This window comes from Homo sapiens, chromosome X (assembly GCF_000001405.40).
Source record: "Homo sapiens chromosome X, GRCh38.p14 Primary Assembly".
Classification (NCBI taxonomy): Eukaryota; Metazoa; Chordata; class Mammalia; order Primates; family Hominidae; genus Homo; species Homo sapiens.
In genome coordinates, this window is record NC_000023.11 from 119,375,549 (window position 1) to 119,517,338 (window position 141,790).

Genomic DNA, 141,790 nt, shown 5'->3' on the forward strand with positions numbered 1-141,790 from the left:
TCAGAATGACCAAGCTTCAAAGGTGACTGTATACTCATCCAAGCCAGGTCCACGATACTCAAGTCAGCACTCCAGTTAGGCAAACCCAGGATCGTGGCAAACAGCATGGGAATGTCTAAGTGGGTGCTCCCAAAGATTTTGACTCCTCAGACTGCTCTGAACCTTTAGAGCCTGCAGCAGTAACTCATCTCTCCCTATTAAGGGCTGGCATCCACCCCATCCTTTGTGGGAAGACAGCACAAAGGCCTTTCCCTTATAAGGCACCAAGATCTGCCTCCACCTTTTCTCCTGGCTATAAGACCAGTAAGTAGGGTTAAGTCAGGGTGTAAGCCTGCCAGGGATGCGCTGGGCCTGGTAAGAAAGGAAAAGATCTATACCCCAAAGGAGTTGTAAGATCTAGCCAACATATACTAGGAGTCAGAGAGGTCCCACGGACTGGATTTAGAGTGTTTGAGCAATGGGGCCAGAACATAAGACTAGGTAAGGGAGAGTTTATTGATTTGGGGGCACTGTCCAGGAATACAGGACTTAGCACTGTGGCAAGGACCCTAGGAGTTGGTGTAAACTGGCAGTCAGGGTGGCCCCTAGAACCCTGGGGAAAGTGATAACTCACATTGAGTGAGGGTGAAATGCCTAAATTGCCAGGACAGATGGTAATGAAAGGAACTAAGTAGCGCAGGAAGGTGAATATGCTGGAGTGGTTATATAACCTGAGGCCCGAAGACCAGCCAGAGAATTATGTTGCACAGGAGGGCTCAGGAGATGCACGATTTACCAACGCCATGTGGAATGCCCTGGTGAAAGGGGTGCCAGCATCACCAAGATGTTCCATGGTGTTGCTCCTCTGCAGGCCAAGGTGGACTACAGGAGAGGCAATCACAGAGCTGGGCTTGTTAATGGAAGCCAAAGTTATAAGGGCCGAGTGACTGTGTTTAACTGCCCGAAGTCAGAAGGCTGCACTTAGACCACAGTGATTAGCAATCAGAGGAGCAGCCAAAGACACTCCAGGAGTTAAGAGGATTAATAGTGCATGTTGTCCCTAGAGGCAAAATAGGTGGATTGCCAACAAGAATATCGTTTAATTACATAATTTTTAAGTGGCAATAGATGAGGAGGAGGTTGAAGGTCAACACTCCTATAAAAAGCCATGATCTCCTGCCTAGTTCCTGGATCTGAGTTATCAGACTTAGGACTCATTGACTGAAGAGGTGGCTAGGTCCCCTGGAAGAAGAACCCTACACATCACCATGGCAATTATAAACCATAGTTTGAGTCCTTCTCCCAAAAGGACCTAAGACTTAGATGACTCTACACGAAGGACAGACATTTAGAGACTACTGGAAATTGATGTCTAGAGACCCAAAAAGTTTCTCTAACAAGGAATTCCAGGTAATAAGCAAGGAGACAGAACACAAATTTGGATAGAAGATAGTTTACCAATATAGGAGTACTCTCCTGGTATACACCCGGGGAAGGGCCCTGGAAGACAGCACAAACACAATGCTAGGATAGATCCTAGAAGCATGAAAAACATGTTGTCTGACACTAAGTGCAGTAGAAATGCCTACATTGCCCTGGCAGATAGTGAAGAAAGGAATGAGAAGGCTCAGGGAGGTGGACACGCTGGAGTGCGTATGTCATGTGAGGCCAGAAGACCCACTGGAGGATTCTCTTGTACAGAAGGACTCAGGGAACATCCAGTTCACCCAGTCCATAAGGAATGTGCTGGAGAGAGGGATGCCAGCATATCACCAGTAAATTCAATGTGGCTCTCCTCTGCAGGCCAGAGTGGATGATAGGAGGGGCAATCACAGAGCTGGGCTCATAACTAGCAATGGGGATGACGGGGCCTCTTCCATCCTGGAAGGGCCAGCAATTCATTCTCACAGGATGGACATTCTTTCTGAATATGGTTTTGCCTTTCCTGCCCACAGAACCTCATCCAGCACCACCATCCAGGGGCTTAAGGAGTGCCTGATCCACACCATGGAATCCAACACAGCACAGCATCCAAACAGGGAATTTATTTCATAGCAAAGGAAGTTTGGGAGCGTGCCTATGACCATAGGATCCCCTAGGCATGCAACATTCCACACCATTCATAAGTAGCTGGCCTGACAGAGTGATGGAATGGCAAGGAGCAGCTGAAGCACCAGCTCAGAAGCAACACTCTGCAAAGATGTGGTAGCATCCTCCAGGATGCAGTGTAAGCACTAAATTAGAGACCTCTATATGGCACCATCTCGCCAAGAGGAAAAATACATGGGTGCAGGAACCAAGGAGTGAAAGCAGGAGAACCATCATTCTCAATAACCTACTAGTAGCAAGACATTGTGCTTTCAGTCTCCACAACCTGGGGCTCTACAGTGTAAGAGGTGAGCACACTCTTGCCAGGGGCGTAGCAGGAGTCCCATTGAACTATACGCTACAGCTGCCACCAGAGCATTTTGGAGGTCAGAGACATGGGGAGTAAAAATTAGAAATACTCTGTTATAAGATGCCTGCACTACTCATGAAGCAGTATAGTGTTAGTTGAAGGTTGACTTACATTAGTTAAAAATGTACGTTATAGGCTGGGCGTGGTGGCTCATGTCTGTAATCCTGACACTTTGGGAAGCTGAGGCAGGAGGATAGCTTGAGCTCAGGGGTTTGAGACCAGCCTGGGCAACATGGTGAAAACTTGTCTCTACAAAAAAATACAAAAATTAGCCAGGCAGCATGGCACGCATCTGTAGTCCCGGCTACTTGCAGGGCTGAGGTAGGAGGATCACTTGAGTCCAGAAGGTCGAGGCTGCAGTGAGCCGAGATTGAGCCACTGCACTCCAGCCTGGGTGGCAAAGTGAGACCCGGTCTCAAAAATAAATTAATTAATTAAAATGTATATTATAAAGTATAGGGCAACCATTGCAACTGATACATTAGGAGAGGAGATAAAATGGAATCATATGAAAAGCTCAATTTAAACCAGGGAAGGCAGAAAAAGACAATAGGGAAAAAACAAAGAACAAGAGCAATAAATAGAAAACAGTTATAAAAATGGACACAAATACACACTTAGAAGAAATAAGACCTGGTTTTCAATCATCAGTAGAGTGATTAAAGTTAACGTGAATCAATTGTACATTCCAAAATACCTAGAAGAGGCCGGGCGCGGTGGCTCACGCCTGTAATCCCAGCACTTTGGGAGGCCGAGGCAGGTGGATCATCTGAGGTCAGGAGTTCAAGACCAGCCTGACCAATATGGTGAAACCCCATCTCTACTAAAAATACAAAAATTAGCTGGGCGTGGTGGCATGCGCCTGTAGTCCCAGCTACTCGGGAGGCTGAGACAGGAGAATTGCTTGAACCCAGGAGGCAGAGGTTGCAGTGAGCTGAGATCGTGCCACTGCACTCCAGCTTGGATGACAGAGCAAGACTCTGTCTCAAAAAAGCAAAACAAAACAAAACAAAATAGCTAGAGGAGAATAATTCAAATGTTCCTAGTTAAAAGAAAAGATTTATGTTTAAGATGATGGATATTCTAATTACCCTGATCCGATTATGTAAATGCATCAAATTATCACATGTATCCCAAAAGTATGTACATCTAATATGTATCAATTTAAATAAATAAATATACGAAAGAAAATAGTTATAAAGATGGTAGATATTAGTCTGACTATATCAAAGTCACTTTAAATGTGAATGGTCTAAATGCACCAATTAAAAGACAGAGATTGTCATAGTGGATAAGAAAATAAGCTCCAATTACACACTGTTTATAAGAAATCCACTTTTAATATAAAGACATAGACATATTAAAAGTCAAAGGTATGGTGGCTCACACCTGTAATCCCAGCACTTTGAGAGCCTGAGGCGGGAGGATTGCTTGAGCCCAGGAGTTTGAGACCAGCCTGGGCAACATAGTGAGACCCCATCTCTACAAAAAACTTAAAAATAAAGTAAAAAGATAGCCACAGATATACTAAAAAAACAAAAAACAAACAAACAAAAAAACAAAAAAACACTGAACACAAGAAAGTTGGGGTAGTTATATTTCTATCAGATAAAGCAGGTTTCATAACAAGGAATGTCATCAAGAATAAAATGGGGATCATTCTGCGACCGGCACTCCACAGGTCAGATGGCTGCAAAGCAGTGGCGGAGGTGACCATAGCCACATAATGTCCATAGTTCGTTTATCCGTCCATGCCAAATGGATTATGGGGAAGGTGACTGGGACAAAAATGCAAAAGACTGCTAAAGTGAGAGTGATCAGGCTTGTTCTGGATCCCCATTTATTAAAGTATTATAATAAGCAAAAAACGTACTTTGCTCACAATGCCCTTCAGCAGTGCACAATTGGGGATATCGTGCTTCTCAAAGCTTTACCTGTTCCACGAACAAAGCATGTGAAACATGAACTGGCTGAGATTGTTTTCAAAGTTGGAAAACTCGTAGATCCTGTGACAGGAAAACCTTGTGCAGGAACTACCTATCTGGAGAGTCCATTGAGTTCGGAAACCACCCAGGTAAGCAAAAATCTGAAAGAACTCAATATCTCTTCAGCACAGTGAAGGAAGAATGGAAGAAGAAGCCAAAGGGAAAGATTTACATGTTTGTTTATTTTATGGAAAAAGAAATTTTTCTAAGTTTCATCACAAACTGTGTCCAATTTCTCTTGTGGTATTTATGAAATAGCTAAAAGCAAATGAAGTAAAGGGCATATTATGGTTTTTCACAAAGGTTTATGGTCATGCTTCAAATTTTCTTTTCAGTGAACATACTTTCACGTTACACTAAGTGTGTCTAGCGGTCTGTTGCGTTTTGTAAGCTCACTGTTTTAGAAGGTTTTGTTTTCGTTTTTTGAGACAGGGTCTCGCTTTGTCGCCCAGGCTGGAGTGCAGTGGTACAATCTTGGCTCACTGCAGCCTCGACTTCCCTGGCTCCAGCAATCTTTCCACCCCAGCCTTCTGAGTAGCTGGGAGCACAGGAGCGTGCCACTACACCTGGCTAATTTTTTGTAAATTTTGTAGAGACAGGGTCTCCCTATGTTGCCCAGGCTGTTCTTGAACTCTTGGGAGTGAAATGCTCACATTGGCCTCCCAAAGTGCTGGGATTACAGGCCTGACCCATTGTGCCCAGCCAGTTTTCTTTTTTTCATTCAAAAGAATCTTGAATTTACCTTAGAACCTTTATTTTGAGGGAAGAAAGCCTTTGAATATAAACAAATAAGGCCACATTAAGTGAATCTTTTGGATGCTATATATTCAAAATAAATATTTTATTTTTCTGACTTCACCAGTTCCAAAGGGAAATAATCAACATGCTTATGGTCAGAATTTTTTTTGATCAAGCTGTATTATTAAGAATGTTGACATATAGAAAATAAAATTTTACAATTCTGAAAAAGAAATAAAATAAAATGGGGCATTATGGGGGTCAAGTCTCAAGAAAACAATACAATCTTAAAACGTGTATGCCCTAACAACAAAGCATCAAAATAAATGAGACAAAAATTGATAGAACTGTAAGAATAACTAGACACATCTACTATTATCATTGGAGATTTCAACACCCCTCTGTCAGCAATGGATAGATTAAGCAGGCAGAAAATCAGTACAAATATAGAATGGATTGTGGAGAAGGAAGAAAATGAAACCTAGTGGCAGCCCTGAGACCAACTGCAGCAAGATGAGCTATTGCTCTTCCCACTAACCTCCTCTTCTAAGTCTTCCCTCAGGAAGAGAGGTTCACAGGAACTCTGAACAAGAACTCTGAAGTTAATCCAAGCAACACAAAGGATGGACTGTGGCAAGCATGGAGCTGCATAGCTCAGAGCTCCCATCAAGAAAGACTTTGCCATGGAACTATGAGGAGTGAAGTTAGCTTACAGCCTCAGGTTGCAGGACCTTCCAAGACTGGCTGCAGTATTCTTGACAAAACCATGCTTTCCCTGGGCAGCCTCCAGTCAATAACTAAGCAAGGTGGCAGTTCTAGGGCCTGGCCACTTCTGCCCAATGTGAGACTCTTTTAAGAGGCAGTCTTTCCTCCAGAACTCCCCACTGGGTTGAGACCAAGACTTTGTCATATTTGCCTCAAAGTCTAAGGCAACTCTGCCAAATTCTGTTTCCACCCCTTATCCTTTCACATGTGTCAGATATGCATTGTAGTTTGAATGCCTTTCCTGCCCAATCTTGCTCTCTGCCCTTTTATCTTTCACAGGTATTAGCCACAATCAACATCCTGCATTCCTAACTCCGTATTAGCATCTGCTTCCTAGAGGACCCAAATAGACACAATTAGCCACACACCACTGCCATCCACTTTGGGGAAATTCTTCAGAATACACTTAATCAAGCATTTCAAGAGTCTCTTCATTATGATCAAAATGTTTTCAGCAAGTTCTTCAGTTTAATTCATAACTAGGAAAATCAGATAATGAAAACCATTTAATACCACAGCCTCACAATCTCCATCAAGGCATGTGTGCTGCCAGTTGCAGTGGCTCACACCTGTAATCCCAGCACTTTGGGAGGCCGAGGCAGGCAGATCACGAGGTCAGGAGATCGAGACCATCCTGGCTAACATGGTGAAATCCCGTCTCTACTAAAAACACAAAAAATTAGCCGGGTGTGGTGGCACGCGCCTGTAGTCCCAGCTACTCGGAAGGCTGAGGCAGGAGAATGGCATGAACCCGGGAGGCAGAGGTTGCAGTGAGCCGAGATCGTGCCACTGCACTCCAGCCTGGGGGACAGAGTGTGACACTCAGTCTCAAAAAAAAAAAAAAAAAGGCATGTGTGCTGTAGCTACAGTTTTTACAATCACTGCATTCGGTTTATCTGGAAGGATAGAACACTGATGAAGCTTGTCATACAAGCATACATTTGGGCTGCGTAAAGTTAATCTTAATCATGCTTATGATCATTCAGATTAAGGGTTTTTGTTCCAGAAAGATACAAGATTTTTCTTGAAACTCAGTCAAGTGATGAATTTTCCTTAGGGAAGTCAGTGACTTCCTTGAGCAAAAGTAGTTATTTATGGTCATTACCCTAACCTCATAACAAAGCTGGAAAAAAAAAACTTTAACATAACTGGCAAGCATTAAGTGCTTCTCATAACCTTCATGTGTAGCTCAGGTAGAGAGGGCTTTCTTGTGGTCAACAGTGTGTAGCTGTGTTAGTTAGTGCTATTGTTTGGATGTTTGTTCCCCCAAAACTCATGTGGAAATTTGATCCCCAGTGTTGGAGATGGGGCCTATTAGGAGATGTTTGGGTAATGGGGCAAATCTCTCATGAATAGATTAATGCCCTAGGGAGGGAAGTGGTGAGTGAGTTCTCACTCTATTACTTCTCATGAGAGCTGGTTGTTAAAAAGAGCCTAGTACCTCCCCCTTCTCTCCCTTGCTTCCTCTCTTGCCATGTGATCTCTGCATACACTGGCTCCCCTTTGCCTTCTACCATGAGTGGAAGCACCCTGAGGCTTTTACCAAGATGCCCAACATTCCAGCCCGTGGAACCATGAGCCAAACAAACCTCTTTTCTTTATTAGCTCAGATATTTCTTTTTCTTTCTTTCTTTTTTTTTTTTTTTAGACAGCGTCTCACTCTGTGACCCAGGCTGGAGTGCAGTGGCACAATCTCAACTCACTGCAACCACTGCCTCCCAGACTCAAGCAATTCTTGTGCCTCAGTCTCCCGAGTAGCTGAAACTACAGGTGTGCACTACCACATCCAGCCAATTTTTTGTATTTTTAGTAGAGATGGGGTTTTGCCACATTGGCCAGGCTGGTCTTTTTGTTTGTTTGTTTTTGTTTTTGTTTTTGTTTTTGAGACAGAGTCTGGCTCTGTCACCCAGGCTGGAGTGCAGTGGCACGATCTTGGCTCACTGCAACCTCTGCCTCCTGGGCTCAGGCGATTCTCGTGCCTCAGACTCCCAAGTAGCTGGGACTACAGGCACACACCACCATACCTTGCTAATTTTTTGTATTTTTAGTAGAGATGAAGTTTCACTATGCTGGCCAGGCTGGTCTCGAACTCCTGGCCTCAAGTGATCTGCCTGCCTTGGCCTCCCAAAGTTCTGGGATTACAGACATGAGCCACTGCGCCCAGCCAGATATTTCTGCATACCGACACAAACAGACTGAGACAGTCAGGTAGACTAGAATCTGCTGTGGTAACGAAGAAACCCTGAAATTTCAGTGGCTTAACCAAAGGTTGATTTTTCACTCACACAAAGTCCTATGAGATGGTTCCTGTATGAGCAACTCTCCAGGGTGGTTTTCCTCTGAGGGGTAAACCCAAGGATACAGGTTCCTTGCATCGTGTTCCACCATTTCAGAGTCCTTTGCTTCCTGCTGTACAAGAGCAAAGAGATTTATTAATAGCATGAAAAATCATGAAGGGTATTACATGGTTTAGGCCTAGAAGTGGCAGTTATCAATCCTACACATGTTCCCTTGCCAAAACAAAACCACATGGTCCCATTTAGGCAAAAAGAAAGCTTGGAAATGTAAGGGAGCATGTGGATATTGGTGGATAGTCTCTGGCATAATAGACTTTGCTTTTGATATAACAGCTTGAAAACATGAAACAAGCTCTAACGTTGGATTTACCTAAGCTTTCACACTCTTTATAGTTTATCCTGACACATCACCTTCAGTCTAAGTTATTCACATAAAGTCATCAATAAGCTTAAATTTCTTCTCTATCTCAATTAATTACATCACCATCCACCCATTTGCTCAAGTGCAAAACTTAAAATTTATCTGTGTTTCTGCTACATAGAAACTGGATAAAAGAGCCGGGCATGGTGGCTCACGCCTGTAATCCCACTACTTTGGGAGGCCGAGGCGGACAGATCACCTGAGGTCAGGAGTTCGAGACTAGTCTGGCCAACATGGTAAAACCCTGTCTCTATGAAAAATACAAAAATTAGCTGGGCATGGTGGCGGGTCCCTGTAATCCCAGCTACTCGGGAGGCTGAGACAGGAGAATCGCTTGAACCCAGGAGGCAGAGGTTGCAGTGAGCCAAGATCCCACCAGTACACTCCAGCCTGGGCAACAAGAGCAAAACTCCATCTCAAGAAAAAAAGAAACTGGATAAAAGAAAGCCAAAGAGCCCTGTGCAGGAGTGATCCCAGAGCAGCTTCTATGAATATTACAATTCCACTTGGAAGGAATTCCTAAAGTGAAGATGGATTGGCAGAATTACCTGTGAAGTTATGCTCACAATGTCAGGTTCATTTAAAAAAAGAAAATAAAATAGAACGACCTATGAAGAGTATTTTAATATTTCCCTTTGCTCTAAGGCTGTGTTTTATACTAACTTCTTATTGCAGTGTGATAGCCCATTAAGACTTCCCTAAAGGGAAGAGGGTTCCCTGAATATCCTATGTGAGTATTCAGGTCTGCTTAACAGTTATAGTTCTCACTGTCAATTAATAAACTGACATTTTGGTTCATATATATCTGTAACTTATGAGTAGAATCATTCATTCATTCATATATTTAACAAATATTTATTGAGTGCCTAGTAGGCTACAGTTTTAAATGCCAAAAATATAGAAGTATACCAAACAGATAAAACCTCTGCCCTCACAGAGCTTACATCTTAGTAGGCTAAAGAGAGACAGATTTTGGCCCAGAGTGGTGGCTCACACCTGTAATCCCAGCACTTTGGGAGGCTGAGGTGGGCGGATCACTTGAGGTTAGGAGTTTGAGACCAGTCTGGCCAACATGGTGAAACCCCATCTCTACTAAAAATACAAAAAATTAGCCACATGTGGTGGTGCATGCCTGTAATCCCAGCTACTCAGGAAGCTGAGGCAGGAGAATTGCTTGAACCCAGGAGGCAGAGGTTGCAGTGAGCCAAGATCGAGCCACTGCACTCCAGCCTGGGCAACAGAGCAGGACTCTGTCAAAAAAAAAAAAAAAAAGAGAGAGAGAGAGAGGTTTTTTTAAGAAAAATATATAGTGTGTCAGATGGATAGTGGTAAATTCTATAGAAAACAAGAAAGCAGGGAAGGGGGACAGAATGTACCAAGGTGGGGGTTACAATTTTAAACAGAGTATTCAGGCCTCACTGGGAAGAAGACATTTGAGCAAATCTCTGAAGGAGGTGAAGAAGCAACCATTCAGATGGCTATGGAAAAGCATTCCAGGCAGAAGAGACACCAAGCGCAGAGGCCTGAGGTGGGGAGTGCCTGGTTTGTTTATGGATCAGCAGAAAGGCCAGTGTGACTGAAGTAGAGTGAACACAGGAGAGAGTAGTGGCGAGGAGTCAGAGAGATAATGTGGGGGCAGTGGGGGGATGAGGGAAAGATTGTGTAGGGCCTTGCAGAGCAGTATTAGGATTTTGGATTTTTGAGATGTAGAGTCATTGGAGGGTTCCAAACAGTGAAGTGACACCATCTGACTTTCATGCTAAAAGGATCAATTGGCCGTATGTGGTGGCTCACGCCTGTAATCCCAGCACTTTGGGCCGAAGTGGAAGGATCACGAGATCAGGAGTTCGAGACCAGCCTGGCCAACATGGTGAAACCCTGTCTCTACTAATACAAAAATTAGTCAGGTGTGGTGCTGTGCACCTGCAGTCCCAGCTACTAGGGAGGCTGAGGCACAAGAATTGCTTGAGCCCGGGAGCAGAGTTTGCAGTGAGCCAGGATCACAACACTGCACTCCAGCCTGGGTGACAGAGTAAGACTATGTCTCAAAAAAAAAAAAAAAAGTTTCCATTTGCCACGATGGGGAAGGCAAGGGAGGGACAGATTTGGTGGGGTAGATCAGGGGTCTCACTTGAGACACTTTATGATTGAGATGCATATGAAATATCTAAGTGGAGCTACTAAAGGGGCCTCTGAACATGGTGTGTCCGGAATTGGTGGGTTCTTGGGTCTCACTGACTTCAAGATTGAAGCCGCGGACCCTCGCGGTGAGTGCTACAGCTCTTAAGGTGGCGCGTCTGGAGTTTGTTCCTTCTGATGTTCGGATGTGTTCAGAGTTTCTTCATTCTGGTGGGTTCGTGGTCTTGCTGGCTCAGAAGTGAAGCTGCAGACCTTCGCGGTGAGTGTTACAGCTCTTAAAGAAGCACGTCTGGAGTTGTTCGTTCCTCCGGTGGGCTTGTGGTCTCGCTGGCTTCAGGAGTGAAGCTGTAGATCTTCCCAGTGAGTCTTACAGCTCATAAAAGCAGTGTGGACCAAAAGAGTGAGCAGTAGCAATAGCAAGATTTACTGCAAAGAGGAAAAGAACAAAGCTTCCACACTATGGAAAGGGACCCACGTGGCTTGCCACTGCTGGCTCCAGCAGCCTGCTTTTATTCTTTTATCTGGCCCCACCCACATCCTGCTGATTGGTAGAGCCGAGTGGCCTGTTTTGACAGGGCACTGATTGGTGCATTCACAATCCCTGAGCTAGATACAAAGGTTCTCCACGTCCCCATCAGATTAGTTAGACACAGAGTTTCGACACACAGGTTCTCCAAGGCCCCACCAGAGCAGCTAGATACAGAGTGTCAATTGGTGCATTCACAAACCTTGAGCTAAACACAGGGTGCTGATTGGTGTGTTTACAAACCTTGAGCTAGATACAGAGTGCTGATTGGTGTATTTACAATCCCTGAGCTAGACATAAAGGTTCTCCAAGGCCCCACCAGAGCAGCTAGATACAGAGTGTCCATTGGTGCACTCATAAACCTTGAGCTAAACACAGGGTGCTGATTGGTGTGTTTACAAACCTTGAGCTAGATATAGAGTGCCGATTGGTGTATTTACAATCCCTGAGCTAGACATAAAGGTTTTCCAAGGCCCCACCAGAGTAGCTAGATACAGAGTGTCCATTGGTGCATTCACAAACCCTGAGCTAGACACAGGGTGCTGATTGGAGTGTTTACAAACCTTGAGCTAGATACAGAGTGCCGATTGGTGTATTTACAATCCCTGAGCTAGACATAAAGACTCTCCACGTCCCCACCAGACTCAGGAGCCCAGCTGGGTTCACCTAGTGGATCCCGCACTGGGCCTGCAGGTGGAGCTGCCTGCCAGTCCCGCGCCGTGCGCTCGCATTCCTCGGTCCTTGGGTGATCGATGGGACTGGGCGCCATGGAGCAGGGGGTGGTGCTCGTCGGGGAGGCTCAGGCGGCACAGGAGCCCATGGAGTGGGTGGGAGGCTCAGGCATGGCGGGTTGCAGGTCCCGAGCCCTGCCCCGCAGGAAGGCAGCTAAGGCTCGGTGAGAAATCGAGCACAGTGCCAGTGGGCTGGCACTGCTGGGGGACCCAGTACACCCTCCGCAGCCACTGGCCCGGGTGCTAAGTCTCTCATTGCCCGGGACCAGCAGGGCTGGCCGGCTGCTCCCAGTGCGGGGCCAGCCAAGCCCACGCCCACCTGGAACTCCAGCTGGCCCGCAAGTGCCGCAGGCAGCCCCGGTTCCCGCTCGCGCCTCTCCCTCCACACCTCTCTGCAAGCTGAGGGAGTGGGCTCCAGCCTTGGCCAGCCCAGAAAGGGGCTCCCACAGTGCAGTGGTGGGCTGAAGGGCTCCTCAAGTGCCGCCAAAGTGGGAGCCCAGGCAGAGGAGGTGCCGAGAGCAAGCGAGGGCTCTGAGGACTGCCAGCAGGCTGTCACCTCTCAATGGGAGTCCAGAGTTCAGGGGAGAAGTCCAAACTAGAGATACAGTAGTCCTCTCTTATCTGTAGGAGATCTGTCCCAAGATCCCTGGTGGACGCCTTAAAACATGGATAGTATTGAACCCAATATATATACTGTTTTTTTTTCACCTGATAACCGAGAGAGCTACTAAGAGACCAACAGGCAGGTATCATGGACAACTTGGGTACAATGGACAGAGGGATGATTCACATCCCAGGTAGGACAAAGCAAGATTTCATCACACTACTCAGAATGGTGCATAATTTAAAACTTATGAATTGTTTATGTCTGGAATATTCCATTTAATATTTGCAAACTGTAGTTGACCACAGGTAACTGAAACTGAGGAACATGAAACTTCAGATGAGGGAATACTACAGTATATATTTGGGAGTCATCGGGACATAGATGACATTTAAACCCATGAGACTAAATGAGATCAGCATGGAAATCGGTTTAAATGGAGAAAAAGCTCAAGGAGTTAGCCTAGAGCACTCGAATATTTTAGAGGTCATGGAGATGAGGAAGAACCAACAAAGGAGACCAAGAAGGAGTGGCGGTAGTTATCAAGAGTCAGCCTTCTGAGCCTGCTGGCTGCAGGGTATCCTGATAAAGCTGAATTTCTGGATCTGCAGAGCTAAGAAATCAACAGCAGGGACCCTCACCAAGGTACTGCTGTCTGGAGAAGTCTAGCTAAGTAGTCAGTCAGTGTTTTCCTTTGATATCTTTTAAATGCAACAAAATCTGATGCAAATTATAGGCAAAAACATCAGGACGGCAATATTGTGGTAGATATGGCTAGTCTCTTGTTTGGGGACAGACATTAAACACTACAGCCATGCATGCCACACTGGCAGGAGGAGCTCCACCTTGTGACCCTCCAACCAGGCCCTCAGGCCAACCTTGGAGAACACCCAGCAGAGACACTGAAAACCACTCCCAGTGAGGCAGGAGAATAGGGACTGGAGTTAAGGACCCTAAGGCCATTTCATGCTGACTTCCTAGAACTAAATTGAAAGGAAAACCCTAACTTTCCACGCCTAAGTAACCAAAGGACCAGAGACTACTCCCTTTCCAAACCCCCACCTTTTCTGGATGGCAGATGGGTAATTGAAAGTACCTCTCATTGGTTGCAAAAAGCAAAAGAGTGTAACTTTGCAAAGGAGTGTAACTTTGTAACTTCACTTTAGCCTCTGATTGCTTGCACCAGTCAGATGTTTGCATAGGAGTGTGACCTTTGTAACTTCACTTCGCCTCTGATTGTGGGCCACCACTTCATTTACATGGGGTGAACATCAAGTGGCCAATGGGAACTCTCTAGGGGTTATTTGGACCCAAGAAGATTCTGTATCCGGGGATCTTGAGCCGCTGCTCTGCCGCTCCCACACAGTGGAGTGCACTTTCATTTTCAATAAATCCCTGCTTTCATTCTTTCATTGCTTCATTCTTTCCTTGCTTTGCTGTGCATTTTGTCCAATTATTTGTTCAAAACTTCAAGAATCTGGACAGCTTGCAGTCAAGACCTTCTACTGATAACACCAATGCCCCAATAGCAAAAGGCTACTGGCTCACTGCACCCCCTTTCATTGATGCTGCCAAATACCAACTGACCTAGAAGTAAAAGAACACTTTACACTCCAACTGCTGGACCTTATCAGCAGGTTAGGTTGAGAGAGATTTAAGTTAAGCTTAGCACTCCAAGTCTATGATGGGTTAAATCCCAAAGCCTCAAATCTCTCAAGATATTCTTCCCCCATCCCTGCTGTAATTGAAACCTTGGCTGTCTGCTGACCCCTTTCAAGTGCGAGCTGTTTATTTTCTCATCCCCCCCACAGCTAAATGCCTCAGGGAGTGCCAGGAGGTGGAGCTCGAGCTCTCGTCGCTCCCCAAGACCACTTTCTGATCTTTGTTCCTCCTCCCTCCTGAGAAATCTTTGGTTCTTCCTTGGCTCATGCTATCCGCTTGTATCATCCTCTCCCATTCCTGGTAGCAGTCTTCTATACCTTCCCAGTCACTACCCTCATTTGTGAAGAATTTAGTTCTGTACTCACAGTCTCTCTGTCCTCTTTGTCCCAGCTTCCCCTGTCATTCTCAGTGATTTCAACATTCACGTGGCCAATAACCCAGCGTGCACACCTCATGTTTCCTTGATCTGCCCATTGCAAATAACTACTGCCATTTTGGGACATACTTCACAACCCAGAGCAGCAAGATGGGGCCTTGTATCTTGAAGGTTCATAAACTTCAATTAATTTTTTTCATTGGTACACCAGCACATGGTTTATAAAAGTTGACAACTCTTTAGAACAGGAAATAGGTAAAAGTGTGTATTGTTTTTATTAGAAGTTGGGCCTGTGCTTCATTCTTTCTGTTTTGTTTTCTGTTAAACTCACCGTGGGTCAGTGATTACAAATGGGATTTTATTTTATTTTTATTTTTCAGAGATGAGGTCTTGCTGTGTCACTCAGGTTGGAGAGCATAGCTCACTAGGGCCTTGAACTCCTGGGATCAAGGGAGTCTCCCACCTCAGCCTCCACAATAGCTAGGACTACAGGTGCACACCACCACACTCAGCTAATTTTTAAAATTTTTTGTAAAGACGACATCTCACTATGTGGCCCAGGCTGGTCTCAAATTCCTGGCCTCAAGTGATCCTCCTGCTTTGGCCTCCCAAAGTGCTGGGATCATAGGCTGAGTCACCATGCCCAGCCTATAAATAGGATTTTTAAATGTCACAGTAGATGAAGATAAACCCCTAATGATCCAAAGATACATATGCACAAGGTCATTCATCACAACATTGCTTAAAATTGCAAAATATTGGAAATAATATAAATGTCCATACATAGGTTTATAGTTGAATAAGCTATGGTACATCCATACAATAGAATACTATGTGGCTGTAAAAAAAAAAGTGAGAAAACTCTCTACAAACTGAAGTGGAGTGACTTCTAAAATAAAGTTACAGTGAAAAAGCAAAGTGCCAAAGATATGTCTATAGAATGCTACCTTTTAGGTAGTAAATAAAAGGAAGCATTTTCATACAAACATCTGTACATGAATGTTCACAGCAGCATTATTCATAATAGCCAAAAACCAGAATCAGACCATCAACGGATGAAGGGATGCTATCATTTGAATGTGTCCCCTCCAAAATAAAGGTGTTGCCAATGTGATGGCATCAAGAGGTGGTGCCTTTAACAGGTGATTAAGCCATTAGGGCTTCTCCTTCATTAAAGGGAATAAGGCCCTTATAAAAGAGGCTTCATGTAGCATTTGATTAGTTTGCTATTCCACCTTTTGCCATGGGGTGGTGCAGCAAGAAAGACTCACCATACCAGATGCCAGCACCTTGGTTATGGACTTTCCAGCCTCCGGATCTGTAAGCGATCAATTTTTGTTCTTTATAAATTACCCAGTCTTGGCCAGGCACGGTGGCTCACGCCTATAATCCCAGCACTTTGGGAGGCTGAGGCGGGTGGATCACGAGGTCAGGGGTTCGAGACCAGCCTGACCAACATGGTGAAACCCTGTCTCTACTAAAAATACAAAAAAATTAGCTGGGCGTGGTGGTGGGTGCCTGTAATCTCAGCTACTCAGGAGGCTGAGGCAGGAGAACTGCTTGAACCCGGGAGGTGGAGGTTGCAGTGAGCCGAGATTGCACCACTGCACTCCAGCCTGGGCGACAGAGCAAGACTCTGTCTCAAAAAAATAAATAAATAAATAAATAAATTACCCAGTCTCAGGTATTTTGTTGTAGCAGCACAAACTAAAACAATGGATAAACAAATTGTGGTACATCCATACTATGGAATACTACCCAGCAATCAAAAGGAAGAAACTATTGATGAACACAACATGGATAAATCTCAAAGGTATTGTGCTGAGTGGGAGAAGCCAGTCTCAAAAGGTAACATGCTATATGCTTCCATTTATATGACATTCTCAGAAGGCAACATGATAGAGATAGAGAACAAATCTGTGGTTGCCCAGGTGGGGGTTGGGGAGGCCTTGACTACAAAAGGGCAGCACATGAGAAGTTGGGAACAGCTCTGGATCCTTATTGTGGTAGTGGTCACACCAGCCTATACATGTGCTCAAATTCCTAGGACTCTACACCAAAATATGATGTGATTATGCTGCATATCAATTACAAAAAGTATAGTGGTGGAATTTGTGGTAAAAATGTTATGACTTTAATCGTAGGTCTTCAGATAGTTATTAGAGATGTATCACTCCAACACTTGGACCGTCTATTGGTATAAAAAAAAATACTGGCCAGGCACGGTGGCTCACACCTGTAATCCCAGCACTTTGGGAGGCTGAGGCGGGCAGATCACCTGAGGTCAGAAGTTTGAGACCAGCCTGACCAACATGGAGAAACCCCGTCTCACTAAAAAAACAAAATTATCCAGGTGTGGTGGTGCATGCCTGTAATCCCAGCTACTCAGGAGGCTGAGGCAGGAGAATCACTTGAACCCAGGAGGCAGAGGTTGCAGTGAGTCAAGATCACACCACTGCACTCCAGCCTGGGCAACAAGAGCAAAACTCCGTCTCAAAAAAAAAAAAAAAAAAATACCAGCAGTGCCAGGCACAGTGGCTCATGCCTGTAATCCCAACATTTTGGGAGGCCAAGGCAGGAGGAGGATTGCTTGAGCCCAGGAGTTCAAGACCAGCCTGGGCAACATAGTGAGACCTCATCTCTACAAAAAAATTTTGAAAATTAGCTGGGCGTGGTGGTATATGCCTGTAGCCCTAGCTACTGCAGAGGCTGAGGTGGGGGTATCACTTAAACCCAGGAGTTGGAGGTTGCAGTGAGTTATGATCATGCCACTGCACTCCCGCCTGGGTGACACAGCGAGACCCTGTCTCTGAAAACAAACAAACAAACAAAAAAAAAAACAGCAGCAAAGAAACTAAAAGTATCATGCAACTCCCATGAAAAATAACTGAAATTTGGATTACCATGACCTGGTGTATTGGTCCATTTTCACACTGCTGATAAAGACATACCTGAGACTGGGCAACTTAGAAAAGAAAGAGGTTTAGTGGACTTACAATTCCATGTGGCTGGGGAGGCCTCATGATCATGTCGGAGGGCAAGGAGGAGCAAGTCACTTCTTACACAGATGGCAGCAGGCAAAGAGAGAGCTTGTACAGGGAAACTCCCATTTTTAAAACCATCAGATCTCGTGAGACTTATCCACCTAGAATGGAAGGACATTTCATCATCACCTAAAGCTAAACACAACAGGCCAAAGGCAAAAGCTATGGAAACCACATTTTATAAGGTTGTACTGAATTGCAAAGGTTAGACCTACTGAATTCATTGTTCACACACTTACCAAAACTGCTGCCAAAGACATAGTGAAAATGATGACTGGGAACAAAGCAAGTGTATTTGTCAAATATCACAGTTCTTTTTAAAATTACAGATGTGGCTGGAAACTTAAAATAGCAAATATCCAACTTCTGAGGAAGTTGATATTATTTGCTGCAAATTGATGAGTCTACTGATCTTGTGAATTTAGCTAATATTTTGGTATTTATCATATTTAACTTAAGCCACTTCATGAAGACATCATGTTCTGCCAATCTTTTGCAACTTGTACAACTGAAGAAGAGATTTCCTTCTCTTCCTTCCTTCCTTCCTTCCTTCCCTCCTTCCTTCCTTTCATCTAACTAATGATTGCTGGGCACTAATGTGCCAGCCACCATTGCAGGTAACAAGGACACTGCTGTGAACAAGAGACAAGATCCCTTCCCTCATGGATCTTACATTCTGGTAGGTGGAAACAGACAATAAAATGACAGGAAAGAAAAACAGCAGACAGGGATAAATGCTATACAGAGAATTGAAATGGGGCAATGTGGTAGAGTGAATGAGGGCCCTGTAGATGGGGCAGTCAGGCAAAGCCCTCTGACAGGAGGTAACATTTTTTTTTTTTTGAGACGGAATCTTGCTCTGTCACCCAGGCTGGAGTGCAGTGGCACGATCTCGGCTCACTGCAAGCTCCGCCTCCCAGGTTCACGCCATTCTCCTGCCTCAGCCTCCCGTGTTGCTGGGACTACAGGCGCCCGCCACCATGCCCGGCTAATTTTTTGTGTTTTTAGTAGAGGCGGGGTTTCACCGTGTTAGCCAGGATGGTCTCGATCTGACCTCGTGATCCGCCCGCCGCGGCCTCCCAAAGTGCTGGGATTACAGGCATGAGCCACCGCAACCGGCCGAGGAGGTAACATTTAAGTTGAGCTCTGAACGACAAAAAGAAATCAACTCTGCAAACTGGGGAAAGAACATTCCAATCAGAGGAAGCAGCTAGAGCAGTGGTTCTCAACAAGAATAGCACCACCTCCTAGGAAGCATTTTGGAAATTTGCGGGGAAGAGTACCACAGTGATTGGGGTATTCTGCTGGCATTTACTGGAGAAAGGCCAGGGAAGCTGCACATCTGCAATGCGTAAGACAGTCCTGCATCCTTCATGGCTCTCAAAGATCCCATCAGACATTCATGTAGGTGGAAAACCTGTTTACAATTATCTGTGTCAAGAACTTAACTTTGCTTTACTGCTAAAGACAAAACATTTTTTGCACAGTGTTTTTGTACATGGCATTTTCCAGGATCGCAAGTACCATGTAAATAGAAGGAAGGTTGTATCTTGTTTGTTTCTTTCAGAACTTCATCAAGAGTTGTTTAACATTAAAAAAAAAAAAAAGTTGCCGGCCAGCTGCAGCGGCTCATGCCAGCACTTTGGAAGGCCCAGGCGGGTGGATCACCTGAGGTCAGGAGTTCAAGACCAGCCTGGCCAACATGGTGAAAACCCATCTCTACTAAAAATACAAAAATTAGCCATTTGCCGGGTGTGGTGGTGGGCGCCTATAACCCCAGCTACTCAGGAGGCTGAGGCAGGAGAATCGCTGGAACTCAGGAGGCAGAGGTTGCAGTAAACCGAGATCGCGCCACTGCACTCCAGCCTGCACAACAGAGTGAGACTCCATCTAAAAAAAAAAAAAAAAAAAAAAAAAAAAAGTTGCCAAGGAAATAAAGATGTGTCATTAAAAGGAAAAAAATCTCACCAATGGCAAGGCAATGTCACAGAAAACACTGCACCTTCAGAGAAAATTGATGGAGAAGAGAATTTTTTAAATTGATGATACATGGCCACGGCAAAACAAAACAAAACAACAACAAAAAAAAAAAACAGGAGAAAAAGGTAAACAGTATAAAAAGGCACACAGGGTTGGGTGCGGTGGCTCACGCCTGTAATCCTGGCACCTTGGGAGGCCAAAGGGGGCAGATCACTTGAGGTCAGTAGTTTGAGACCAGCCTGGCCAACATGGTGAAATTCCGTCTGTACTAAAAATACAAAAATTAGGGCCGGGCACGGTGGCTCATGCCTGTAATCCCAGCACTTTGGGAGGCCAAGGCAGGTGGATCACGAGGTCGGGAGATAGAGACCCTCCTGGCTAACACGGTGAAACCCCGTCTTTACTAAAAATGCAAAAAAATTAGCCAGGTGCGGTGGCGGGCGTCTGTAGTCCCAGCTACTCTGAAGGCTGAGGCAGGACAATGGCATGAACCTGTGAGGCGGAGCTTGCAGTGAGCCAAGATTGCGCCACTGCACTCCAGCCTGGGTGACAGAGCAAGACTCCGTCTCAAAAAAAAAAAAAAAAAAAAATTAGATTGGTGAGGTGGTGGCTGCTTGTAGTCCCAGCTACTGGGGAGGCATGAGAATTGCTTGAACCTGGGAGGCAGAGGTTGCAGTGAGCTGAGATCGTGCCACTGTACTCCAGCCTGGGCAACAGAGCGAGACTCTGTCTCAAAACTAACTAAATAAATCAATAAATAATAAAAGAAAATAAAAGGGCACACAGTCAAAACTCAATCTCCCTTCCACCTCTGTTCCCAAGTCTCCAGGTTTCCTTCCCCAAAGATAACCTGATTATCAGTTTTTTGGGTATCCTTCCAGAGGAATTATTTCTTTTCTGTTTCAAAGGAAGGAAAGAAGGAAGGTAAGAAGGAGGGAAGAGCGGAAAGGAGGAGAAAGCAACCCCATATAAATATTTATTGGTCTGAGCATGAAAAAAAAATATGAGGAAAAACATTCACACACGCACCAAGCTCTTAACCGTGGTTACCTCAGGGCATGGGCAGGGGAACTTAACTTTCTTTAATACACTTCTGGACTATTTGTCTTGTTACAACAGGTATAAACTACTTTATAATTTACAAATTTCCCAAAAAGTAAAAAATAAAAGAAAATTAGGAGAGCAGGAATCAATCAACATTAGTATAAATATAACAAGATAAATTATATTCTAAGAAATACTAGCAAGTTAAACTAAAGTAATGTACTGAGAGATTTCAGTTGGTGAGAAGATAAACTGAAAAATGAAAGCTGGAGAATTTAAAAAACTGTTAGCATCTCCCAAGCCCTGACTGGGGCAACGAGAGGCTGCCTAGGGCTTAACTCTCAGCTGGCCACCTTTCTCCTTATATTGCAACATAACTTCTAAGATTTTTTTTTTTACTCACTGCCTCTTCCTTTTTAGTTATCATACATTTATTTTTAGCATAGCACCCCAATTTCACATCATGTACATTTTCCAAAGTTGGAGCTTGTTAACCTACTATGCTCTCCACAGACTTTTCAACAAGTGTGAAAAAGAGGCAATAAGGTTGGCTTGAGTATACAAGTCACAATCCAAATACAGGATATCCTCGGAGATTTATTTATGTTTAGGATGAATATACATAAGGTGCCCAATGCTAAGCAGATGAATGAGACTCTGGCTGAGTAAAATATGAACACCTGGTTAGCACATGATCATGAAAAGACAGAAGGCATCCAATATATAGTTTGGTGTTATTCATTTTATGCTTCAGTGTACCTGCAGTGAAAAATATACATTTTACTTTCTTTTTTTTTGAGACGGAGTCTCGCTGTCACCCAGGCTGGAGTGCAGTGGCGTGATCTCGGCTCACTGCAGGCTCCGCCCTCCAGGGTTCACGCCATTCTCCTGCCTCAGCCTCCCAAGTAGGTGGGACTACAGGCGCCCGCCACCTCGCCCGGCTAATTTTTTGTATTTTCAGTAGAGACGGGGTTTCACCGTGTTAGCCAGGATGGTCTCGATCTCCTGACCTCGTGATCCGCCCGCCTCAGCCTCCCAAAGTGCTGGGATTATAGGCGTGAGCCACCGCGCCCGGCCATACATTTTACTTTCAAGGTTAAAATAGGCCAGGCGCGGTGGCTCATGCCTGTAATTTCGGCACTTTGGGAGGCCGAGGCAGGTGGATCATCTGAGGTCAGGAATTCGAGACCAGCCTGGCCAACATGGCGAACCCCATCTCTACTGAAAATACAAAAAAATTAGTTGGGTATGGTGGCACATGCCTGTAGTCCCAGCTACTTAGGAGGCTGAGGCAGGAGAATCGCTTGAACCTAGGAGGCAGAGGTTACAGTGAGCCAAGACCATGCCACTGCACTTCACCCTGGGCGACAGAGCGAGACTCTGTCTCAAAAAAAAAAAAAACATAACTTGGCTGACCCAATCTCCATACAATGGGGTTATCACATGAAATGTTCCAGACCCACGAACTTCCTGAAAGAGCTTTAGAATCTTGTCCCGTTATCCAACAAAGGGCTTTAGGAAGTACCAGTACCCGAAGGTTTCCTTATTGTAATCCCCAAATTCCAATTCAAGCCCTTTTAAAGTCGGGGTCCTCCGGTCTTCAGAGTCATACATCTTTCTCAAGCTTCCCCCAGCCATCAAATTAGCTTACAACAAGACAGAAGAATTCACAAAACATGAAAATAAGCATTCCCCAATTGTTGAGAGCAGAGTATGGCTTCTGCAACTAGAACAAGTTCTCACAGTCAAAACCTTGTAATGTCATACTCAAGTGAGATTGACAGTGAAAAATAAAAAAGGAGAAACCCTGCAATGCCTTTTAGAAAACGTTCCTATAGCATTGTGTGTTAGTAAATGTAAATAACTATACAAGCCTAAAAACAACTATGTACCCGGAACATCTTGCTCACACCAACAGACTGCTGACAGTTCCTTTCCTTGTAATTATTAGTGACATGGCTTTTTTAGAAAAAAAAGAGACAGAAAGAAATTCTGAAATTCTGAAATTTTTGAACTGATTAAAGAATCCTCGGATTCTGGCCAAGCCTCTCTTAGCCATTCTTTGCCTCTATTGTTCTCTTAGCTTACAGAACCACTGAAAATGTCCCTACTGGAGTTAACTCTGCAGTCCTAGTAGACATATAGTGTAGCCGTTAGTGGAAACTGACATAAACCGCCCTAGATTTCAAACCGGTCTCTGCTTTGTAGGTAGCTGTGTGAGCCTGAGCAAGTCCTCTCTGTGTCTTGGTTTCCTCTCCTGTAAATGAATACCTAATCAGAACTAACACATATAAACTGCTTACCCATACCAGTCATTGTTCATTAATCCTTACAACAACCCCTAGGAGGAAAAAATTATAATCTCTGTTTTATAAAGCAACTGACACACAGAGAGGTTGAGTGACTTCCCCAAGGTCCCACAGCTGGTAAGCTGCAGAGCCAAGAATCTTACACAGGTTCAAGAGTCCAGATTCAAGTCCCCACACCCACACAGCCTCTGTCAATGAGGACATACGTACTTAGGGCCGTTTTGAGGATTACATGAGAACGTCTGTAAAGCCCAGTACTTGACAAGTGCCTGAGAGATAGCAACTGTGGTTGTTAGAATTTTTTACCTTCTGCACTGGGAAACCATCAAGGCTTTTTGGTTAGGCAGGAAAAAAAAATGGGTTGGAGGCAAGAGGAGGAGGAGGGAAGCGCCAGGGGAGGAAGACAGAGAAGTGGCACGTGAAAGGGAGAAAAGGGGCAAACCAGAGGAGAGGCAGGGAGGGGCGGCGGGGGCGCACTGAACATTTAGGAAGCAAGATGTCTAGCAGGCTGGGCCTTGAGAGAACAGTAACTGTTTCGCAACTGAAAGTCGCTACTCGAGCCTTGCCAACTGGGGAGACTATGCCCATGATATCCGCGGCCTCGGACCCCGGACCCTCCAGGCCCTCGCGCCCCACCCCCGACCAGCCTCGGGCCAGGCTAGGGCGTAGACGGGGCTTCCCGTCCCTCACGCGGGCCCGCCCCATGCCGGGCGGGGCCTGGGGCCCGCCACCTCCGCCCGTGGCCGGAGAGCCCCAGGCCCGAGCCACGCGGTCTTCCGGGCCCGGGTCGGGGCTCGATGGCTACGTGGAGGCGGGACGGCCGACTGACAGGCGGCCAAAGGCTGCTGTGCGCTGGGCTGGCGGGGACGCTCAGCCTCAGCCTCACCGCGCCCCTGGAGCTCGCCACCGTGCTGGCCCAGGTTGGCGTCGTGCGAGGCCACGCCCGGGGACCGTGGGCCACAGGGCACCGGGTGTGGCGGGCAGAGGGGCTCCGGGCCCTGTGGAAGGGGAACGCGGTGGCGTGCCTGCGCCTCTTCCCCTGCAGCGCCGTGCAGCTCGCCGCCTACCGCAAGTAAGAGCCGGGCGGGGCCGGGGAACCGGGAGACCGGACGGGGGTGGGGTGGGGGAGCCGCGGCCCGACGCCGCCCTGCTGCCTGGACTCGGGGCCCTGGAGTAGGGACGGCCCCCTTGTCGATCACCTGGGGACCCCTCGGGGCGGTGGGCCACCTCTATGGCCCCCAGAGTGCAGCCCCAATGCTTTTCACGTTCTCTTGGGGTTACCGCCCTGCAAGATGCAGTTTTGTGGTCCGCAGCCCTGGTCCGAGAGGCTTTCCGGATTGGACCGGGCGAGGAGGTGGAATGCAGCAAAGGATTTGGAGGAAAGGAATGAAAAGCTCTCCAGAGAGATGAGTCCTAACCATTTCCACCGTCCTCCAATTTGGAAACTTTTGCTTAGGCTGGCTTAGGAAGAGAGAGACCCTTTTAAAGGTGTTTTTGTCTGTGTGACCCAAGCCCCGAGAAGAAAGTGCTTGGTGTGGGGAAAGGACCCGATCCATCGATACGAAAAGGCCGCAGATTTTTGCCCACACATCTCCCCAACTTAAATGAAGCTTGACTTCAGGCTCCGACAGAGGCTGCAGCTTCCCCTCCCCAAGCTGAGAACGGCCCCCTCAGCCTACCGCTTCACCCCACTGGCCTCATTTATTTGGGCCTTTTCCACCTTCTCCCACATCAACAGCTGCTCCTTAGGAAAAGATCTAAAGGTGTAAATGCAGCCTTAAAGCTTCCACCGAGCTCAGAGGTACCTGCATTTGAACTGGAAACCAAGCCTGAAAGAATGAATTGGTAGTGATGGCATTTCAGGAAGCAGAGATGTTTCTGTATTGGGGGGACGGTCCCTGTGTTCCTCATTCAGTGGGCACAGTGGCATCTTTGATATCGCCTTGGCTCTGAATTAGACAAACAGCCCACATTTGGGAGAGTCGGTCTTGACCGCATAGTTTAGTCTTGGCGGCTAATAGTCAAAGGATTTTGCCTTGACACTGTCACTCACCTGGGAGGCCAGAGGTGGAAGGCTCACCTGGCAGCCGACAAGCCGAACGGAATCATCCTTATTACCTAGGCCTCTAGGCCAGTACTCATTTTGCCTCTGCCTGGAAATAGAGTTCCCTTCTCTTCCTCTGCAGAGGGACTCATGGGTGGGACCATGACATTTAGTTAAGGCCCTTTTTCCTCCCCACCTCTGCTTGCCCTCATCAACATCTGGCCTGCAGTCTGTAAACAGTTCTCCTCTGAGTCTTAATGACTCAGTTTCTCCCCCACTTCACCCTCTTCTCTACAAAGTAGTGTGGAAATCTTCCTTTGGATGGGATAAAATATGTCCAGAGGGGTGGGGGGCAGAACTTCAAAGGCTGGTTTAAGTATTGTGGCTCTTCTGCTAAGCACCTAGTATATGCACATTAGATTTTTTAAGCTCCTGCCTCCTGCCCTGTAAGGTCCATAGGACAGGAAGCATTGTGCCTGTTTTACAGATGCAGAATTGGGCTCAGAGTGATGACACCTCTTGTCAGTGACCGAGCTGAGCTCCACTACCTGGCCTTCTGACTCCAAATCTCATAGTCTTTCTGTTACATCATGCTGCCTCCCTGCATCCATTTGACACTAATTTAGTCAGGCTACATTAAGTCCCCACTGTGTGCACGATGCTGAGGACAATGCCAGGATGGAAGGGGCATGGTCCCTGTGCCCCAGGAGCTTACAGAGTAATAGAAGAGTAAGACTAATATGTCCATGACCATAACACACAAGGTAGCATGTGATTGTCATGGATAATGTGCTCTAGAAATGTACCCTTCTGATGAGCGATGAGGAGGAGAAAATGTGAAGACTTCATAGAGGAGAAAAAAATTTGAGTTTGGCATTGGGAGAATGAGGAGTCTGCTGGGCAGAGATGGAGAGAAAGATACTGCAGTTGATGTCAGCAAATGCACAGAGGTGGGAAGGCAAGCAGCACAACAGGAAGTCCAACCAGAAAAGCAGGTTGGAATGAGATATTAGAGGGTTGGATTAAGGGATTTGGACTTGACTTGGTATCCAAGGGTAGCTGTGGGAGGTTTTTGTGGGGGGTGGGGGGAGGTGTGTTGTGATTAAAGCAATTCAATGGAAATGATCGTCACATCGTGGCAGAGTAAGATGACTAGAGAGGAGGAAGAGTGGAGACAGCAGGGCCAGTTAGGAACCTGTTGCACTAGTCCACATAGCAGCTGAGGGCACCGGCAATAGGTGACCATGGGAGCAGAGAGGAGGAGATGTCTGGGAGAACGAGAACAGAGACTTACCTGGGCTAGGTTTGCTAGGAATTTTTTTTCCCCTACAGGATTATTTTCTTTCTGAAAACTAAAAGGAAGTATTTTGGTGAATGGCAAGGCATAGTTGGAAAGCAAAGTGTTTGATTAATCGCGATGCCATCCTTCCTACATCAACATGATACTCTTGATTCATCATTATACTGATTCATTTCTACTCTTTTCTGACCATGAATTTGCAAAACAGTTGGCTGGGGGCCTGTGATCATGGGTTTGAACAAAACATAAACATCCAGAATGTTCAGGGAATGGGGTAGTTAAGTGACTTGTCCACAAATGCAATTAATGGAAGAGCTGGAACTTGAAGCCAAGTCTTCTGGCTCCTTAGTTCAGGTCTCTGTCTACCATTGCACAGCAGAAATATCTGCTTAGTTGGATTGACGATCAAGAGTCCACTCAGTAGTCTGTTGGGAGCTAGGTTATTGTAATGGGTGGCTTTCAGATGTATCAAATAGAAGACCCCCCCGCCCTGGAACTTCACAACCGCTTGTCTATCTTATCTAATAAACGTTAGTTTGGGTCCCTGCAGCTCTGAAATTGTTCATAACCAACACTATTTCTTTATTGAATAAGCACTTCATGAGCTTATGTTTGGCTGCACTGGCTGCCAACCTGTTAGGTTGAAGTATTGGCAGTTATAATTACACATATCCAGGGTGTGTGTTGTATCTGTGCTGGCTGAAAGGAAGGGGTTGCTGCAATTCACCAGTGTATCCAGTCTCACTGGAAAAAGCTTCTGTGCATGTATGTGTGGGGGTGGGAGGAAGAACAGAAAAGGGAACAGTGCCGCCCTAGCAAATCAAAAGTTTAAGATGCATGGACTGAGATGACATCATTGGCGGATTATCAGGGTTGCCTGCCCTGACTCTGAGATTCTAAGGGGAACAATTGATAGGACTTATCTCTGTATCAGATGGGAGAAGTCTGCGAAAAAAGGACTTCCTATGGTTCTTCTTTTTAATTGTGTATATTTGATATTGAGACTCTATAAAAGAAACTGATATAAAATACGGCTCCTCTTCCTAGTTCATCAAGTCATTCAGTGAATTAAGGGCCTGTTTCCTCTCCGCTTGCCCCTACCAGTCATTTCCTTGTCAGAAGTGTTGAACTCCCTTAGGCTCTATGCTGAGGACTAACACAGGGTCTGATACATTGTAGACCTTCAATAAATGAGTAGTGAATTAACTATGCCCTAGAAGTGACCAAGTGGGATGGGGAATAAGAGTGGGACAAGGAGAATGAATGGTATTTCTTTGGGCATTTCAAACTCCACCTTCTAGGTGGTTCCAGCTTGCTGCAGACCGCCCCTCCAGTCAAAAATTTCTTTTTTTTTTTTTGGAAGAAGTATTGCTCTGTCGCCCAAGTTGGAGTGCAGTGACGCAATCTCGGCTCACTGCAACCTCCACCTCCCGGGTTCAAGCGATTCTCCTGCCTCAGCCTTCCGAGTAGCTGGGATTACAGGTGCACGCCACCATGCCTGGCTAATTTTTGTATTTTCAGTAGAGACGGGGTTTCACTATGTTGACCAGGCTGGTCTCGAATTCCTGACCTCGTGATCCACCTGCCTTGGCCTTCCAAAGTGCTGGGATTACAGGCGTGAGCCACCACGCCCAGCCCCAGTCAAAAATTTCTACTTCCTCTGTTTCCCCTGTCCTTTCTGAGGTCCCCCTCCAACTTGACTGGCCAGGGTATAGAAGAGGGAGGAACGAGGAAGTGGGCAGGCAGGCAGTACAACTGAGGCAGATAGTCTGTTGGTGAATGCCACCTGTTTGAGAAAAACCTCTGTCAAACTTGGTTTTTCCTCTGCTCTCACACCACAACAACAACCCTCAACACAGAAGACTTCTGTGACCAAATGAGTGTGGGGAACCCCACACTCTGATAAATGGACACCAACTAGGTGTCCTCTGATTCAGTTCTGACACTGTCTACCTGGACATAATGTCAGACCAAGCCACAGGTTAAGGGCTTGGTCCCCAAGAATGGCCCCCAACCAGACACTAGTCACAAGTCCAGGCCTCCAGAACTTTTTTTTTTTTTTTTTTAAGACTGAGTCTCGCTCTGTGACCCGGGCTGGAGTGCAGTGCGTGATCTCGGCTCACTGCAACCTCTGCTTCCCGGATTCAAACTATTCTGCTGCCTCAGCCTCCTGAGTAACTGGGATTACAGGCGCCCGCCACCATGCCCAGCTAATTTTTGTAATTTTTTTACTAAAGAGAAGGTTTTGCCATGTTGGCCAGGCTGGTCTCGAACTCCTGACCTCAAGTGATCTGCCTGCCTCGGCCTCCCAAAGTGCTGGGATTACAGGCATGAGACGCCATGCCTAGCCAGGCCTCCAGAACTTCTGACCAACCAGCTTCAAGTTGGGGTTCCCACGACCCCCTCTTTGGGTTCGATTAATTTGCTAGTGCGGCTCACAGAACTCAGGGAAATAGTTAATGTTTACCAGTTAACTACAGAGGATACCACAAAGGATACAGAGAAGAGATGGGCAGGGTGAGGTAAGGGGCAGGGGGTGTGGAGCTTCCATGCCCTCCCTGGGCACGCCACCCTTCAGGAACCTCCACATGTTCAGCCATCCAGAAGGTTCCCAAACCCTGTCCTCTCGGGTTTTTATGGAAGATTTGTTACAGAGGCATGATTGACAACCATGTAGAAATGTGACTGGATGAAAAGCACATGATCTAAACCCAGCAAGGCCTGTCTGTTCAGACTTTTCTTGGCCTCTATGCAGCGTTCCTTTCTCTAGGGCAGAGGTGTCCAATCTTTTGGTTTCCCTGGGTCACACTGGAAGAAGAATTGTCGGGCCACACATAAAATACAATAACACTAACGATAGCTGATGAGCTAAAAAAAAAAAAATTGCAAAAAAATCTCATAATGTTTTAAGAAAGTTTGCAAATTGGTGTTGGGCCACATTCAAAGCCATCCCGGGCCACATGCGGCCTGTGGGCTGTGGGTTGGACAAGTTTGCTCTAGGGTATGGGGCAGGACCCTCTCTGGGATGAGGATCTTTTAACCCACAATCAGATTAGAGTCCTACCTTGGGCAGGTAAAAGGAGGGCAGGAGAAGGTCAAAGAGAGAAAGATTCTGTTTCCTGAGACCTAAAGTGCCCCAACATTATAACAAGGACTAGGGAAGTTAGGAGCCAGGAACCATGGGTGAAAACCAATGTATGTATCATAGCACCACATCACCTTTACTTCCCTGTATGTTTAAAAGCAGCTGATTAACTCAAATGACTGTTTCAGTTAATGCGGCTAAGGTAGGTTGACAAAATGAAGTCAAGACTCCTACAGCTTGAAGATGTTTTTAATCAGTGAGTGTTTACTTGAAAGCAAAAGAGCTAGCCTAGAACCCCTTAAATGCTTTCACCTGAATGCCCACTCTTATTTCTCATGCAGCAGCCCCTGGCCTATGGGCAACTGAAAGAACAGGAAATGCACCTCCTCACTGGAGGTTTGAAGGCTAAGGAACTGGGGATGCTCTCATTTTAAAAAGATAGGCCGGGCACAGTGGCTCACACCTGTAATCCCGGCACTTTGAGAGGCTGAGGCGGGCAGATCACTTGAGCCCAGGAGTTTGAGACCAGGCTAGCCAACATGGCGAAACCCTATCTCTACAAAAAAAAAAAAAAAAAAAAAAAAAATAGCCAGGCATGGTGGCGCACATCTGTAGTTTCAGCTACTCAGGAGGCTGAGGTGGGAGGATCTCTTGAGCCTGGGAGGTGGATGTTGCAGTGAGCCCAGATCATGCCACTGTACTTCTGCGTGGGCGATAGAGTGGCCACCGCACCCGGCCCAGAACTGGGCACTTTGGGAGGCCGAGCGGGGTGGATCACCTGAGGTCAGGAGTTCGAGACCAGTCTGGCCAACATGGTGAAACTCCGTCTCTACTAAAACTACAAAAATTAGCTGGGCATGGTGGCGTGCGCCTGTTGTCCCGGCTACTTGTGAGGCTGAGGCATGAGAATTGCTTGAACCTGGGGAACGGAAGTTGAAGTGAGCCGAGATCGTGCCACTGCACTCCAGCCTGGCCAACAAAGTGAGACTCTGCCTCAAAAAAAAAAAAACGTAATTACTGAGATGCTCGAAGTTATCATTTGAAGAAATTTTGTTCCTTTTTAAGTTTCAACAGAACTGAAAGACTGCACTCCAGTTGGTATTTACCAGGTACTTCTGTGCATTTACACCCCACAGGCAAGCCAGTGTTGACAATTATGTAGATAAAAGTAGAAAATGCTTTAAGTGGGAAGGACTTGGGATAGATGTAAATTAAGAAAGTTAGGCATCTCTTATAGCCAACTAGCATCATATAAATATAGAAAAATGTAAATGTATTATTCATGAATGCTTATATAGTACTATAGTAACTTTTCACTTTGTAAAGTACTTTGAAATGCTGGAAAATATTTCAAGAACTAGTGGAGAGAACTCTAGCACAATCCATAGTTGATTTCTCTGGCCTTTCCCCCTATTTTCTCCCAGATTTGTTGTGCTGTTCACAGATGACCTGGGCCACATTTCCCAGTGGAGCTCCATCATGGCTGGGAGTCTCGCAGGCATGGTTTCCACCATTGTAACATATCCTACAGACCTCATCAAAACCCGGTTGATCATGCAGAACATACTGGAACCATCGTACAGGGGGCTCCTCCATGCTTTTTCTACTATTTACCAACAGGAAGGGTTCCTTGCCCTTTATCGAGGGGTTTCCCTCACTGTTGTAGGTAAGATGGACCTTTTCACCTTGTCCAAGAAAAGGCTATGTTCTCTGAAATTACAAATGTATTGTATACCTTTGTGAGCCACTAAATCAGTTTTACTGAGATCAAGGTTATATGGATTCAACCTACATAGAGGCAATTAGCTTCATTCTATTCCATAGCCATACACTCCACTCCTAAACTTTGGCCAGTTACATCCCCGGGAGGGGAGTAGACCAGAAAGTGGAGGTGACTCAGCAAACTGGTAAGAATGCAATTCTAACCACTCTCCATCTGACTGCAGAAGGAGTATTCAGTGTACATACACATTGATATGCCATGAGGGCAACTAGGGTAGCAACTGTGTCTTCTGGGGTCTTTGTAACCTTTGCCAGAGCTACACATTTATGGCCCAATTGCAAAATCCAGTAGACTTTTTCCCTTTATCTGAACTTGGTTGCAGCATTTGATAAGGTTGACCACCCCTTCTTCTGGAAACTTGGCTTCCAGGACCCCTCCAAGTCCTGGGTGTCTTCCCATCTCTCTGGCAGCTCTTTCTTATCTGACTTATCCGGCCCATCTGGGTCGTCTGATACTGCCAGCCCCTACATGTTGCTCTTCCCCTGGGCTCCTTCCTTAGCTTTCTTTTTACCCTCCCCTTTAGCTTGCTTCTCATCCTCCAAACCCTCCCTAGGTGGCCTCATCTATGCTAGTGGCTTAAGCAAGCGTCAGTGTATTCTGTGACCCTTATTCTCTACCTCTTTAGTAACAATGGCCAACTTTTGGGGGGAAGTACTTACCATGTTCTGGGTACTGGGCCAAATGCATTGCATGCGCTTTCTCATGAGGCCTTATTTTACAGATGAGGAGATAGATGCTTCAGGAAGCTAAGTGACTTGCCCAAGTCCACATAGATAGAAAGCAGGAGAAACTAGCAATAGAACTCCAGAGCCCTCTGTTAGCCCCTGACTGACACCAATTCCCAATGGTAGTATGAGTCCCTGCTGTTGGACACCTTCACCTCCATGCTCCCTAGGCACATCAAATTCAAGATTAACCCTGATGTCCTCGTTGGTCTCAAACTAGCTCTTCCTCCTGTGTTCCCTAATGAATGAGACTACCTTCCTTTCACCCCGTGGCCCAAGCCAGAAAAAAAAGCCTAGGGATCACTTCAACTTCTCCTCTCACTCCACCCCCACTTGAATCACCAAGTCCCGTCGATTTGACTCATCCTCTTTCCCACAGGTCCTTACAACTCAGACTCTCAGGGTCTCCCACAGACTCTGGCTCCTACCTGCTTCCACTCTTGGTATCTCCTGCCCCAGTCTTCCCCGTGCACTGCTGCCCGGCTGAGGTGATCTCTCCACGTGCAATTTCATCGTTTCACGGCCCTCATTTCACTGCTCTCCTTAAAAAGTATTCAGCGACTCCTGAGCTACAGGAGAAAGCCCAAATTCCTTAGGACATTCTAGATCCTTCAGACCTGGCCCCTGCCAGTTTGTCCTACCTCATCTCCTGCCATACCTCCACCTGCATTCATGCTCCAGCCCTTCAGAAAAACTTGGATTTCCTGGAAATACCACTCCCTTTATACATGCTATTCCCTTTGCCTTTCCACTCTGTCAAAGTCTGATGAACTCCTATTTATTCCTCAAGACCCAGTTCAAAAGTTCTCTCTTTCATCAAGTCCCTCCTGACTCCCCCAGGCAAAATTAATCCCTTTGATCCTTGTGTACCTAATGCATTTCATATAGCCCCCCTGTTGTGGCACACATCAGGGGTGTTATACTGACTTTGCCCTGGCTGTCTGTTCTCCTCGATGATGAGCATCTCCAGAAATTAGCCCGCTCCTCTTTCGATTCCCAGCACCTGACATAGGGCCTGGCACATAACCTAAGCTTTCCAGACATTTTCTGAATGAAGGTAAATGGAAGGTTGGTGAGCCAATTAAATAAACATTACATTTTTCTAAAGATAAGCAATTTCACTTGTATTATCCCCTATTTTAAATTTCATTTTGAGGGAGAAATTTAGTCCCTCTGTAAACTAAAGATGGCTCCTAAAGGTTCTGGAAGTTTGTGAAAGTGCCACCTACTATATTACTTACTCACCATCTCAGTTCTTAGAAAGGTGAGGAAGCCACACAGTGTAGGGTGCCCACTGGGCCATGATATGACCATGTCATTCCCAAAGGTGAAGTCAGGTGACCTCCCTCACCATCGAGAGTCTCTCACTTTCCAGTTTTCATAAAATGTTTCCTTCTCAGCTAGAGATCAGTCCCTCCTGTCCTCCAAAACATAATGAGGTGCTGCCCACTGGCTTTTTTTACTTGAGTGATTTTTTCCCCGAACATTAAAAAAAAGCTTCAAACATCTAGAAAAATTAAAAGAAATCTAGAGTATACATCCATGGACCATCTAGATGCTACAATTAACATTTTGCTATTCATCCCTCCAGCCATTCATCAGTCCATTTTTATTTTATTTATTTATTTATTTATTTATTTATTTATTTATTTTTTGAGACAGAATCTTGCTCTGTCACCCAGGCTGGAGTGCAGTGGTGCAATCTCGGCTCACTGCAACGTCTGCCTCCCAGGTTCAAGCGATTCTCGTGCCTCAGCCTCCCAAGTAGCTGAGATTACAGGCACGCACCTCCACGCCCAGTTACTTTTTGTATTTTTAGTAGAGATGGAGTTTCCGTTTTAGTAGAGATGGAGTTTAGTAGAGACGAGGTCAGGCTGGTCTCGAACCCCTGACTTCAAGTGATCCGCCCACCTCGGCCTCCCAAAGTGCTGGGATTACAGGCGTGAGTTACTGTACTCAGCCAGCCCACCTTTTTTTTTTTTTTAATGATTTCAGTGTAACTTGCAAATATCAATACACTTCACCCCTAAACCCTTCAACATGTGTGTCATTAACTAGAGTTCAATATTTGTGTATGGTTCTTTTTTTTGAGATGGAGTTTCTCTCTTGTCACCCATGCTGGGGTGCCGTGGTGCGATCTCAGCTCACTGCAACCTCTGCCTCCTGGGTTCAAGTGATTCTTCTGTCTCAGTCTCCCAAGTAGCTGGGATTACAGGTGCCCAACGCCACACCCAGTTACTTTTTGTATTTTTAGTAGAGATGGGGTTTCACCATGTTGGCCAGGCTGGTCTCAAACTCCTGACCTCAGGTGATCCTCCCGCCTTGGCCTCCCAAAGTGCTGGGATTACAGGCATGAGCCACCACGCCCAGCCGTATGGTTGTTTTTTAAAGTACAATTTACATCCAGTAAAGTGGACAAACCTTTAGTGAACCATTTGATGCATTTTGACAAATGACACAACCCCTACCAAAATATAGCACATTATCGCACTCAAGAAAGTTCCCTCATGCTCCTTGGGTTGGAGGGATTTTAGCAACCCCAGAGCCCCTCCTGTTTTCTTTCCCCGGAATCCCCCCAGGAATTTATGTTCTCAAGCCAGTGTTTTCCCAAGACAGCAGCAGCTTCTCCCTGGCCTTGTTTTGCAGGTGCTCTCCCGTTCTCTGCTGGCTCCCTTCTTGTTTACATGAACCTGGAGAAAATCTGGAACGGACCCCGAGATCAGTTCTCTCTCCCACAGAACTTTGCTAATGTCTGTCTGGCTGCTGCAGTGACCCAGACCCTCTCCTTTCCCTTTGAGACCGTGAAGAGAAAGATGCAGGTGAGGAGTTATCAGAGTGGGGTAGGGGGTGGAATGCTTTGTAGTGTTTGTGGTCGGGTAATAACAGCAAAGAACACTGACCCCAAGTGATGCCAGGTTTCCAAGGAGCTTCTGACTGCTCATAAATACTGTGCAAACCCCCACTCTGTGGCATTTCTGCTGCTAACCTCAGAGCTGTTGGCTTGAGCCCCGGCTGCCTCCTCATTCCCATCCTCTGTTTTTTGGTCTTTTAAGAAGCCTCCAGGCTAGGGGCGGTGATTCACGCCTGTAATCCCAGCACTTTGGGAGGGCGGAGGCGGGTGGATCACTTGAGGTCAGGAGTCCAAGACCAGCCTGGCCAACATGGTGAAACCCCGCCTCTACTAAACAAACAAAAATTAGCTGGGCGTGGTGGCAGGCGCCTGTAATCCCAGCCACTCAGAAGGCTGAGGCAGGAGGATCACTTGAACTTGAGAGGCAGAGGTTGCAGTGAGCTGAGATCGCGCCATTGCACTCCAGCCTGGGTGACACAGAAAGACTATGTCTCAAAAAAAAGAAAGAAAAATAAGAAAGAAAGAAAAAAAAGAAGCCTCCAGATGAGGCTTCTCTTTTCTTTCCTGACTTCCTGATTATATCACTTGTGGCTCTCCTTCCTCCAAGACCAGCAGAGAGTAGAATATGAAATGCAGCCTGCTAATGCTCCCTGTCCTTGCTGCCTCCACAGCAAGGATGCCACTCTTGGTTTCCTCACTGTGCCTTACCTCAGTGAAGCAGACTGGATAGGACCAACATAAGCTAGGAACTGTAGCTAACAAGGGTCCAGCATCCCTGACTCCCTCGCTGAGGAAGGAACTGCATTTAAAATGTGGCAGCATCAGGCCGGGCACGGTGGCTCATGCCTGTAATCCCAGCACTTTGGGAGGCCGAGGTGGGCGGATCCCCTGAGGTCGGGAGTTCGAGACCAGCCTGACCAACATGGAGAAACCCTGTCTCTACTAAAAATACAAAATTAGCTGGTTGTGGTGGCACATGCCTGTAATCCCAGCTACTCGAGAGGCTAAGGCAGGAGAATCACTTGAACCCGGGAGGCAGAGGTTGCAGTGAGCCAAGATTGCACCATTGCACTCCAGCCTGGGCAACAAGAGCAAAACTCTGTCTCAAAAAAAAAAAAAAAAAATGAGGCGGCATCTTAGTGAGACCACTGAGGCAAAATCCTAGAATCAGAAGTTCCAAAGTGAGTAATTGTCTTAGCCTAGAATAAGCCAATTTTGATCAAAGAAAAATCAGACTAGTTCAAATAAGGTTGGGTGGGTAACAGTTATATCTGTACAGTGGGGGCAGGCCCAGAATCCTAGCAGGGCTGAGGTGCTGTATCTTCTCTTAGCCCTGCTCAGGCCCTTAAAATTCAAAAATAGCTAATGCATGCTGGACTTAATACCCAGGTGATGGGTTGATAGGTGCAGCAAACCACCATGGCACATGTTCACCTACGTAACAAACCTGCACATCCTGCACGTGTACCACAGAACTAAAAATAAAAATTTTTAAAAAAATTCCACTTCCATAGGCTAGGCTGTCTCCATGGCCTCTTCTGGGCAAACCCTGATTTATACAAGCAATATATTCCTGAAGAACTCTATAGAAATTAATTTGGGGTCAGCTGAATCCAAGTTTAAATGAGCAGTCCCAGCCAAGTTTGGTTTTCCCCTGTGACTCTAACTTGTCCTCGCTTGCTCAATGTCCCTCCCCGCTCCCGCTTTCCCTCTGTAGTAGTCCCGGCTGCCCTGGGCCATCGCTTACCTCAGCACTAAACAGCCTGAAGGTGCTTATCAAAGCTGCCACTCCACTCCCTGAAACTTCATCTGTCTGGGTTGCATTCCTTTCCTGTCCTTGTCCAAACAGATAATTGTCGCATCATTGTAATGGTAGTATAGGTGCAAAATTTTTCTATTCGTTGGTAAGAAGTCTTTATATATTAAAGATATTAACCCTTTGTCATACATTTCACACAATTTTTCCAGTTTGACATTTGGTGTTTTTTTTTTTTTTGAGAGACAGAGTCTCACTCTGACACCCAGGCTGGAGTGCAGTGGCACAATCTCAGCTCACTGCAACCTCCTCCTCCTGGGTTTAAGCGATTCTTCTGCCTCAGCTTCCCAAGAGCTGGGACTACAGGCATGTGCCACTACACCCAGCTAATTTTTGTATTTTTGGTAGAGATGGGGTTTCACTATATGTTGACCAGGCTGGTCTCGAACTCCTGAGCTCAAGAGATCCACCCGCCTCAGCCTCCCAAAGTGCTGGGATTATAGGCATGAGCCACTGGGCCCAGCCAACATTTGGCTTCTAGTGCTATTTATGTGTTGTTGGTGGTGGTGCTTTGTTGTACATATTTGTAGAATTTTATCTAATTATATCTATTACTTTTTTGTTTGTTTGTTTCTGACTTTGCTTTTCTGCTTAAATGTAAAGTCTGCTTAGTGCATGCTTATCTTTTTTTTTTAAGTATTTCTAATTTTAAAAATAATGCACATTTGGAAGGCCAAGATGGGAGGATCACTTGAGCCCAGTAGTTTGAGACCAGCCTTAGCAACATAGCGAGACCTTGTCTCTACTAAAAATAAAAAATTACCTGGGCATGGTGGTGTGTACCTGTGGTCCCAGCTACTTGGGAGACTGAAGCAGGAGGATTACTTGGGCCCAAGAGGTCGAGGTCACAGTGAGCTATAATCCTGCCACCGCATTCCAGCCTGGGTGACAGAGAGAGACCCTGTCTCAAAGAAAAAAAAAAGTAATGCACATATACTTTAAAATGGTTAAAATGGTTCATTTTATGTATATTTGACCACAATGAAAAAAAAGTAATACACATAAGTTGTAGAAAATTTGGGACATACAGAAAAGTGCAAAAAGGAAAATAAATTACCCATAGCCCAACACCCATGGATTATAATGATTAATAGTTTTCCTTCTATGGACCTTCATATATATACATAAACACACTCACACACATATAAAGATATATAAGGTTATTTCTTTTACAAAATTGTGTTCACACTGTATATAAAAATTAGTATCCTTAGGCCGGGCGCGGTGGCTCACGGCTGTAATCCCAGCACTTTGGGGGGCCGAGGCGGGTGGATCACCTGAGGTCAGGAGTTTGAGACCAGCCCGGCCAACATGGCGAAACCCCGTCTCTACTAAAAAATACAAAAATTAGCTGGTCATGGTGGCACATGCCTGTAATCCCAGCTACTTGGGAGGCTGAGGTAAGAGAATCCCCTGAACCTGGGAGATGGAGGTTGCGGTGAGCCGAGATTGCACCACTGCACTCCAGCCTGGGCGACAGAGCGAGACTCCATCTCAAAAAAAAAAAAAAAAAATTAGTATCCTTTTTTCACTTATTATATAATGGGTATTTCCCTGGGCCATTAAGTATTTAATTATCAAATAATATTCCACCATATGGATGTGCCAAAAATATGTAACAATTTCTCCTTTTTTTAATATTTAGGCTTTTTCTAATTCTTGAGTTATACTAACATTGTAATGAAAACCTTTGCATTTTTTCATATCTGTGATGATATCCTTAGGCTATATTCCTAGAAATTGACTTATAGGTCACAAAATATGAACAATTCTAAGACTCTTCATGAAATGTGCACTCCAGAAAGGTTGTAAGTTTGTAATTCCACCAGCACTAAAGCAGTGGCTCAGCTTCTAAACTCTCAATATTCATTGATATTAATTATCAATATTAATTGTCACTTTTTAAATCATTATGAACCTAATAGCTGAAAAATAGTATCCCATCATTTTAATTTTAATTTGATTGATTATAAGCAAGGTTGCACTGGCCCTTTGTATTTCTTTGTAAGTTTTGTATTTATGTCCTTGCCCTATTTTTCTAGAATATTCAACTTTTTCTATTCATTGGTAAGAAGTCTTTATATATTAAAGATATTAACCCTTTGTCATACATTTCATATATTTTTCCCAGTTTGACATTTGGCTTCTAATGCTGTTTATGTGTTGGTGGTGGTGGTGGGTTTTTGTTTTGTTTTGTTTTTTTAGACAGGGTCTCGCTATGTCGCCCAGGCTGGAGTGCAGTAGCAGTTCAAGCATTTCTCCTGCCTCAGCCTCCCAAGTAGCTGGGATTACAGGCACCTGCCACCATGCCTGGCTAATTTTTGTATTTTTGATAGAGACACGGTTTCAGCATGTTGGCCGGGCTGGAGTGGTGATGTTTTGTTGTACATATTTTTAGAATTTTATCTAATTATATCTATTAGTATTATCTTCTGTTTCTGACTTTGCTTTTGTGCTTAAAAGGCCTATTCTATCCCATGATCCTATGACTATTCACTTATATGTTATTTAAATACTTTTTTAGTTGTGATTTTTACACTTGGCTTCTTTTTTTTTTGAGACAGGGTCTCACTACTGCCCAGGCTGGAGTGCAGTGGTGCGATCTCAGCTCACTGTAGCCTCGACTTCCCAGGCTCAGGTGATTCTCTCACCTCAGCCTCCTGAGTAGCTGGGACTACAGGCATGCACCACCACACCCAGCTAATTTTTTTTTTTTTTTTTTTTTTTTGAGACGGAGTCAGGCTCTGTTGCCAGGCTGAAGTGCAGTTGCACCATCTCGGCTCACTGCAACCTCCATCTCCCTGGTTCAAGCAATTCTCTTGCCTCAGCCTCCTGAGTAGCTGGGACTACAGGCACGTGCCACCACACCCAGCTAAATTTTTTTTTGTATTTTTAGCAGAGACGGGGTTTCACCAAGTTGGCCAGGATGGTCTCAATCTCTTGACCTCGTGATCCGCCTGCCTTGGCCTCCCAAAGTGCTGGGATTACAGGGGTGAGCCGCCGTGCCTGGCCATCATACCCAGCTAATTTTTGTATTTTTTGTAGAGACAGAGACTTGCCATGTTGCCCAGGCTGGTATCAAACTCCTGGACTCAAGCAATCCTACCCATCTCAAACTCCCAAAGTGCTGGGATTACAGGCATGAGCCACTGTGCCCAGCCTTACACTTAACATTTTAATACATTTAGAATTTACCTGGTGTGGCAGGGTGCAGTGGCTTGTACCTGTAATCCCAGCACTTTGGGAGGCCAAGGTGGGCGGATCACCTGAGGTCAGGAGTTCGAGACCAGCCGGGCCAACGTGGTGAAACCCTGTCTCTACTAAAAATGCAAAAATTAGCCGGGTGTGGTGGTGCGTGCCTGTAGTCCCAGCTACTCAGGAGGCTGAGGCAAGAGAATCACTTGAACTCAGGAGATGGAGGTTGCAGTGAGCTGAGATCATCCCATTGCACTCCAGCCTGGGCAACAGAGCAAGACTCAGTCTCAAAAAAAAAAAAAAATTTACCTGGTGCACAGGTGCCGTGACTCCTGCCTGTAATCCCAGCACTTTGGGAGTTTGAGATAGGTAGGATCACTTGAGGCTAGGAGTTCGAGACCAGCTGGCCAACATGGTGAGACCCGTCTCCATAAAAAATACAAAAATTAACTGGGCACACCTGTAACTGGTGCACACCTGTAGTCCCAGCTACTTGGGAGACTGAGGAGGGAGGATCACTTGAGCCCTGGAGGTAGAGGCTGCGGTGAGCCGTATTTGTGCCACCACACTCCAGCCTGGGTGACAGAGCAAGACCCTATCTCAAAAAAAAAAAAAAAAAAAAGAATTTTCCTGGTGCATGATATGAAACAGTCATCTAAGTTTTTTTTTTAATAGTTTACCAATTGTTTAAGCACCATTTTTTGAATAATTCTTTTCTCCACTACTTTGTGCTGCAGCTTTCACCACATACTAAATGTTTATATCTATTCTAGGGTCTCTATCTTAATGACCATAACTTTAGAAAAATGCCTTTTTTTTTTTTAATTTTTTTGAAATGGAGTCTCGCTCTGTCGCCCATGCTGGAGTGCAGTGGCGTGATCTCAGCTCACTGTAACCTCCGCCTCCCAGGTTAAAGCGATTCTCCTGCCTCAGCCTCCCGAGTAGCTAGGACTGCAGGCATGTGCCACCACGCCCGGCTAAGTTTTTGTATTTTTAGTAGAGACAAGGTTTCACCATGTTAGCCAGGCTGGTCTCGAACTCCTGGCCTCATGATCTGCCCGCTTTGGCCTCCCAAAGTGCTGGGATTACAGGCGTGAGCCACCGTCCCCGGCCAAAAAACACCTTTTAATGTCTAGTGGAATATAGCCCTCCTCATTGTTTTTCTTTTCAACATTTCCTTGATTATTTTCGGGCATTTGTTCTTCCTGATAACTTTAGAATTACCTTGTGATTATGATTGGAATTATGTAAAACCCATACACTTGGAGTAATTTATGTAAAATATTTCATCTTTTATTCAGAGACACAGTATGTCTCTCCTTTACTTTCAATCTTCTTTCTTTAGCTTGAACCAGATGAAATTACCAATATTCAACTTTGTTGACATCATTCAAACAGCAATTTCATCTGGTTCAAACCTTAGAAAAGTTGTTTTCTTCAAAGGGAAATTATGCTCTCTCTAAACAAACAAAAAAATAGTTTCTCTTAAAAAATCTGGGGAGAAGTAGGGTAGGAAAGAAGTATGATATACTGTAAGTGTTTTATTCATTTTTTAAAAATCCTGGTCCTAAGAATTTCTCACTGCCAGGGGCATCTCTCCAGCACTTTCAGCCACTTCATGCCTAGTTCAAGGCTTCGCCAGCTTAGCTTCCTCCCCATAGTGGGCCAGTCCAAAACAACCAGGGCCTTGAGCCTCAAGGGGTAGGGCTAGTCCGTGAAAAAGGGTTTCAGGCCAGGTGCGGTGGCTCACATCTGTAATCCCAGCACTTTGGGAAGCCGAGGCGGGTGGATCACCTGAGGTCAGGAGTTCAAGACCAACCTGACCAACATGATGAAACCCCATCTCTACTGAAAATACAAAAAAAAAAAAATTACCCAGGTGTGTTGGCACGTGCCTGTAGTCCCAGCTACTCAGGAGGCTGAGAGAGGAGAATCACTTAAACCTGGGAGGCGGAGGTTGCAGTGAGCTGAGATTGTGCCACCACACTCCAGCCTGGGTGACAGAGCGAGACTCTGTCTCAAAAAAAAGAGAAAAGAAAAGAAAAAGGTTTCAGATGAAGTTCAATGACATCTAAATGGGACGGGTAAGGGTCCCAGTCTTCCCCATAAACCTTAGTTTTGCTTTCTCTTCCTGAGAGCTAGAACAGTGACCTCATCTGGGAGAATCCAGCCAACACCGCATTCTACACCATCTGCATTCTATACCCCTACCACAACAACCCACTATAAACTGGGGTAAGATACACTAGAAGTGGGTATTTGGGGGTAATCCTGATCATCTTTTTCCTCGTATGGGAGCCTTCCAAATAATGCATATATAGAGCATAAGAAGAAGTTTCAAATAGATGCAAAGTCATGATGGTTGTAAAAAAAAAAAAAAAATCCAAAGAGGTAATTGCACTGTTTTCACAAAATAGGATCAACATGTAATTATGAATAACAATATAAATGTCATCCAAAGATATAGGAAGTGAACTTTTAGGGTTTCAGTGAAAGTGTTATTTTGCAGGGGTTAATAAACATACTAATACTTTGTCCACCCTATGTTAAAAAAAAAATTCACCCCCAAGACAGAACTGCAGGCTGCTTTTAAATGCAAACATGGCATTGGGCTTCTCTGGCCATTAGATGTCACTGCAGTAAATGGAGAGTAGCTGAGCATCACCTGATTGGAGCCTGAAGTTCGGTGATCTCTGTCCAGTTAACAACTTCATAATCCCTGCTTGAAATCCATCTTTGGTTTGGAGAATAAGAGGCCTAGAAACCACAGGCTAATGCTAAACTTGTTGGTTTTGTTGTTACTGTTACTTGTCCTACAAAGCACACACTCCAAATTCACCAAGAAGAGAGGGCTTTAATAACAGTCTGTCCTCGCTGGAGCAGGCAGGGTTTGCCAGCAGAATAAGTAACGAGGGACCTTTGCAGGGCCACTGGGCTGCTCTGACCTGAGCACACTTAATGGCAACATTTGCATTCCATTGGCTTTCCCCATTGCACTGCCTGTCATGAAGCAAATCAATGGCAGGTGTCTGTTGGATAACGAGCTACACAGGGAATTTTTCTCGATCCCTGCACTGACTGGCCCCTTTGTCTGGATGTTTCTTTCTCTTAATATGCTTTTCTCTAGACACACACAGCCCATTTAATGGCACATCAGGTTGGAACTCTTTTGAACATAATGACAGTAATCAGAAGTCTTGTTTAACCAGCTGAGCCCTTCCTTCACCATGCTTACACTCATTTTATCCCTTTTTCCTTTTCTTGCCTTGGCTCCTGGCTGGCATGCTAGAGAATGGAGAGGTAAATAAATTATGCATGTGCATGTCTTGATAGAATGGCTTCTGGTGGGAAGGGGGGTGGGTCAGGCCTGTGCACACATGGAATGAGGTGCCCCCAACTTGGTGTGCTTTCACGGACCCCAACCACCCTGCCTGAAATCCCCTTCTCCACGCTTCAGTGCATCTTAGCTCAAGCCCTTCCAGGTATAGCCTGGCCTTTTTGTCTATCTCCCACACCTAGCCCAGGGCCTGGGCCAGAAGAGATGGCAGAACTTAGTGTATTGAGAGAACAAGTAGGAAGGGTAAAATATTGACAGAGATGAATTCATCTGATTAATCTGTGCACCCCGAATAAGAACCAGGGAGTCCTGAGAAAATGGCTCTCTGCACAGGTGCATGTGAAGAAGAGAGGGAGATAGGCTGGGGAATACTGCCCTGAAAATCCAGGGAGCAGCTGAGAATGTAGGAGCCTTGGAATCTGGCAGGCCTTCTGAAAGGATCAGGAGGGAGGTACCAGACACATGCTCGGTCCCCCCACAACTCTGCCTGACACCCTCCCCTATTGCCCATATTAGGTGTCTCCATTTCATCAAATATAAAACCAAGTGTGAGCCTGTTGCTTTATACCCCAGTGGACTTTGACCCCATCACAGCTCACAAGGTAAGCAGGATTGGGCCAGGTCAGCATTTGAACTGAAAGCACATAAGATGAAGGACAAAGGTGGTATCCGAGTGGTACAGCTGACTGAGCAGAATATACATGGTCAGTGAATAAACAGAGGCCCCAGCCTACTCAAATAGAGATGCTCGACACCTCGGGTTACCTTTGTTGAATTGGACACAGTCACTTCATTCATTCCCTCTCAGGGTGCTCATCCCCTCTTGTAGTTTTTCATGTTCATATCTACATCTTCAATCCTGACCTCCCTTCTGAGCCATGGTCCCACATTTCCCACAGCCTGCTCGACATCACTATTTGGCTATCATATCCCCACTGTCACCTCTAACTTAATGTGCATCAAGCTGACCTCTTCTTTTCCTAACACTGTTATTCCAGAGTTTTCCATTTCAATTCCATCATTGCCCCAGTGACTCAGGCTGGAAATCCACAACTTGTGTTTGACTCTTCCCCTTCCCCTCACCCGGTTAACCTTGAGCCCTGTTGCTTCTTCATTCCTAACATTCCCATGCTGGTCTTTCTTTTTGTCACTGCCTCTTGCCCTAATCTTGGACCTTATCAGCTCATACCTAGGCTATTACAGTAATCTCCTCATTGGTCTCCAGGATTAATTCTAAAAATGATCTTAAGCATTGAATATTAATATGTACTAGGCACTGTGCTAAGTGCTTTATGTTCATTATCTCATTTAATCCTTACAACAGCCCTACAAGGTGGGCACTGTTATTATTAAGTCCATTTTACAGATGAGAAAACTGAGGCACCGAAAGGTTTTGTAGCCTGCAAGTTCACCCATCCAGTAATTGAGCTGGGATATAAGCCCAGGGAGCTTGTCTCCAGAGTCAGTGCTCATTTCAATCCTCTCCAGCCCAGCCCATATGGGATTCTGTCAGATGAATCTTTCTCAGATCTGTCTGCGTTAGATCCTTTTTTTTTTTTTTTTTTCTTTTTGTGAGACAGGGTCTTGCTCTCTCTCCCAGGCTGGAGTGCAGTGGCACAATCACAGCTCATTGTAGCCTCAACCTCCCGGGCCCAAGCAATCCTTCCACCTCAGCCTCCCAAGTAGCTGGGACCACAGGCATGCGCCACCTATGCCTGACTAATATTTTAAATGTTTTGTAGAGATGAGGTCTCCTGGTCTCCTTATGTTGCCTAGGCTGGTCTCAAACTCCTGGGCTCAAGCCATCCTCCCGCTTTGACCTCCCAAAGTGGTGGGATTACAGGCATGAGCCACTGTACTCAGCCTGTTGTTGTGTCCTTCTTGATGGTCCCCAGAGAAAAAAGGCTGAGCCCCTTGGCTTGGCATGTTTCCCTTACCAACTGTGCGATCCTTGTTGCACAGAGGCCCTTTATATAAGAAGTTACAAAAACAAATGCCTGCAGAAACTTGGAAGTAACATGAAAAAGAGAATGTAGGGAAACCCAGATAACATACACTCACCCTGTAAAGAATAAGCCTTCAGGCTGGGCCTGGTGGCCCACGTCTGTAATCCCACCACTTTGGGAAGCCAAGGTGGGTGGATCACTTGAGGTCAGGAGTTCAAGACCAGCCTGGTCAACATAATGAAACCCCGTCTCTACTAAAACACACACAAAAAAATTAGCTGGGCATCATGGCAGGTGCCTGTAGTCCCAGCTACTCAGGAGGCTGAGGCGGGAGGATCGCTTGAACCTAGGAGGTGGAGGTTGCAGTGAGTTGAGATTGTGCCACTGCACTCCAGCCTCGGTGACAGAGCGAAACTTCATCTCAAAAAAAAAAAAAAAAAAAAAAAAAAAAAGCCTTCAAATGCATTCCGAGCCATCATGGCTTTCAAAAGCATTCTGGAGAGCTAAACTTCACTGTGCTCACAAAATGTGATTTGCATCTAAATATGGATGACAGAAAGGAAGAAAGAGAGCCAGTAGAGGCTGTGGCCAGTTCCTCCTCTCCAAAGGACGGATGCCATTTAGAAATGTAGGCCCAGTTTTCAAAGGAGTCTAAAATCCAGATTTTTATGTAAAATCTCCCAGTTTTTCACTGCTGGCAAATGAAAATTGTTAAGTACTGGCTGGGCTAAACAAAACACACATTCGTATGACCTCTGCTCTATTCAAGCCTCCAAGTTCATCAAACTAATCTTCTTAGCCCCTTCTCCCAAGCCCTGAAGACTAAGTGCATTTCACATTCCAGTCACCAGGCCTTTGTTCATGAGGTTACCTCTGTCTTGGAACATCTGCCCAATTTTCTTAAAGGCTCAACTGAGGTTTGTCTCAGTGATGGCTGTCTTTTCTGACCTACTGTAGCACATACCTGTTGTTTAAGAAATGAGTTGGCTTTTCCCATCCCCAAAACAGCTGTCCTATCTTGATGGATCAAGGTAGATGTTTTGCCTTTGTAGAACCACAATGGAGGTGCTCCAGCCCACTTCAGAGGGGATTCTGGGGCAAGAGAAGCTGAGTTAACTAACAATCTACTCAGTTAATAACTGCAGATGCCGTATTTTCACTGTCCCCCACCCAACCCCCAAGGGCATAGTTATTTTGTTCTAAGAGCTTTGTGGGTGAATACCACCCACCCCCTTTTTATTTTTGAGACAAGAGTCTCGCTCTGTCACCCAGGCTGGAGTGCAGTGGTGCAATCTCGGCTCACTGCAACCTCCGCCTCCTGGGTTCAAGTGATTCTCCTGCCTCAGCCTCCCGAGTAGCTGGGACTACAGGCATGCACTACCACACCCAGCTAATTTTGTATTTTTAGTAGAGATGGGGTTTCACCATGTTGCCCAGGCTGGTCTCGAACTCCTGACCTCTGGTGATCCACCCGCCTCAGCCTCCCAAACTGCTGGGATTACAGGCATGAGCCACCGTGCCCGGCCAAATAACCCCTTTTAAATGATGCTGTTAGCCTATACGTGCCCTCTGATCCAGCCAGTTTCTTTTCCATGGCATTTCTGTCCATGCCCTACCTCTTCCCATCTTAACACTATTGCCCTGCTGTTCCCTCACTATCAAAGCCGCCTCCTGAAGTCTTCTCCCATCTCCCCAAGCAGTAGTCTCCCGCTCCTGAATGGCTCACTCTTGCTAGAGCTGTCTTATGGCCCATGCCACATGCTTCCTTTTGTTATAATCTTTTGTGTCCCTTATTTCCTCTAGATTGCAAACTCTTTGCCTGTGGGAAGTATGTCTTACACATTTGTATATCCTCACAACACACAGCCTCATGTAGCAGACATCTAATACTTGTTTAAAAATGAAGTTTAGGGACAGCTTAGGAGATCTCGCTGTCTGCTAGGTGAGTCCCAAGTCCGTGTGGTTGTACCTACCCAAGATGAAGGTAAGAACACCCAAGCCTGCCTCCTGCTCAACCTGCTGCCCTAAGAAAACCTCTGCATGTCCCCTGTCTAAAACTGTCTATGCACTTCGCTCTGAGAATGCACTGTCTTCCATCTCCTACCCTAGCAATCAGGTTCTATGCATCTCAGTGCAAACAGCCGTTAACGTTTCAGGATAGACAAATATGCTAAAAGGACAAAAGGAAAAATTCTTGACACCATTTTGATTTACACCTCCTCTTCATTCCAGCCTCCTGGCGCTTTGTATGGTGGCTGGAAGTGCTTGACAAATCATAGCACCATCAAATTTATACAGTCGTCCCTAGGTGTCTGCAGGCCATTGGTTGCAGAATCCCTCTCTGATACCAAAATCCACTCATTTCTCAGCCCTGAAGTCGGCCCTGTGAAACCTGTGGACACAAAAAGTTGGCCCTCCTTATACACAAGTCCCGCATCCCAAATTTGATTGTGGATGCAGAACCCACAGAAACAGAGGGCCGACTGTATTTATTGAAAAAAATCCACATATAAGTGAACCAGCACAACTCAAATCCATGTTGTTCAAAGGTCAACTGTAGGCCGGGCGCAGTGGCCCACGCCTGTAATCACCACACTTTGGGAGGCTGAGGCAGGCCGATCAACGGAGGTCAGGAGTTTGAGACCAGCCTGGCCAACATGGTGAAACCCCGCCTCTACTAAAAATACAAAATTATCCTGGCATGGTGGCACACGCCTGTAATCCCAGCTACTCAGGAGGCTGAGACAAGAGAATAGCTTGAACCCAGGAGGTGGAGGTTGCAGTGAGCTGAGATTGCACCACTGCACTCCAGACTGGGCAACAGAGCAAGACTCTGTCTCAAAAAAAAAAAAAAGAAAAGAAAGAAAAGGAAAAAAAAGAAAAACAAAAGTTGGTTGCTTTCTGTAAATGTGACCAGATTTGAATGAATGCATGTAAATCTATGCTGTACTTTGCTGGGGAGGTTTTTGTCAGGGATAAGGATGGGGGCAAACTATGTTAAGGGAAGTGATGACAAGAAAGCCTTCCCTGCGATTAAGAAATTATAATAATATATGCTTAACTGGCAGGGGAGATACCATGATCACAAAGGTGGTTTTCCCAGGGCGAGGCTTATCCATTGCCCTCTGGATGTGCTGACCCCTGCGATTTCCCCAAATGTGGGAAACTCGACTGCACAATTTGTGGTAGTGGGGGACTGTGTTCGCGCTTTCCCTTGAGAAAAAAAAAAAAGAAAGAAATTATAGGCCGGGCACGGTGGCTCACGCCTGTAATCCTAGCACTTTCGGAGGCCGAGGCAGGCGGATCACGAGGTCAAGTGATCGAGACCATCCTGGCTAACACGGTGAAACCCCGTCTCTACTAAAACACAAAAAATTAGCCGGGCGTGGTGGTGGGCGCCTGTGGTCCCAGCTACTTGGGAGGCTGAGGCAGGAGAATGCCGCGAACCTGGGAGGCAGAGTTTGCAGTGAGCGGAGATCGCACTACTGCACTCCAGCCTGGGCGACAGAGCAAGACTCCGTCTCAAAAAAAAAAAAAAAGAAAGAAATTATAATAATATAATAATAACTACCACTTATTGGTCACTTAATGTATACAAGGCAGTTTATTATCCCATTTAACTGTCTTTATTGACCCTATGAAATAAGTACTCTTAGTACTCCTATTTTATAGATGAGGAAACAAGGCACAAGGTGTAAGTCACTTACCCAACCATCACATAGCTAGTAAGTAAGTGGCGAAGCTGGGACTTGAACCTATGTCTCTCCTTCCTCAGGCCCTTTTTTTATTCACCAAGAGTACAGGAGCCTAATCCTGTAGGCAAGGGAACTGGATCATTTTGACTTTAGTTCCCTTGCCCCAGGTGTGGGACTAGAGGATGAGGGAGCGGGAAAGCAAACCTTGATATTGGGAGTCCACAGCCTCAGTGCAAGAGTTGAGAAAATCAATACTTTGCAAGCTCAGAAACTGAGAGGCCATAGCCTTGTCTTAATCCGTTCAGGCTGCAATAACAAAATATCATAAACTAGATGGCTTATAAACAACCAAAATGTATTTCTCACCGTTCTGGAGACTGAGAAGTCCAAGGTCAAGGCAGATTTGATACCTGGCGAAGGCCAGCTTCCTAGAGCCTTCTTGCTTTGCCCTCACATGGTGGAAGGGGGAGCTAGCTTTCTTCCATCTCTTTTAAAAGGACCCGAATCCCATTCATGAGAGCTTTGCCTTCATGGCCTAATCACCTCCCAAAGGCCCTGCCTCCTAAAACCATCACCCTAGGAGTCAGGATTTCAACAGATGAATTTTGGGAGGACACAAACACTCAGAGCATAACGAGCCTGGCTTTGGCCAGGGAATGGTTAACTCAAGTTAGAGAGAGGAAAAAAAAAAAATCTTTGGAAAACTGGGCTGTCCTGGGGTCTGCTTTAGTCCCTGGCAGTCTGGCAATGGAAAGCCCTACTTGTTGCTTTGACTTGAGAAGCCGTAATGAGCAGTGAGCCACAGGCATAGACCATTCAGTAGACACAGGTCTTTGGCCAGCCTTGAACGACAACTGCTCAGAGGGACTGGGAAGAAAGCCCGCCTACCACAGGGGGCAGGGCTGGGAGCAGAAGCAAAGCCCCAGGATGGGAGAGTAAATTGTTATAACTATCCCTGCGAGGAGGTGCTAACAAAGTTCCAGGTTTTCTGCCTACTTCAATATTTCCCGGTTGGCATAGCATCTACTCTTAGTAGGAACAGAGTTCTATTTGCCTAACAGAGTCAAATTACCTGTCCAGAGGTACAAACACTGCTAGGTTCTAAGCCTTCAGGGTAGTGGAGAGGAGTGGAGCCTTACCTTTAGTTTGTTGTATTTTCAACTCTCTGCTGTCATCTTACTTTTAGGTCTGGCCCCTTTGTGAACCAAATTCTTCTAACTGAGTAGCATTGCGTTAGCAGTCAGAAAAAAAAAAAAAAAAGATGCTTTTCAAATATAGGTAGATGTCTGGACATCCCTTAGGCAAGGTGGCTCTGTATGAGCGTCACTATTAAAGTGAAAGGAAAGGAAAAGTCTCCCCACCCTTGTTTTTTTTTCAAAAGGTATAGAGTGCCCGAAATACTTTAGGGATGGCAGCTGTTGAGCATGGAAACAAGACTTGTCCCTAGAGGGAAGGCAAGGAAGGCATGGGGAAGAGCCTTCCTAACTCCACTTAGTGTAAAATCACTCTGTCCTCTTCCCCTGACCTGAGCTGGCTTATTCCTTGGAAGAGATAAAGATCTGGGAGTCAAAATGACCACCCTGTGCTGAGCAGGCTTCTTTGAACTCCAGCTAAACGGTAACAGCACCTAAGATAGGATGTTCCCACCCTCACTCCCCACCTCAAAGTGGAGGTGAAGAGGGAGATAAGGGAAAGGGAGAGAAAGGTCCCAGGAAAGGTCTGCTGTCAAGAGGGAGGACCCGCAGCTGGCTGGGAGCATTCACAGGAAGTACCAATTTTCACCTCCTTTTTTCCACAGAGCTGTTGCTTATTTGCCTACGACGGCTGTGTTCCTCTTGAGGCTGTAATGGGCAGACTAGCTCAGTGGGTAACAGTGTGAGCTTTGGATCCCAGCCTTGCCACTTACTCCCGCGTGAACTTGTGTACACCACATAACCCATCTGAGCCTCATCTTCCTCATCTGTTTTGAGGGTAAGAATGGTGCCTACCTCATCTACTTGCAGCAAAGACTAAATTCGTTTAGTGCAAATGCAGAGCCAGGCCCATAATAAGTACTGTCAATAATGCTAAGATGCCATGTTTATTGTTCTTGAAGCATCACTTCAGAATCTGTGCACAGCATGGAAGGCCTGATTAGAACCATAAAAACCAGTCCAAGGCCGGGCGCGGCGACTCACGCCTGTAATCCCAGCACTTTGGGAGGCCGAGGTGGGTGGATCACTTGAGGCCAGGAGTTCCAGACCAGCCTGGCCAACACGACGAAACCCCGTCTCTAATAAAAATTAAAAAATTAGCTGGGCATGGTGGCGCGCGCCCGTAGTCCCAGCTACTCAATAGGCTGAGGCATGATAATCACTTGAACCAAGGAGGCAGAGGTTACAGTGAGCCGAGATTGCACCACTCCAGCCTGGGCGACAGAGTGAAACTCTATTTAAAAAAAAAAAAAAGCCAGTCCAGATGTGTTTCCATGTTTCCTATGATTACTATAAACACACAAATGAGCTGGGCTCACAGAACCTCAATAGACCTTGGATATGTATAGCTAATGATGAGCAGCGACAGGAATCGAGAGTTCGTACAGAATTTTTTGGTTTGGTTAGCGTAACAACAGGCTTTACAGACAGGCTCCATGTGCAAGCACTGCACACCTCTGTATGTTCTCAGCCTTCTGAGAACTGTCACTGCCAAATCTTTTCCTTCACCCTCCCCACCCTATCTCACCCCCAGGCAAGGTGACACTTTCAAAGTTGGCACGGCAGGCAGCACATGCCAGGCCTGTGACCCAGGCCTCAGCAGCTCTGCTCACTTGCATGGCAATTGCTTTCTACAGTCAGGCCCAGCTGCACTTTGGGTCTCCCCAACCCCCACCCCCAATCACCACACAGGAACTGGCTGTTTCTCTTTTCTTCGTCCAAGCTGAATACTAACCTACTGTGGTTTGCTTGCTTCCCCCATTGTGATCGCAGGCTTTCTGAGCAGCTAGTCAACCCTCTAGCCTGCCACTGAATCGGAAGGCATTCACACTGGAGGGGATCAAGGGGAGCTTGTAGGCTTGCCTTGCTGGCGGGCAGCTGCCTACACCCACTCGTACCAATGTCCCCGCTGCAGAGCCCGGGTGCTTCCCAGCTGTACAAGGACAACTATTTGGGTCCCGGCTATGCCAAGAGAAACATGGGTCATGTGGTTCACAGGACAGAAAGGTTCATTTACTCCAATATGACTGGCATTTTTTTTTGTTTGATTATTGGATATTTGCCAAAAGACTGAAGCCTCCTGCCACAACCACCTCCCCCACATATATGTCCTCAGATGGTTTGGGAATTGGACAGCTTAGTCATCAGGTCCTGTCCTCCACATCCACAGAAGATACAAGTTGTTTCCAGATAACATGCAGAAGGTTCTGAGCTCCTTCCTGTGTGCTCCAGCTCGAAGACTCTTTTCTTTTCCCTATGAATTTTTTTTCCTTTTCTTTCTCTGGTCTTTCCTTTTTAATGCCCTTTTAAAATTAAGTATTCTATCTTTTGAGTGGGTAACACATACACATGATACAAAATCCAAAAGGTGCAACGAGTATATGCTGAAAAGTAAACCTCTCTAACCTTTGTCCTTAGCCATTCAGCTCTCCTGTGAGTCAGTACTGTTGTTAGCAGTTTACCTGTATCTTTCCAAAGATGGTCTATGCAAAGATCCACATAAACTTGTACATTTATGTTCTGTTTTTAGGTCAGCAGCAGCACACTACATACACTCTTCTGTGCCCTGTTTTTTTTCCACCTGAAAATGTATCTCGGCTGGGCACGGTGGCTCACGCCTGCAATCCCAGCACTTTGGGAGGCCGAGGCAGGTGGATCACTTGAGGTCAGGAGTTCAAGACCAGTCTGGCCAACATGGTGAAACCCTGTCTCTACTAAAAATATGAAAATTAGCTGAGCGTGGTGGTGGGCACCTGTAATTCTAGCTACTCAGGAGGCTGAGGCGGAGGAATCACTTGAACCTGGGAGGCAGAGGTTGCAGTGAGCCGAGATCACACCATTGCACTCCAGCCTGGGTGATAAGAGTGAAACTGTCTCAAAAAAAAAAATGTATCTTGGAAATGATACCACATCAATCCAGATAAAGCTGCCACATATTTTTCATTTATGACATAGTATTCAACGGTATGATATACTATTTATTTAACTAGTCCCTGATTGGTGGACATTTAGATTATTTCCAGTCTTCTGCTAGTACTAACAATGCTGTAACAAATCTCCTTGTTACATACATTTTTCACGCACATGCAAATAGATCTGTAGGATAAAAAGGGGTCCCCAACCCCTGGTCCGTGGCCTGTTAGGAACCTGGCTGGGCCACACAGCGTGAAGTGAGTGGCCAGCGAGTGAGCATTATGGCCTGAGCCCCGCCTCCTGTCAGATCAGCGGCGGCATTAGATTCTCATAGCAGTGCAAACCCTATTGTGAGCTGTGCGTGCAAGGGACCTGGGTTGCACACTCCTTATGAGAATCTAATGCCTGATGATCTGAGATGGAACAGTTTCATCCCAAAACCATTCCCCCCAACCCCTTGTCCGTGGAAAAATGGTCCTCGGCAAAACCAGTCCCTGGTGCCAAAAAGGTTAGGGACTGCTGGGCTAAATTCCTAGAATTTTTGCTTTGGTCAAAGGGCATATGTGTCTTACATCTTTTTTTTTTTTTTTTGAGATGGAGTCGCCAGGCTGAAGTGCAGTGGCGCAATTTCAGCTCACTGCAACCTCCACCTCCTAGGTTCAAGCGATTCTCCTGCCTCACCCTCCCGAGTAGCTGGGAGTACAGGCACACGCCACCATGCCCAGCTAATTTTTGTATTTTCAGTAGAGACAGGGTTTCACCATGTTGGCCAGGATGGTCTCCATCTCCTGACCTCATGATCCGCCTGCCTCGGCCTCCCAAAGTGCTGGGATTACAGGCGTGAGCTGCCGTGCCCAGCTGTGTTTTACATCTTTATAAATATTGTTCAGTTATTTCAGTACTCATGGAAAGACTGAACAACCAAAACGTTGCCTCTGTTGGAAGACCTCTGAGGAATTTATCACAGGAATAATCAAGTGCTTTGCTTTTAAGTCTTTGTTCTTTATTTGTATCTACTGCAAGTTTGTTATTTCTTTCCTTCAATATGTATTAAACACCTCGACCTCTACCATGCACCAGGTAAGCTTTGAGGCCAAAACCATAAACACAACAAATGTGGTTGCTGCCCCCACAGTATTTACAGTCTAGGAGATGGAGCAGTTGGGGGCAGGAGTACACATGAACGAAATAATTATACACTGAGTCATTACAAACTGTGTTAAGTGCCATGAAGGAGAAGCACAGGGTGACTGAAAGTGTTCAGTAGGCTCCTGACTTCGTGTGGAGGTCTCAGAAGATTTCCCTGGGGAAATGATGTTTATTCTGATCAATAAGACAGACTTAGTGAGGCCGAGGAAATGGCAGGTTTGAAGTCCTAGAGGAAGGCAGGAGCAAGGATTCTGGCCAGCAGCATGGATTACAGGATCTGGAAAGGGTCTTCAAGGACATTTTGTTTCAGTCTCCTCATTTGACATGTGAGAAAACTAAAGTTTAGGGAGCTAAATGACTTGACCAGGGTTATACAGATAGTAACAAAGTCAGGCTGCAGAATCCAGTGTGCTCATCCTGGGAGCTGTGGGTCTGAACTAGACAGCTATGGGATAGTTGCCTGGGTTTGTGTAGAAGGACTTAAGTTCAGGTTCTTGTGACAAGCTGCGTGACATGTTTCATTTCTCTTTACTAGTAAGATACAGTTTGGATGAATGGCCATTCCAATCTAGCGGGTTGGTTTGTTCTTCAGCATACTTGTCTTTCTTACAAGTTTAAATAATAATAACAATGGTGGTTAATTCTTTAGCGCTTGCTCTATGTCAAATACAGTTCTAAGCAACTTACATGTATTAAATCATTTCATTTTGACAGCAGTTCTTAAAGTTGGTGTTATTATTATTACCCCATTTTACAGATGAGGAAATTGAAGCTCCAGAAGGTAAAGGCACTTGCCAACCATCACAGAGCTAGTGAGTGGCAAAGCAGGGGGACCGAGTCCAAACAGTCTGGCTTCAGGGCCCATGTGCTTTGTCTCCCAGGCACTCTCAGTGTCAGCAGCAGGCTGATGGACTCAGGTTTGAGCCCAGAGCTGCCTTGTGCCATGGAAGGTCCAATCAGTGGCTCTCAACCCTGGCTGCACATCAGAATCAGCTGGGGAGCTTGTAAAAAGTGCTAATGTCCAGGCCTCGCCCCCGTTCAGTTAAATTGCAATCTCTAGGGGTGGATCCCAGTCACTGAGGGTTTTTAAAAGCTTCCGTGGTCAGCCTAATGCAGCTAACGGTTGAGATGTACTGGGATCTAGGCTTGCCATTGCTTTGCCCTTTGGGAGCAACCAGCACCCCATACTTGCCTTTGTGTTCTGGACACCCACTTAGTAGGACACTTGTAGAGGCACTTATTCATACCACAGCACAGGCTCCTGTCTCAGCCTAAAGAACTCATTCAGTGTACATGCTTTGGCAGCCACATCCACCAGTGATGTGCGGTAACAAGTCTGTAAAGGGCTAAGAGAATATTTTCAGTCCTGAGCGTCAGAAGACAGTGGAGCTTAGTGGAGTGGAGCTTGGCTCTGAGTCAAACAGACCCAGATTCAAGTTGATGCTTTGTGTCATGGTCTGTGATTTTAGAGACTGGCGTTTATCCTCTCACCAACTCCATTTTGTCATCCATATAATCAAGCTAATACGATAATACTACCTCTTTCATGAGGCTTTTGTGAGGATTAAATGAGATAGTATATAGAAAGCAATCAGTGGGCCAGGCGCAGTGGCTCATGCCTGTAATCCCAGCACTTTGGGAGGCCGAGGTAGGCAGATCACCTGTGGTCAGGAGTCCAAGACCAGCCTGGCCAACATGGTGAAACCCCATCTCTACTAAGAAAAATTAGCCAGGCTTGGTGGCAGTCACCTGTAATCCCAGCTACTCAAGAGGCTGAGGCAGGAGAATCGCTTGAACCTGGGAGGTGGAGGTTGCAGTAAGCCAAGATCGTGCCACTGCACTTCAGCCCGGAAGACAGTGAGACTGTGTCTCCAACAGAAAAAAAAAAAAGAAAAGAAAAGAAAGAGGAAAAAAAAGAAAGAAAGAAGAAAAAGAAAGCACTCAGTGCTAGGCCATGTCTTTATTTCATGACTATCCACGTAGCTTATGTGAGTAAACAGCTATATTTGGGAAAAGCTACTAGTGACACTGATATTGACAGGAATTTGATTTGACATTTAATAAGTGCCTGGTATGTACAATGAAGAGTGAAAGATCCTGAAGAGCTTGGATGACTAGGAAGGCCCCGTGCCTGCTGACTGGCTTGCTGGCTGGGAGGGAGCATAAAGACACCCAGATAACTCATATAAGGTAGAGTGTGCCGCAGCAGAGGTCTAAACGAGAAGCTAAGGGAGGCCAGGGGCGGTGGCTCATGCTTGTAATTCCAGCGCTTTGGGAGGCTGAGGCAGGTGGATCACTTGAGGTTAGGAGTTCGAGACCAGCCTGGCCAACATGGTGAAATCCCATCTCTACTAAAAATACAAAACAGCTGGACATGGTGGCAGGCACCTATAGTCCCAGCTACTTGGGAGGCTGAGGCAGGAGAATCACTTGAACCCGGGAATGGGGAGGTTGTAGTGAGCCGAGATCGCTCCAAAAAAAAAAAAAGCTAAGGGAGCACAAGATATGGAGAGAGAAAGCCCCAATTCAAACAGAAGCTGGAAAACAATTATAAAATAACCAAGGAAATATGAATACTAACTGAACTCAATATGTGATGATATTAAGGAATTATAAATTTTTAGGTGTGATAACGGTATTATACATATATTTTTGAGGAGCAATTATAGTTTAGATAAACATAATTCTAATTAATAATATGTAAGTCAGATGAATTGAAATGATGTCTCGTGGGGGTAGAGATGAAAGAAGATTGGCCACGTATAGCTAATTGTTGAAGTTGGGTGATGGAACTTTGTGTTCATTTTACTGGCCTCTCTACTTTTATATATGGTTGAGATTTTTCACAATAAAAAGTTTTAAAAAGAGGGCCGGGCACAGTGGCTCATGCCTATAATGCCAGCACTTTGGGAGGCCAAGGCAGGCAGATCACTTGAGGCCAGGATTTCGAGACCAGCCTGGCCAACATCGTGAAACCCTGTCTCTACTAAAAATACAAAAATTAGCTGGGCGTGGTGGCACACACCTCTAATCCCAGCTACTTGGAGGCTGGGGCAGGAGAATCACTTGAACCTGGGAGACAGAGGTTGCAGTAAGCCAAGATCGTGCCACTGCACTCCAGCCTCAGTGACAGAGCGAGATTCCATAAAAAAAAAAAAAAAAAAAAACTTTTTAAAAGAGGTAAAGTTGTGGCCAGGTACAGTGGCTCACGCCTGTAATCCCAGCACTTTGGGAGGCTGAGGCAGGTGGATCACAAGGTCAAGAGTTCAAAACCAGCCTGGCCAAGATGGTGAATCCCCATCTCTACTAAAAATACAAAAAAAATAGCCGGTTGTCTGTAATCCCAGCTACTCGGGAGGCTGAGGCAGAGAATTGTTTGAACCCGGGAGGCAGAGGTTGCAGTGAGCCGAGATTGCACCACTGCACTCCAGCCTGGGCAACAGAGCGAAACTCCGTCTCAAAAAATAAAAATAAAAGAGAGAGGTAAAGTTGAAGAAAAGGAAGGAAACAAGCAGTACACAATTGTGGAATCTGGAAAATTTTCAGGATGAGGTGGCATCTGACTTGGGCATGGGTGACTAGGGAGAGTTGATGTCGCAGTTTAAATCTGAAGGGAGTCTGCTGGCAGAATCTCCTCTTCCTTGAGGGGCTTCAGTCTTTTTTCTTTTAAGGCCCTCACTGATTGGAGGAGGCCCACTCACATTATGGACAGGAATTTGTTTTACTCAAAGTCTACTGATTTAAATGTCAAACTCATCTTAAACATGCCTTTACAGCAACATCTAGACTAGTGTTTTTCCCAAATAGCTGGGTACTGTGGCCTAACCAAGTTGACATATGAAATTAATCATCACAGGGTGGCAGTGGGAAATGATACTAGGAAAACCGGTAGGGGCCAAATTGTAAAGGGTTTTGAATTCTGTTAAAATTGTCTTTAGTAAACTTCTTTGGAAAATTTTTCTTCTCAAAATGTTTTCTTTAGAAAATTGGGAATTGTTGAAGGCTTCTGAGCAAAGCAATGGTAACATCTGATGAGTTTGGAAGGGTACTTGGCTGCAATGTGGAGGATGAGTTGGAGAGGGCAGAGACTGAAGGTCAAATGATGGGTAAGGAAACTGACCCTTGCTTAAGAGAGATGATGTGAGGTACTGGGAGTAGAGCTGAAAAGTATCCAAAGCATAGAATATAATGCAGGTAGCAGCAAGAGATCAGGCTGAGCAGTAGGCAGAGGCCAGGTCATGGAGCACCTGGTAAGCCAGATTAAAGAGCCTGGAGTTTATCCTGATGATAATGGGGGACCCACTGAAGAGTTGAAGTCAAGGGAGTAACCTGATTAAATCGCTCTGACTGCTAGATGGGGAATAAGGGCAGGTAGACCAGCTAGTAACAGTTGTAGTAGTGTGGGCAAAAGATGATGGTGGCTTGGACTAGGGTGAGAGTGGAAAGAAAGAAAAGTAAACAAATTTGGGACATGTTTGGAGCCACTGGAACTTGGTTAGTGATGGATTAGATCAGAGAAAGGTGAGAGACAGAGAAAACTTAAAGGTGACTCAGGTTTTGGGCCTGAGCAAGTAGGTTGATGACAGTGCCATTTGCTGACATGAGGAAAACTAGAGGACAGTCAGGATTGGAGTGGAGCAAAATCAAGAGTTCTGATTAGGACATATAAAGTTTCAGATGTTCAGTAGACTTCTGAGTAGCAATGTCAAGTAGCTAGTTGATTACATGATCCTGTGGCTCAGAGGAGAGATACAGATAGAAATTTGGAAATCATCAAGCAGAGGAGAACAGAAAGAAGGCCAGTGCAGTTGAAGGGTTTTGTGACCCTTTATCTTGGGTCACAAAAGAGTGACCCAAGATAAAGTTGAAAAGGTGGGAGGGTCAGGCATGGTGGTGCATGCCTGTGGTCCCAGCTACTAGGAAGGCTGAGGAAGGAGGATCACTTGAGCCCAAGAGTTCTGGACTGTAGAGCACTAAGCTAATCAGATGTCCACATTAAGTTCAGCATCACTATGGTGACCTCTCGGGAGCGGGGGACCACCAGGTTGCCAAAGGAGGGGTGAACCGGCCCAGGTTGGAAACAGCAGATCAAAACTCCTGTGCTGATCAGTAGTGGGATTCCACCTGTGAATAGCCTGTGTTGCCCACTCCAGCTTGGGCAACATAGTGACACCACATCTCTGTTAAAAAAAAAAAAAAATTTTGAGACAGAGTCCGCTGCGACGTCCAGGTTGGAGTGGAATGGCGTGATCTCGGCTCACTTCTTCCTGGGTTCAAGCCATCTCTGCTTCCTGGGTTCAAGCCATTCTCGTGCTTCAGCCTCCCGAGTAGCTGGGACTACAGGCATGCGCCACCACGCCTGGCTAATTTTTGTATTTTTAGTAGAAATGGGGTTTCACCATATTGGCCAGGCTGGTCTCAAACTCCCAACCTCAAGTTATCTGCCCACCTCGGCCTCCCAAAATGCTGGGATTACAGGCGTGAGCCACTGCACCCAACTTAAAAAATATTTTTTTAAAAAAAGAAAAAAATCGGTGGGCAGAGCAGATCATATAGGACCTTGTAGCCTACGAGCATGCTGGAACCACTTCCTACTGGCTCAGGAGAACTGACTGTTAAATTTCAGGAAATTTGGGAGCTGGTCGACTTCGCATTTGGCAGCCTGAAATCAGCCATAGTGGGAGTACTGATGCTGTTGAAATTGGTAAATGCTACAATTCAGCCCTTTTTTATTTTCCCCCAGAGAACCAGTTGTTAAACTTTGCCACCATATTAGTACTATGGCTTGTAGGCTCCAGTAAGAAATTTAGATTTTATTCTTTTTTTTTTTTTTTTTTTTTTTTATTATACTCTAAGTTTTAGGGTACATGTGCACATTGTGCAGGTTAGTTACATATGTATACATGTGCCATGCTGGTGCGCTGCACCCACTAATGTGTCATCTAGCATTAGGTATATCTCCCAATGCTATCCCTCCCCCCTCCCCCGACCCCACCACAGTCCCCAGAGTGTGATATTCCCCTTCCTGTGTCCATGTGATCTCATTGTTCAATTCCCACCTATGAGTGAGAATATGCGGTGTTTGGTTTTTTGTTCTTGCGATAGTTTACTGAGAATGATGGTTTCCAATTTCATCCATGTCCCTACAAAGGATATGAACTCATAATTTTTTATGGCTGCATAGTATTCCATGGTGTATATGTGCCACATTTTCTTAATCCAGTCTATCATTGTTGGACATTTGGGTTGGTTCCAAGTCTTTGCTATTGTGAATAGTGCCGCAATAAACATACGTGTGCATGTGTCTTTATAGCAGCATGATTTATACTCATTTGGGTATATACCCAGTAATGGGATGGCTAGGTCAAATGGTATTTCTAGTTCTAGATCCCTGAGGAATCGCCACACTGACTTCCACAATGGTTGAACTAGTTTACAGTCCCACCAACAGTGTAAAAGTGTTCCTATTTCTCCACATCCTCTCCAGCACCTGTTGTTTCCTGACTTTTTAATGATTGCCATTCTAACTGGTGTGAGATGATATCTCATAGTGGTTTTGATTTGCATTTCTCTGATGGCCAGTGATGATGAGCATTTCTTCATGTGTTTTTTGGCTGCATAAATGTCTTCTTTTGAGAAGTGTCTGTTCATGTCCTTCGCCCACTTTTTGATGGGGTTGTTTGTTTTTTTCTTGTAAATTTGTTTGAGTTCATTGTAGATTCTGGATATTAGCCCTTTGTCAGATGAGTAGGTTGCGAAAATTTTCTCCCATGTTGTAGGTTGCCTGTTCACTCTGATGGTAGTTTCTTTTGCTGTGCAGAAGCTCTTTAGTTTAATTAGATCCCATTTGTCAATTTTGTCTTTTGTTGCCATTGCTTTTGGTGTTTTGGACATGAAGTCCTTGCCCATGCCTATGTCCTGAATGGTAATGCCTAGGTTTTCTTCTAGGGTTTTTATGGTTTTAGGTTTAACGTTTAAATCTTTAATCCATCTTGAATTGATTTTTGTATAAGGTGTAAGGAAGGGATCCAGTTTCAGCTTTCTACATATGGCTAGCCAGTTTTCCCAGCACCATTTATTAAATAGGGAATCCTTTCCCCATTGCTTGTTTTTCTCAGGTTTGTCAAAGATCAGATAGTTGTAGATATGCGGCATTATTTCTGAGGGCTCTGTTCTGTTCCATTGATCTATATCTCTGTTTTGGTACCAGTACCATGCTGTTTTGGTTACTGTAGCCTTGTAGTATAGTTTGAAGTCAGGTAGTGTGATGCCTCCAGCTTTGTTCTTTTGGCTTAGGATTGACTTGGCAATGCGGGCTCTTTTTTGGTTCCATATGAACTTTAAAGTAGTTTTTTCCAATTCTGTGAAGAAAGTCATTGGTAGCTTGATGGGGATGGCATTGAATCTGTAAATTACCTTGGGCAGTATGGCCATTTTCACGATATTGATTCTTCCTACCCATGAGCATGGAATGTTCTTCCATTTGTCTCCTCTTTTATTTCCTTGAGCAGTGGTTTGTAGTTCTCCTTGAAGAGGTCCTTCACATCCCTTGTAAGTTGGATTCCTAGGTATTTTATTCTCTTTGAAGCAATTGTGAATGGGAGTTCACCCATGATTTGGCTCTCTGTTTGTCTGTTGTTGGTGTATAAGAATGCTTGTGATTTTTGTACATTGATTTTGTATCCTGAGACTTTGCTGAAGTTGCTTATCAGCTTAAGGAGATTTTGGGCTGAGACGATGGGGTTTTCTAGATAAACAATCATGTCGTCTGCAAACAGGGACAATTTGACTTCCTCTTTTCCTAATTGAATACCCTTTATTTCCTTCTCCTGCCTGATTGCCCTGGCCAGAACTTCCAACACTATGTTGAATAGGAGCGGTGAGAGAGGGCATCCCTGTCTTGTGCCGGTTTTCAAAGGGAATGCTTCCAGTTTTTGCCCATTCAGTATGATATTGGCTGTGGGTTTGTCATAGATAGCTCTTATTATTTTGAAATACGTCCCATCAATACCTAATTTATTGAGAGTTTTTAGCATGAAGGGTTGTTGAATTTTGTCAAAGGCTTTTTCTGCATCTATTGAGATAATCATGTGGTTTTTGTCTTTGGCTCTGTTTATATGCTGGATTACATTTATTGATTTGCGTATATTGAACCAGCCTTGCATCCCAGGGATGAAGCCCACTTGATCATGGTGGATAAGCTTTTTGATGTGCTGCTGGATTCGGTTTGCCAGTATTTTATTGAGGATTTTTGCATCAATGTTCATCAAGGATATTGGTCTAAAATTCTCTTTTTTGGTTGTGTCTCTGCCCGGCTTTGGTATCAGCATGATGCTGGCCTCATAAAATGAGTTAGGGAGGATTCCCTCTTTTTCTATTGATTGGAATAGTTTCAGAAGGAATGGTACCAGTTCCTCCATGTACCTCTGGTAGAATTCGGCTGTGAATCCATCTGGTCCTGGACTCTTTTTGGTTGGTAAACTATTGATTATTGCCACAATTTCAGAGCCTGTTATTGGTCTATTCAGAGATTCAACTTCTTCCTGGTTTAGTCTTGGGAGAGTGTATGTGTCGAGGAATGTATCCATTTCTTCTAGATTTTCTAGTTTATTTGCGTAGAGGTGTTTGTAGTATTCTCTGATGGTAGTTTGTATTTCTGTGGGATCGGTGGTGATATCCCCTTTATCATTTTTTATTGTGTCTATTTGATTCTTCTCTCTTTTTTTCTTTATTAGTCTTGCTAGCGGTCTATCAATTTTGTTGATCCTTTCAAAAAACCAGCTCCTGGATTCATTGATTTTTTGAAGGGTTTTTTGTGTCTCTATTTCCTTCAGTTCTGCTCTGATTTTAGTTATTTCTTGCCTTCTGCTAGCTTTTGAATGTGTTTGCTCTTGCTTTTCTAGTTCTTTTAATTGTGATGTTAGGGTGTCAATTTTGGATCTTTCCTGCTTTCTCTTGTAGGCATTTAGTGCTATAAATTTCCCTCTACACACTGCTTTGAATGCGTCCCAGAGATTCTGGTATGTGGTGTCTTTGTTCTCGTTGGTTTCAAAGAACATCTTTATTTCTGCCTTCATTTCGTTATGTACCCAGTAGTCATTCAGGAGCAGGTTGTTCAGTTTCCATGTAGTTGAGCGGCTTTGAGTGAGATTCTTAATCCTGAGTTCTAGTTTGATTGCACTGTGGTCTGAGAGATAGTTTGTTATAATTTCTGTTCTTTTACATTTGCTGAGGAGAGCTTTACTTCCAACTATGTGGTCAATTTTGGAATAGGTGTGGTGTGGTGCTGAAAAAAATGTATATTCTGTTGATTTGGGGTGGAGAGTTCTGTAGATGTCTATTAGGTCTGCTTGGTGCAGAGCTGAGTTCAATTCCTGGGTATCCTTGTTGACTTTCTGTCTCGTTGATCTGTCTAATGTTGACAGTGGGGTGTTAAAGTCTCCCATTATTAATGTGTGGGAGTCTAAGTCTCTTTGTAGGTCACTGAGGACTTGCTTTATGAATCTGGGTGCTCCTGTATTGGGTGCATAAATATTTAGGATAGTTAGCTCCTCTTGTTGAATTGATCCCTTTACCATTATGTAATGGCCTTCTTTGTCTCTTTTGATCTTTGTTGGTTTAAAGTCTGTTTTATCAGAGACTAGGATTGCAACCCCTGCCTTTTTTTGTTTTCCATTGGCTTGGTAGATCTTCCTCCATCCTTTTATTTTGAGCCTATGTGTGTCTCTGCACGTGAGATGGGTTTCCTGAATACAGCACACTGATGGGTCTTGACTCTTTATCCAACTTGCCAGTCTGTGTCTTTTAATTGCAGAATTTAGTCCATTTATATTTAAAGTTAATATTGTTATGTGTGAATTTGATCCTGTCATTATGATGTTAGCTGGTGATTTTGCTCATTAGTTGATGCAGTTTCTTCCTAGTCTCGATGGTCTTTACATTTTGGCATGATTTTGCAGCGGCTGGTACCAGTTGTTCCTTTCCATGTTTAGCGCTTCCTTCAGGAGCTCTTTTAGGGCAGGCCTGGTGGTGACAAAATCTCTCAACATTTGCTTGTCTATAAAGTATTTTATTTCTCCTTCACTTATGAAGCTTAGTTTGGCTGGATATGAAATTCTGGGTTGAAAATTCTTTTCTTTAAGAATGTTGAATATTGGCCCCCACTCTCTTCTGGCTTGTAGGGTTTCTGCCGAGAGATCCGCTGTTAGTCTGATGGGCTTTCCTTTGAGGGTAACCCGACCTTTCTCTCTGGCTGCCCTTAACATTTTTTCCTTCATTTCAACTTTGGTGAATCTGACAATTATGTGTCTTGGAGTTGCTCTTCTCGAGGAGTATCTTTGTGGCGTTCTCTGTATTTCCTGAATCTGAACGTTGGCCTGCCTTGCTAGATTGGGGAAGTTCTCCTGGATAATATCCTGCAGAGTGTTTTCCAACTTGGTTCCATTCTCCACATCACTTTCAGGTACACCAATCAGACGTAGATTTGGTCTTTTCACATAGTCCCACATTTCTTGGAGGCTTTGCTCATTTCTTTTTATTCTTTTTTCTCTAAACTTCCCTTCTCGCTTCATTTCATTCATTTCATCTTCCATTGGTGATACCCTTTCTTCCAGTTGATCGCATCGGCTCCTGAGGCTTCTGCATTCTTCACGTAGTTCTCGAGCCTTGGTTTTCAGCTCCATCAGCTCCTTTAAGCACTTCTCTGTATTGGTTATTCTAGTTATACATTCTTCTAAATTTTTTTCAAAGTTTTCAACTTCTTTGCCTTTGGTTTGAATGTCCTCCCGTAGCTCAGAGTAATTTGATCGTCTGAAGCCTTCTTCTCTCAGCTCGTCAAAATCATTCTCCATCCAGCTTTGTTCTGTTGCTGGTGAGGAACTGCGTTCCTTTGGAGGAGGAGAGGCGCTCTGCGTTTTAGAGTTTCCAGTTTTTCTGTTCTGTTTTTTCCCCATCTTTGTGGTTTTATCTACTTTTGGTCTTTGATGATGGTGATGTACAGATGGGTTTTCGGTGTAGATGTCCTTTCTGGTTGTTAGTTTTCCTTCTAACAGACAGGACCCTCAGCTGCAGGTCTGTTGGAATACCCTGCCGTGTGAGGTGTCAGTGTGCCCCTGCTGGGGGGTGCCTCCCAGTTAGGCTGCTCGGGGGTCAGGAGTCAGGGACCCACTTGAGGAGGCAGACTGCCCGTTCTCAGATCTCCAGCTGCGTGCTGGGAGAACCACTGCTCTCTTCAAAGCTGTCAGACAGGGACACTTAAGTCTGCAGAGGTTACTGCTGTCTTTTTGTTTGTCTGTGCCCTGCCCCCAGAGGTGGAGCCTACAGAGGCAGGCAGGCCTCCTTGAGCTGTGGTGGGCTCCACCCAGTTCGAGCTTCCCGGCTGCTTTGTTTACCTAAGCAAGCCTGGGCAATGGCGGGCGCCCCTCCCCCAGCCTCGTTGCCGCCTTGCAGTTTGATCTCAGACTGCTGTGCTAGCAATCAGCGAGATTCCGTGGGCGTAGGACCCTCCGAGCCAGGTGTGGGATATAGTCTCGTCGTGCGCCGTTTCTTAAGCCGGTCTGAAAAGCGCAATATTCGGGTGGGAGTGACCCGATTTTCCAGGTGCGTCCGTCACCCCTTTCTTTGACTCGGAAAGGGAACTCCCTGACCCCTTGCGCTTCCCAGGTGAGGCAATGCCTCGCCCTGCTTCGGCTCGCGCACGGTGCGCACACACACTGGCCTGCGCCCACTGTCTGGCACTCCCTAGTGAGATGAACCCGGTACCTCAGATGGAAATGCAGAAATCACCGTCTTCTGCGTCGCTCACGCTGGGAGCTGTAGACCGGAGCTGTTCCTATTCGGCCATCTTGGCTCCTCCCGCTTTGTTTTCTTTTTCATCTCAGTTTTTGAGGATAAGAATGCTTTGTTTTAAAAGGGATCATCTGTGTCTTTTTAAAAGCTTACTGAATTTTCCTGGTGTGAATTATTTGCACGTACTCATTTTTGTGGTTGATTTGGATTTTACAGTGATTAAGATTTTACAGTACCTGCTCCACCGGGCCCAGATCCTGCTTCCCAGATCTTCCTGGGAAGCACCAAGAAATTTAGATTTTATTCTAAGTGTGATGTAAAGTCATTAAAATGTTTTAAGCAGGTGAGTAAAAGGATCTGATTTTTAAAAATCACTGTACGTGGCCAGGCGCAGTGGCTCACGCCTGTAATCCCAGCACTTTGGGAGGCCGAGGCAGGTGGATCACATGAAGTCAGGAGTTCAAGACCAGCTGGGCAACATGGTGAAACCCCGTCTGTACTAACATACAAAAAAATTAGCCAGGCCTGGTGGTGCACACCTGTAATCCCAGCTACTCAGGAAGCTGAGGCAGGAGAATCGCTTGAACCCGGGAGACGGAGGTTGCAATGAGCCGAGATTGCGCCGCTGCACTCCAGCCTGGGTGACAGAGCGAGACTCCATCTCAAAAAATAATAATAATAATACATCACTGTACAAGAATGGACTCCCAGTGGGAGAAGGCAAGATCGCTAAGGAAACTGCTGCAACAATCCACATGCGCAGTGGTGCCTTGGCAGTGCAGGTAAGAGTTCAGTCAAGAAATTTGGAAGATTGTTAACATCCTAAGACTGGATATAGATGGACCTTGATTTATCACAAGTTGATTATAATTGACCTGTTATGTAATTCGTGTTACTTAGTGTCTTTTTGTTTTAGTTGTGGGGAGCACCAGATTACAGAATGATTACCTTGACTCATGACCCAGGGCTCTTTACAATTCTTACCAGAAACTGGCAGATGATAAATCAGTCATCTTATTTGGTAGCAAAATAAGGAGGTTACTTTCCTGCATGAACATAAATTTCCTCTTTTCAATATTTCAGTCTTACATTAGCAGGAGGAACTTGAAGTCTTGTGATTAGGCAGATTCTTTGTAAGGGAAAAGGCAGCTTACTATCCTTTTGGTAACAGTTCTTTACTGATAGGGTAAGAAGGAAAGGAGGTTGAGTCCGAACAATGCTAAAGGAAACACTTTAAAGTAAGACATCCACTGAAGACCCCTAGCCATTTTGCCTACTGTAAAATAGAACCATCTACAATGTCTTGTGAAGAGAGAAATGAAATGAATTTTGATATTTGTTTTCTGCAAAGATTCTACATTACATTGTGTAAGTCTTGACCCACGATTTTTATAACTCATGCATAAAATTATGTGCAAATGCTTTAAAAATTCCAGCCCACTCTTATACTGAGCATTTTATGTACTCATTCAGCAAACCATTCATTGAGCACCAGTCATGTGTCAGCTGCTGCTTAAGGCACTAGAGATACGAAAATTAAAAAGACCCAGTCCTCACAGAGTTCACAGAACACTAGGAAAAATAGACATGTAAATTGGACATGATTACAGTACAATTGTGAAAGAGGTCTCTTTGAAAGAGTTGTCTGTATTTATTTACCATCTCCAGTCTTTCTTTTCCCATTCTCTCTCTTTTTTTTTTTTTTTTTTTTTGAGACAGAATCTCACTCTGTCACCCAGGCTGGAGTGCAGTGGCACAATCTTGGCTCACTGCAACCTCCACCTCCCAGGTTCAAGCGATTCTCATGCCTCAGCCTCCCGAGTGGCCGGGATTACAGGCATCTGCCACCATGCCCGGCTAATTTTTGTATTTTTAGCAGAGACAGGGTTTTGCCATGTTGGCAAGGCTGGTTTCGAACTCCTGACCTCAGGTGATCTACTTCCCTTGGCTTCCCAAAGTGCTAGAATTAACAGGTGTGAGCCACCGCGCCCAGCCCCCATTCTCTATTCTCTCTCTCTCTCTCTTTTTTTTTTTTTTTTTTGAGACAGAGTCTTACTCTGTTGCCCAGGCTGGAGTGCAGTGGCACAATCTCAGCTCACTGCAACCTCCGCCTCCCGGGTTCAAGCAATTCTCCTGCCTCAGCCTCCCAAGTAGCTGGGATTACAACCAGGCTGGGAGATTCAGCTTGTCCATTTCATGTTCTGTTTCTCACAATCATCTGTGTTTGCTTGTCACTGCACTTTAAAGAGAAGGCATAACTCAAAAGTTTCACCCTTCAACTTGATGGAGAATTATTTTTTATTTATTTATTTATTTATTTATTTATTTTTATTTTTTTGAAACAGGGTTTTTCTCTGTTGCCCAGGCTGGATTGCCGTGGTGCAATCTCGGCTCACTGCAGCCTCAACTTCCTGGGCTCGGTCGATCCTCCTGCCTCAGGATCTACTCCCTCCTGAGTAGCTGGGACTACAGGTACATGCCATCATGCCCGGCTAATTTTTTTTTCTTTTGTAGAGATGAGGTTTCGTCATGTTGCCCAGGCTGGTCTTGGACTCCTGGGATCAAGCGATCTGCCAGCCTCAGCCTCCCAAAGTGCTGGAATTACAGGCATGAGCCACTGCACCCAGCCATTCTATATTTTTAAAGCATAGAATATTGATTCTTTGAGCTGGATTAATGAGGAAAGATATAACAATCATTAATATAAAATAAAGAATTGTGAAACCTCATTAATTTGCATGCCACTAACCTAAAATTGTAATAACCCAGGGCTTAGTAAGCAAATTAGTCATATAAACAGCATAACTATAGGGATATTTAAACTGTTTACCAAAAGAAGCTGCTTTTAAAGCCTGCTGAAGTACTTATTTATTACTAATAATGTCTAATATTATTGACACTTATAATGTTGCTGGCACTCTTCATTGTCTTATTTAATTTCCATAGCAACTCTAAGAGCTAGGTATTATCACTCCCATTTTTGAAATAAAGAAATTGAGGCCAGGCGCAGTGGCTCATGCCTGTAATCCCAGCACTTTGGGAGGCCGAGGTGGGTGGATCACGAGGTCGAGAGATCGAGATCACCCTGACCAACATGGTGAAACCCCATCTCTACTAAAAATACAAAAAAAGCCAGGCATGGTGGCAGGCACCTGTAATCCCAGCTACTTGGGAGGCTGAGGCAGGAGAATCACTTGAACCCAGGAGGCGGAAGTTGCAGTGAGCCAAGATCGTGGCATTGCACTCCAGCCTGGGCAAAAAGAGTGAAACTGTGTCTCAAAAAAAAAAAAAAAAGAAGAAATTGAAGCTCAGAGAAGTTAAGGAACTCACTGGGTGCAGTGGCTCACGCCTGTAATCCCAGCACTTTGGCAGGCCGAGGTGGGTGGCTCACTTGAGGTCAGGAGTTTGAGACCAGCCTGGCCAACATGGCAAAACCCTGTCTCTACGAAAAATACAAAAATTAGCCAGGCGATGTGGCACGTGCCTGTAATCCCAGCTACTCAGGAGGTTGAGGCACAAGAATCGCTTGAAACTGGGAGGCAGAGGTTGCAGTGAGCCAAGATCATGCCACTGCACTGCAGCAGCCTGGGTGACAGAGTAAGACCCTGTCTCCAAAAAAAAAAAAAAAAAAAAAAAAAAAGGAACTTGCTTAAGATCAAAAATAGCTAATGAGTAGAAGAGACAAGGGTTCCAATCCAGGTCTGTGTGATGCTGAAGCCCACAGGCAGAAGATTCGCACTCTACCTAGGCTTCCACAGATCACTCAACCATGCATGAAAGTAAGGCCTGAAAAGTGTCTCTACTAGGTTGCCCTTCATTAATCTAGTTCCAGTCATGTATAATAAAATGGAGTGTCTTTCCAAAATTTCATAATTTAGATTTCACTCATTTAGGCCGACTTCCCCCCTATACATACCCACTAGTTGGAATTAGTTGCCTTTTACTATATGCTGTATTGAATGTCCTTATAGTTGGGGGTCATGAGAAAAGCTAAAGTCTAACTTGGACAAGATGACGACTGGCATTGCCAGGGTTGTGCAGCAACAGTAGTGGGGTGGGGTGTCCTGCAAGGACATGAGTTAGGTGGCTGTTAGGGGCAGCATAAGTTGTAGTGTAAAGCCTTGGAGCCTAGATGCCAAGGTCGCAGAGTCACCAGGAGGCAGGATCCTGGAGTACAGATTGCAGTGGCCCAGTAGGCACAGCATCTGGCCTCTAGGTCTGCCTCTGCTATGCACCAGCTGGGGGCTTTGGTTAAGTTGCTCTGCTTCTCCAGGTCATAGGTTTTTGTTTGTGAAACGAATAATTGGAAGGGAAGATCTTAGGGTCCATTTCAGATTGGGGTCTCTGGTTTAGGGATCTGCGTTATCAGAGTCTAAAGTAATCAAGTCCTTGGAGATCTAGTAATCAGAAGGAGAGCAAGAAAGAGCCAGCTTTCATTGTCAGGGGCAACAAAGAGGTGGCTCATGCCCATAATCCCAGCACTTTGGGAGGCCGAGGCAGGAGGATCACCTGAGGTCAAGAGTTTGAGGCCAGCCTGGCCAACATGGTGAAACCCCACCTCTACTAAAAGTACAAAAATTAGCTGGGTGTGGTGGCATGCACCTGCAATCCCAGCTACTCGGGAGGCTGAGGCAGGAGAATTGCTTGAATCTGGGAGGCAGAGGTTGCAGTGAGCCGAGATCAACCACTGCTCTCTAGCCTGAGTGACAGAGTGGGACTCCATCTCAAAAAAAAAAAAAAAAAAAAAAAAAAAGAAAGTCCAGAAAGCCTGGTTTGAATCAGTAAAATCGAGTTTTCACACTGCTTCACTGATTGTAATTCATTCTTCTACAGATTTTTAAGGAGGGTGGAAGAGAGAAAAGCTAAGTAAAATGTGGTCCTAGCCATCACAGGTCTCATAGTATCCTGAGGGAAAGAGACAGGAAACAACTAACTGGAATATAAAACAGAATAAAATGTGTTCATTACCTGCTGTATGACCTTGGTCAAATCACTTAACCTGTCCCTGAGCCTCAGTTTCCTCAACTTTAACAGACACATAAGCAGTCAATAAATGTCAGCAGCTATGCATCAGTAGTGGCAATAGTAATATGGACTACATGTGTAATATTTTGTACTATGCCATTACATCTTAGTAAAATAGAACCATCTACAATGTCTTGTGAAGAGAGAAATGAAATGAATTTTGATATTTGTTTTCTGCAAAGATTCTACATTACATTGTATAAGTCTTGACCTACCGTTTTTATAACTCATGCATAAAATTATGTGAAAATGCTTTAAAAATTCCAGCCCACTCTTATACTGGGCATTTTATGTACTCATTCAGCAAGCCATTCATTGAGCACCAGTCATGTGTCAGCTGCTGCTTAAGGCACTAGAGATACAGAAATTAAAAAGACCCAGTCCTCAGAGTTCACAGAACACTAGGAAAAACAGACATGTAAATTGGACATGATTACAGTACAATTGTGAAAGAGGCCTCTTTGAAAGAGTTGTCTATATTCACCATCTCCAATCTTTCTCTTCCCATTCTCTTTTTTTTTGAGACAGAGTCTCACTCTGTTGCCCAGGCTGGAGTGCAGTGGCGTGATCTCAGCTCACTGCAACCTCCACCTCCCGGGTTCAAGTGATTCTCATGACTCAGCTTCCTGAGTAGCTGGGATTACAGGCACCCACCACCATGCCCAGCTCATTTTTGTATTTTTAGCAGAGACAGGGTTTTGCCATGTTGGCCAGGCTGGTCTCTAACTCCTGACCTCAGGTGATCCACTTGCCTTGGCCTCCCAAAGTGCTAGAATTACAGGCGTGAGCCACCATGCCCAGCCCGATTCTCTCTTGAGTCCATTCCAGTCAGACTTTTGCTCCACCATCCAATAAACTTCTCTTTTATTTTTTGAGACATGGACTCACTCTATCGCCCAGGCTGGAGTACAGTGGCACAATCATGGTTCACTGCAGCCTCAACCTCATGGGCTCAAGCAACCCTCCCACCTCAGCCCCCCCAAGTAACTGGGACTACAGGTGTGCACCACCACACCCAGCTAATTTTTATATTTTTTGCAGAGATAGGGGTCCCACTGTGTTGCCCAGGCTGGTCTTGAACTCCTGGGCTCAAGCAATCCTCCCCCTATGGCCTCCCAAAGTGCTGGGATTGCACATGTGAGCCACTGCACCCAGCCAAAACTTCTCTTTTTATGATAACCAGTGACCTCCATGTGTTTAGATCCAATGGTCACTTCTCAGTCTTCATCTTACTGGGCCCTCAGCAGCTCACCACTCCTCCTTGACATACCACCTTCACTTGGCTTCCTGGACACCACACTTTCCTTTTCCTTCTTCACCAACTGCTCCTTCTCAGTCTTCTTTGTGGGGTCTAATGTGGAAGTATCCCCAGGCTCAAGCCCTAAGTGATCTCATCTGGTCTCCTGGCTTTAAATACCACCCATGTACTGATCACTCCCTAATTATGTCTCCGGCCCTGACCTCTCCCCTGAACTCCAGACTCATGTAGCCAACTCTCCATCTCCATTTGAATGGCTAACAAGCATTGCGCAGTTGAACTCCTGATGTTTTCACCCACCCTCAAAAAACAAAAACAAAAAGCCAACCTGCTTCTCCCATAGCGTCCTCCATCTCAGTTCATGGCACTTCTGTCTATCCCGTCACTTAGGCCAGAAACTTTAGAGCCATCCTTGACTCTCCTCTCACACCCTCATCCAGTCCATCAGCCAATCCTGTTGACTCTACCTTCAGAATATATCGAGTCTGATCACTGCTCACCACTCCACCACTAGCATCCCAGTCCAAGCTACCGTCATCTCTTGCCTAAATTACTCTAGTAATCTCCTAACCAGTCTCCATCCTACTTTTCCCTCCATTCTTGAGTCTTTTTCAACACAGCAGCCAGTGATCATGTGAAAATATAAATTAGGTCATGCCATTCTTCTATTCATAACCCCCCCCAGTGACCAGTCTTCTCAGTAAAAGCCAAAATTCTTACTGTGTGCCCTACCAGCCTTATACAACCTAGCCACCATTTACTTTTGTGAAGTCATATCCCATTACTCTCTATTTTGTTCATTCCATTACCACCACATTGGCCTCCTCATTGCCTCTGTAACACCCCGGACATGCTCCTGTCCCAGGGCCTTTGAAGATATCTGTACAACTTGCTTCCTCACTTCCTTCAGATCTCCAAAAAGCCATCTTCTTGGTGAGGTCTTCTCTGATTACCCTAATAAAAACTTCAGCATCCTCCAGACACTCCTTATGTTCCCCCTGCTTTTATTTTATCCAGAGCACTCACCTCCTCTTAGTATTTGGTGTAATTTACTTATTTATTTTCTTTCTTTGTCTTGTCTTCCCCTGCAATTAGACTTTCAGCTTTATAGGAACAGGGACTTTTGTCTGTTTGGTTCACTAATGTATCCTGAGTGTCGGGCATATAGTAAGTATCAATAAATATGCAAATAAATGAATAGTCTTTAGAGGAGATAATGGGAGTATAAAAAAGAGCTAAGGAGTGCAGTCAGTATGATTGGGGTGAGTGATGCTTTTCATGTTGGAAAAGTTGTCATGAAGGGCCTTACATGTCATTCTAAGGAGCTTAGATTTTATCCTATAGGCGGTAAAATGTCAGTAAAGTAGTCAGTGGTCTGAATTGGAATTTTAGAAATGCGTTCTGGCTGTAGTATAAAGAATGAGGCCGGGCACGGTGGCTCATACCTGTAATCTCAGCACTTTGGGAGGCCGAGGCAGGTGGATCACCTGAGGTCAGGAGTTCAAGACCAGCCTGCCCAACACAGGGAAACCCCATCTCTACTAAAAATACAAAAATTAGGCAGGTGCGATGGCATGCACCTGTAATCCCAGCTACTTGGGAGGCTGAGGCAGGAGAATTGCTTGAACCCAGGAGGCAGAGGTTGCAGTGAGCCGAGATCGTGTGACTGCACTCCAACCTGAGCAACAGAGCGAGACTCTGTCTCAAAAAAAAAAAAAAAAGAAGAAGAATGAATTGGAGGCTGGGTGTAATGGCTTATACCTGTAATCCTAGCACTATGGGAGGCCAAGGTGGGAGGATCACGTGAGCCCAGAAATTCAAGACCAGCCTGGGCAACATAGGGAAACCCTGTCTCTACAAAAAATACAAAAATTAGCAGGGCATGGTGGCACATGCCAGTAGTCCCAGCTACCAGGGAGGCTAAGGTGGGAGGATCACCTGAGCCCAGGAGGTTGAGGCTGCAGTGAGCCGTTATTGCACCATTGCACTCCAGCCTGGGTAACAGAGCGAGACTCTGTCTCAAAAAAAGAAAGAAAAGAAAAGAAAAGAAAAGAATTGAAAAGGACAAGAGTGGGTCCAAGAGGCCAGTAACAGACTGCTACAGTAATGCACACATGAGATGGTGGTAGCCTGAATTATGGGAGTGCCAGTGGGGATGGAAAGGAGGATTGCTTGGATAGGGCAGTAAGGGTGGGCGAAATGAAGGAATTCCAGGTTTCTGGCTTGGGGTAGCTTGTTAAAGACTTGGGCCATTCATCACTGAGATAAGAAATACAGAAGAAAGAATAAATCTGACACTGTCAAGAAGAAAGGCAACGATAGATTCTAGGTGTGTCGAGTTTTGAGTACTTGTGTACTATCCAGGTAGAGCTGCCCAGTAGGCAGTTAGGTGCTTGGTTTTGGAGGTCAGTGGGAGGTCAGAGCCAAAGATAAAGATTTGGGAGCCATCTGCCTGTAGGAGGTGTTTAAAGCAAAAGCTATGGTAGAATTTCCTAGAAAAGGTATATAAATTGAGGAGGACCAAAAGAGTTCCTGGTTATCAGTGCCAAATATTGCCCCCTAAGAAATCCAGTAATAATATAGCCAAAAAGAGCCACTGGATTTGGAAACCAGGAGGTCGACAATGGAATACATTTCATTTATTCAAATGTTTATTAAATATCTACTATGTGTTAAGAATACTAAGGATACAGAAGTCAATAAAACAGATCAAAAAATCCCTCCTTACATGTAGCTGAAATTCTAGTTGCAGAGAAGGAGCAGATAAATAAAGGAAATAAATAAGTAAATTATTCCAAATATTAAAAGGCAGTGAATGCTCTGAAGGTTAGATAAGCTGCCTAGGGTCACAGGGCCAAGTAAGTGAAGAAACTAGGACTAGAAACGAACCTGCTCAACTCCAGAGTTGTGCTCTTCTTACTGTTGTACCACACCTCCTCTCCCACATCGATAATCTTGGTTCCATTGCCACAGAATGCCATATAGCCCCAACTAAACATTTCAGAAACAAACCAAAGTATGTGTATAGCTTAATCTAAACTCAACACCATTTCTGAAAGCCAGCTCTGAGGGGACATCCCCTTCACAGTGGACAGGTAGTACCAGTTTTATATGTAGATGGTATATTGAAAAGTCATTTCATCTGATCGTAAAATTATTTTTCTAAGAGGATGGCTGGGTGCAGTGGCTCACGCCTGTAATCCTAGCACTTTGGGAGGCCAAGGCAGGTGGATCACTTGAGGCCAGGAGTTTCAGACCAGCCTGGCCAACATCGTGAAACCCCATCTCTACTAAAAATATAAAAATTAGCCAGGTGTGGTGGTGTGCACCTGTAGTCCTAGATACTCAGGAGGCTGTGACAGGAGAATCGCTTGAACCCGGGAGGTGGAGGCTGCAGTGAGCCGAGATCATGCCACTGCACACCAGCCTGGGCAACAGAGTGTGAGACTCTGTCGCAAAAAAAATAATAATATTAAAGGAGAAAACGTTCCTTTCAGAGATGGAGCATTTTGGTAATAATAGGGTTCCGTCAGGATGGCTCTGAAGGTGGTGATGATGTCCACGGGGTGGCCAAAATGGTATAAAGGTGAGGATCACTGAAGCCGAAGGCCAGAAACTGGTCATGGGCTGGGTCGTCTTTATAGATGCCAAAGTTACCTAAGATGACGGCGAGGCTAGGAGAGGGTGAGCCACCAGGTATCACAGTCTTCAATGAACGTGGAAGAGTGGCCAGATTAGTAGATAATAGCAGGCCAAGGAGTATGGTTCAGTGACATCAGCCCCAGCTAAGTGCTTCTGTCGTGAGAGTGAAGGAGGAAGGGTTTGGGAACAGCAACAGAGAGCGAGAAGAATGCCACCATCACAATGCTCCCTACCCTGTCACATCTGTGAGGTGGAGAAATGAACAGCCTCCGCTTGGGAGCTTCACAGGGGAAGGACCAGTAAAGACAAGGAAACAGAATACTTTAAAAAGGCTAAGGGCATGGGATTATGTTTATCATGTCCAGAAGGCACAGGTTGGGAGGGAATGTAAGTATGAAATTGAATCTGTCCCAAATGTCTGCTTCCTTCCAGGCAAAATAAACGACAAATATATGGACAGGGTATCATGATTGTATTGCACGTTAATATCTGTTCTAAGCCCACAGAACAAGAAGAACCCCACAGCAGCCATTCTTTGCCATCATCTTGGCCAGGAACCCAGCATCCAGAATGTAGACTTGAGACCCTGGCTCCTTCCACTAGGACATTTATTTCCTAATGTTTCAATCACCTCATCCCAGCTTCTGTTTCCTGTCAGGCTCAGAGCCCCTACCTCCCACACAGTGGAGGAGTAGATGTCCATTTCTCAGGAGCAGTGGACTGCTTCCGGCAGATAGTGAAGGCCCAGGGGGTCCTGGGGCTCTGGAATGGATTGACAGCCAATTTACTGAAGGTGAGAAGAGCCACCAGCCTCCGCTGCTCCCCTGCCTCTTCCAATTCTACCCTCTTCCTTTGTCACCCCCAACCCCTACTACAGTTTGCTTGGAAAACCCCCTCTAGCACTAATGGGTAGCACAAGGCCCATGAATGCACACTGTCTGTCAGCCCCGTAGAGAGGGGAACCTGTGCAGTGGTGGAGTATCTTATACCCCATTCCAGAGGAGCTGAGCATTTAGTGCAGAGATACTTAATGTGGAGGTTCATGGGCCCCTAATGGGAACCTAACCCCTCATCCTAAAATTCTATGCAAAAATGTATGTGTATATGCATATGTGCATCATATTCCCAAAGAACTCCATGACAAAAAAAAAAAAAAACAAAAACAAAAAACATTAAGCACTCTGGACTAACCTTGCACTAGCTGGCATGTAAATGATTCCAGTCAAGGCCAGCATATAGTGACAGGTAGTATCAGATAGTCTGCGTGCATATGACCCAGATCTAGTGCCTCCCAGGCAGGTCATGCCCTTCAATCACTGTCATTCCTCTCCCAACCCACACTGAGCCAGCTTTCCTTTTGCCATCTTTCCTGATTCCAAAAAGAGTTACCATTTGTATTGCCACCGCCATTATCTCACTTTACAAGATAATTTACCCTGATCCAAGTTGACTGCAGACACATTGATGTTTTCTTTTTAAGAACTTAACTTGATTTTCATTTTTGGTTTTAACAGATAGTTCCATATTTTGGAATTATGTTTAGCACCTTTGAGTTCTGCAAGAGAATCTGTCTTTATCAAAATGGTTACATTCTGTCTCCACTGAGCTATAAATTGACCCCAGGAGTCGATCAGAGTTTGCAGCCCCAGGAATTACGAGAATTAAAGAAGTTCTTCAAAACGAGAAAACCGAAGCCTAAAAAACCAACTCTATAAAATGGAATGGAACTAGAAGTGCACTGACTGACAGCATGTTGCAATCACAGATAAATGTAGCCTCATAACTGTGCACCTGAGGAGGGATGAGAAGCTACTGCTATCTGCTGCTCTGGGAAATGAGATGGTTTGGCCATGCACCACCTCAGATCTCCAAACTGATGTCCCTGTGAACACCTGCACTATGAGAAGGTTTCCCAACAAGAGTGTATCATGATGGCATTCCACGAGATTTTATAACCAGAGTCTAGCAGTGATAAAATGTACAATTTACGCTCTGAATAGAAACATGACACCAAAGAAAGGGCATTGCCATGACATCTCAAAGCAACAGGTAATTGAAGTGGCTGAGTGGATACCACGTTGTGAGGTCAGCCACTGGGTCACTTGTAGTCAATGCAAAGCTTGCACAAACCAACGTCAGCCTAGTTTCACTCAGTTTGACCTGAGACTTTCCAATACAATCTGTTGTTTTGTTTTGTTTTTAGAGACAGGGTCTTGCTCTGTCACCCAGACTGGAGTACAATGACACAATCATAGCTCACTGCAGCCTTTAACTACTGGGCTCAAGACATCCTCCTGCTTCAGCCTCCAGAGAGTTGGGACCATAGGTGCACACCACCACACCTAGCTAATTTTTTGGGGAGGTCTTGCTATGTTGCCCAGGCTGGTCTTGAACTCCTGGGCTCATGCAATCCTCCTGCCTTGGCCTCCCAAAGCGCTAGGATTAGAGGTGTGAGCCGCTGCACCCTGCCCCAGTACAATCTTTTTTGAACTCAAATTTTTGCTGACATCTGAGTGCACACACCACAGTGTAAATTATGCCTTATCAGAATCTAAATGAAAATAGCGAACATTTAAAAGCTATCACCATTGTAGTAGAATCATCCTTCTTTTTTGAAATTTGAAGCATCCCAGGCTTAAAATCTTGTGTTTCAGAAAGACAGTTTATACCATGACTGCTTAATTATCCCCCCAAAGACCTTCTGATTGAAGTCATGTACAGTTCAGTGGCCTAAATTCTCTGCCTTTTTAACTTGCTTTGCAAGCCTACTCTGAAAATAAGTTATTTAGTCAAGTTATTCTCAAAGATGTCCCAGTTGCCTAGAAAGGATCAAATGGAACATTTGACACACATACTCAAAAAAATGTAACTGACTATAAACACTTTAACCTAATCATCTGTATCAAACTTTCTAAAAATCAAATCTCAGGATTGTTCCACTTTAGAGATTCTATGTAAAGTTTATATAACTATACTTGTCAAATAGCACCTATCTATGCATTTAAAAATGCATTAATATCTAACATAAAATTGTTAATTTATACACACACATACACTCATACATAGAGAGAGATTTTCGGTATGTTGCAAGTATTTTTTCCGATTAAATTTATTTTCCAAAGAAAAAATGATGTGTTGGTCATTTATTGCTAGTCTGAGTTATAAAACTATGGTTAAATACATATTGGCCAAATCTGTAAACTCTCAAAGCCTTATCCTATTTAAGTATACCAAAATAATTCACTTTTCCAACTGCTGCGGCATTCTGTTTTATGGAGAATGGCAGTTAACACACACACACATGGAAATCTCATCTGTAGCTCAATCTGTTAGAGTTTGGAGGGTGGCAGATTCTTTACCCAAAGTGAATAGTTCATGTTTATTACTCTTTATTTTCCTTGAAACAGACAACTTTTCAAACAGTTCTGAAAGCTGCAAAAATATTTTTTACTTTTTTAACTATAAAATCCTAACCTCACATTATTTCATGATAATATCTTGTGTATTCTTCCACAAGTAATTTTTTTTTTAATTTGAAAAAAAAAATTGTCACCCAGGCTGGAGTCCAATGGCGTGATCTCAGCTCACTGGAACCTCCTCCCGGGTTCGAGCAGTTCTCCAGCTTCAGCCTCCCGAGTAGCTGGGATTACAGGCGCCTGCCACCATGCCTGGCTAATTTTTGTATTTGTAGTAGAGACAGGGTTTCACCATGTTGGCCAGGCTGGTCTCGAACTCCTGACCTTAGGTGATCTGCCCACCTCTGCCTCCCAAAGTGCTGGGATTACAGGTGTGAGCCACCACACCCTGCCCTTCCACAAGTATTATTAAATAGATAGCTAAACTCTTGCAGTTGTCATGCACAGAAATGTTTTCTGAGCTGCAGTTTTGATTTTTTCTTCATTAAATTAAGTGGGGAAAATAATACGCCTGATTTTTCTAATTTCAGAAGAACTCTAAAACTCTTGTTCTGTTTCTAAAATAAACTTCCAGCTAATTTCATTTTCTTTGGATTATGAAGAGAGAGTTCTGCCTTTCTGCTTTATGGCTGACAGTGAGCACCACACTGGACTAAGTACTTGAGAAGGATTATAAAGATGTGTGATGCAATGTTGACTCAGGAGGAATTTATGGTCTTGAGGAACAAATCATACCTACATATATGAAATGACTATGATTACAAAGCAAATACAAGCAAAGGCATGATAATGTAGTATGAACTGTTCATAAGATTGCCAAGAAGCTCTATACAAACTTAGTGAATAAAAAACTAAAGGGATCATCACATGGGAGAGAGACTAGTGATCAACAGGGATTTGGGGAGGTTGTGAGTCTTTTTTTTTTTTTTTTTTTGAAACAGAGTCTCGTTCTGTTGCCCAGCCTGGAGTGCAGAGATGCAATCTTGGCTTACTGCAACCTCCACCTCCTGGTTCAAGTGATTCTCGTGCCTCAGCCTCCTGAGTGGCTGGGACTACAGGCGCCTGCCACCATGCCCAGCTAATGTTTGTATTTTCTTGGTAGAGACGGGGTTTCACCATGTTGGCCAGGCTGGTCTTGAACTCGTGACCTCAGGTGATCCACCTGCCTCAGCCTCCCAAAGTGCTGGGATTACAGGCATGACCCACCGCACCCAGCCATGAGTCTTGAACTAAGTTTTGAAAGAAGTTAAGGGATATGTATTGGTCACGAATAGGAAGGCATTGCAGGTTAAAGGCAGGGCATTGCAGCATCACAGAGATGGAAGCAAGCAAAAGTGGGTCAGAGCAAGAAAAGTGGCTTTGTGCATTTATTCAATAACTGCTAGGCACTACAGACACAGTGGCACAAAAGGCAGATAAGGTCCTTGCCTTCAAGGAGCTTACACTCTAGTGAGAGTGGCAGTCAATAAACAAGTAAACTAATAAATAATTTAGGTAATCATGGACTGTGATGTTATGAAGGTGCTTATATAGAGGGTGCTTTATTAGAGAATTATGTGGAGGTAAGGGGAATATTTTATTTTTGGTTTTTGTTTTGAGACAAGGTCTCGCTCTGTCGCCTAGGCTGGAGTGCAGTGGCGCGATTTCAGCTTACTGCAACCTCTGTCTCCCCGGCTGAAGTCACAGGGGAATATTTTAAATCAGGGAGCCAGAGAAGGCCACTCTGACAGGTGACATTTGAGATGAGACCAGAAGGATGAGAATGAGCCAACTATGCAAAGAACCAGGGAGGGCTGGTCAAAGTGCAGTGGTGTTTACAAGTAATTGACCACAATCAGCTACAGATTTCTTTGTTCCTTCCCACTCCCACTGCTTCACTTGACTTGCCCTAAAAAAAAAAAGAAAAAAAGAAGGGCTGGGCGCGGTGGCTCACGCCTGTAATCCCAGCACTTTGGGAGGCCAAGGCAGGCGGATCACTTGGTCAGAAATTTGACACCAGCCTGGCCAACATGGTGAAACCCCGTCTCTACTAAAAACGCAAAAATTAGCTGGGCCTGGTAGCACACACCTGTAATCCCAGCTACTCAGGAGGCTGAGGCAGGAGAATCCCTTGAACCCGGGAGGCGGAGGTTGCAGTGAGCCGAGATTGCACCACTGCACTCCAGCCTGGGTGACAGAGCGAGACTCCGTCAAAAAAAAGAAAGAAAGGACAGAAAGGAAAGAAAGAGAGAGAGAGAAAGAAAGGAAAGAAAGGAAAGAAAGAAAAAAAAGGAAAGAAAGGAAAAGAGAAAGAAAGAAAGAAAGAAAGAAAGAAAGAAAGAAAGAAAGAAAGAAAGAAAAAGGAAGAAAGAAAGAAAGAAAGAAAGAAAGAAAGAAAGAAAGAAAGAAAGAAAGAAAGAAAGAAAGGAAGGAAAGAAAGAAAGAAAGAAAGAAAGAAGAGAAAGAAAGGAGAGAAAGAACGAGGGAGAAGAGCATTCCTGGAAAGAAGAGAAAGAAAGAAAGGAGAGAAAGAACGAGGGAGAAGAGCATTCCTGGCAGAGGGAAGAACAAGCACAGAAGTGTGGCAGTGGGAAAGCCTTGGTGAACAGAAAGGAGGCGAGGGTAGCCAGAGTGTGGTGAGAGAGTGGGATGAGATGAGATTGGAGAGAGACAGCCAGGTCTTATGTGGCCATGTGGGCCAGAACAAGAAGTTAAATTTTATTCTAAATGCTGTGGGGAGGCATTGAAGGTTTTTAAGCAGAAAAGCGATATAATCTGACTTTGATTTTTATAAGATTACTCAGTTGCTGTGTGGAGAATGGATTGGAGGGAAGCAAGGCTGTGAGTGAGAAGACCAGTTAAGAAGCGATTTCGGAAGTCCAAGCAAGAAAGGATGGCTTGGACTAGAATGGTGGCAATAAAGATGGAGAGGAATGAATGAGTTCAAGATGTATTTTGAAGGTGGACTCAGCATGATTTGCTGAAGGATTGAATATAGGGAGTTAAAGAAAGGAGTCAAGGGTGGCACCTAGGTTTTTGGTTTTTGTTTTTCTGAGACAGGATATCACTCTGCTCCCCCAGGCTGGAGTGCAGTGGCGCAGTGGCGCAATCTCGGCTCACTGCAACTTCCGCCTCCCAGGTTCAAGCAATCCTCCCACCTCAGCCTCCCAAGTAGCTGGGATTATAGGCATGCACCACCACGCCCAGCTAATTTTTGTATTTTTTGTGGACATGGGATTTCACCATGTTGCCCAGGCTGGTCTCGAACTCCTGAGCTCAAGTGATCAAGGCCTGCCTCGGCCTCCCAAAGTGCTGGGATTACAGATGTGAGCCACCGAGCCTGGCTGGTTTTTGCCTTTTGACTTGAGAACAGGTAGATGATCTTGCCATTTGCTGATGTGAGGAAGACTGAGGAGGGACAGAGTTTTGGTGGGGAGGAATTCAAAGTTCTGTTTTGGACATGTTAAATTCAAAATGCCCATGAGACATGCAAGTAGAGAAGTAGACAGTGGGCTGGAGCACATGCTGTCTGTGTAATTGTCCAAACCAGTCGTGGTAAGCAGAATAATGGCCCTCACCAAAGATGTCCACACCTTAACCCCCAGAACCTGTGAGTATGTTACCTTTCATGACAAAAGAGACTTTGCAGATGTGATTACTGTTACAGACATTGAGATGGAGGGATTCTCCTGGATTCATTGGGTGGGCCCCTAATCACAATCCTTAAAATCACAAGTGGGGCCAGGCACGGTGGCTCACGGCTATAATCCCAGCACTTTGGGCGGCCAAGGCGGGTGGATCATTTGAGGTCAGGGGTTTGAGACCAGCCTGGCCAACATGGTGAAACCCCACCTCTACTAAAAATACAAAAATTAGCCGGGTGTGGTGGCACACACCTGTAATTCCAGCTACTCAGGAGGCTGAGGCAGGAGCATCGCTTGAACCTGGGAGGTGGAGGTTGCAGTGAGCCAAGATCACACCACTACAATCCAGCCTGGGTGACAGAGTGAGACTTTGTCTCAAAAAAAAGAAAAAAAAAAAATCACAAGTGGAAGAGGAAGACAGAAGAATGGGTCAGGGAGATGCAAGGATGGAAGAAGAGGCAGGAGAAATGAGGCCTGAGAAGAACTGGACTCGCCACTGCTGGCTTTGAAGACAAAGGTTTCCAGGTGCCAAGAAATGGGTATGGCCTCTAGAAGCTGAGCATGACCCTCAGCTGACAGCCAGCAAGGAAACAAAGGACTTCAGCCCTACAGTCACAATGAACTGAACTCAGCCAAGAACCTGAATAAGCAAGCTAACCAATTCACCTCTGGAGCCTCCAGAGAGGCATGCAGGCCTGCCGACACTTCGATTTTGGCCCAGTGAGACCCACGTCAGACTTGTGACTACAGAACTACAAGCTAATAAATTTGTGTTGTTTAAGCCAATGCATTTGTGGTAATTTGTTATAGCAGCCATAGGAAACTAGTATATCAGAACTTTATTGATAATTATTTCAGGATAATAGGGACAAGTCTAGAGTGTGGGGAAGAGTGATGACTGGAGATAGGAATTTGGGTGTCATCAGCAGATAGATGGCAAGGGACTGAGTAAGAGCAGCAAAGGAGTGGATGGGAAGAAACTTCTGGGGGAGTTGGAAGCAACAAAAACTGACACTCAGGATGGTGGCCAAAGAAAGGCCTCAAGGGACGTGAGGCCGGGCATGGTGACTCATGCCTATAATCCCCGCACTTTGGGAGGCCGAGGTGGGTGAATCTCTTGAGGTCAGGAGTTTGAGACCAGCCTGGCCAACATAGTGAAACCCCATCTCTACAAAAATACAAAAATTACCTGGGTGTGGTGGCGGGCACATGTAATCCCAGATACTTGGGAGGGTGAGGCAGGAGAATTGCTTCAGCCCGGGAGGCGGAGGTTGCCGTGAGTTGAGATCACACCACTGCACTCCAGCCTGGGCAACAGAGCAAGACTCTGTCTCAAAAAAAAAAAAAAAAAGATGGGACTTGAACCAGGCATGCTGACTTGAAGCCCTAGTACATTCTATTGTGATGCAGGTGCCTCTAATCTAATCACAGACAATGAGGAGGAAAAAAAACAAGTATAACAACAATAGGAGACTGGAGAAGGGATAGACACGGGGAAAGTCGGGGCAAGTTGGGGCAAGTCGGGAAAAGTCGTGTACTAGCAGAAAGCAAAAATAAATTCTTCAGTCATTCGTATCTCTCCCTTTTGTTGTCATTGCTAGCCAAAAATAAAAGTAATATCCAAACTAACTGATATGATATTCAGGTCCATTTGACAGCTGTTACTTAGGAACTGTCTAAAATATTCCAATGGGGCCAGGCACAGTGGCTCATGCCTGTAATCTCAGCACTTTGGGAGGCCAAGGTGGGAGGACTGCTTGAGTCCAAAGAGTTCAAGACAAGCTTGGGCAACATAGGGAGATCCTGTCTCTACAAAAAAATTTAAGAATTAGCCAGAGGTGGTGGCAGGTGCCTGTGGTCCCAGCTAATCGAGAGGCTGAGGTGGGAGGGTCACTTGAGCCCAGGAGGTCAAGGATGTAGTGACAGTGAGCCATGATCACGCCACTGCACTCCAGCCTGGGCGACAGAGTGAAACCTTATCTCAAAAATAAATATAAATAAATAAATAAAATATTACAATAGGATGATGGAAACGAGGGGGGTGTGTTTGACATACAGCAAAGCACATATAGCTATAGTAGTCATCAGAAGATAAATACCACATATTAGATCCTGAAATAAATATTTTTGCTCACATCTCTAAAAGGAAACTTGAAATAAAATTTCATGTACTCATTATGTTTACTTTGGAATTAGAAGTTATACATCTTTATCAAAGATGAATCTCTGCTCCATTTTCAATAAGCTCACCTGGGGATCCTGATTGTTATACCAAGCTGCCTGATTTTATATATATCAAATTACATTTAATTATATAGATGCGATATGTAATTTTTCCCATAAAGTTATTTAGTCTTACTCAGACTAAAGTTGGAGATCCATAAAGCAAAATGTATATGTGCAGGGGGTGTTTTGTGTAAATTTAGGGGTATAAGTACAATTTTGTTATATGACTACATTGCTTAGTAGGGAGGTCTCGTCTTCATATAACCATCACTTGAATAATGTACATTTTACCCTGCACAGGTTTAGAAGCTAGTCACAGCTTATAAAATTTATTAAAATATGTCAAATATTTCTAAGTTAAATTTTTCTGAGTTAAATTATTTATATGCAATTGGGCCATATGCAGTGGCTCATGCCTGTAATCCCAGCACTTTGGAAGGCCGAGGCTGGTGGATCACTTGAGGTCAGGAGTTCAAGACCAGCCCAGCCAAGATGGTGAAACCCCATCTCTACTAAAAATACAAAAATTAGCCAGGCATGGTGGTGTGCGCCTGTAATCCCAGCTACCTGGGAGGCTGAGGCAGGAGAATCGCTTGAACTCGGGAGGTGGAGGTTGCAGTGAGCCAAGATCACACCACTGTACTCCAGGTTGGGCAACAGAGCAAGACATTATCTCAAAAAAAATTTATATACAATTGCATTTAAATGGTAACTAACCACCCCCATTGGGCAACATAGGGAGACCCTGTCTCTACAAAAAAATTTGAAAATTAGCCAGGGGTGGTGGCAGGCACCTGTGGTCCCAGCTAATCGAGAGGCTGAGGTGGGAGGGTCACTTGAGCCCAGGAGGTCAAGGTTGCAGTGCCTGATGTGGAGGAACTGGAACTCTTGTATCCCGCTGTTGAGAATGTAAAATGGTATAATCACTCTGGGAAAAAACTTGGGCAGGTCCTCAAATGGTTCAACATAGAGTTAACATGTGACCCAGTAATTCCACTCCTAGGTGACAACCCCAGAAATAAAAACATACGTCCACACAGAAACTTGTATAGGAAAGTTTATAGCAGTGTCATTCATAATAGGCAAAAAGTGGAAATGAGCCAATGTCCATCAAATGATGAATAAACAAAATGTGGGCCAGGCATGGTGGCTCATGCCTGTAATCCCAGCACTTTGGGAGGCCAAGGCGGGTGGATCACCTGAGGTCCAGGAGTTTGAGACCAGCCTGACCAACATGGTGAAACCCTGTCTCTACTAAAAATACAAAAATTAGCCAGGCATGGTGGTGCATGCCTGTAATCCCAGCTACTTGGGCAGCTGAGGTAGGAGAATCGCTTGAACCCAGGAGGCAGAGTTCACAGTGAGCCAAGATTGTGCCGTTGCACTCCAGCCTGGGCAACAAGAGCGAAACTCCATCTCAAAAAAAAAAAAAAAAAAAAAAAAAGTGGCATATCTGTACAATGGAATACTACTTAGCAACAGAAAGTAAATAACTATTGATACGCACAACATGAATGAATCTCAAAGAGTAACATGCCAAGTGAGAGAAGCTAGACCCCAGAAAGAAGAGTGCATAATATATGATCTCATTTATACAAAATTCTAGGAAATGCAAAATTCTAGGAAACTAATCTATAGTGACAGAAAGCAGATCAAAGTTTGCTTGGGGATGGAGAGATTACAAAGGGGCACAAGAAAATTTTGTGTGGTAATGGATATGTTCATGATCTTAATTGTGATGGCTTCACATGTGTATACATGTGAAAAAACTTAGCAAATTGTGCACTATAAATATGTACAGTCTTATTGTCTGACAATTACACCTCAATAAGACTGTTGTTTTAAGCAGTTACCCATGGGCTGGAATCCACCAACTGTTGTTTTGTTTTGTTTTGTTTTGTTTGAGACAGAGTCTCACTCTGTCACCCATGCTGTAGTGCAGCGGTGCAATCACGGCTCAATGCAACCTCCACTTCCCTGGCTCAGGTGACCCTCCTGCCTCAGACTCCTGAGTAGCTGTGACTACAGGCATGCACCACCATGCCCAGCTAATTGTTTAATTTTTTCGTAGAGATGGGGTTTCACCCTGTTGCCCTGGCTGGTCTTAAACTCTGGGCTCACGATATCCTCCTGCTTTAGCCTCCCAAAGTGCTGGGATTATAGGTGTGAGCCACTATGCCCAGCTGTATTTTTCTTAAAATTAATAAAATCTAACACATATTAAATGCTGTTCTATGCACATATTATCTCATTTGCATGTGCCTACAGTCCTCTGAGGTATAGGCACTACTATCATTCTCATTTTACACCTGAAGAAATTGCAGTTTGGAGAGGTAAAGCAATTTACCCAAGACCTGACAGCTAGCGAATGGCAGAGCCAGAATTTAAACTTAAGCAACCTGGTTGCAGGGCCCACCCTCTTAACCACTGGGCTAAATTACCTTTCTCTTCCTATTTGCTCCAGATTCCCAGACCCAGACGCTCAGATCCACTCACTCTTATAGATACAAAAGGATAGAGCCACAGAATCTTAGAATTGGAAAGGGTGTAGAACTCTCTTCCAGACCAACCCAGCGATCTCCCCCATAGCATCCCTAACAAGTGGCTATTCTGCCTCAACTTTTAGCCTTCCCAGTAACAAAAAGTTCACCCCATCGTATGGCAACCCATTCTACCTTTAAGTATCGCATATTTTACAAACTAATGTCTTTTTGAGCTGAAGTCTACCTTCATGAAACTTCTACCAGCGGGTTTAATTCCATATAGAATGTTTAATTTATGAAGACAGTTATGATGTCCTTCTTTCACCCAAAGCTCTTTCCCAGTTAAATATCTCTCATTCATTCAGCCATTTCTCATAATACATGATTTATAGACACTTCACTTTCCTGATTGCCTTGTTTGAATATGTTCCAGTTTGTTAATGTCCTCTTAAATGTAGCATCCAGAATTAAATGTAAAACTCTATGGGCTGGCCAACAGAAACCCAAGTGGAACTGAAAGTCCCTCTGATCTGGTCACTACCATTCTCTTAGTGCAACTCAAGACTCGTTAGTATTTTTTGGCATTGTCAACCCACAGTGAACTAGGACCTAGTTCTCTTTTTCACACATGCTACCATTAAGCTCTATCTCCTCATCCTTAAATGTCTTGCACTAAATAGGGCATTAAAACCCTTTATTGCAATGCTTCCCATTTTATAAGCCTGGGTTTATTCTGGACTTTAGCCCTTATGACTCAATTCCTAGAGGTTTGTGATATTCTTTGGGCTTTGTCCTTGGAAGCATAGTCCTCCTTCTGTCATCTATACATGCACTTTTAAGATCTGAGCTCATCAGAGAATAATCTATAAGGACACTGTAGTTTATTAGAAATCTCTCCCTTTTTAATTTATCATTGGAACTTTTCCAAATTCTACAGTTCTGAATTTTCAACTGGATCCCTCTCCCTTTTAAGCTATCTTTCTCTTTTGGTGTTAGGCCAGATCATACTTATCTTTTCTCTGATCCTTTTGAAGTCTACCTTACACATACACATACATACACCGCACACACACACACACACACACACACACACACACACACACACACACGTTAATTAACCTATGTGACCATGCCCAGCAATTTTTTTTTTTTTTTTTTAGTTTTTTTGCTTAACAGATATCCAGATGACAGGATCACTTTCCCCAAGATTCTTGTCACTTTCACTTTGCTAACCAAATCTTCCTTATTTATTATCAGGATTAAGCCCAGCTTAGCAATTTACCTCATTGCTTCTTTATTCTTTTGAGAACTGTAATTACACTGTATCAGCAAGAGAGCCAAGAATCTATCAGATGTTTTCTTAAATTTAAGATGGTCTTAAAAATAAGAAAAAAGAATGTATCAGATATGTTGCTATCAGAATAACTTCCAGCAGATATTCAGATGTTCTATGTCTCTGATCACCCTTTCCTGTTCGTCTATGTGACAGTTTTATGAAATGCCATTCATACTTTTATTTATTTTATTTATTTTTTATTTTTATTTTTATTTTGAGATGGAGTCTCGCTCTGTCACCCAGGCTGGAGTGCAGCGGCACGATGTGGGTTCACTGCAACCTCTGCCTCCCGGGTTCAAGCGATTCTCCTGCCTCAGCCTCCTGAGTAGCTAGGATTACAGGCCTGAGTCACCGCACCTGGCTGATTTTTGTATTTTTAGTAGAGACGGGGTTTTACCATGTTGGCCAGGCTGATCTCAAACTCCTGACCGCAGGTGATCCACCTGCCTCGGCCTCCCAAAGTGCTGGGATTATAGGCGTGAGCCACCGCGCCCGGCCCCATTCATACTTTTAATCTGAGAAGTCTCTTGTATACTTCTACAACTATAATCACTTTCATTTCTCCGTTTCATTCTCACTGAATGCTTTTCACCCTCCAGCCAATGAATTACTAGTTATACCTTCTTGACATATTACTGCTCTCTTCTTCTGTATGGTATCTCTGAATCAAGTTTTCCAGATGCCAGCCAGAAGTTCCACCCTCCCAAGTCTAAACAATACCTATAAAATTGCATTTTCCTGAGTGTATTAAAATTTTACATTCCCGGCCAGTCGCTGCGGCTCATGCCTGTAATCCCAGCACTTTGGGAGGCCAAAGCAGGCAGATCACCTGAGGTCAGGAGTTTGAGAGCAGCCTGGCCAACATGGTAATAACCTGTCTCTACTAAAAATACAAAAATTAGCCAGGCGTGGTGGTGGCGTGCCTGTAATCCCAGCTACTCAGGAGGCTGAGGCTGAAGAACCGCTTGAACCTAGGAGGTGGAGGTTGCAGTGAGCGGAGATCGCGCCATTGCACTCCAGCCTGGGCGACAAGAGCAAAACTCTGTCTCAAAAAAAAAAAAATTACATTCCCTTTATTACCCATATTCTGGGTGTTGGTACATAGATATCTGAGGCCTTAAAAGTGTCATTTCTGACTCTCTTCCTTGTTTTTCCTTGAGAATTACTAGGCATTGCCTTAGCTTTAGTTCCTCTTAATTAGACTTATATTTTACATAGCTTCCAGAAACACAATAATTACTAACACAGCACTATGTCTCAATGGAGGAATTAGTTTTGATTAACTGACCAGCCATATATCATTATCAACATCATCATCATCATCATCATCATCATCATTAATATTCTTCTCGGCTGGGTGCAGTGGCTCATACCTGTAATCCCAGCAATTTGGAAGGCTAAGGTGGGAGGATCACTTGAGCCTAGGAGTTTGAGGCTGCAGTGAGCTATGATCGTGCCGCTGCACTCCAGCCTGGGTGACAGAATGAGACTCTATTTTCTATTTTCCTGGATGCTTGCTCCTTGTTTCTTTTTCCTTCTTTTTTAAAAAGTTTTTAAACTTTCAGACTTTTTTAAATGTTGCAAAAATAGTACAAAAATGTCCTTATATCCTTTATTCAACTTCTCTAAATCTTACATAACCACCATAACCAAGAATAGTATTGGTAATCTACAGATATTCAAACCTCACCAATATAACCAATGTCCTTTTTCTGGTACAGGAGCCGGTTGAGTGTCATATATTACATTCAGTTGTCAAGTATCTTTAGTCTCCTTTAATCTGTGACAGTTCCTTAGTCTCTTTGTCTTTCATGATCTTAACAGTTTCGAGAATATCTGACTCCTTAAAATACACGCGGTGATAGGTGACTACGGGAGCTCCAGCTCACCGTGGATTTAGCAAAATACCAAGTGATGACAAGAAGTTGCTTTTAAATGACCCATCTTGTATTTCATCGTCAATAAAACCACACTTAGTTACCCAAAGACTGAGAAGGGAAAAATTCTATGTAATTATTTGATCATCTTTTTTTGTGGAGAGAAAAAAAACTGACAAAACAATGAGCTCTGGAATAGAATACAGTAGAGGCATCATGCTCAAAGAGAGTAGCAGATGTGGCCAGGGAAAGGTCACATGTAGAAAAGGGATACACAAGTGATGGCGAGGTGTATCGAGGAATAATTAACAGTTGAATAAAAATGCATTAATCAGAATGTCAAGAGTTCAAACTAGAAAGATTTTGAATTTTAAATGCATTATAAATAAAATCCACCTCTCTCCAAATAAAGCCCTCTGTAGAATTTTGCTTTAGCTCTTGTTTCTCTCACCAGAATAGAGAAGCGAGTATCACCTTTGGAGGATATACTCTACCATTCTCTGAAACTGTTTTTTTGCATTCAGCTACCTCGCTATTATAATCAGCTGAGAAACACCATAGCCTTTCACTAACACAGGTCAAAGATTTCTCCCAGGATCAACAAAGCTAGATTCAAAATTGCTCCTTTGAACACATGCAATTTGTGTGCATCAGTTTCGATCGCTGGGGTTCTTGAGGAGACTAACAAATTGCAAAGTGTACTTTCAGAGGAAGGGCCTAACCATCCTGGGGGGTCCTAGAATTGGGTCCTTTCACAGGCAGATCTGGAGAAGATAGGAGAGGGCAGGAAAGGAAAGTGAAGGATATGAACACTATGTGTTCAGTGTGCAAAGGCCTGCTGGCATTTTGCCTATGGGAATTCTGAAGTCTGGGCACATAAGGTTCAGCTGCAGTTGCAGTTTTCAACAGTCGTCCTTATTTTTATAAACATTGTTATGATTATTCAGACACGGAACTTGTGATTACACTATTTGCTCCTGTTCTGAACTTGAGGGAGTCCACTTAAGCTAACAAGTAGGTTTTTGAGGACATGTGTGGCAAATGCTTACCCAGTGAAGGGATTAAGGGGCTCAGTAAGCACTTGTCCATTGGCACAATGGCTGCCAATCTAATTCTATTGATTCCTCTAAATGTTTCTGGAGTTCAGAAATCTATTCAATCCAAGGGCACTTTACCTGGGGTCCTGGGAGCCAAATGTTAACGTAGTTCTTAACCTTCCTAAGCCTCTTAACCTTCTGGGTACAACCTCTATATTTGTCTTCTGGCTAAAATCATTTCCCCACCCCCAGCCCAGTCCTTTGGACTCTCCCAGGCCAATTCCTGGCAAGATCTTTGTCGAACTGTATTTGCAAACCAGGGTCTGGGGCACGGTGGCAGTTCCTTCGTCTGCTGTTCCCTTAATTTCGTCTGGTTTCACTGGCTCCAGGACAGCACACGGTCTAGAGTGGGAAGAGTGAGGCATTCACCTTGGTGAAAAACAACTCAGTAATTAAGACAAATGATTTTTCATGTACTATTTTAAAAAAATCAGAAGCAATGCAAAAATCCATGATGAACAAATGATCAACATTTGAAATACAGACAGGATCCCAACCTGCACTTGCATGACCTTGTCTCGCTTGCCTCACCCTAAACCCAGCCTTGACACTCCAATTAAACTTTATTTACAAAACAAGGGGGCCGGCCAGTAGGATGTAGTTTGCCCATACGACTTTTTTAAAGTATCGCATTGACTACTGTTTATCTCGATGACTGAAGGGTTCTTTTGGCATCCCTGTAGCAAATGCGTCTCACCCTAGTCCTGGTCCTGCTCCAAGGGTTTTTGTCCAGGCACATCGTGACCTCACCCTTCCTCCCCTCTCCGAGGCCTCTCTCAGGGTCCAGCGTTCAAGTCCCGGGTGTTCTCTGGACCCGCCCCTTCCTCTCGCCGGGTCAGGTGCCGAGGGCGAGCACGGGCGGCGCGGAGAGCAGTCCCGGCCCGCCCTCCACGACTCCTCCTCCTGCGAGCTGGGCCACTCAGCGGCTCTGCCGCCCAGCGCGCCGGGGCCCAGACCCCGCCCCGGCCCCGCCTCCGACGCCTGCCGCTCCAGCTCCGGCTCCCCCTATATAAATCGGCCATTTGCTTCGCTCCGCCCCGCAGCGCCGGAGTCAAAGCCGGTTCCCGGCCCAGTCCCGTCCTGCAGCAGTCTGCCTCCTCTTTCAACATGACAGATGCCGCTGTGTCCTTCGCCAAGGACTTCCTGGCAGGTGGAGTGGCCGCAGCCATCTCCAAGACGGCGGTAGCGCCCATCGAGCGGGTCAAGCTGCTGCTGCAGGTACGTCCTGGGATCCAGGAGCCCAACCAGGAAGTGGGGGGAAGGGTCGCACAGAAGGCGGGCGCCCGAGGGGTGGCGGGGAGCGAACTCTAAAGACATGGCCAGGGAAGCGGCTTAGGAGAGGCCAGAGCGGGGCGCAGAGGCAGAACAGAAGTCAAACTGGTGGGAGGCGCCTTTAGTGACCTGAAGTAGTGAGTCTAGGAAGGGGCCGGGGGCAGAGGGCAGGACCAGGCTCTCGGCATCTCCGAGGCGGCGGACTCGGATGGAGCAGTTTCTGAGTGACGGCCTCCCCGGGCCTGGGCGTCAAGGGCGAAGGCCGAAAGCCGGCGTTAGAAAGAGGAACGCCAGTTCTTACCGAAGACCTCAAGGTCGCGGCAAGGAGATAACTGCCCGGGGGAGGCCATGCGCCCGGGTCCAGCGGCCTCCCAGCCCGCGGACGCGCTCAAACCTCGCCGGGCCGGAAGCCGGCGCCGGGAAGCGCGTGTGCCTTTTACGTCCGCCCCCGCGCAGCCGCGGCCGCTGCCGCCGCGTCTCCGCCTGCCTCCCTGCGCCGCGCGCTCTCCAGTGCCGGCTCTAGAGGGCGCTCCTGGGCTAGCGTGTAGGGCTGGCGGCGGCGGCGCTCGGGTCACCTCTGGGAGCGGAGTGGGGGCGGAGCGAGACGGAAGCAGCTCAGGAGACTTGAGGCGTAGGCTGCGGTCCCCAAGGTGACCGCGCCCTATGTGGGACTCGCCCTAATGCCTCTGAACCTGGGTTTGAGGTAATGACCTTTCTCCTAGGTCTGAAGGTCACGGGTCCGCTGGAGGATGCCCCCTCTCCACTCAGAGGGGTGGAGGCTTAATGCTACTGGTGCAGATCACCTCTTCCCCTGTGACAGCCTCAGAGGGTTGGGAGGGTCCAGCCAGTATGATATACGAAGACTAGATTTGAGAGAGGGGAGCCTACCTTAAAGGGCATTGATCGAGATGGCATAAGCTCTTCTCTTTCCCTTCCCCATGGTTATAACTGTCCCTGTTGGCTTCCTTCCTGTCTGTTAGGTGCAGCATGCCAGCAAGCAGATCACTGCAGATAAGCAATACAAAGGCATTATAGACTGCGTGGTCCGTATTCCCAAGGAGCAGGGAGTTCTGTCCTTCTGGCGCGGTAACCTGGCCAATGTCATCAGATACTTCCCCACCCAGGCTCTTAACTTCGCCTTCAAAGATAAATACAAGCAGATCTTCCTGGGTGGTGTGGACAAGAGAACCCAGTTTTGGCTCTACTTTGCAGGGAATCTGGCATCGGGTGGTGCCGCAGGGGCCACATCCCTGTGTTTTGTGTACCCTCTTGATTTTGCCCGTACCCGTCTAGCAGCTGATGTGGGTAAAGCTGGAGCTGAAAGGGAATTCCGAGGCCTCGGTGACTGCCTGGTTAAGATCTACAAATCTGATGGGATTAAGGGCCTGTACCAAGGCTTTAACGTGTCTGTGCAGGGTATTATCATCTACCGAGCCGCCTACTTCGGTATCTATGACACTGCAAAGGGTAAGTTTGCTGTGGGCTTTAACGTTGTGTTCTTAGGAGACAGTTTAAAAGAGCATTGTACCAACCTAACAGTCCAAGAGCTAAAGAGTTGTTTTTTTAATTGCTAAAGGAAGCCAAGATCATCCAATGCAACCCTTGTGTACAGATGACGTGTTTAGGGGATGTGGGGAAAGGAAGTCAGTAAAACTCTGCTTTTTGGTAAAAGCATCTCTTTCCTATTCCCAGGAATGCTTCCGGATCCCAAGAACACTCACATCGTCATCAGCTGGATGATCGCACAGACTGTCACTGCTGTTGCCGGGTTGACTTCCTATCCATTTGACACTGTTCGCCGCCGCATGATGATGCAGTCAGGGCGCAAAGGAAGTAAGTTCCACTTGAGCAGAAGATAAAGTTGTAGTCGTGGGGCAATCTGCTGCCACAAACTGGTGATACATACCTTTAAAATGGCTGTCTGTCCAAGTCAAGGGATGGGGTTGATAGCATCTGTGTCTGTTCCACAACTGCCTTTGAGCTGGCCCTTCAGATGCCTATGAATGAGGGTGCTTAAATGGTGTTAGAGGTTAAGACCAATGGGTAGTCTGTATTCCTGTGGTCATAGCATTAATATTTCAGTGTTGCCCATGCTAATGTGTGAATGTTGGATTTAAAGCTGACGTTCTTAGAGGTGGGGCTCTGCTTTATTTAGCCTAGTGAATCTTAGGATTTTTCATCGGCCTTCAGTCACTAACTCCATGTCTTTATTCTTTGCAGCTGACATCATGTACACAGGCACGCTTGACTGCTGGCGGAAGATTGCTCGTGATGAAGGAGGCAAAGCTTTTTTCAAGGGTGCATGGTCCAATGTTCTCAGAGGCATGGGTGGTGCTTTTGTGCTTGTCTTGTATGATGAAATCAAGAAGTACACATAAGTTATTTCCTAGGATTTTTCCCCCTGTGAACAGGCATGTTGTATTATATAACATATCTTGAGCATTCTTGACAGACTCCTGGCTGTCAGTTTCTCAGTGGCAACTATTTACTGGTTGAAAATGGGAAGCAATAATATTCATCTGACCAGTTTTCTCTTAAAGCCATTTCCATGATGATGATGATGGGACTCAATTGTATTTTTTATTTCAGTCACTCCTGATAAATAACAAATTTGGAGAAATAAAAATATCTAAAATAAATTTTGTCTGCAGTATATTTTCATATAAAAATGCATATTTGAGTGCTACATTCGAATAAATACTACCTTTTTAGTGAATGCTACATTTTTAATAAATGCTACAGTATCTCCGGAGATGAAGAACTGTCTTTTTAAAACCAATTGTCAGCAGTCCGCTTAACAGAATAACTTGGTTGTGCCACCCACAAACATTTCCAACACATTAGCAAAGGAATTCAGGCCCAGTGCATCCAAAAAACATTGTTCCATTGCCTATGGATGATCATAGCTGAATGAGCTTTCTCCAAGAAATACTGTGAACCCACCTTCTCTAGTCCTATGGTTATTAATCATGAGCCATGAGCTGAATTATCCACTTTAAAATGGTTACGTTTGTTGCATGAATATCACCTCATTTAAACTTTTAGAATCAATACCAATTTCATCCAGTTGCCTTCATTTTCACCTGGCTCAAGCCATTTTTTTTTTTTTTTTTTTTTTTTTTTTGAGACAAGAGTCTTGCTCTGTTGCCAGGCTGGAGTGCAATGGTGCAATCTTGGCTCACTGCAGCCTCCGCCTCCTGGGTTCAAGCGATTCTCCTGCTTCAGCCTCCCAAGTAGCTGGGACTACAGGTGTGTACCACCAAGCCTGGCTAATTTTTGTATTTTTAGTAGAGACAGTTTCACCATGTTGGCCAGGATGGTCTAGATCTCTTGACCTCATGATCCACCCACCTCGGCCTCCCAAAGTGCTAGGATTATAGGCGTGAGCCACTGTGCCTGGCCAGCTAGAGCAATTTTTTAAAATTTATTTATTTATTATCTATCTTTTGAGATGGAGTTTCTCTTTTTTTTTTTTTTTTTTTTTTTGAGACAGAGTCTTGCTCTGTTGCCCAGGCTGGAGTGCAGTGGCACGATCTCGGCTCACTGCAACCTCCGCCTCCCAGGTTCACGCCATTCTCCTGCCTCAGCCTCCCGAGTAGCTGGGACTACGGGTGCCCGCCACCACGCCCGGCTAATATTTTTTGTATTTTTAGTAGAGACGGGGTTTCACCGTGTTAGCCAGGATGATCTTGATCTGACGTTGTGATCTGCCTGCCTTGGCCTCCCAAAGTGCTGGGATTACAGGCGTGAGCCACCGTGCCTGGCCGAGATGGAGTTTCTCTCTTTCGCCCAGGCTGGAGTGCAATGACACAATCTTGGCTCACTGCAACCTCCCCCTTCCAGTTTCAAGCGATTCTGCCTCAGCCTTTTGAGTAACTGGGATTACAGGCGCCTCTCACCATGCCGGGCTAATTTTTGTATTTTTAGTAGAGACGGGGTTTCACCATGTTGGCCAGGCTGGTCTCGAACTCCTAACCTCATGATCTGCCCATTTCGGCCTCCCAAAGTACTGAGATTACAGATGTGAGTCACCACGCCTGGCCTCAAGCCATTTTTAATTCCATTCAGAGTAGAGGATTAGAGCTGGCACAGTTACATAGTGCTGAGATTGCAGTGCTGTTAAAGATTATGAAGAGGGCCAGACATTGGCCACGACCTCAAAACTAACCTTACAAAGAGGAAATAGCATCTGCCTTTTGCTTCATGCTAATAAGCCCAGTCAATGGAGGGCATTTATGTTTATTTTCAATAAACCCTTATTTGGAATCCATGTGACAGTGTTTGGACTTTCTGTATCTCTTGATTAGGGCTCAAATCCAGTGGATTTTGCCATGAGATTTGTACTAAGAATGCAGCATTATGTCTGTCAAGCCACAACTTTAAAAATGATAGAACGGGTGCTCCATGTGTACATGTAAAGCTCATTCTTGAGGAATATCCCACACACTGGCATGTATAAGAGCTATTCACAGAGAGGTCTGCATGGCATGGATGAATGCCCAAGGATCCCAGAGTTTATGTTTGTCCTCTGGCCAGGCACCTGAATCGTAGTATAGCTTAGTTATTAAGAATTCTGTTCTGGTATCAAAGAGGCCTGGGCTGAAGTTCTGGACTCTGATGTTCAGTTGTGTTAGGCCAAGTTACTTAATTTTTCTAAACCTTGGTTTTCCTTATCTGTAAAATGAGGCTATTAATAATGCCTGCCTCAGAGGGTTGTTGCAAAGATTAAATAATTTATGCCAAGCATCTACCATAGAACATAATAAGCATTACATAAATGGTGACTGACAGTTCTTAGGAGGCAGATTTCAGGGGCTCTAGAATCAATCAGACATACCTGGATTTTAATCCTGGCTCTGCTGATTACTGTGTGACTTTGGGCAAGTCACTTAATCCCCGGGAGCCTCAGTTTCCTCGTCTGTGAAGTGGGGATATAATAGCGCTTATATATTTCTTTCCTTCCTTTTTTTTTTTTTTTTTTTTTTGACACGGAGTCTCACTCTGTCGCCCATTCAGAGTAGAGGATTAGAGCTGGTACAGTTACATAGTGCTGAGATTGCAGTGCTGTTAAAGACTATGAAATCTTTAACAGCTGGAATGCAGTGGTGCGAGCTCGGCTCACTGCAACCTCCGCCTCCCAGGTTCAAGCAATTCTCCTGCCTCAGCCTCCCAAGTAGCTGGGATTACAGGCATGCACCACCATACCTGGTTAATTTTTGTATTTTTAGTAGAGATGGGTTTTCGTCATGTTAGCCAGGCTGGTCTCAAACTCCTGACCTCAGGTGATCTGCCTGCCTTGGCCTCCCAAAGTGCTGGGATTACAGGCGTGAGCCACCTCTCCTGGACTGCTCATATATTTCTTAGGGGTGTTGTGAGTGAGGGTTAAGCATAAGAAAGCATGTAGAGCCAGAAGTATGGTGCCTGGCATTTAGCAAGCACTCCGATGTGAACTTTCACATAATACGGCACCCAGGTTTGTTGAGTGAAGATTTGCCCAAGTACAGCACTGCTTAAGAATGAATTCAAGCTCACCTTTCTTTTTCTGCAACAGACTAGATATACTATATTGTGTAGCATTTATACAAAATAAACTTCAGGTTAGTTCTTTTTCAGTTGTAGATTTTATTCTTGAAAGGGGATAAGAGGCTCTCCAGTAAGGGCTGCATACACGATGCAAGAGGAGCCAAGCCCCCTTTATGGTTATTACAATAGATGTGGACTCACTGAGCTGGCAGCTATTAAAATAAACCTAGGACCAGGCATTAATGATCAGAAAGCAAGAAGTGGTGCCTCCTGCAATTGGGTAGCTGACATAGATGAGGTGGGGGTTTTTTTTGTTGTTGTTCTTTCTATTCTTGTTCAATGATTTTTGAAATTTAATTTAAAGACAAAGTGGTTTTAATCTCTCCAAGCTGTGCAGGATAGTGCTATAGAATTCATTATGTCCATTACGCTCATGCGAACGTTGATGGTACACAATCTTAGCAACACCCTAATTTATGCCGTTGTTTTGTTACTATTCAATACATAACAGGATCCGTGAAGCCTGATTCCAGGTGAGAGAGCCAGAACACAGGTCAGCTTGTGCACAGCCGTGCTTCCTATTCCAAGGGCCCTCTGCACTCAGTGACTGGAAGCAGCGCGCTACGGGCGCTCCGGACCGCCGGAGAAAGAAACGAGGGGTGTCTTCCCAGAGCGGCAGTTTTCGTGAATGGTAAGTCATTTAAACCGTCATTTTTTTGTATCAAAAGAGATGCAGAGATGCTAGAGAGTCTATTAATTTGAAGGCATTTTAAAAACATAAACTGCAAAGAGAGTTTTGGTATACAAGGGCCATTTCTGGCACTGCCCCCAGACTCCAATTCAGTCTCCTCTATCATTACAGATACTTTGGGAGAAAAAATTTTTAAAGTACTGCTGTACTGTATCATAGATTTTCAAGCATCCGTGTTACTGGGGTAAATTCTATTTCTCCTTTGAAGTTTGTGAACGTAGTATTTCTAATTTGCTTTTGAGGTTTTTAATAGTTAACATCTGTACATGGTAATAAAAGCCAAATAGTAAAGAAAATATGTAAAACGAAAAGTAAACATCTTCCTGTCCTGCGTTTCTCATCACTAGCCCCCTCCTCAAAAGTCACCGTTATTAGCAATTTCTTGGCTATCCATTCCCCCAAAATTAATGCATATTGCTGTAACGGCTGCTGATTTGTTTTATCGGAATCGTATTCTGACCACCTGGATTCAAAATGGCATGATTCTTTTAGAACCGAGTCATACTGTGGAGTACCAGGACTAACAGAAGCTGTCGGAGGCAGGAGGGCAGGGAAAGGGTAGCTTCCGGACTCTGAGCAAGGATTTCTAAGTGTGGCCATTTATTAAAATCCTAACCTGGGATTTTTTTTTTTTTTTTTTTTTTTTTTTTTTTTTGCGGGGGTTGGGGGGTTAGTTTTGGTTGCTGAGTGACCTGGAGACAAGTCACTTCTAACATCAGGGTCTTAGTTTCTTATCCTTGAATGGAGAAATTTGGGGAAGAGACAAACTCTAAAGTCCCTTCTAGTTTAGACGTCCTCCAGCTCCATCATTTTTGCAGAAAGCAGAACCAGTGAAAGGACCAGGATTAGGTGATTTAATCCTTTCAGAGAACATTTTAAAATATCTAACACAATCGTAAATGAATAGTCTCTGACTCAGAGCAGTCATTTACAGACTGTGTGGGTGGTTTGCCATTGGCAAGTAAAATTACGAATGTAAAGATTTACATTAATTTCAGGACCAAGAAGCTGAGCAACAAATTACAGCTCGGTGTTTGGGTCAGAGGTGCTCTGATTTACCTCAAAATAATTAACATCTGTCTTCTCAAAGCCTCATCTTATTATGTGTAATGTGCACTTCCGTATGCAGGTTGAGATTTATTTGAACAACAAATATTAGGCGCTGCAATTTCGGACACAAAAATGCCTTGTGTTCCACTCCAAATGTTTGGAGGAGCTTTCCTATCATTTCAGCCATTATTTGCTTTATGTGCAGGTGAACAAGGTCAGATGCATGGTGCTCTTCTTAGCCAAAGGCTTAAGAGAGCCTTTGGTATCCCGGCAACAAATATAAACAGTATTCAAGCGACAGATTGGGCAGTTGCTTTCACTAGACCCTCATCAGAGACAAAACTGAGTTAAATTAAAGGAGTCTATTAATCCTTGGCTTTTCCGTGACTATCAGGGAAGGGGACAGAGAAACGAGGGGGTTATTTTTATGGCGAGCATCCATCCTGGGATTTCATTTCCTTGGGCAACTTTCGTAACATGGGGAGGCAATTTAGCACTGTTGAGATTTTAGAGAACATGCCGAATCTGATCACATGACATGTTACACTGTCTCTAATGTTTTCAGTCCCAGAATAGAGATGGTTATGGTTGCAAGGACATAACCAGAATAAAGTATCAGTTAAATAGCTGTTGACTGGTAACTTCCGAGGGCCTCGTGTTTGGGAATGAAAAGGAAAACTCTTCTGTCTAAATGAACTCCAATACCCAGTTTGGCAAGAAGCAGAGATATCTTATGGGCAGAGGCAAAGGCAGATGTACTGTGGAGCTAGGGGTGCTTCCCCTTTGGAGCCACCCCTTGCATGGGCCCCTCCCAAGCCCTAACCATATATTCATTTGGTCATATGGTTTGGCAACATTTTCAAAAGACATATTTTGTGTTTTTAAAAAGAGGGAGCCAAATCATATAAGCTGACACTTCCACAAAACTCAGATCCATTCCTGCCCGTGGAACTGGAGTGGATGAAGGAATTTGGAGGCAGCCCTGTACATCAGGGAGAGGTCTGGGGCTTCCTCACCACCTGACCTTCCTCGGAGCACACCGCTCAGGACTCACTCATGAGAAGCTTTGAGGCTAGAGGTCTCATTTTCAAATACCAAACTTTCTTACTTGACAACAATTCAACTTTTACTTAACTGTTTTGTGCCTTAGTTTCCCCATGTGGAATATGGGGATAACTTTAGTACCTACCTCATAGGAATAGTGTGAAGATTAAAGGAGTTAATATATGTAAAGTGCTTAGAACAATGCTGGGCACCTGCTTTACACAATTTTGCTCTTATTATGACTGTTATTGCTTTGTTTTTGTTTTTGAGATAGAGTCTTGCTCTGTCACCCAGGCTGGAGTTCAGTGGTGCGAACTTGGCTCACTGCAACCTCCACCCCCCAGGTTCAAGCGATTCTCCTGCCTTAGTCTCCCGAGTAGCTGGGACAAGAGGTGCAAGCCACCACACCTGGCTAATTTTTGTATTTTTAGTAGAGATGGGGTTTCACCATGTTGGCCAGGTTGGTCTCGAACTCCTGGCCTCAAGTGATCCAACCGCCTCAGCCTCCCAAAGTGCTGGGATTACAGGCAGGAGCCACTGCATCTGGCCCGACTGTTATTGTTTTATTGAAATGCTTTAAATTATTTTCACTTCATTCATGGGAGAATGGTTTAATGGATTTATCCTTTTCCTGCAGATTTTCTAAAACAGTCTCAAGAAAATGCTATATATACTATAGAAAGTGGATCACACACACACACACAGAGAGAGAGAGAGAAGGTTGTAAAGAAAGAAAAGGACATTTTTGGAATGGACTGAATGAATAGAAACATGTGCTTATGGTGATAATCCTGAGCTCTAACTCAGAGCACTTATTTTACAACACTGATTATGAAAGAGACCAAAGGTCAAAGATAAATCCGTCCTGCCTCACAACCAGACTGCACTGCTCACCTGACCCAGGGGCCACTGTGTGGTCACCAGGATTCTTCTCACAGCTTCCTTTGCTCTCGTAGTATTTCAAGGAACCCATGAGGTCCCAGCCTGATTACCCAACCCTATGACTTCACTCCCTAGGGAAAGAAGCTGCAGGGAGGAGAAAATTTACTGAGACCTTTAGAAGCAAAGGATCTCCTTTCACTTTCACAACTAAGTCCAGGGTTCAGGAGTCCATTTATTACAAAAATTGAGCTTCATAATGGCTTTATCCCAGAAGTGAAGATCAGGGGGTAAGGACGCTTGGGCTTCTGGGTAAAAGCGTGCTGTTTGCCAATTAGGGTAGAAAGCTAGGAGTTTGACCACTGAAATTGTAATCCCACTTCGGCTCCATGTTTCTTTGTCTTGGGTCATATCACATCCCGTCACTAGTTAGTGGCTCAGTTTGTCTACCAGGAAACCTGGAAATCAACTTTCCTTTTTAAGCTACAATATAATTCCTCAAATCTACTGTGGGCTGTGGTTCTTTTTGGAGTTTCTAGGGCTAGATAGATTGAATTAAGTTAAGCCTGCGTCTTCAGGTTAAACAATCGATACAACCAGGTAACAGTAATTTCTCTAAAACTACAGAATCAAGATCATAGCTCATTATTTTGACATCTTATATGCCAGATGTTGTGCTAAGCACTTTACATGGATTAACTGTCCCTATTGTCTCAACAGCCCTAAGAGGCAGGTATTATTATTCACTCCATTTCACAGCTATGAAACCGAAGCTTAGAGAGATGAGATAATGTCCTCTGAGCTATCTGACTCGGCAAAAGGTTTCAAAGAGAACTTCAAGGTGACCCTGTCCAACTATTTATTTTGGGTCATGAACTATATTAAAATATGAAAGCCGGCTAGTTTCAATACCAACTGACAAAATCCATTTGACAAATATTAAATAGAAATTATAATAACCTCAGTTGGATAAAAAAAGAGATAACAAAAGAAAAAATAAATTATAATAACCAAAGCACTGTTTGTAAAGTCCATTTTTAGAGTATGGGTTATTTTCTATTTTCAGCCAATTTAAGAATTATGGTCATTAAAAACTACTTGACCCTAAAGCTCTAGAGTTAAATTTGAATTTATTCACATTTCTTTGGCTTTTCCAAGACAGATCTTCCTTTTAAATGACGGCTCTTCACAAGGAATACTGAGCCTCTCTCTAAGGTTACAAGCCTGAGGCTGGGGTCATTAGGACTTTGCGTAAGGCCCATACCAACTAACAACCACAGGAGGAGTTGGTGTTGGCCGCACCCTTACCTCTAACCAGGGTTGGCTCTCAGAAAAATGCAGTGAGGCTGGGCACAGTGGCTCACGCCTGTAATCCCAGCACTTTGGGAAGCCTAGGCGGGCAGATCACCTGAGGTCAGGAGTTCGAGACCAGCCTGGCCAACGTGGTGAAACCCCGTCTTTGCTAAAAATACAAAAATTAGCTGAGTGTGGTAGCGGGCACCCGTAATCCCAGCTACTCAGGAGGCTGAGGCAGGAGAATCGCTTGAACCCGGGAGGCGGAGGCTGCAGTGAGCTGAGATCGCACCATTGCACTTCAGCCTGGGTGACAGAGTGAAACTCAGTCTCAAAAAAACTTTGGGAGGCCGAGGCAGGCAGATCACGAGGTCAGGAGATCGAGACCATCCTGGCTAACGTGGTGAAACCCCATCTCTACTAAAAATACAAAAAATTAGCCGGGCATGGTGGCAGGTGCCTGTAGTCCCAGTTACTTGGGAGGCTGAGGCAGGAGAATGGCGTGAACCCAGGAGGCGGAGCTTGCAGCGAGCTAAGATTGCGCCACTGCACTCCAGCCTGGGCGACAGAGCGAGACTCCGTCTCGAGAAAAAAAAAGAACAAAAGAAAAAGAAAAATGCAATGAGTTGGGCTTTGGGCTATTTTATCTGATTGCACCTTATATTGAGAGACAGTACTGTGCGCCTCATGTTCTGTTCCTCCTCCTGCACGTGATCTGCAGTTCCACTTGCCATTTCCTACCTATGTCATTCACTTTCATATTTCCAAGCTTGGCTGTACTATTGTTTTTCCCAGCATGCCCTTACCTGCCCCTCTGCCAGGGCATGATCCTTCAAGACCCAGCTCAGATTGCACCACCTCTGGGAGCCTTCCCAGACTCCACCTGCCCATACTCATTGCTCTCTCCTCTGTACTTCTAAAGTAATCTATCTCTGTCAGCTTCACAAAGGCAGATATTTTGTCTGTTTCATTCATGTGTCCCCAGTGTCTAGAACAGTGCCTGGCACATAGTAGATGTTCAAGAAATAGTTGTTAAGTGAATGAATTATAATGTTTATTTCATGGTATCACAACCAAGTATTTATTTGTCTGTCCTCATTAAGGGCTATGTCTCGTTTCTCTTTACATTCCTAAAACTGAGCATAGAACCTAACACATAGTGAATGTGTGGTAAATGTTTGCTGAAGGAGGAGATAAATGAGAAAATGGGCCAAGTGCAGTGGCTCACACCTGTCATCCCACCACTTTGGGAGGCCGAGGCGGGTGGGTCATTTGAGGTCAGGAGTTTGAGACTAGCTTGGCCAACATGGTGAAACACCGTAACTACTAAAAATACAAAAAATTAGCTGGGTGTGGTGGCACATGCCTGTAGTCCCAGCTACTCAGGAGGCTGAGGCCGGAGAATCGCTTGAGCCCGGGAGGTGGAAGTTGCAGTGAGCTGAGATCGCACCACTGCACTCCAGCCAGGGCGACAGAGACTCTATCTCTAAATAAATAAATAAATAAATAAATAAATAAATAAATAAATAAATAAAATAGCCAGGCACAGTGGCTCATGCCTATAATCCCAGCACTTTGGGAGGCCGAGGCAGTCGAATCACTTGAGATTGGGAGTTTGAGACCAGCCTGGCCAACATAGTGAAACCCAATCTCTACTAAAAATACAAAAATTAGCTAGGTGTGGTGGCGGGCACTGTAGTCCCAGCTACTCGGGAGGCTGAGGCAGGAGAATGGCTTGAACCCGGGAGGTGTAGGTTGCAGTGAGCCGAGATCGAGCCATTGCACTCCAGCCTGGGTGACAGAGAGAGACCCTGTCTCAAAAATAAATAAATAAATATCTGTATAACGAAATAAATAGAGAATGAATGAATGGCATGTTGTAGGGTTTGTGCATTGGTTATTGATTGGCATGAATGAATTTTGGCTCGATCCAGCCACTTGATACCTGGGAACAATTCTGTAGCAATAAATGTACAGGGCCTTTCTTTTTCATTTTCTTACATAATAATTCAGCAAATGTCCGGGGCCTTTTGACTTGCAGCTATTGTTTTTCCAGACCCTGGGCTTACAGGGAAGATCTGGATATTGCAGGGGTTGGGAAATCAACTGGTTCCTGTACTGCTGCTATGTTGTCCATGCTAGAGAACCAGAGAGGCGGGACCTTGGCACACACCCCTCCCCTCCTGAAATCTGTGTGAAAAACAGCTGACTCCACATCCAGGGCTTCTACCATACTGTGTTCATGGGATGCTGGCCTGTGCCACACATGTGCTGGCCATCTTGTCATGAGCCCCTAACACAGAGCCCTCCACATAGTAATTGCCTGATGGATGTCTGGTTGTGATGATGACAATATTGAACAGTGGCTGTCACACAACATGACTCAGGCCACTCCAAGGGGAGAGGAACAGACATGTTCCTGGGGCACCTGAGGACGCTGCCGATAGAGCTGTGCCAACTGCACGCCCATGTGACTGATTAGGGCTGATTAGGCCAGACCTGCTCCCAGACCTGGGCCTAATGTTCCCAGCTTCTAAGACTATTTCAGCCACTAAAAGCCCATGAGAACCCTTGAGTGAATGTGGCCCTTTTTGACGTGCTCAGGAAGCAGGCAGAGTTTGTTCTCTCTCACTTGTGAGTGGGAGGCCTCCAGGAGTGCAGCAGCGGACTTGCTCAGTAGTAACATCCATTGTCATTTCTTGAGCTTTGACTATGGGCCAGGCACTCTTTTAATTGTGGATACTCATTTAATCCTTTCAGTGGCCTTATGATGCAGGTGCTAAGATTACCATTTCCCAGATGAGGAAACCGAGGCACCTGGCAAACCACGTGTAACACCTGCAGATGAAAACCCTGAAAACAAAGGGAACCCCCCCCCAACTTAGAGAGAGTCAGAAAGTAGCACTTAATGCTGCGGTGCCTGGAAAATAACCACGGAGGCCCAGAGGAAGGGAGGGGTTCAAGCTCTTTAGGGACCATCGGCCTGCTTGGGGACCTACCCATGTGAGGAGCCCCTGGAGAGGCGCTTGGTGCAGTGGTTAAGAGCATGGTTCCGCCCCTTTCCAGCTGTGAAATGGTGAGCAAGATTCTAAGTCTCACTGCCTCACCTTGCTCAGCCGGAAAATGGGGTCAAGAACACTACTTGCCTGGCACTGTAGTGAGGATGAAATAAATTAATATTTGCGAGGCGCTTGGCACAAAGCCTAGCATATAATATGCGCTTAAGTGTTTGTTAAATAACTACGGGCTCTCTCAGAGTCGGCCCCTTCCCTTTAGGCGCCGGTTTTGTAATCTGGGAAACTTTGTAAAGAGCGCTCTCAGCGCGGTGGCTAAAACAGTCCGCTAGGACTATGCCGAGTAGCAGCAGAAGGAAATGGCCCGGCCCGCCAGGCGGGGAGCTGCAGACAACTAGGAGAGAGGAGGGCAGGGCACGCCCTGAGGGAAAAAACGCGGCTTTTGCAGGCCTAATGGCGGTTGAAAGTCGCCGAAGTGCAAGGCTGGATTGAGACAGACAGGCTGAAAAAGTCGCAGCGCAGCCGCAGCGGCAGCAGCCGATGGCCGACTCCTTCCTTTTCCAGTCCACGTGCCCAGGCGGGTCTCCGGCCGCCTCTCGCACCTGCCTGCAGAGGGCGCGCTGCTTCTCGCCTCGGCCTGGGCACCGCGGCCGACTCCGCTGGAAGAGCTGTGTCCTCCACGCAGACCGCTTTCCACCAAGCTCAGCTAAACCCACCGCCCCCAAGAAGTCTACCCTGGCCGCTCCAGCCAAGCTCTTCCTCCCCTGAACCCCCAAAGCATCATCAGCACTGCATAATTTAGAACTTGGATATGTGCTGGCTGGTCACTGTGTCCTACGTATGGGACAAATCTTGGCTCAACAATATCATACTTTGCATTTCTCCCCCGAGTCACACACGGCCATTGGCATACCGGCAGCCACATAGCGTGTGCCCAGCAAACACCTGGTGTACCTCTACTGGGTCTCACTGTATTGGCTCCCAAAGGAGACTCTCAGGATCCCTGATGTCGCCAAGCCCTGGGGTGGCAGAAGGGACACCTGGGAGGATGCCTGCATGGCCTCAGTTGCCACTTCGAGCCTTCACTGACCAAATGAGGTCGGTGTAGCCCACCTCAGAAGGCAATGCCTTCGTGCAAAGGAAACCCTCTGCCAGGGAATCCATTGATATGGAAATATTTGCTGAGCCCCAGCTTTGGTGCAGAGCCCTGTGCTGGGCACCAGGGACACAGTGAGGAATAGAAAGGATTCTTGTGGTGATGGGAGGCAGTGTAGAAAAATTAGAATAGCAAGAGATTTAAAGTCAGGCTGGGCGCGGTGGCTCACGCCGGTAATCCCAACACTTTGGGAGGCCAAGGTGGGTGGATTATTTGAGGTCTGGAGTTCGAGACCAGCTTGACCAACAAGGTAAAATCCTGTCTCTACTAAAAAAAAAAAAAAAAAAAAAAAAATTAGCAGGGCGTGGTGGCGCATGCCTGTAGTCTCAGCTACTTGGGAGGCTGAGGCAGGAGAATTGCTTGAACCCCGGGAAGTGGAGGTTGCAGTAAGCCAAGATTGCACCACTGCACTCCAGCCTGGGCGACTGAGTGAGACTCCGTCTCAAAAAAGAAAAAAAACAGAGAGAGATTTAGAATCAGAAAATCCCCCACAGGCACTAGCTGTGTGGCCTTGGGCACACCATGTCACTTCTTTGAGTCTCAGTTTCCTCTTCTGTATCTCTGAGGGAGTCTGGAGTAGGGTAGCGGTGGTCAGATCTACAATGATAGCCAGATTTATAATGTTTTAATGTTCATGAGAACATACTTATCCATGAAGTAAGTAATTTAAATTACATTTTTAACAGTACACATTTTTTTTTTTTTTTTTTAGATAGAATCTCGCTCTGTTGCCCAGGCTGGAGTGCAGTGGTGCCATCTCGGCTCACTGCAACCTCCACCTTCTGGGTTCAAGCGATTCTCCAGCCTCAGCCTCATGAGTAGCTGGGATTACAGGCGCTCACCACCACACCCAGCTAATTTTGTATTTTTAGTAGAGATGGGGTTTCACCAGGTTGGCCAGGATGGCCTCGAACTCCTGACCTCAAGTGATCCACCTACCTCAGCCTCCCAAAGTGCTGGGATTACAGGCATGAGCCACTGCACCCAGCTTTATTCCTTCGATTTAGCTGTAACTTTGTAACCAACCTCTCCCTATCCTCCCCTCCCCTCTACCTTTCCCAGCCTCTAATAATCATAATTCTACTCTCTACTTCTATGAGCTCAGGAGTTTTTTTTAGCTCCCACATATAAGTGAGAACATGCAGAACATGCCTGACTTATTTCACTTAACATAATGTCCTCCAGGCTCATCCATCTTGTCATGAATGACAAGATCTCATTCTTTTTTATGGCTGAATAATATTCTGCTGTGTCTGTGTGACATTTTCTCTATCCATTCATCCATTGATGGACACTAAGATAGATTCCATATCTTAGCTATTGTAAATAGTGCTGCAATAAACATGGGGAGGCAGGTATCTCAATACACTGATTTCCTTTTTGGGGGTATATATCCAGTAGTGAGTGGAATTGCTGGATCATATGGTAGTCCTATTTGTAGTTTGTTTTTTTTTTTTTAAGAAACCTTCATACCATTTTCCATAATGGCTGTACTGATTTACATTCTCATCAACAATGTACAAGTCCCCTTTTCTCTGCATCCTCCCTAGCATTTTTTTTTTTTTGTCTTTTTGACAATAGCTATTCTAGCTGGGGTATACATTATATTTTTTTAAATTGAAGCATAAAATGGAAGTGATGGTGTTTTGTGAAAACCAAATGATAAAATAGTTATGAAAGCTGTTGTAACTGAAAGAGGCACCACAAAGTTTCATTATGTTTACCACTGCTAAAATATATAGGAGGCACCCAGTTAATGTTTCTTGAGGAGAATGGAAATGTTTCCTGAGTGATAGGATCCATATATAAACATGAGAGTTAAGAGTGCCAGAACATCTGACATGTGCCAAATGCGCTGTCCAGATGATAAGTATTTAATGGATTCTCTTAGAGAGCAATCACTGGGCGGGGTGGTCAGGGCTGCATGGTGGAGGTGAGATTTCAGTTGGGCCCTGATGATGGCGTTGATCTTTGGTGAAGAGGCATGAGGAAGACAATCCAGACAGAGGGAAGGGCATGCACTAAGGGCACAAAAGCAGGAAGGTATGAATGATCGAGAATGCCAAGTGCAGGAGGGCAGGGCCCTCTGCCTCTGCTCTAGCCTCAGTGCCTAGCACAGTCCCTGACACATAGTAGGCTCTCAATACATGTTTGTGGAAGGAAGGGAGGGAGGGAGGAAAGAAGGAAGGAAGAGAGGAAGGAAGGAAGGAAGGAAGGAAAGGAAAGGAAGGGCGGAAGGGTGGGCCAGGTGTGGTGGCTTACCACTATAATCCCAGCATTTTGGGAGGCCAAGATGCGAGGATCACTTGAGCATAGGAATTTGAGACCAGCCTGGCCGACACGGTGAAACCCTGTCTCTACTAAAAATGCAAAAATTAGCTGGGTATGGTGGTGGGTGCCTGTAATCTCAGCTACTCGGGAGGCTGAGGCAGGAGAGTCGCTTGAACCCAGGAGGTGGAGGATGCAGTGAGCTGAGATCACACCACTGCACCCCAGCCTGGGCGACAGAGGGAAACTCCATCTCAAAAAAACAAACAACAGCAGCAGCAACAACAAAAATTAGCTGGGCGTGGTGGTGCATGCCTGTAGTCCCAGCTACTCAAGAGGCTGAGACAGGAGAATCGCTTGAACCCAGGAGGTGGAAGTTGCAGTGAGCCGAGATCGCACCACTGCACACCAGCCTGGGCGACAGAGCAAGACTCCCTCTCCAAAAAAACAGATTACATGATACAATGTGAGTAAAGAGCCTGCTGCAACCCTCAAGGACAATTGGTGGCCATTGTGATCACACCCCTTAGGCTGAAGCAGATTTCGGAGGAGTGCTTTGCATACAGTAGGTCATCAGCTAATACGGGTTGACTGAGAGGAAGTTTGGGGCCTTGAACCTTTTATCCGTGTAGGCAATGGGGAGCTTCGCACACAAAGTAGGGTGGGTGTTGGACGATGAACACAGATGTGGACAATGGGTTAGACAATCAACACAGATGTGGTGTGAGGTGTGGGTTGAAGTGGAGGAGGAGGAGACACAGGTATCGCAGTTGTTGCAACAGCAAAGGGATTAGTGACAGGCTAGGGTGATGGCAATGGGGATGAAAGGACAGGTAGGGCAGAGAAAGCAAATAACAGAACTTGTTTTTTGTTGTTGTTTTTGAGACAGAGTCTCGTTCTGTTGCCCAGGCTGGAGTGCAATGGCGCAGTCTTGGCTCACTGCAACCTCTGCCTCCTGGGTTCAAGCGATTCTCCTGCCTCAGCCTCTTGATGTGTCCGGAATTGGTGGGTTCTTGGTCTCACTGACTTCAAGAATGAAGCCGCAGACCCTCGCGGTGAGTGTTACAGCTCTTAAGGTGGCGCGTCTGGAGTCTGTCCCTTCTGATGCTCAGATGTGTTCGAAGTTTTATCCTTCTGGTGGGTTCGTGGTCTCGCTGGCTCAGGAGTGAAGCTGCAGACTCTCGCGGTGACTGTTACAGCTCTTAAGGCAGCGCGTCTGGAGTTGTTTGCTCCTCCTGGTAGCCTCGTGGTCTCACTGGGCTCAGGAGTGAAGCTGCAGATCTTTACAGTGAGTGTTACAGCTCATAAAAACAGTGTGCACCCAGAGTAAGCAATAACAGGATTTATTGCAAAGAGCGAAAAAACAAACCTTCCACACCATGGAAGGAGACCGGAGCGGGTTGCCAATGCTGGCTGGGCAGCCTGCTTTTATTCTCTTATCTGGCCCCCACCCACATCCTGCTGATTGGTAGAGCCCAGTGGCCTGTTTTGTCAGGGCACTGATTGGTGCGTTTACAATCCCTGAGCTAGATACAAAGGTTCTCCAGGTCCCCATCAGATTAGTTAGATACAGAGTTTGGACACACAGGTTCTCCAAGGCCCCACCAGAGCAGCTAGATACAGAGTGTCAATTGGTGCATTCACAAACCTTGAGCTAAACACAGGGTGCTGATTGGTGTGTTTACAAACCTTGAGCTAGATACAGAGTGCCGATTGGTGTATTTACAATCCCTGAGCTAGACATAAAGGTTCTCCAAGGCCCCACCAGAGCAGCTAGCTACAGAGTGTCGATTGGTGCACTCACAAACCTTGAACTAAACACAGAGTGCTGATTGGTGTATTTACAATCCCTGAGCTAGACATAAAGATTCTCCACTGTCCCCACCAGAGCAGCTAGATACAGAGTGTTGATTGGTGCACTCACAAACCTTGAGCTAAACACAGGGTGCTGATTGGTGTATTTGCAATCCCTGAGCTAGACATAAAGGTTCTTCAAGGCCCCACCAGAGCAGCTAGATACAGAGTGTGGATTGGTGCACTCACAAACCTTGAGCTAAACACAGGGTGCTGATTGGTGTATTTACAATCCCTGAGCGAGACATAAAGACGTCCCCACCAGACTCAGGAGCCCAACTGGTTTCACCTAGTGGATCCCACACTGGGGCTGCAGGTGGAGCTGCCTGCCAGTCCCGCGCCGTGCGCCCGCAGTCCTCAGCCCTTGGGTGGTCGATGGGACTGGGCGCCGTGGAGCAGGGTGTGGTGCTCGTTGGGGAGGCTTGGGCCGCACAGGAGCCCATGGAGTGGGTGGGAGGCTCAGGCATGGAGAGCTGCAGGTCCCGAGCCCTGCCCTACGGGAAGACAGCTAAGGCTCGGTGAGAAATCGAGCGCAGTGCCGGTGGGCCGGCACTGCTGGGGGACCCAGTACACTCTCCGCAGCCACTGGCCCGGGTGCTAAGTCCCTCATTCCCCAGGGCCGGCAGGGCTGGCCGGCTGCTCCGAGTGCGGGGCCCGCCAAGCCCACGCCCACCCGGAACTCCAGCTGGCCCGCAAGCGCCTCATGCATCCCCGGTTCCTGCTCGCGCCTCTCCCTCCACACCTCCCTGCAAGCTGAGGGAGCCGGCTCTGCCCTTGGCCAGCCCAGAAAGGGGCTCCCACAATGCAGTGGTGGGCTGAAGGGCTCCTCAAGTGCCGCCAAAGTGGGAGCCCAGGCAGAGGAGGCGCCGAGAGCGAGCGAGGGCTGTGAGGACTGCCAGCACGCTGTCACCTCTCACTGAGTAGCTGGGATTCGATTACAGGTGCGTGCCACCACACCCGGCTAATTTTTGTATTTTTAGTACAGATGGGGTTTCACCATGTTGGTCAGGCAGGTCTGGTACTGCTGACCTCGTGACCCACCCGCCTCGGCCTCCCAAAGTGCTGGGATTACAGGCGTGAGCCACCGTACCCGGCCAGAACTTATTTTTGAAAGGAAACTGGAGAGATGACTGCAAATTAGAAAAGAGAAATAGGTATTAACTCAGAAAGATGCAGAGACCTGCTACGTGTGTTTTACTGCCAAAAAGCACAGAGCTGAGCCTGTCTACCACCTCCTGTCAAAGTGTAAAATAACCCGGAAGACTCACAGGGGGTTCTGCTGGCCCTGGTCAGTGAAAGTTGGAATGGCCAGTTCCCAGACGCTGCAAATTTTTTGGGCAATAACATTTTCCCAGGAATTTTAGAGACTGCCGGATTTTTTTTTTTTTTCCTTCTCTTCCTTCAAATTGTCAGGACAGCACCGTCCACAAGGGGGCAGATTATATCTGGCAAAGTCCAATTACGATGGCAATACTAGTGATATTAAAAGGCAATCTCCTGGCCGGGCGCTGTGGCTCATGCCTGTTATCCCAGCACTTTGGGAGTCCAAAGTGGGCAGATCACTTGAGATCAGGAGTTCAAGACCGGCCTGGCCAATATGGTGAAACCCCATCTCTACTAAAAATAGAAAAATTAGCCGGGTGTGGTGGCAGGCGCCTGTAATCCCAGCTACTCGGGAGGCTGAGGCAGAAGAATGGCTTGAACCCGAGAGAATGGCTTGAACCCGGGAGGCGGAGGTTGCAGTGAGCCGAGATCGTTCCATTGCACTCTAGCCTGGGCGTCGCAGCGAGACTCCATCTCAGAAAAATAAAAAATAAAGGCAATCTCCCCTCATAGGTGCTTCAGCTATCTGAACAAGCACAAAGAGGATATCAATGCCATCCATTTCCCCTGCCCTATTAGCAGGAGCTGCAACGTCAGAGGTGTGCGTGTTGCCATATGGCAATGAGGCGAGCTCTGGGAAGCCAAAGAGCCCTTACCCGACTACAGGGGACATTGGTTATTGGCCAAACTTGACACTTCCTCCTGCTTCTAGCTCCTGGACACCTCACCATTTTCATCTCCCTAACAGGGCCAGGAAACAGCAGAGTGTGAGGCCCAGTGGGCCTGATGGTGCTAGGAAGACCCCTGCAAACTGAGATCAGTTGGGCAAGTGCCCACTGCAAGCTGAGCCCAGGATTGGGTGTGGGGAGGTGGAAATCCAGGAGAAATCAAAGACTCCTTCACCAAACCCAATCTGATGGAAGAGAAAAGGCAAGCCCACATTGGTTCAGAGATCACAGAGACCTGGGTTCAGATCTCGATCCCATCACTTCTTAGCACTATGTCATAAGTCAGGCTGCTGAACTTCCTGAACCTCAGTTACCTCATCTGTAAAATGGGGAGGGCAAAAACAGTATCCACCTCACAGGGTGGTTGTGGGGTTTCAGTGAGATATTGCATAAATGAGATAGAGCCTGGCTCACAGGTAGTGCTCAGTAAATGGTAGCTGGAATCCATGTTATTGTTCCAGTAACAATAAAGCAATGTGGTACCATTGACTATACTGAGTACAGAAAAACCTTGGAAGACACAAGTGGCAGGTGAGTAGAAAGTGGGTTTTTCCCTGACTGATTGAAGGTGAAGGGGCAGGAGGTGTGAGAACGGAGCAGGGAGGGCATTCCAGAAAGAGGGAAAGACAGGATGTCTTCAGGGCTGGTCCCATGGGTCTGCATCGGCAAGGATGGAGGCTGCTGTGATGGGGCTGAGTGGTTTCAGGCCCAGCCCAGCCAGGTACAGGCAGCTGCTCAGCTCCCCGACTGTGCATTAAGAAGTCAGTGAAAAAGTCATATGAGGGGCTGGGTGCGGTGGCTCACGCCTGTAATCCCAGCACTTCGGAGGCCAAGGCTGGCGTATCGCCTGAAGTCAGGAGTTCAAGACAAGCCTGGCCAACATGGTGAAACTCCATCTCTACAAAAAATACAAAAATTAGCTGGGCATGGTGGCAGGTGCCTGTAATCCCAGCTACTTGGGAGGCAGAGGCAGGAGAATTGCTTGAACCCGGGAGGTGTAGGTTGCAGTGAGCCGAGATCATGACACTGCACTTCAGCTTGGGTGACAGAGCGAGACTCGGTCTCAAAAACAAAAGTAAAAACAAAGAAGTAATATGAGGGAAAGAGTGTCTCGGATGATTGTTAGAGAAGTCTCTTGGTCTCCAGCCACAGCATTTTAGAAGAGGAAGGCAAATCTATGACAGCAAGCTAAGGAAGATGAGGCCCAATCTCCCTCTGCAGGTGCAGAGAAGCCAATAATATGGGATAAGCGACTCTGGAAGTTTCTTTCTTCTGGGCCTGAACATATGTCTAGAATTCCAAGAACATGACCCGATGGGACCCAGAAGCCAGCCCACAAAACCCTCAGCTATCAACTACAAAATGCTCATCCCGGGCATTTGTCCCCCCACCACCCCCAAACTCCCCACCCCAGGGACAGTAAACTGGAAGGCTATTCTTGACATTTCTGATCTCAGAGCCCGGTCTAAGGTTTTCATTTCCATGCTGGGTTTTGTTTTTTTGTTTGTTTGTTTGTTTAGACAGAGTCTTGCTCTGTCACCCAGGCCAGAGTGCAGTGGCGCTATCTCAGCTCACTACAACCTCAACCTCCCGGGTTCAAGCGATTCTCCTGCTCCCAAGTAGCTGGGACTACAGGCACACACAACCATACCCAGCTACATTTTTGTATTTTTAGTAGAGACAGGGTTTTGCCATGTTGGCCAGGCTGGTCTCGAACTCCTGACCTCAAGTGATCTGCCCACCTCAGCTTCCCAAAGTGTTGGGATTACAGGTGTGTGCCACCGCACCTGGCCCATCCTGGTTCTATAAGTTTAACTTCCCCCGTGAGTAGATCTTTTTAGGGCGCTGACAGAGCCAGCAGAGCTGGGCTCATTTCCTGTTTGCCCAGATGCTAAGCTTCCATATAACCCTTGGTTACACAGGCCCTTGGAAGGAAGCCTTGGCCTAAATAGCCCCAAACAAGTGATAATAGAAAAGCCTTTTATATTTAGCTTTTGGATATTGTAAGTGATTTTTGGCAGCATATTTCTCTTCCTAAATAGAGCTGGATTGGGCTAATTAAAATTAACTTTATGGGATGCAGAATAGGAGAGTGGTTAAGAGCCTTTATAGACCAGTGGTATGGGCGCTCAGCCACACAGTCTGGTTTTCAGTCCAATCACCACCATTTGCTAGCTGTTTATCTCCCTGAGTTTCTTCATCTGCAAAACACAGATATAGCCAGAATACCTTTCTCATTGGGTATCTGTGAGGATTGCATGAAGACTAATACATATAACACAGCCTGATGTCTGGCCCCTGGAAGCATTCAATAAAGGGTGGCAGTCATAGTTATCATGACATTATTTCCCTAGTAGACCCACTGGGCTTTGGATAAAGGAAGTCTAAAGGTAGCCTGGGGGAGGGGTATATGAGGGAAAATCAGGCCAGGATTAAAAACTGTCAGCATAGGCCCGGCACGGTAGCTCTCATCTGTAATCGTACCACTTTGGGAGGCAGAGGCAGGTGGATCAGTTGAGGTCAGCAGTTTGAGACTAGCCTGGCCAACATGGCAAAACCCTGTCTCTACTAAAAAATACACAAATTAGCCAAATGTTGTGGCAGGTGCCTGTAGTCCCAGCTACTTGGGAGGCTGAGGCAGAAGAATTGTTTGAACCCGGGAGGCAAAGGTTGCCGTGAGCCAAGATCGTGCCTGGGTGACAGAGTGAGACTCTGTCTCGCAATAAATAAATAAATACATACATAATAATAATAAATTGTCAGCCTATAATCCAGAAAAAAACAATCCACCTGTGGATAATCGAGTTATCCACTTCTTATTCTTTTTTTTTTTTTTTTTGAAACAGGGTCTCACTGTTGCCCAGGCTAGAGTGCAGTGGTGTGATCAGAGCTCACTGCGGTGTTGAACTCCTGGCCTCAAGTGATCCTCCTGCCTCAGTTTCCCAAAGTGTTGGGATTACAGGAGTGAGCCACCACTCAACGGCCAGAACGTGATTTCTTGACCCTTTTTCTCAGGATTGTGCTAGCTCCTCAGCAGGTTTAGGCTAGAGTGAGCAGGTGGCATTGCCCCAAGACCAGTTGGATGCAGAGTCTGTCAGGAATCACTTCTCTATGCAAGGGAGTAGGTCTGGCTAGGCACAGGTATGTGCTTGCAAGGTAAATAGTTGTTACTGACACAGTCACCTTTGTCTGTGAGGGGAGGAGGAGGCCAATGCCTATGGAAGGACAAAACTCCTTCAGCCTTAGGCAGGTCTTACCTGCCCCTGCATTCTTGTCAGGTTATATATTGCTCTTGTGATGTGTTTGGAAAAAGACAAGAAAACATACTTTTTTTTTTTTCTTCTAGCCAGGACCTCTGGCTAGAGGTAGAGGGACTTCTTAGACGTCACTATCATGGCTGAAGCCTCAATTCTGTCCTAAGCCAGGAAACCAAATTGGTAAATTTGGTCTTTTTTTTTTTTTGACAGGGTCTCACTCCTGTCTCCCAGGCTGGAGTGCAGTGGCACAATCTCAACTCACTGCAGCCTCGATAGCCCAGGCTCAAGTGATCCTCCCACCTCAGCCCCTCAAGTAGCTGGAATTACAGGCATGAGCTACCACGGCCGGCTAATTTTTGTATTTTTAGTAGAGACAGGGTTTCTCCATGTTGGCCAGGCTGGTCTCGAACTCCTGACCTCAGGCGATCTGCCGGCCTGGGCCTCCAAAGTGCTGGGATTACAGGCGTGAGCCATCATGCCTGGGCTAGTAAATTCAGTCTTTATATCATGGTTCCTCCATTGTTGTCAATAACTCTAGCACTGTGAACATGCTTTTGTGAGCTGATGCTGCTATTTACTTCTCTATTTACACATTTACGTATTTGTGTCTCCCTGATACCACATTTATCTTTTGAATGGGTAATATATTGGTAATATATCCTCGGATACCAAATTGACAAGGTATAAAGGGTTTACAGTAACAAGTTAGTTTCCCTCCCACCCCTGTTCCCTCGCCACCCACAGGTAATCTCCATGACCACATTCTGGTGTTACCTTCCAGAGATAAGCTATGCCTATCCAGGCATCTATTATTTTAGGTGGTAGCATTCTTACTCATATTTGTATCCCAGTGCGTAGAGGAGTGCCAAACAAAAGTATGCTGTCAAAAAAAGCTTGTTGGTTGCATGTTTGTTGCTCCAGATTTGTTGCCCTCATCCCAGCCATGGGTGCCTGAACTCTCTAGTTGAAATTTTCATGAGCTTATCAAAATTTTACCTGGGGCCAAGCGCGGTGGCTCATGCCTCTAATCCCAGCACTTTGGGAGGCCGAGGCAGGCGGATCACGAGGTCAGGAGTTCGAGACTAGCCTGGCCAACATGGTGAAACCTCGTCTCTACTAAAATTACAAAAAAAATTAGCTGGGCGTTGTGGCGGGTGCCTGTAATCCCAGCTACTTGAGAGGCTGAGGCAAGGAGAATCGCTTGAAGCTGGGAGGCAGAGGTTACAGTGAGCTGAGATTGCGCCATTGCACTCCAGCCCAGGCAAGAGTGTGAGACTCCGTCTCAAAAAAAAAAAAAAAATTTTTTTTTTTTTTTTTTTACCTGTTTGGACTTGCAGCTCTGGCTTTATTTTCTCCAGACTGAAATTTACAAAGAAGCTACTGGGGCCTTGCCTAATATAAACAAGTTATTCTCCTTCACAATAGAACTCTAAAGAGCACCCTGATGCATGAATTTTCTTCCCTGCTCTGTTCAGTGTAAAACAGAAGCTTAGCCCCAGCTCCTCTTTGTTAGGTGACTGTTCCCTGAGGCAAGGGTTAAAGAGACTTTGATGCTGCTCATCTTAGGGGAGTCTCTAAGCATACTCATCTCAGAATTCTGGCTCAGGAAATAAAATGCAGGAGTTTCCACTGCAGTATTCCTCAGTCCTTGACAGAGCTGGGTTTTCCAGAAGCATCCAGACAGCAGTGCCACCTTCATATTCTCTCATATTCTCTCTCTCTCTCTCTCTCTCACACACACACACACACACACATTTTTTTTCTCCCTGATGTGGCTAGGGGACAGGCTGGACTCCTGCACTTGATCCATATAAAAGAACCTAAGGAAGAAAGAAAAAGGGAGGAGTAAGAGGGCCACTCCCTGTCCTGTTCTATGATCACGAGGCTTGTAAACTCAAGGAGGCAGCAGGGCAGAGTGCCGAAGCAAACAGAGGCTGCCTGGGCTGGAATCCTGACTCTGCCATTTATCGCCTGTGTGACTTTGAAACCACCTTTGCAAAATTATAACTGAGGAAGTTATGATAGTGAAAGAAAACAGACCTAACCGATTCCATCTTGCTTCTAACCTTTAAGCTGTCCTTGTTCATTCCTGGGCATAGGCCGAACTCTCCATTGCAATTCCCCTGTCTTGATAAATCGTCTCTATCTAGGCAGTGAGCAAGGTGAACCCACTGGGTGGTTACAACTTTGGACAAGTTATTTAACCTCTGTCTGCTTCCATTTCTTCCACCGTAAAATGGGGATAACTGTACCTACTTTAAAAGACTTGTTATGAGGATTCAGTGAGTTAACAGATTGCAATGCATTTAGAACGGTGCCTGGGCATGTGGTAAGTGCAATATACATGCTATTTATTTATTTATTGTTTTTATTTTATTTTATTTTTGAGACGGAGTCTCACTCTGTGGCCCAGGGTGGAGTGCAATGGCGCGATCTCGGCTCACTGCAACCTCTACCTCCTGGGTTCAAGCAATTCTCCTGCCTCACCCCCCAAGTAGCTGGGACTACAGGTGCCCACCACCATGCCCAGCTAATTTTTGCATTTTTAGTAGGCACAGGGTTTCACCATGTTGGCCAAGCTGACCTCAAACTCCTGACCTCAGGTGATCTACCTGTCTTGGCCCCCTAAATTGCTGGGATTACAGGCGTGAGCCACTGCACCCCGCCTATACATGCTTTTTAAACAAAAAGAAAAACGTCCATGTCAGTGGTTCCCGTGTTCGATGCATGTCCCTCTATTCCCTGGCTGTAAGTTTCAAGGTTTTCACTTACCGATCTTGGGCCCTTTGGTGCATTTTTTTTCCTATTGGGAAAAAGCTAAATGTTGTGTTGTATGGTGCATTTCTTACACAGAAAGGAAAAACTAAAAAATAGCCTGTATCTAGGCTAAAATTCCTGTATAGAGGCAAGATTGTGTCATCTAAAGTTCTTACTACATTGACTTTTTCCTGATGCTGTTCTTGGGGCCCCCACTCTGCCTCTAGAGGGCTGGTAAGAGTCCACAGGAGAGCTTCCCAAGCCAGTGCCTTTTAGGAAGAGTTGCTGTGGCTACTGAGCTGATCAAAGGTCTCAGCCTCCACAAAGAAGCATGTGCTGCTGTGGCAATGGGCCTGAGGGTACGGGGGCCCCAGGGTTGCAGGGCAAGACAACAATCCGGAATCCAGCTGTTGTCTCGGCCATCATCTGAGGTCATCCTGCCAGATTGGCAGGCTGTGCCCTAGACCACAGAGGTAGCCCCTGCTCTTCAAAGGGCTGGATTGTCAGCCCAGCCCCTCCTAGGCCTTCTCTTCAGGCTTCTTCTTTCTACATTATCCCAACACAAACAGCTTGACTTCCAAGTGACATTGCACCAGAAAGACTTCCAAAGTCAGCTCACCTATCCTAGGGATCTAGCCCGGCCAGGGGCTCCTATGAGGGATTCCATAGGAGGAGTCAGAGACTGTCATCTAGGAAGGCTTCAGAGCTTCAGGATAGGTCCTGGGCAACCCTTGATCGCCCTCAGAGACTCACTCAGGTTTTGGCGTCCCTCGGTTACAGAAACCCTCATGACCCTAATCACATTGCAACTGCATTTCCTTCCTGTGCCTCGGGCTCAGTCAGGGTTGGGCCCAGGTGTGCCAGAACAGCAGGCGTTCAAAAAGCACATCGCTTGCTTCTCAGATCTTGCTCACAAACAGTTTTGTGCAGTTCTATGGAAAGGAAAAAAAAAAAGTGTACCCTTAACAACCAATATACACATACAGACTCATTCAGTGAACATTTGTTGAGTGTCTGTTATGAACAAGGTCCTGTACCAAGTACCAAGGGGAGGGGAAGAGGATGCAAAGTTGACTTAAGCATAGTCCTTTCCCTTAAGGACTTTGTCCTCTGCCAGAGAAGCCAGTCACACATATATAAATGGAATTAGTTTATTAGTTTAATAAAGTGGAATTAAAACAAGCTGTAACATAAGACCAAACTATTTATTGACTTGACATTTGCTGAACAGATATTGTGGGCCAGGCACTGTACTAGGAGCAAGGGATACACAGCAGAGAAGAAGAGAGAAAAAATCCTACCCTTATGGAGCTTATATCCCAGTGAAGGAGGCAGAGAAGTAAGAATTACAATATAGTGTGACAAGAGTGTTAAGAGGGGTCAGCAGACTGAGATTTGGGAGCAAAGAAGGAAGAATGTTTAACTAACTGACATTTGGGGAATCTGGAAACACTTCCGAGAGAAAGCTCCATCTCGGCCGGGCGCGGTGGCTCACACCTGTAATCCCAGCACTTTGGGAAGCCGAAGTGGGCAGATCACTTGAGGCCAGGAGTTCGAGACCAGCCTGGGCAACATGGCAAAACCCTGTCTCTACTAAAAATACAGAAATTAGCTGGGTGTGGTGGCACACACCTGTAATCCCAGCTACTCGGGGAGCTGAGGCAGGAGAATTCCTTGAACCCAGGAAGCAGAGGTGGCAGTGAGTCAAGATCTCACTACTGCACTCCAGCCTGGTTGACAGAGCAAGATTGTGTCTCAAGAAAAAAAGGAAGTGCCATCTCAACCACAGCTGCCATGTGGCATGGCTACAGTGTGAATGTTGTGCATTACCAATTGTAACAGCCCAGGCTGAAGGATAAATAGGAGTTAGCCAATAGTACTTAGCAGGTGTGGAGAACCAAAAGTGGTTCAAAATGGCTAGAGTGCAAGGGCCATCTGGCAAATGTGGATGGAGGGAGCATGAGAGTTGGAAACACATCATTTTGCAAATATCATTATAAAGATTGGATGGGCCAGATGTGGTGGCTCACGCCTGTAATCCCAACCCTTTAGGAAGCTTAGGTGGGAGGATCACTTGAGGCCAGGGGTTCAAGACCAGCCTGGGCAACACAGCGAGACCCTGTCTCTACAAAAAATTAAGAAGATAAGCTGGGCACGGTGGTGCAAGCCTATAGTCTTAGCTACTCAGGAGGCTGAGGTGGGAAGATCACTTGAGACCAGGAGTTTGAGGCTCCAGTGAGCTATGATCGTGCCACTGCACTCCATCCTGGGGTACAGAATGAGACCCTGTCTCAAAAAGAAAAAAATATCGGATGAAACACAACATGCCAAAATCTGTGGGATACAGTAAGAGCAGTACTAAGAGGAAAGTTTGTACCAATAAGCAACTATATCAAGAAAATATAATGATTTCAAATAAACAACCCAACAATGCACCTCAAAAAACTAGAAAAGTGGCTGGGCGCAGTGGCTCACACCTGTAATCCCAGTACTTTGGGAGGCCGAGACGGGCAGATCAGGTCAGGAGATTAAGACCATCCTGGCTAACGCGGTGAAACCCCGTCTCTACTAAAAAAAATACAAAAAATTAGCCGGACGTGGTGGCGGGCGCCTGTAGTCCCAGCTACTTGGGAGGCTGAGGCAGGAGAATGGTGTGAACCCGGGAGGTGGAGATTGCAGTGAGCCGAGATCGTGCCACTGCACTCCAGCCTCGGCGACAGAGCGAGACTCTGTCTCAAAACAAAACAAAACAAAACAAAACAAAAACTAGAAAAGCAAGAACAAACCAAACCCAAAATTAGTAGAAGGAAAGAAGTAATAAAGGCCAGAGCAGAAATAAATACAATTGAGACTTAAAAAAATATACAAGATCAATGAAATGAAAAGTCAGTTTTCCACTAAAGAACTTATCCATGTAACCAAAAAACAACCTGTACCCCAGAAAACTACTGAAGTTTTTTTTAAGTTGGTTTTTGAAAAGATTTAAAGAAACAACAGGCCGGGGCGTGGTGGCTCATGCTTGTAATCCAAGCACTTTGGGAGGCCGAGGTGGGCGGATCACCTGAGGTCAGGAGCTCGAGACCAGCCTGACCCACGTGGTGAAACCCCATCTCTACTAAAAATAAAATAAAAATAAAAATTAGCCGGGCAGTAGTGGTGCGCGCCTGTAATCCCAGCTCCACTCGGGAGGCTGAGGCAGGAGAATCGCTTGAGCCCAGGAGGTGGAGGTTGCAGTGAGCCAAGATCATGCCATCTAAAAAAAATGCTGCGGGAATGTTCTTTAGAACATTTTTTTCCTCTCAAGTACAGGAGCTACTCTAGGGTCAGGTATTGCATTTAGCTTTTTTAAAAATCTGGAACAGGATATCTCTATTCTTAGGAAATATACACTGAAGTGTAGAGGTAAAGGACCATGATATATACAACTTATTCTCAAATGGTTCAGAAAAAGTGTGTGTGTTTATAGTATGCATATAAAATGTATATACATAATGTGTATATATTATGTGTATGTGTATATGTGTATATATAGTGTGTATGTATAAAATGTATATACATAATATGTGTGTGTATCTGTATGGAGAGAGAAAGAGCGAGAAAGAGAGAGAGAACCCAAATGATAAAGGAAATGAGATAAAATGTTAAAAGCAGATGAATCTGGGTAAAGATTATACAAGTGTTCCTCGTGCTCTTTTTATTTTTGCACATTTTGTAAATTTGAATTTTTTTTTATTTTTATTTTTTTGATGGAGTTTCACTCTGTTGCCCAGGCTGGAGTGCAGAGGTACAATCTTAGCTCACTGCAACCTCCGCCTCTCAGGTTCAAGTGATCCTCCTGCCGGCATCTTTTTTTTTTTTTTTTTTTTGGCATTTTTGGTAGAGACAGGGTTTTGCCATGTCAGCCAGGCTGGCCTTGAACTACTGAGCTCAGGCAATCCACCCACCTCGGCCTCCCAAAGTGCTGGGATTACAGACGTGAACCACCGCGCCCAGCCTGAAATTACTTCCAAATAAAGAGTTTTTTAAGTATAGGACAGGAGCGGTGGCTCACGCCTGTAGTCCCAGCACTTTGGGAGGCCAGGGCAGGGGGATCACAAGGTCAAGAGATCGAGACCATCCTGGCCAACATGGTGAAACCCCGTCTCTACTAAAAATGCAAAAATTAGCTGGGCATGGTGGCGCACGCCTGTAGTCCCAGCTACTCGGGAGGCTGAGGCAGGAGAATTGCATGAACCTGGGAGGCAGAGGTTGAAGTGAACTGAGATTGTGCCACTGCACTCCAGCCTGGCGATAGGGTGAGACTCTGTCCCAAAATAAATAAAAATAAATAAATAAAAATAAAATAAAAAAGTATGGCAAGACAGAGTACCAAGGATTGGGGAGGGAGTGGTGAGAAATGAAAGCAGCAGCTAGTTCTTGAAGAGACCTGCTCACCATGGTCAGAATCTGGACTTCGGGGCAGTAAAAGGTATATTCCCAAAGGAGTGAAAGGAGCCAGGCATGGTAGCTCATGCCTGTAATCCCAGCATTTTGGAAGGCCGAGGTAGGAAGATCTCTTGAGGCCAGGAGTTCAAGACCAGCCTGGGCAACATAGAGAGACCCCGTCTCTACAAAAAAAATACAAAAATTAGCCAGGTGTGGTGGCACGCACCTGTAGTCCCAGCTACTCTGGAAGCTGAGGTGAGAGGATCGATTGAGCCCAGGAAGTCAAGTTTCAGTGAGCCATGATCACGCCACTGCACTCCAGCCTGGGCAACAGAGCAAGACCCTGTCTCCAAAAAGCAAACACAGGACAAAAAACGAAAAGGGTGTAGGGGAAGGGGTTGACCTTGGAGGAAGTACCAGGATAGAGAAAAGATGGGCATTTTGCAGGCTGAGTAGAAGGATGCATGGTGGTCATCTTCTTAGCTCTGGTTATGTTTGAGCGACACATCATAGTACAGATACAAAGATGAATGAGGCACGGTGGGCTCTTCTCAAGAAGTCTGGTGGTGTCACATCCTGGAGAACTGGTTGCGGCAGTGTCCTGGAGATGTCAGAGGCGGCCACAGAAGGGCACGGGCTTCAATGTCACCTTGCAGGACTGGAGAGGGGTTGGTGCAAGCTATATCTTATAGGGGGCTGTCTCTCCAGCTGGCCTAGAGGATGGGGGTTAAGAAGAGACTTGAGTTTTGTAAGAGAAAAAGCCTCCCTCAGACTCTGAAGACGATCAGGATCCGCCCACCCAGAGGAAGAAATGCGTGGCTCTGTCAACTTTTCAGGTCATAGGTCTTGAGTGGGAGAATGGGAGCCCTTTTTCAACCCCACCCCCAAATTTCCTCTTGCCAGTTTCTTTCTCCCTCCTGGAAGGAAGCCTGGACACCACATTCTGGGAGATCATAACTCTCCCCCTGAGAGCTATTTGCTGGCTCTCCCCACAGAAAGACCTTGGGAGGGAAGCACAGTCACCTGTCATGGCAGGAGCTGGCAAGCTGAGACCTCTCCCTTCCACTGGCCCTGCCTTCTTCAGGGCCAGGCTTCCTCATGGGCTGTCCCTTCAGAACCCAGCCCACACCTTTTCAGGAAGCCACTCCCCACAAATCCCCTCTGGTCCTATGGACATGCGCATTACCCTTCTCTGGGCCTTCCCCTGACTTCCTCATTGGTGTCAATTTTTTTTTTTTTTTTTGAGACGGAGTGTTGCTCTTGTTGCCCAGCCTGGAGTGCAGTGGCGCGATCTCGGCTCACTGCAACCTCCACTTCCCAGGTTCAAGCAATTCTCCTGCCTCAGCCTCCTGAGTAGCTGGGATTACAGGCATGTGCCACAATGCCCAGCTAATTTTGTATTTTTAGTAGAGATGGGGTTTCACCATGTTGGTCAGACTGGTCTCAAACTCCTGACCTCAGGTATTCCGCCCGCTTTGGCCTCCCAAAGTGCTGGGATTACAGGCATGAGCCACCGCGCCCAGCCTCAAAACTTTCTTCTCAGTTCACATTCCTTCCTTTCTGCCAATGCCAGTAGGGTGAATCAGATAACCTAGAGTGGTGAGCTAGCTAATATGGCAGTGCTGTCCCCAGAAACTACTGGAATAAGGGGGAACATCAGGCACCTACAACCTGGAGAGAAAGACTTGTCAGGCAGGTCTGCTTCCTGCTGCCTTGGGCACTTCCTTCGGGACTGGTTTGTTGAGAGGGTTGAGAATGGATTGGAGGGGGGGGTGGGGATAGTGGGGGAACTAGAGGCAGGAAAGCTCATCAGGAGGCCTTGCTGCACTTCCACATAGATGGGGGCCTGACCTGAAGTAGTGACCGTGCATGGAGAGCGAGGTTGTTGAAGTGAAAACGTGAAGGCTAGAACAGGCCTGACTTGATGACTAGGCCTATGGGAGTGTGAGACGAGGGTGTGCCCAGATTTCCTGCTTGGCCAGGTAGGTGAGTGGCAGTGCCACTTATTGAGAAAGGGATCATCAGGCAGGACAAACTGTGAGTTTGAGGGGGAAGGAAAGGATGACAAGTTGTGTTGGGTAGATTCAATTTGAGTTGCCTATAGGATGTGTAAGTGGGGCTGTCCAGGAGGCACTTGGATGGGAGTGTGTGTGTTTCGAGCACAGAAGCAAAGTCTAGTCTGGAAACAAGAGTATTAATTTTCTCTCTCTCACTGTTTCTCTCTCCTTCACACACACACACACGTGTGCGCGCGCACACACACACACACGTGCAAACACCAGAACTTTCAAAGCTAGGTGCACTCACAGGGTCATTAAGCCCAGGACATGTTGACAAGGGTGTGGAGGTGTCATCCTCGGGGACATGCAGGGAGGGTTCCTGGACAGTGATTTTTACATCGCCTCCTTAATTGTCCATAACCATAACCATGATCCATAGCCATAAGGACAATAGGAATTGTGGTCCCCCAGAGATTTTTTTCCTACTGAAACTCCATAGTCACACCTCTTTGCAGACTTTATGGCAGGCCTTCCCTTTTTTCCAAACCCCTGTGAATAGTGTCAGACAGCATCTGCGGGAGGATGTGTGTGAATGCTGGGATGCAGGGGGCATGGCAGGGAGTGGAGCACTTGTAATTCTGTTGATGTTGGAGCCCTCCCCTTTCAGAGTGCATTGAGTCCTTAGTGTGTGCCCCCTCGCCCCGATCAATTCCCAATCCCTGTGTTGCAGAGAGGGCAGCACCACCTTCTCAGCCGCACAGGATATTCTCAGGCTGATGCCAAGAGCAAATCACTCCCAGCCAGCACACTTCTGCCAGCCTTGGTAGGCACAGCGTGTAGCAGTGCGCATGTGGGTGGGGACAGAGGTGACTTTTCTCATAGACTGGGAGAAAAAAAAAGGCATCTGAACTTCCTGGTTACAGAACATCCGGCTAGTAGAAACCTTTGTGTGTTTGTACGTGTCGGGCAGGGGGGGATTAGTGAGGTTCCCCTCCCCTCTAGTGTTAGCAATAATGAAGGACACTCTTTGTACAAGACGTCAAGATGAGAGCTTCCACACAGGACTCCACACTGTGCTTCTGTTTCACCAGGAAGAAATCTTGAATGTCAGCCAGGCTTGTACTCATCAATTCATTCAGCCAGTCTCTGAGGGCTGGTCCTTCTACTGAGTGCTGGCTAGGGTGGGGCTGAGGACTGTGCCCCTGGAGAGCTGCCAGCCTAGGTGCAAACACAGAACCTTCATTCATGCAGTGACATCACAGCAGCCCATCACAACACTGCCCCAACTGCATCAGAGCAGTTGCACCTGATAGGTTTCCCAGGGGTTACCTGAGGAGCAAAGCCAAGTGCGTGTGGCCCAAAGTAGACAGCATATAGGGCCTGCACGCTGAGGACTGCCCCAAATGCTGGCCCAGCTTTTTCCACCAGGGAGGGTCAGATTCCAAAGCCGACAGCCACTCAGCACGAGGCCCAGACCCAAATTCCACTGCCAGCCACTTCTACTGCTGAAAAGGAAATAGGGCCGAAAATGTAGACTTCAAGGGCAAACACTGGATCACCCTTGGGAGTAGCTTCCAGAGCTCTGAGTAACATCCTGGAGGCAGAAGAGAAATGTTTGCCCTGCCCCCCAGCCCACAGTCTCCAGCATCACCAGCCTTTCTGGAAAGCCTTCCGAAGTCAATTTCAGCCCAGCCAGGAGCAGGGCCAAGTTGACAGAGGGCTGAGCCAGAGCTCCCCTGCACTCACACCTTGATCTTTCTCTTCCTCTTAGACTTGAGTGCTTGCCAGGTGTGCATTCCAGAGTCAATGCAAGTGTCCCTGGCTCTCTTCCACCCCTTCCCAGGCAAAAAGAGGCCACCCACCCATGGAAAAGCCACTGTTGTCAATCTGTCGCCAGAACTCTCGCTCAAGGTGGCAGTGAGGCTTTGGTGCCAGCTAGGGTTTGCTTTGGAATCCAGGAGCTCCCATCAAAGGCGGTGGGCTATGGGGTCCTGAATGAATGGCAAAGGGGCATGGGAGTAGGGATGAGGGTCATTCAGGACTTGGAAATATAGTTGGCCCCGGGTATGTGCTGGAGCTGGCTCCCTCTGGCCCATGAGAGCCAGATGCTATATTTTCAGAAGTTTTGTGAGTCAGTCATTAAGCATAGCACTTATTTTAAAATATATAAAATTACAATTAAATAAATTATATTAAAAACTAAGGTAATCAATGTCCCAAAACTCATCATCTCCTAATCATTTTACTTTTTTTTTTTTTTTTTGAGATGGAGTTTCGCTCTTGTTGCCAGGCTGAAGTGCAATGGCACGATCTCAGCTCACCGCAACCTCTGCCTCCCGGGTTCAAGCGATTCTCCTGCCTTAGCTTTCCAAGTAGCTGGGATTACAGGCATGTGCCACCACGCCCGGCTAATTTTTTGTAGTTTTAGTAGAGACGGGGTTTCTCCATGTTGGTCTGGCTGATCTCGAACTCCCAACCTCAGGTGATCCACCCGCCTCGGCCTCCCAAAGTGCTGAGATTACAGGCGTGAGCCACCGCACCCGGCCTTCATTTTACTATTACCTGTGCTCTTCAGATGATTTATGTCTACAGTATCTGTAGAGTTGAAATACTGTATAATAGTGTGCAATTGTGTCTCTTCCCAACATCACATTGAAGTTAACTGCTTGAAATCAGCCACAGTGGGAACACTTACAACTCAGAAATCAGCAAATGCTATAAATCAGGCTTGATCTATTCTTTTGTTGTCTATCTAGAGGAAAGAAAGCAATAGAAACAATGTTAATAATGCAGATAAAACTCAAAGGTGTGCCATATCTATAGCTGTTAGATTGTGAATAATACCAAAAAATGAGAAAATAGTCTTCCAGAGTTTGAAAACCACTAACCTATTCAGCAAGGAAATCAGCCAGGCACGGTGTCTCACACCTGTAATCCCAGCACTTTGGGAGGCTGAGGCTGGCAGATCACTTGAGGCCAGGAGTTCAAGACCAGTCTGGCCAACATGGCCAAACCCTGTCTCTACTAAAAATACAAAAATTAGCCAGGCGTGGTGCTGTGCGCCTGTAATCCCAGCTACTCAGGACGCTGAGGCACGAGAATCACCTGAACCCGGGAGGCAGAGGTTGCAGTGAGCCAAGATCACACTCCTGCACTCCAGCCTGGGCAAACAGAGTGAGACTCCATTTAAAAAAAAAAAAAAAAAAAGAAATCACTCACATTGTGGACAAATGAATGCAGTTCTGACATCATTGTTTCTCACTTAAATGAAAATATCAACCAACATGCACGTCAGAACTACATTTGTTCGGCCGGGCGTGGCGGCTCATGCTTGTAATCCCAGCATTTTGGGAGGCCGAGGCGGGTGGATTATTTGAGGTCAGGAGTTCGAGACTGGGCTGGCCAACATGGTGAAACTTTGTCTCTACTAAACATACAAAAAATTAGCTGGGCATGGTGGTGCACCCCTGTAATCCCAGCTACTCGGGAGGCTGAGGCACGAGAATTGCTTGAACCTGGGAGGCAGAGGTTGCAGTGAGCTGAGATCATGCTACTGCACTCCAGCCTGGGCGACAGAGTGAGACTCTGTCTCAAAATAATAGTAAAGTTCTAGGTAACAGTAGATTAAATGTTTATTTAATCCATTCATCCAACTAATATTTATTGAGCATCTACTATGTTTACTGAGTGTTGATTAGGTGCCGACCTGTAATATCAGCTACTCGGGAGGCTGAGGCAGGAGAATTACTTGAACCCAGGAGGCGGAGGTTGCAGTGAGCCGAGATCGTGCCACTGCACTCCAGCCTGGGCAACAAGAGCAAAACTCTGTCTCAAAAAAAAAAAAAAAAAAAAGAACTACATTTGTTCATCAAGTGCAACCACAGATATAAGAGTTGGGCAACAATCGATGAAAGCATTCTGTGAGAATCACTTGGCTATATTGAATTTACAATAAATAATATTGTATATTTTATTGTTATGGCTAATTCGTGTACTATATATCCTTTACATAAGTAAAATTTATAATTAATTAGCTTATGTACATAAACACACAAAAACATACACATACCTTACCCCACCCCGAGAGCTGGTCGTTAAACATTTACAAACTCACCACTGGTTAAGCCCAAGGTTCACAACTACTTTGGCACCAGAAACACAAGGTTCAAAGGTCCCAGAGGTACTCCAACCCTGACCAGAACATGATGGAGGACAGACAACGTGGCTAGAAAACATCTATGTGTTAAAAAAGCAAAGCAAACAAAAACTTTTTTTTTGCTCTCACTAGGCCATAAACTCCATGAAGGTAGGAACTTCATCTCTGCCATTCATAGTGGTATCTTTGGCACCTAGTCAGCTCAATCATTTTTTTTTTTTTTTGGTGTGTTTTGCTTTGTTTTGTTTGAGATGGAGTCTCCCTCTGTTGCCCAGGCTGGAGTACAGTGGCCTCATCTCAGCTCACCACAACCTCTGCCTCCCGGGGTTGAAGCGATTCTCCTGCCTCAGCCTCCCGAGTAGCTGGGGTTACAGGCATGCGCCACCATGCCCAGCTAATTTTTGTATTTTTTAGTAGAGACGGGTTTCACTATGTTGGCCAGGCTGGTCTCGAACTCCTGACCTCGTGATCCACCTGCCTTGGCCTCCCAAAGTGCTGGGATTACAGGCGTGAGACACCACACCCAGCCAAAAGCCCATTACTGTTTTTTTTTTTTTTTTTTTTTGAAACAGAGTCTCACTCTGTTGCCCAGGCTGGAGTGCAGTGACGCGATCCTGGCTCACTGCAACCTCCGCCTCCCAGGTTCAATCCATTCTCCTGCCTCAGCCTCCTGAGTAACTGGGATTACAGGCGTGCACCACCACGCCAAGCTAATTTTTTTTTGTATTTTTGGTAGAGACGGGGTTTCGCCATGTTGGCCAGGCTGGTCTCCAACTCCTGGGCTCACGTGATCCACCCACCTCGGCCTCCCAAAGTGCTGGGATTACAGGCGTGAGCCACCATGCCGGGACAGTTTTTGTTTTTGTTTTTGAGACAGACTCCCACTCTGTCACCCAGGCTGGAGTGCAGTGGTGCGATCTCAGCTCACTGCAACCTCTGCCTCCCAGGCTCCAACGATCCTCCCGCCTCAGCCTCCTGAGTAGCTGGGACTACAGGTGCTCACCACCACACCTGGCTAATTTTTGTATTTTTGGTAGAGACGGGGTTTCACCATGTTGGCCAGGCTAGTCTCAAACTCCTGACCTCAAGTGATCCACCCACCTCAGCCTCCTGAAGTACTGGGATTACAGGCGTGAGCCACCGCACTCGGCCTCAATCAGTTTTTCTAGAAAAAAATGAATGGCTCTTCTATGTCAGCTAACTTTGGTTTGACTTCTAACATCACCCGGGGATGGCCTTGAGTGGAGAGCCAGGCCTGCATTCCTCAGTCTAGAAATGGCCCTCTCCACGGGTTCCTTGCTTCCCTCTCAGTCCAGCTCGGCAAGGACTCTAGTTCCAGCATGCTTCCTTGATGCCTGCCAGGAAGAGCAACTGCTTTACTTCCTGAACACTGGCATTGAATTAAAACCTAGCTGGTTCCCCAGAAGGTGGCCCAGGCTAGCTAGATGCCTCTGCCCCTTGTTCCTGGATCTGACAAACCAAACCACTTTGGTCTAGCTGCCAACTGTGGCTGTGTGGACAGAATTAAAAGAGGTCATGGGAGGATGTAAGGAGAGTTAAAGCAATGAGGGAAGTCTAGAAAAATAAATCCAAAATGGGAAGTCATTTGCTTTGGGAAAAAAAGCATAGACCTGTCTCCCTGACTAGAAACCTAGGAGGCTTTCCAGTTCTATCAACCACTTAGTAGCTGTAGACCTCGGACAAGTCGCTTTAACTTTCTGATCCTCAATCTGCTTACGTAGAAAAAGACATAAAAAAGGCTATTCCAGAAAATCTCAGTTCCCTCACCCTCCAGTTTTGCTGGTCTTGAGGGCAACTGCTAACAGACTCCTGGAAGGAATCCTTTTTTTTTTTTTTTTTTTTTTTCTGAGTCAGAGTCTCACTATGTTCCCCAGGCCAGAGTGCAGTGGCACAATCTCAGCTCACTGCAACCTCCACCTCCCAGGTTCAAGCGATTCTCATGCCTCAGCCTCCAGAGTAGCTGCGACTACAGGCGTGTGCCATCACGCCCGGCTAATTCTTGTATTTTTAGTAGAGACGGAGTTTCACCTTGTTGGCCAGGCTGGTCTCCAACTCCTGGGCTCACGTGATCCGCCTGCCTCAGCCTTCCAAAGTGTTGGGATTTACAGGCGTGAGCCACCACACCCGGCCGGGAATTCTTACATACCAGAAGAAGGGCATTATTTCTTCTGGTATATATACTTTCTTTGGGAAAGGTGTGTTTTGTGGCAAGTGGGGAAGGGGTTGTTTGTTGATTGGTTTATTTTTTAGAGATGGGATCTCACTATGTCACCCAGGTTGACCTCGAACTTCTGGGCTCAAATAATCCTCCGCCCTCAGCCTCCTGAGTATCTAGGACTATAGGCATGCACCACCACACCTAGCTTGGACAGGTGTGTTTTTATTTTCTTTTTTTTTCACCTTTTTTATTGTTTTAATTTTTTTTATTTCAATGGCTTTTGGCGTACAAGTGGTTTTTGGTTACATGGATGGATTATATAGTGGTGAATTCTGAGATTTTAGTGCACCCATCACCCAAGTAGTATACATTGTATCCATTTTACAGTTTTTTATCCTTCACCCACTCCCACCCTCCCCTTTCTGAGTCTCTAGTGTCCATCATACCACTCCACATGCCTTTGTGTACTGATAGCTTAGCTCTCACTTCTGAGTGAGAACATACAGTATTTGGTTTTCCATTCCTGAGTTACTTCACTTAGAATAACAGCCTCCAGCTCCATCCAAGTTGCCGAAAAAGACATTATTTCATTCTTTTTCTTTTTCTTTTTTTTTCTTTTTTTGTTTGGAGATGGAGTTTTGCTCTTGTCACCCAGGTTGGAGTGCAATGGCTCGATCTCAGCTCACTGCAACCTCCGCCTCCCGGGTTCAAGTGATTCTCCTGTGTCAGCCTCCCAAGTAGCTGGGATTACAGGTGCTTGCCACCACGCCTGGCTAATTTTTGTATCATTAGTAGAGATGGGGTTTCACCACGTTGGCCAGGCTGGTCTTGTATTCCTGACCTCAGGTGATCCGCACACCTCAGCCTCAGGAGAATCGCTTGAACCCGGGAGGCAGAGGTTGCAGTGAGCCGAGATCATGCCACTGCACTCCAGCCTGGAGGGCAAGAGCAAAACTCTGTCTCAATAATAATAATAATAATAATGGCCATTCTGGCTGGGGTAAGGTGGTATCTCATTATGGTTTTAATTTGTATTTCCCTGATGATTAGTGATGTTGAGCATTTTTTATGTGTGTGTTGGCCGTTTGTATATCTTCTTTTGAGAAATGTCTCTTCGTGTCATTTGCCCCCTTTTTAATGGGATTATTTGTTTATTTGTTTTCTTGCTGATTTGTTTGAGTTCCTTGTAGATTCTGTATATTACTCCTTTGTTGGACGCATAGTTTGCAAATATTTTCTTCCATTCTGTGGGTTCTGTTTACTCTGATGATTTTTTCTTTTGCTGTGCAAGAAGCTTTTCAGTTTAATTAGGTCCCATTTATTTTTGTTTTTGTGGCATTTGCTTTTCGGGTCTTAGTCATAAATTCTTTGCCTGCCTAGGCAAAGAATGTCCAGAAGAGTTTTTCCTAGGTTTTCTTCTAGAATTTTTATGATTTCAGGTCTTAGATTTAAGTCTTTGATCCATCTCAAGTTGATTTTTGCATAAGGTGAGAGATAGGGATACAGTTTCATTCTTCTACATGGGGCTAGCCAGTTTGCCCAGCACCATTTATTGAATAGGGTATCCTTTCCCCAACTTACGTTTTCGTATGCTTTGTCAAATATCAGTTGTTTGTAAGTATTTGGCTTTATTTCTGGGTTCTCTATTCTGTTCCATTGGTCTAATATAACTACTTTTATTTTATTTTATTTTTATTATTTGAGACAGTCTCTCCCTGTTGCCCAGGCTGGAGTGCAGTGGCGTGATCTTGACCTACCGCAATCTCTGCCTCCCAGGCTCAAGTGATTCTCCTGCCTCAGCCTCCTGAGTAGCTAGGATTACAGGCACGCACCACCATGCCTGGCTAATTTTCGTACTTTCAGTAGAGATGAGGTTTCACCATGTTGGCCAGCCTAGTCTCGAACTCCTGACCTCAGGTGATCCACAAGCCTCGGCCTCCCAAAGTGCTGGGATTACAAATGTGAGCCACCGCGCCCAGTTAATGTAACTACTTTTATATCAGTACTATTTTGTTTTGGTAACTATAGCCTTGTAGTATAATTTGAAGTCCGGTAATGTGATACCTCCAGATTTGTTCTTTTTGCTTAGGATTGCTTTGGCTATTCTGGCTCTTTTTTAGTTCCATATGAATTTTAGGATTTTTTCTGATTCTGTGAAAAATGATGTTGGTATTTTGATAGGAATTGCACTGAATCTGTAGATTGCTTTGGGCAGTATGGTCATTTTCACGATATTGATTCTACCCATCCATGAGCATAGAATGTGTTTCCATTTGTTTGTGTCATCTATGATTTCTTTCAGCAGTGTTTTGTAGTTCTCCTTGTAGAGCTCTTCCAGAGAGGTATGTTTTTAATAAAATAACTTATCTTTAAATGGAAGCGAAAACGTGTGGAAAACATCCCAATTGGTGAGGCAGGGTGAAAAGAAATACTGCAATTTCTGAAAGCTTTGGATAAACTCACACCTGATAGTTTACCAAAGGACTCAAAGATGACATTTGGGTCTTCATGTTCCATGATGACCTTGTCTGAGTCAGAGGAATCCATGGCTCAGCCACAGGGTGGCATTTTATGTTCTTGTGTTCTCACATCCTTCAAACATCCTCACTGCTGCATATGCACGCCCACACCTTCTTCCCACATCCCGAAACCACTGCCCGAAGACAGGCCAGGTGATCGGCAAAATGAAGCCCCTCAGCTTCCAGTGAGCAGACAGAAGGCTTCTTCTCAGCCCCTCCTTCCCCTTGCTGCTTCCCAGGGGAGAGGCAGACTGTGGCCCTATGATTTTAGGAGCAGTCCCTGTCCCCAGTTGCAATATGGGTTCAACTCCCGACTATTTATTAGTCTTAGGCCTCTTGCTCTGCCCTATTTTATGATGTTCAGAACAACTCTATGAAAATGATAAGGCTGGCATTTTTCAATCCTGCCTCTACACTGCAGGTAGGGGTGAAGCCTCTTCAATATTGTTTTCCTGCTGAGCATGGTGGCTCACGCCTGTAATCCCAGCACTTTGGAAGGCTGAGGCAGGAGGACTGCTTGAACCCAAGAGGTCGAAGCTGCAGTGAGCTATGATTGTGCCATTGCACTCAGCCTGGGCAACAGTGAGACCCTGCCTGAGAAAGAAAAAAAAAAAGTAGTGTTTTTTTCTTACTACTTCTCTTTTCAGAATGCTTTCAACTGCCTGCTATTTTGAGTCCAAATTCGTGGCATGACCTTCAAAAACAAGTTATCATTAATTCAGCACTTACTATGTGCCAGGCGTTGAATCTCTTGTATCCCCTGAACCTAGTAACAACTGTAGGACAGGCATGCCACTATCTTTCAAATGAGTGAATAAATCCTCAGAACAGCCAGAAAAGCAGGTATTATTATTCCCCATTCTATTAATGAGGAGACTGAGGCCTAGAGAAGTTAAGCCACTTGCCTGAGGTCACAGTTAATAAGAAGAAAAATCAAGATTCAAACCCAGGTCTGTCTGATTCTAAATCTTGGGGATGCTATATATATATATAAAAATATATATATTTCTATATATAGAAATATATATATAGAAATATATAGAAATATATATATCTTATTATTTTATTTTATTTTGAGATGGAGTCTTGCTCTGTCACCCAGGCTGGAGTGCAGTGGCATGACCTCTGCTCACTGCAACCTCTGCCTCCCGGGTTCAAGTGATTTTCGTGCCTCAGCCTCCCCAGTAGCTGGAACTACAGGCGTGCATCACCACACACAGCTAATTTTTGTCTTTTTTGGTAGACACGGGGTTCCACCATGTTGCCTAGGCTGGTCTCAAACTCCTGGCCTCAAGTGATCCACCCACTTCGGCCTCCCAAAGTGTGGGGATTACAGGCGTGAGCCACAGTGCCCGGCAATATATGGCTTTTTAAGTCTCCTCCACCCTCAGCCTCCAGAGAGCAGACAGACAGGAACGTTCTGGCCTAGCAGACAGCCGTGTGATATTTTTGGTTCCAGTTATTACCGTGGAGATGGTTGCAGCTTTCTAGGCAGATGGAAGCACGCCAGCTGCCCCATCTACAGACACCGCCCTCCACAAATAGCTTATCAAACCCTGAGGATTGCAATATAATAAAGCAGCTGCCCCTGGGAACTCCCACAGCCCTCCCAGGATACACACCGTTGGCCAGCCCCAACCGCTGGTCCACCCCTGGAAGAAGGACTTCTTGGAAAACCTGTTGTTAGAAGGATTTCCTTCTAGGTAGCTGCTGTGCAGCCAGTAACCAGGGCTGCTCTCAGGGAGGATGGCTCCACCTTTCATTGTGCGGGCCTCCCTGTAGCCAGCTCTGCTCCTGTGGAACCTACTGACCTCTTGTGGGCAGAGTGTAAATGCACTGCAGCTGGACAGCCTCAGAGGGTGCGGGCTTCAGCCAGCTCCTCAGTTTGATTTGTCTCTGACAATGCTGGAGTGTGCTGGTCTCTTGACCTCGCTGCGCCTTGGTTTCCTCACCTATACAATGGGGAATAAACAAATATCCCTGTCCTACTTGAAAACATGAGAAAATACTTTTTTTTTTTTTGAGACAGAGTCTCGCTCTGTTGTCCAGGCTGGAGTGCAGCGGCACGATCTTGGCTCACTGCAACCTCCGCCTCCCAGATTCAAGCAATTCTCCTGCCTCAGCCTCCTGAGTAGCTGGGATTACAGGCACGTGCCACCACGCCTGGCTAATTTTTGTATTTTTAGTAGAGATGGGGTTTCACCATGTTGGTCTGGCTGGTTTCAAACTCCTGACTTCGTGATCCGCCCGCCTCGGCCTGCCAAAGTGCTGGGATTACAGGTGTGAGCCACCGCGCCCGGCCGAGAAAAGGCTTTAATTGGGGGGAAATATATGGGTAAATTCAAGATGCCAAGGTCCCAGGTGGGCACTCACAAAATTGCAGTACCTGACCAGAATGATTAGATATTATCCAACAGTGCTCATTAACCTTTTTAAGTCTGCAGCAGACACAGAAAATGGTATTTGTGTTGCACAAAGAAGGAGGCTTCTTGTGGCCAGAGCTGCCCCAGGCTCAGCCCAGCTACCCCAAAGGCTGAGAGCAGCAACATCTCAGGATTCCTGGAATCTTTTTGCAGCACGTGGGGTTGACAGATGTGACTGTATTATACAAGCAGTTGCAGAAGCAGTGAGCATTGTCAGGATTCTCTTTCTCCTCTTTCCATATAAGTCAGTTAACAAAACGTTTGGGTGGGTGGCCCTACCTCTTAGACACCCACAGAGTCCATAGACACAGGTAGAAACCATCATTGCACAGTTGGGCAAGGGTCTTATATGCCTGGCCCAGGCACAAGGCAGGGTTCCACAGGCTCTGGATCCTTTGTGCTTCTTTTGTAATGCAGAGAAATTAAGAGATCACAGCAGATTGTGTTTTGGGATAATCTGGGTCTGTCAGATACCAAAGAGCCTCCTGTCTCCCGTCAAACCTCGTTTCCTTTTCTCCTGCTGTCTACTTGCACTCCACTGACTCATTCATCCAACAAGCACTTAATAAGTGGCAACCAAGCACCAAACCTTGTGCCAGGTCGTGGGATTACAGGATGAAACTGTTGCCTTCAAGGAACTCAGTCTCATAGAAAGACAGACACAGAAAGAGAGGCACTGGATAGGCTGCAAGAGATCCAGTGGATGTCTGTAAAGAGGAGAGGAAGTGCGAGGGCCTAAGTCAACCTCAGAGAGTCAGGGACACTTGTAAAGACACCTGAAGATTAAATAAGGGGTGGGGGAGGGAAGAGTAACCAGGGAGGAACAAGGCAGCTTTGCAGAGAGAAGAACATATGCAAAGGAGGCCCCAAGACATGACAAAATGAAGCATGTTCAAAGCACTTCAAGTAGCCCAGTTGTGCTAGAATATAAAGTGCTAGATGGGGCGGGGGCGATGGAACCAGACAGGCAAGGGCCACATGAGAGGGGTGCCAATTGAAGGGGTTTTTATTCAATACTTCATCATTTATTAAATAGTTCAGCCACAGGCACGGTGGCTTACGCCTGTAATCCCAGCACTTTGGGAGGCTGAGGTGAGTGGATCGTCTGAGGCCAGGAGTTTGAGAGCAGCCTGGTCAACATGGCGAAACGCCTCTCTACAAATATACAAAAATTAGCCGGGCGTGGTGGTAGGCTCCTGTCGTCCCAGCTACTCTGGTGGCTGAGGCATGTGAATCGCCTGAACCCAGGACACAGAGGTTGCAGTGAGCCAAGATCGCACCACTGCACTCCAGCCTGGGCAACAAAGTGAGACTCCGTCTCAAAAATAAATAGATAAATAAATAAATAAAGGCAACAGGGGGCCACTGGGGCATCTTAAACAGAAGAATGCCATGATCCAAATTACATTTTTTTTTGAGATGGAGTCTTGCTATGTTGCTCAGGTCAGCCTTGGCATCCTGGGCTCAAGATATCCTCCTGCCTCAGCCTCCTGAGTAGCTGGAACTACAGGCACGTGCCACCAAATTACTTTGGTTGTTGGGAAGTAAGTAAGAAGGGAGAGAGATTGTGCTGAGAGAAATCTGTTTTCTGGCTTGAGTAACCAGATACACAGTAGCATTCACTGAATCCGGGAACACAGGGAGGACCCAGTTTGAAGCAGGGAATGAAGACAAGAGCCATTGTGAATACACTGGGTTTGAGATACCTGTAAGACACGAACGTAGGGTGTCTAATAGTCGGATATAAAAGTGTTTCATGGGTAGGGCACAGTGGCTCACACCTGTAATCCCAGTGCATTGGGAGGCAGAGCGGGGAGGATTGCCTGAAGCCGGAAATTTGGGGCTGTAGCAGGCAATGATCACACCATTACACTCCAGCCTCTGTGCTCCAAGCTGGGTGACAGAGCAAGACCCTGTCTCAAATAAATAAATAAAGTAAGTAAAATAAAAAAATAAAGTGGGTGAGGGCCAGATGCAGTGGCTCACGCCTGTAATCCCAGCACTTGGGGAGGCCCAGGCGGGTGGATCACTTGAGGTCAGGAGTTCGAGACCAGCCTGGCCAACATGGCGAAACCCCGTCTCTACCAAAAAATACAAAAATTAGCCAGGCGTGGTGATGGACACCTGTAGTCACAGCTACTCAGGAGGGTGAGGCAGGAGAAGCACTTGAACCCAGGAGGCGGAGGCTGCAATGAGCCGAGATTGCACCACTGCACTCCAGCGTGGACAATAGAGTGAGGAAACAAGAAAAAAAGAAAGAAAGAAAGAAAGAAAGAGGGGGAGAGAGAGGGAGGGAGGGAGGAAGGGAGGGAGGAAGGAAGGAAGGAAGGAAAAGAAAGAAAAGAAAGTGGGAGAGGGCCAAGTGTCCTAGAAATGAAGGGAAGAGGGGATGGCCATCGGAGCCACACTCACATAGAAGTCAAATAAGACAGGGCTGAAAAAGGAGAACCATTTCAGCAGTGATGGAGACCGAAGCAAGATCACAGTAGGCCTCTTCAAGAAGCTTAGACTGTGAAGGGGAGGAAAGAATGAAAGCTAGAAGTAGGCTCTGTGTCAAAGGTTTTTGTTGAAGGCATTAGTTCAAATGTACATGCTGAGGAGGAGAGATGGAGAAAGAGGGGAAGGTTGAGGCTTCAGGAAAGAGAGGAGGTAAGTAATAGAGCAAAGTCCAAGGGGAAGTGAGGAGGACTGAACTGAATACATGGGGGAGGTGGGTGTCAGCCTGGGGCAGGAGGAGGGAGTTAGGGGAGGGGGAGAGGGTGGTGCAGGTTGGATTTGCTGAGCAGACTCTGAGATGGAGATTAGCATGCAGGAGGTTTCTTAGGGAGTACTCTTGGGATCATCACGCGTGGAAAGGAAGGAATGGAAGCAGGACTGGAGAAAGGAGACATTGGGCTGCAATGCAGATTCAACAAAGGCCTCAGCCAGACCTATGGGAAGCTCTGAAGCTAAGAGTGGAGACAAGGGGGCCAGGCCTTTATATCCCCACATCAGTCATTCATTGGACACAGGCTGTCCTGGGAAGGAGGCATGCCCTTGGGCAAAGTGGGTTTCTTCAGCTGAGGCTGTCCCCAAAGGGGTCCACCAGCTGAGGGCTCTCTACTGTTAGGCACTGAGTCTTTCTGTTGTGAAGATCAGGGAAGCACATTGCAGTGTCTCCTATAGAGAGGAAGGGGGCGCTATTGCATTTGAGTTGAATCTGCAGCCCAGTTGGTGTGAGGCTGAAGTTCACGCTGTTGGCTTCAATTTTGCTCCGTGAAGATGGAAACCAATCTTTCTGATGAAAAGGGGGCTAGCTGGGGTTGGGGGCTAGAGGAGAGTGAAATGATGATGAAATGGCTGCTTCAGGACACTGAAGATGCGCTGACCAGGGACATACAATAGGATTGCCAAGCGATGTTAGGGTCTTAGTTGAAACTAAAAAAATCATTTTAGCAGGCCCAAACAGTGTCGCGATTTCAAGGCTCTGTCATTCTTGGTCACTTGGATATCTGTCCTTCCTCCTATGGATTTTTGTTAGTTTTTATGAGGAAATGTCTATATTATTTAGAGGAGAATATTTTGTGAGACCGTGTTCCTAAATTCTGCAACTTTTTACCTAAACTACTTCCTGAACCAGGCCTAAATTCAAGGCCTTCAGTATATAATTACAATTTTCGCTACAACAATCGTTGCTGATGCTAATGATGACAATCTTGCTAGTGGCAAACAAAACTGTGTGGATATTAAAATATTATAAACCAATTAGAAAATGACTTCAGGCCTGACAATAAAGAAGATAAACACTTGTCTACAAGTAGACAAATAAAAATCAGGATTAAATCTAATTAGCAGGCAAATACAAAATGTAGAAAATTACAAAGGAAAACGAAATTTGAAGCTTCAAGGAAAAAAAACACTGCTATAATAACGAAATATAGAACAGGTGGTTCATCAGGTACTAGAGTGACAATAGACAAGTACACCGTCCAATTAAACAATCGGCTTTTAAAATCCATACAGGAATTATGTGGATGATCATTCAAAAACAATGTCTCACTGTTCTGTGAAGAAAGGGTC

The 141,790-nt window shown here is 45.7% G+C and overlaps 2 protein-coding genes, 1 long non-coding RNA gene and 4 pseudogenes across 15 annotated transcripts, besides 9 other annotated features; 6 read left to right on the top strand and 1 right to left on the bottom strand.

Moving 5' to 3' along the window:
- On the top strand, positions 4,099–4,922 carry MRPS17P9 (mitochondrial ribosomal protein S17 pseudogene 9; annotated as a pseudogene).
- Positions 23,652–24,311: a silencer, noted in NCBI's record as "silent region_20957". NCBI's record gives its function as "represses an Ori minimal core promoter by ATAC-STARR-seq in GM12878 lymphoblastoid cells {active_cell/tissue: GM12878}" and the evidence as "EXISTENCE:reporter gene assay evidence [ECO:0000049][PMID:35858748]".
- On the top strand, positions 23,788–78,930 carry SLC25A43 (solute carrier family 25 member 43). Of its 11 annotated transcripts, none has more exons than XR_001755662.2 (6): positions 23,788–24,130; positions 30,912–31,153; positions 34,642–34,814; positions 42,000–42,092; positions 43,711–43,796; positions 76,461–76,542. XR_001755662.2 is itself a non-coding variant. In XM_047441902.1 (6 exons), the coding sequence occupies exons 1-5, from the start codon at positions 23,856–23,858 to the stop codon at positions 43,775–43,777; spliced, it is 768 nt and encodes a 255-aa protein (XP_047297858.1). In that variant the 5' UTR covers positions 23,788–23,855; the 3' UTR covers positions 43,778–43,796; positions 76,461–76,542. The 11 variants fall into 11 exon arrangements, 6 of the variants coding, with proteins under 6 accessions (XP_047297858.1, NP_660348.2, XP_047297859.1 ...); XM_047441902.1 differs by lacking the exon at positions 42,000–42,092 and adding an exon at positions 43,147–43,157; XR_938546.2 differs by lacking the exons at positions 42,000–42,092; positions 43,711–43,796 and adding an exon at positions 50,634–50,806 and having other exon boundaries at positions 76,302–76,595.
- On the top strand, positions 48,194–48,357 carry RNU1-67P (RNA, U1 small nuclear 67, pseudogene; annotated as a pseudogene).
- RN7SL118P (RNA, 7SL, cytoplasmic 118, pseudogene) lies at positions 58,971–59,272 on the top strand (annotated as a pseudogene).
- Positions 80,818–81,112: a silencer, noted in NCBI's record as "tiled region #3305; HepG2 Repressive DNase matched - State 9:DNaseU". NCBI's record gives its function as "represses a minimal TATA promoter and a strong SV40 promoter by Sharpr-MPRA in HepG2 cells {active_cell/tissue: HepG2}" and the evidence as "EXISTENCE:reporter gene assay evidence [ECO:0000049][PMID:27701403]".
- RNY3P16 (RNY3 pseudogene 16) lies at positions 81,010–81,110 on the top strand (annotated as a pseudogene).
- SLC25A5-AS1 (SLC25A5 antisense RNA 1) lies at positions 90,485–93,572 on the bottom strand. Of its 3 annotated transcripts, none has more exons than NR_134915.1 (2): positions 92,558–92,714; positions 90,485–92,202 (listed from the first exon to the last, which is right to left on the bottom strand). It is a non-coding gene; the product is annotated as an SLC25A5 antisense RNA 1 (long non-coding RNA). The 3 variants fall into 3 exon arrangements; NR_134914.1 differs by lacking the exon at positions 92,558–92,714 and adding an exon at positions 93,262–93,550 and having other exon boundaries at positions 90,876–92,202; NR_028443.1 differs by having other exon boundaries at positions 90,485–93,572.
- Positions 92,576–92,955: a silencer, noted in NCBI's record as "silent region_20958". NCBI's record gives its function as "represses an Ori minimal core promoter by ATAC-STARR-seq in GM12878 lymphoblastoid cells {active_cell/tissue: GM12878}" and the evidence as "EXISTENCE:reporter gene assay evidence [ECO:0000049][PMID:35858748]".
- On the top strand, positions 92,896–95,848 carry SLC25A5 (solute carrier family 25 member 5). Its single transcript, NM_001152.5, has 4 exons — positions 92,896–93,078; positions 94,113–94,599; positions 94,825–94,965; positions 95,353–95,848. Exons 1-4 carry the CDS (start codon positions 92,968–92,970, stop codon positions 95,508–95,510), a joined length of 897 nt encoding a protein of 298 aa, NP_001143.2. The 5' UTR covers positions 92,896–92,967; the 3' UTR covers positions 95,511–95,848.
- Positions 93,446–93,685: a silencer, noted in NCBI's record as "silent region_20959". NCBI's record gives its function as "represses an Ori minimal core promoter by ATAC-STARR-seq in GM12878 lymphoblastoid cells {active_cell/tissue: GM12878}" and the evidence as "EXISTENCE:reporter gene assay evidence [ECO:0000049][PMID:35858748]".
- Positions 106,980–107,079: an enhancer, noted in NCBI's record as "active region_29879". NCBI's record gives its function as "activates an Ori minimal core promoter by ATAC-STARR-seq in GM12878 lymphoblastoid cells {active_cell/tissue: GM12878}" and the evidence as "EXISTENCE:reporter gene assay evidence [ECO:0000049][PMID:35858748]".
- Positions 107,130–107,179: an enhancer, noted in NCBI's record as "active region_29880". NCBI's record gives its function as "activates an Ori minimal core promoter by ATAC-STARR-seq in GM12878 lymphoblastoid cells {active_cell/tissue: GM12878}" and the evidence as "EXISTENCE:reporter gene assay evidence [ECO:0000049][PMID:35858748]".
- Positions 125,383–125,462: an enhancer, noted in NCBI's record as "active region_29881". NCBI's record gives its function as "activates an Ori minimal core promoter by ATAC-STARR-seq in GM12878 lymphoblastoid cells {active_cell/tissue: GM12878}" and the evidence as "EXISTENCE:reporter gene assay evidence [ECO:0000049][PMID:35858748]".
- Positions 127,918–128,212: a silencer, noted in NCBI's record as "tiled region #9216; K562 Repressive non-DNase unmatched - State 24:Quies". NCBI's record gives its function as "represses a minimal TATA promoter and a strong SV40 promoter by Sharpr-MPRA in K562 cells {active_cell/tissue: K562}" and the evidence as "EXISTENCE:reporter gene assay evidence [ECO:0000049][PMID:27701403]".
- Positions 136,978–137,272: a silencer, noted in NCBI's record as "tiled region #13316; K562 Repressive DNase matched - State 12:CtcfO". NCBI's record gives its function as "represses a minimal TATA promoter and a strong SV40 promoter by Sharpr-MPRA in K562 cells {active_cell/tissue: K562}" and the evidence as "EXISTENCE:reporter gene assay evidence [ECO:0000049][PMID:27701403]".

Excerpts from the sequence above, each read along its gene's own strand:
- SLC25A43 (NM_145305.3), top strand. The coding sequence starts at position 23,856 with ATGGCTACGTGGAGGCGGGACGGCCGACTGACAGGCGGCCAAAGGCTG. Across the intron at positions 24,131-30,911 it reads CAGCTCGCCGCCTACCGCAA|ATTTGTTGTGCTGTTCACAG; the intron begins GTAAGAGCCGGG and ends ATTTTCTCCCAG. Across the intron at positions 31,154-34,641 it reads GGTTTCCCTCACTGTTGTAG|GTGCTCTCCCGTTCTCTGCT; the intron begins GTAAGATGGACC and ends CTTGTTTTGCAG.
- SLC25A5 (NM_001152.5), top strand. The coding sequence starts at position 92,968 with ATGACAGATGCCGCTGTGTCCTTCGCCAAGGACTTCCTGGCAGGTGGA. Across the intron at positions 93,079-94,112 it reads GGGTCAAGCTGCTGCTGCAG|GTGCAGCATGCCAGCAAGCA; the intron begins GTACGTCCTGGG and ends CCTGTCTGTTAG. Across the intron at positions 94,600-94,824 it reads TATCTATGACACTGCAAAGG|GAATGCTTCCGGATCCCAAG; the intron begins GTAAGTTTGCTG and ends TCCTATTCCCAG.